General features: G+C 37.9%; 4 protein-coding genes and 1 long non-coding RNA gene across 9 annotated transcripts; 1 reads left to right on the top strand and 4 right to left on the bottom strand.

Moving 5' to 3' along the window:
• Nucleotides 1-5,325: 5,325 nt before the first annotated feature.
• Nucleotides 5,326-6,152, bottom strand: LOC137242883 (uncharacterized). The gene is made up of 2 exons (XR_010950394.1): nt 5,698-6,152; nt 5,326-5,605 (listed from the first exon to the last, which is right to left on the bottom strand). It is a non-coding gene; the product is annotated as an uncharacterized lncRNA (long non-coding RNA).
• Nucleotides 6,153-8,726: 2,574 nt separating this feature from the next.
• LOC137241271 (trans-1,2-dihydrobenzene-1,2-diol dehydrogenase) lies at nt 8,727-22,450 on the bottom strand. 3 transcript variants are annotated; one of them, XR_010949954.1, is made up of 5 exons: nt 22,031-22,450; nt 21,603-21,973; nt 10,680-10,781; nt 9,219-10,621; nt 8,976-9,112 (listed from the first exon to the last, which is right to left on the bottom strand). XR_010949954.1 is itself a non-coding variant. In XM_067768707.1 (4 exons), exons 1-3 carry the CDS (start codon nt 22,398-22,400, stop codon nt 10,671-10,673), a joined length of 852 nt encoding a protein of 283 aa, XP_067624808.1. In that variant the 5' UTR covers nt 22,401-22,450; the 3' UTR covers nt 9,001-9,112; nt 10,622-10,670. The 3 variants fall into 3 exon arrangements, 2 of the variants coding, with proteins under 2 accessions (XP_067624807.1, XP_067624808.1); XM_067768707.1 differs by lacking the exon at nt 9,219-10,621 and having other exon boundaries at nt 9,001-9,112; nt 10,622-10,781; XM_067768706.1 differs by lacking the exons at nt 9,219-10,621; nt 10,680-10,781 and having other exon boundaries at nt 8,727-9,112.
• On the top strand, nt 16,559-18,426 carry LOC137240187 (uncharacterized). The gene has a single exon (XM_067766127.1). The coding sequence runs from the start codon at nt 17,350-17,352 to the stop codon at nt 18,424-18,426; it is 1,077 nt and encodes a 358-aa protein (XP_067622228.1). The 5' UTR covers nt 16,559-17,349.
• A 10,608-nt stretch (nt 22,451-33,058) lies between the features above and the next one.
• LOC137241270 (trans-1,2-dihydrobenzene-1,2-diol dehydrogenase-like) lies at nt 33,059-38,443 on the bottom strand. Of its 2 annotated transcripts, none has more exons than XM_067768704.1 (4): nt 38,204-38,443; nt 33,731-34,022; nt 33,418-33,664; nt 33,059-33,359 (listed from the first exon to the last, which is right to left on the bottom strand). In XM_067768704.1, the coding sequence occupies exons 1-4, from the start codon at nt 38,403-38,405 to the stop codon at nt 33,090-33,092; spliced, it is 1,011 nt and encodes a 336-aa protein (XP_067624805.1). In that variant the 5' UTR covers nt 38,406-38,443; the 3' UTR covers nt 33,059-33,089. The 2 variants fall into 2 exon arrangements, with proteins under 2 accessions (XP_067624805.1, XP_067624806.1); XM_067768705.1 differs by having other exon boundaries at nt 33,059-33,311.
• Nucleotides 38,444-49,835: 11,392 nt separating this feature from the next.
• Nucleotides 49,836-74,348, bottom strand: Axud1 (AXIN1 up-regulated 1). Of its 2 annotated transcripts, none has more exons than XM_067768702.1 (5): nt 73,571-74,348; nt 57,051-57,876; nt 52,969-54,206; nt 52,215-52,844; nt 49,836-51,541 (listed from the first exon to the last, which is right to left on the bottom strand). In XM_067768702.1, exons 2-5 carry the CDS (start codon nt 57,700-57,702, stop codon nt 50,438-50,440), a joined length of 3,624 nt encoding a protein of 1,207 aa, XP_067624803.1. In that variant the 5' UTR covers nt 57,703-57,876; nt 73,571-74,348; the 3' UTR covers nt 49,836-50,437. The 2 variants fall into 2 exon arrangements, with proteins under 2 accessions (XP_067624803.1, XP_067624804.1); XM_067768703.1 differs by lacking the exon at nt 73,571-74,348 and adding an exon at nt 73,461-73,491.
• Between the last annotated feature and the right edge of the window lie 52,352 nt (nt 74,349-126,700).

The following is a 126,700-nucleotide window of genomic DNA, read 5'->3' as shown; positions in this document are numbered from 1 at the left end:
TCATTTTTTGGTTCGATATCGATTTTTTATCGAAAATTATCAAAGACGCGTTTCGACCTCTGTTTTTAGAATCTGAAAGCGACAATTTAAATTTTTATTTCTGTCAAAAGATATAAGCAAAAAATCGGTTGAAATTTTCATGTGATTGTTGTTTTTAGGCAGATTTGTTGTACACACACACATACCAATGCAGAATCGTGTTCTGCGCGCATTTAGTTTTGATCCCCAAACCGGTGTCGGACCCACCCAGGGTATTTTTTTATAAGCGCGGCCGAAGGCCGCCAACGCAGAAAGGTGTTCTATGCAAAAAAACTATGGATCGGGCCCCATATTTCGGACCCTCTAGGAGTCATTTTACGGTTTTTTGTAAATAACTTTCGACAGAATAAAATTATTGATTTCCGCTTTCGGATTCTTAAAACGGAGGTTGAGACGCGTCTTTTGATACCACCTCTAATAATTCTCGATAAAAATTAGGTGGTGCACCGTCTTGTAAAACGTTACCATAAAAATTTATTCCAAAAATGTTTAAAAAAAATAGTCGATAAAGAGGAAAAACTATCGATACAGCCTGTCATCACTACGTGACATTTCATTTTGTAATGCAAGAATTATCCTGCGCAATGCATATACATATTTCTAAGGACATGAAGTTTAATAAAATGCTTACATGCATAAAATTTAAGTTGGCGTCCATATCGAGGTACTAATTCGTGCTGATGGGAATCGGACTGCTCAAAGGGATAAAATAATCTAGCCAAACAACGCCACCGTTAAACACGTGGTGGATCCGGTACACTGAAATTAAGTAAAACAACACAAATATGAAACTATTGAATAAATTTAACCACCGATGGAAAAATAGTTACATCAGTATGTTGAAAGCTTTAAAAAAATTATCATCCAGGAAACAATGGTTTTTGTGCGTTTGGGAAGGTCGTAAAAGAGAACTGCATTATATTCATTCAGAATACTACTGGGTTTTTAAAAGGATGATGTACGTTCTTGGTGGATATTGGAAGCAAAATGTTAATAAAGAATTGAAGTAAAAATGTTAAAAATATAATTAAATAAATCATTCAGTTATTGTATTTAGCCTTAATTTGTAGTTGGGGACCAACAAACCTCGGCCTTTTGTTCTGCTACGCGGTATTTGGTAGTAATTTCCAACGGGGGTTGACTGCTAACACGCGTCCAAAAATAGGGAGGTGTCGAAACAACGCGTTCAAAAGATGGTAAAAAAAAATTAACCCAGGTCAACCCGAAACCGTGGACGGGATCCATAGTATTGCGCTGAAAAATGTTCAGCTTTGGAGGCCACGGCCGCGTTTATAAAAAATTACACTGGACGGTGGGTTCAAAATTAAATCCGTGCAGCCTCTATGTACACAAAATGTTTTCCTGTGTGCAACAATTATACACTTCAACTGTAAATATCTCCGAACACATACATTTTTCTTTTCTACGTTTTAGCAGTCGTAATGTTGTAAATGATTAGCCGGTATTTGGACACAAATATAAACCATGAAAAGGTAATACAATATAGCTGAGCTCGACATATGTATGTATGTACCCCAGCGTGCTAGAGGGCTATAATATACCCGCGGTAGGTATTCCTGTCGTAAGAGGCGATTAAAATACCGGATTCAAGGGCCTTGTGTTGTGTGTGTTAACCTGTTACAGTATCCAGAACGAAGTTGAGCAATAGTGACACGCGTTTCCCTGGGGAGTATGCGTTCCTCTTCTGCGAGTTCTGGATACTTTTCTTCAAGTACTGGATTCACCGGGCAATTCCCGACATAGAGGTCCGACGCCTGTCTATGGAGTTCACCAAGGACCTGCTTGTGTTTTTCCGCTTCATACGGCTGGGTTCTCAGGTGCCGTATTTCCTCAAAATGCTTACGGAGGTGACTCCTTAGGCCCCTAGGCGGTGCTGGTTCGTCAATCAGATGTCTGTTGGGATGCCCAGGTTTCTGGGTATTCAACAGAAACTGTTTGGTCAGCATCTCATTCCTCTCCCTGATGGGGAGTATTCTCGCCTCATTATGCAGATGGTGTTCTGGGGACATAAGAAGACAGCCCGTGGCGATTCTAAGAGCAGTATTTTGGCAGGCCTGTAGTTTCTTCCAGTGGGTGGTTTTTAGGCTTGGCGACCATATGGGTGACGCGTAGCACGTAATCGGCTGGCTAATTGCTTTGTATGTGGTCAAGAGCGTTTCTTTATCTTTTCCCCAGGTACTGCCAGCAAGGGATTTGAGGATTTTATTACGGCTCTGAATTCTTGGAACAATTGCGGTTGCGTGCGCACCAAAATGTAGATCCTGATCAAACGTCACACCCAAGATTTTGGGGTGTAGGACAGTCGGTAGCGTAGTGCCATCGACGTGGATGTTCAATATGGTCGACATTTGGGGCGTCCATGTTGTAAATAAGGTCGCGGAAGATTTAGTCGGTGACAATGCCAGGTTTCGCGAGGCGAAAAAACTGGAGAGATCAGGGAGATAGCCGTTTATTTTATTGCATAGCTCATCGATCTTTGGGCCTGGGCCTGTGGCCATTATTGTGCAGTCATCGGCGTAGGAAACGATTGTGACTCCTTCCGGTGGTGAAGGTAGCTTAGATATGTAGAAATTAAACAAAAGCGGGGATAGGACACCACCCTGTGGCACCCCTTGTTTCATTCTCATTTGTTTTGATGTTTCGTTTCTGAATTGCACCGATGCCTGCCGACCACCCAGATAATTTGCGGCCCACCTTTTAAGACATGGGGGAAGGGTAGACCCTTCCAGGTCTTGCAGTAACGAGCCATGGTTGACCGTATCAAAAGCTTTTGATAGGTCAAACGCTACGAGTACTGTTCTATGGTGGGGATATTGATTCAAACCGCAATTTATCTGGGTGCTAATGACATTTAGCGCGGAGGTAGTGCTATGGAGTTTTCTGAAGCCATGCTGATGAGGGGCTAGCTGCAAATGTGCTTGGAAATAAGGGAGCAAAATGGCTTCAAGCGTCTTTGCCACTGGCGATAGGAGAGATATCGGACGATATGACTCACCTACGTTAGCTGGTTTCCCAGGCTTTAGTAGCGGGACCACCTTGGCCATTTTCCATTTCTCGGGTATGACAAAGGTGGAAAGAGACAGGTTGAAGACATGCGCTAAATATTTGAAACCCTCTTTCCCTAGGTTTTTAAGCATCGGCATGGCTATGCCGTCTGGGCCCACTGCTTTGGATGGTTTAGCGCGACCAATGGCGTCCTCAACCCATTGTACAGGTTTACAAGTATGATATGTATGAGAGGGAAACAATTTCTTTCCCTTTCTAACAAACGGCAGTTTGACACTTCGGTCAGTGTCAAACTAGCGTGGAACCCAGTGGAACCTGCGTGGAACATGAGTTTTGACACTGAACGAAGTGTCAAAATTACCGGGGTTGCTTCGTCGAAAGCGACGCAGGGAAGCAAAAAAGGGATCGGAATATCAGATATGGGTTGCTGTGATGGGAAATTTCTTTTAACGAATTTAGTAGGAAATTTTAAGTGCACCCATGTGGGTCCTTCAGAAAATTATAAAAAAGTCTTCAATTGGGGTATCTGAGGACGCGTAGTTATTTCAGTATTAAGAATACAAACACGGGAGTTAAGTTTTTCTACCCGTTCAAAAGTTATCCGCGAAAAACAGTTTGAAACCGAGGTCGACTGCAATAACCCGTCCAAAAAAGCGGAAAGAAAAATGAATAGACGCGTTTTGTCCTGTTGTCAATAGTCCGAAGAGAAAAAGTATTCGAATTATTGGAAGCGAGGCAAAAACGCGTCTATTAATACCTCCCCCGACGGTTTTGGTCGTGTTTTAGCAATCGTCCCCGTAAAAAAGTATCACAATTTGTTAATTAAAATTGTCCAAAATATATGGTTATTAAAGAGAGATGTAATTAAGTGCTCGTTTGAAAGTAAATAAGTATATTTCTTTGTAATATAAGAAAAAAAAATTTTAAGCAGTTTTCGATAGCAGCTACTAAACTTTGTTTGGTCCTAAGAAGTACAACAGTGCCAAATAGCATCCACAAAAAAAACGAACAAGAACAAGCATTTTATCAGGTGAGCGTGGCTGTGTATGTGCGTGCTGCTACATATCCTACTTGTAGACCTGTACAATGTCCTCAACCACTCTAGCGGTGATGGTAATTGGTGACGCGCTGAGTTTGTGTTTATGTGCGTGTCTATTGTAGTGATGGACGATATGGCGATTTTGAGCTATCAGCTAAAATAGATATGGCTATTTTTGAATATCGGCTATTTTTTATAGCTATAGCGATCGATTTATTTCAACAAGCGATTCCATACAGAAGAGCGATTTTGAGCTATCAGTGAATATAGGTATGGCTATTTTTTACAGCTATGGCTATTTTTTACAGCTATGGCGATCGCTTTAATTTATCTTTAATATGCGAATCTGCAATTATTTGTATACTTGTATATAAAAAATGAATGTTTAACTCTTTTTACCAGAGTAGATTGAATGTTATACATTAATTTATACTAAATTAAATTTTATTAGAATATATGAACCAAAATTGGAATAAAAAGAAAAAAGTATGTACCTTTAATTGTAAACTAATGTAATGTGAAATTCTAATTTTCTGAGATGTTATGATATATATTATTAACTGGCTGACGACAATATGTTCAGACTCGTATTACACTCAATGAGATGAAACTAGCTGAAATAAATGTATATGCATCTTTGTTTTATAATTTTGTTAATTGAAAATGCTTTGATTTTTAAATGTAAGATGAATCAACCCGAAAAAAATCTGTATATGTAACACCATAAAAACATGATTTATTTACTATATTATACTACACCGATGTATTCAGAAATACTCCGTATGAATTTATTCTGAAAGTTGTATTTGGCTGCATAAATTTGTACAGTAAAGTGAATCAATTTTTAATTAAAAATACAGAGGAAAAATATAGCAAATTCTTCAAACTATTATAAAAATATTCTTTAGCAGAAAATTAGCCACCCACTGCAGTGCCCTGAAATTAGCCAGAGAATTCAACCATATACAAACCATATGACAAATCTTGAATTGCATTCTCCCAAAAACCTTAAATTTTGAGTTAATCTGTTTACAATAAGACGAGTGATATATGTTTCTATAATTCTTTTATTTTACCATCAAAAACACAAATTTTATAAAACTGTTAACGGCTACTGCCTAGAAGTATGAACTTATGAATAACACAGGCAATCAATCTTAGGCCAAGTCTAAAGACCCATGTCTATTTGGCGTCACATAGTGTAATTAAAAACAAAAAAATTCAGTCATTCCATTTCTTTTATACATTTCATGAAATTAAAGTTTAAACTTATATTGCTTGTTTAATATTTTGACAAATATTAATTATTTTATTATAAATACTTAAATATAAAATCAAAATATAACGAATTTTATATTTTATGATTGGCGTTTAAAAAGATAAGGATTTTAGCCTTTTCATCATCTAAGCGCATTCTTCTCTCGCTTAAAATAAGGCCGGCTTGAGAAAAAAGTCTTTCACAGGGAACCGATGTTCCTAAACACCCCAACTTTTCGCGAGCTATAGGAGATAGATTGGGATACTTGTAATTGTTTTTCTTCCACCATAAAAAAGGATCAACTTTTCGTGCAATTACAGTTTCTTCTATATACCTCTGCACTTCGATAATTGCTTTTGAATGAGTTGTGCCTTGCGGTCTCTTTGATCTTTGCGTTGATTATTTTTGAGTTCGATCTTTCGCTTGTCTATAAAAATTACCCAAACCACGTGGCTGCTTTTCTAGCCGACTTCACAATGTCGTCGTTCTAGTTGTTGCACAAGTTTGCTTTGTTCCGTTCGCTGTTTCGGAAAGTAAAGCACACAGATGAGCAATGATGAACGATATCTCCCTATCGATGATTGCATCGCTGCTATTAGTATTAGAATTCCATGCTGAAGGAAAATCGCCAATCGCTATAATCGCTATTGGCGATATTCTGCCAGAGGTGATTGTCATTCAAAAGAATCGAATGAAGGAAAATAGCCAATCACTGATATATTTGGATTGCAATAGCTATAGCTATTAGCGATTTGTCAATAGCGGCGATGCAATCACCAATAGCGAAATATCGAGCCATCACTAGTCTATTGGCTCTCCGTCTATCTTTGTCGACCGTAGGATGCATTATATATTGTCGGCAGAAAGCGCTCGCGCATTTTTCCGCATCCGACAGCACCTTATCGCCAAAGGCGATGGAACCTTTGTCTTTGTGCTTAGTCGGATTCGATAGGGACTTTACGGTTGACCAAAGTTTACCTACACCGGTAGAGAGTTTACAACCTCTTAGGTGCTCTTCCCATTTCGCCCGCTTGTGTTCGTCCACAAGCAATCTGATGCGTTGGTTTATATCCCTTATTTGGGGGTCGCCTGGATCAAGCTGTCTTATAAGTTCGCGTTCCCTCGCTAAGCTCGCGGCCTCCGCCGGGAAGTGGGGCCGGATTTCGGGAATTCTCCCGGCGGGAATGAAATGTGCAGAGGCGGATTCAATGACCTTACGGAAGGCACGCTCCCCTTGGCGGGCATCAGTCGGGATAGGGAGGGCAGCAAAGCTGCTGTCTGTTGCAGATTTATATTCTTCCCACTTTCCTTTTTTGAAGTTTATGAAACAGCTTCCTACCATACGTGTGGGGGCGTCTCCGTTTATTGTGCAGAACGTCGTTTCGTCTATTTGATCCGCCAACATCTCACCCCTACTGTCCGCCCGCAAGTTTGAATGCAATAGGTCGTGATGGGCATTGAAATCGCCTAAGATAATGCGATTGTTGCCAGTGAGTAAGGCCTCGATATTAGGGCGGTATCCACTGGGGCAACAGGTGACAGGAGGGATATAGATGTTGATGATTTCTAGATTTGCATCGCCTGACCGGACAGATAGGCCTTGACGTTCTAAGACATTGTCACTGCGGTCGATGCCAGGATCAAATATATGATATTGCACAGAGTGGTGTATAATAAACGCGAGGCCGCCTCCATTTCCGCTCTCGCGGTCTTTCCTGTGGATATTATAACCAGAGCAGGTCTGCAATGCAGATCTTGCTGTGAGTTTAGTCTCTTGAATGGCAGCAATGCGGATGTTGTGCCGCTTCATGAAATCGACTATCTCCGTAATCTTCCCAGTTAGTCCATTACAGTTGAACTGCAGAATTCTGAAGTGCATGAGGGGTGACGCCGCCACTCTAGGGGTAAGTGAGGGGTGACTACGCCTAGGTTGTGGAAGGCCAGGACGCAATTGCTGTTGTGGCCTTGGGACTGGGCGCCCTTGGGCAAGCATTGGGTTACCCAGATGATTTGGGTTTGCGACCTGGCAAAATGGCGCGATGAAACCCGTCGAGGGGTTGCCGTCGCGGAGACCAGAACATCTAGGAAAGTGGCACCACCCAAGGCAGGAGCTGCATTGAGCGGATGTCGCAAACCTATATATTCTGTGCTGGCAGACGGTGCAAACGGAGGCAGGGACTAAGAGTCTGTTTCCCTGACCTGCACGATTGCTGCCAGAAAAGAGGGGGGGGAGAAGAAGACGGGGGCAGGGGCTGATGCTCAGCATTGCTACCAGCTCTACTACGAAGGTAGTAGTTATGAGTGGTATCAGATGTTTGAGTTGTTGGCGCCGTGGGGCGCGAGCAGCAGCGGGTACTTGTTGTGGCTTGCTGAGCAGCGAAGCTGCTGGAAGGTAGTGGGGATACGCTTAGGCGTAGACTACGGGACGCCCTTGGGCGTGAGCAGCAAGGAGCCACAAAAGATTTATAAAAGTTACGTGGACGTCGGGTTTTGGGATCAAGCCCAGAACAACCTGTCCGATGCAACCATCCCTTGCACGAGACACACTGAACAGAGTATGACCGTCCTAAAAAGATTCTTTTCTGGCAAATGCAGCAAAACCATTTCTCAGGCCCGGGGTCAGGAGACGGACCCGGATTGGGTTCGATACCTTCCCGGAGTAAGAGAATATGTAGCAGTCCTGCTGCAAGGAGCTGCTGGGAGGATGACAATTTGTGGGAGGGACGAAACAAATTAAATGGGGTCACACTGAAATGACAGTCCTTGGTCGGGAAAAATCCCGAGTCGCTCCGGTACATAGAACCGACTGCCTTGGGAAGCGGAGCCATGAGTCATAGAATGTCTTCATGCTCAGATGGGGCCCTTTTGAAAATACTGAGGTAAAGCATTCTTCAGCTAGATTCAGAGAAAAGGAATTGTTCGGTATTTGTGGAGATGCAGCGTTTTTGAATCGGCAACTGATTTGGCAGCCACCATGGTGTGATGGTAGCGTGCTCCGCCTACCACACCGTATGCCATGGGTTCACACCACGGGCAAAGCAACATCAAAATTTTAGAAATAAGGTTTTTCAATTAGAAGAAAACATTTTTATAAGCGGGGTCGCCCCTCGGCAGTGTTTGACAAGCGCTCCGAGTGTATTTCTGCCATGAAGTGCTCTCAGTGAAAACTCATCTGCCTGGCAGATGCCGTTCGGAGTCGGCATAAAACAAGTAGGTCCCGTCCGGCCAATTTGTATAGAAAATCAAGAGGAGCACGACGCAAATTGGCATTGTCAAATTGGAAGAGAAGCTCGGCCTAAAATCTCTTCGGAGGTTATCGCGCCTAATATTTATTACTTTTTTTTAACTGATTTCACAATACAATTTGGTTCATTAAATTATATTTTTTATGACAAACTAACAATTTTCCTTTATTTCCCATTACCTGCTTTCTATCACAGATGCATACATACATTCTCTTGTATCTATTTAGGTACTTATTATAGATCTAAACATACGACATCATCATAATGTACACCAATTTGTCTACGTATTTCTTCTTCGATGCGTAATAATTCGAGACTTTGGGCATGCGTAAACAAATGACTTTCCAATAAACGTTTATCTATACATCTACGCACCTCCTCGGCTTCATAGCGTAATCCGCAAGAGTTGGTATGGTTGAATTCGAATTTTGCTGGCGGCAATGGCCAAGTTTCGGTATTGCTATTGGGTTTCGTAATGGACGTGCAGCACCAATAGTTGTTGAGCTGTAAATAATAGAAACGGCGAAATGTTAAAGGAAAAAGTAACCAAAAATTTTAAAATACTATTCTTTTGATAAAATTAGGAAAGTGTTTCAAAAATGTCCTATACCTGAGCTGCATATAATCAAGCCTTCTTTCAGAATTTTATTCAAACTCGTCTTATCTCATTATAAGCTTAAACTTTTAGCGAAAATACCGCAATCCCCCCCTCAATGAGTTAAAGGGGTTAGAATATACCCGTGATATCTTTGGCTGTCTTAAGAGGCGAATAAAATCCACCGACCCGAAGGTTCGAGTGGCTACAAAATCGTACTCCCGTCAGCTGGGTACGTACCAGAAGGTGCTAGTATTGCATCGTGTCGGATTCGGTCCCGCTAAGGACTGTCTATATCCGTAGCACTCTACGCCATCGGGAAGTGATTTTTCAGTTAAAATAACCATTATAACCATTGTGCAATCCTCTGTTCATCCGTTGGTATGTATAAGCCGGAAACGGTGATACTTAATGCGGCCGTAATGAAGATAGTTTTATTTGATTGACCTTTTCAAATAAGTGACTGGCAGGTCCAAGCACATTCGTCCAACCAGATCCTACCAAACTAGCCGTCAATAAACCACTTAATTTCCCATATGAGTTTTAGTAGGAGCGAAACATCCACCGTCTTCACCTCCGGCAGCCTATGGAAAGCCCGTGTACCCAAAAATCTTAGTCGTCTTGTTTGCAATCCTGAGCATTGCGGAGAAATTGATGAAAGGACTCCTCATCTTGACAACTTCTTCAAAGGGAGCTTGCTGATATACGTCACCGTCGAAGAATTGGTGCAATAGGATTGTAGCCCGTGATGACATCTGCTAGTACTCTCACTGCAGATTTATTTAGTTCGAGTTGTGTAGCGCAATTCCTCTCAACGGGTTGCCAGCGCAATATATACATAGCCTCTCCAACCCAATTGTCAACCACACCTACTTGTGACGAATCCTGTTTCGTTAACAGCCGAGGCTCTGGCGACTCGGTACTAATGATGGATGTAGGAATGGCCTAGAAGGTTTCGTGTGGTCATACTAAACCGTTCCCGAGATAGTCGGGCTAGTACCTTTACGGTGCTTGTTACCGGAACGCACCGGATCTGCATCCGCCAAAAGACCATCAACATCGATAACACTCCCCAAAGCCTTCGGGGAGTGTCCTTATCGCTACCACAGCAACAACAAAATTCATTCCCTTCCATTTTTAGATATGTCCCAAGATGCCTGTAGGGTTTAACACTTCCCTACGATGTCCGACTTGAATAAGAACTTCTTTAAGGCGGCCTGGCTGAAAACTGACAACAAGATCGTTACATTGGTTTTTCAAACTATTGTCTTAAGCGTTCTAGCAGCTTTCTCTTTAGCATAAACCTCCTCTGCGAATACAGCTCAGCTCAAGTTTCCTTTTAAATTTTTGATCCCTTTGTTTAGAGTGCAATGCCCCTACTACAGTTTTGGCCTCTCAAAGGACACTTTATTCTGTACCTGGAAGTGAAAAATTGTAATATAGTCGGTGACAAACGTAAGGTAAATTTTAACAAACGTGCTCCTGCTGTGCCATCAAATATTGTAGCGTGTCCGTATTCGGCCGATTTTCCAAATGTTGGTTTCTCTCAGTATAAGCGCTGCTTTTGCTGTTAAAACCCTACAAGAGAACATGCAGATACATCAAATGAAGGCTGTAGTTGAAAACCCTTCCAGAAGTGCACTGCTTATTGCCCCTAATATTTCCAGGCACGCCAACCTTTGCACATTTCATTTGCATTTTTGTGATCACTCTTTTGGTTTAGCGTCTTCCACCAATTTATAGCAGCATACGTTGTTATATACATATAATGGACGATGTTATCCATACCATGGATTACCCTATGGCCCCAATTTCTCACAAAGGTCCCTTCTTTGATCAAACTCATGCTTTCTTTTTTTTCAGTCGCACAGCGGTAGTGTCATAAGTATAAAAGCGCCTAAAAGGCGACTATTTTTATACTCAGCTGAGCAGGGCTCACAGACTATATTAATTTTGTTCGCCATTCGCACCGAACTGTCAAGCCGTACGGTCGCATTTAATTCGTTTGGGATTTATACTCGCTACTTTCTGTTTGCGCTACTTAACCTAAATTTGCTTTTTGAACTTTTCCACGTGCTTTTTTATTCTTTTGATAAAACTTTGAATTAAATATTTAATTTGATAAAATCGTAATTCATCACAATGCCCCTCGGGGCCAACAAGCTGGGGTATAACAGGTTTGCACCTTTATCTCCAGCTCCTACAAGCAAAAGAAAAAACCCAACAACTTCAACACTTGACTTGTTCCCGGAATTACCTTTAACACAGAAGGATGATCCTAAGTATCTGGTAATATAATCGAAGGACGACAAAAAACCGATTTCATCCTCATCTTGTTTTGCTGTCTACAAAGGTATACAATCAATTAGTAAAGACGTTAACAACATCACATCTCTTCGAGATGGTAGCCTACTACTACTCGTAAAAAACCAAAAAATTGCCGACAAATTTCTCTCAACTAAACACCTGCCCGGTGCTGGTGCTGTTGAAATTTTACTTCATAACTCACTTAACTCAGTAAAGGGAACGATTTATGCTCCATTTATCTGCCAACTTACTGATGAGGAAATAATAGATGGTCTGAAAGATCAAGGCGTCACTGCAGTTCACAAATTCACCAAACTAAATAATGGCAAGCGGGAGCCTACGGGCGCAATACTTCTAACGTTTGAGAAATACACTTTGCCTAGTCGTATTGAAGTTGGCTGGCGAACTCTTGATATCCGTCCCTATTACCCAAATCCCATGCGCTGTAAAAATTGCCAATTGTTAGGTCACACTACCAAACGCTGCAACAGTACTCCATCCTGCGTGATCTGCAATCTTCCCCCTAACCATTCCTCCCCCTCTGATTGTACTAGAGTGAAATGTGCAAATTGCGGTGGTGAACATCCTGCTTCTTCTAATGACTGTCCAAAATTTGCCCAATCTAAAGAAATACTCAAAATTAAAACTATTCACAAATGCTCAATGAGCGAAGCCTTTATAAGGCTCAAACTCCAACTACTCCTACATCATTTTCTTACGCTAACATAACTGCTTCCAGCAACAACGCTTATTTCAATACAAATTCTTCCAAAAATGAAAACAACTTACTCTCAAACGACTCCAACCTCAACATTATTGCTAAAACTTCAATCAACAACAACACCCATTCTAATAACAACAACCATTCAGTCCCTTCAGACTGCATTAATACCCCATCTCCTTCAGTATCCTCCCTAAATAACTCTCCTTCCCCTCCCTTCTCTCCTCTCCTTATCTTCATCCCCTGCCATTAATTTGCCTCCCGCCTCTGTGCCTTCTCCAACTCCCTTTCCCACCTCAAACATCCCCTCGCTCATGGAAACATAATTCCTGACACATTTTTCTTTTCCTTTTTTCTTTTTCATGATGTTAACTGTCCTTCAATGGAACATTAACGGTTACATAAATAACTACTTAGAACTTGTAATATTGTAACGAATTTTCTTGCAATTCCTCTTATTTGCAACCCTCTGCTAAGTTCGTATCGCTAAACTGTTGAATAAATATCTCCAATATGTAATAATGCAAAATGGCCTTTATTCAAGTACTTCACAGTAACACTTGTACTTTGCAACGAATAGCTTACTTAATAACCAAACTGATTGACAGCTCAAATGAAACTCTACTATTCAAAATAATACTGCTATGACTCGCTAGATAGCGCTTAATCCAAATCTCAAATCAAACTGAATTACTTCTTACTCGCCTGCCCCGCTTTTATAGTTTACGCTGCATACTTCTAGGCTCTTCGATTTCCAGAAGTTGCTAGTTAGTTTCGGCTACAAAATCGCCAGCCACAACTACGTGCACAAATTATTGCTCTCTCTTGTGACAACTCAGATATATGCATGTGTTTGTGCATTGCCGCTCCGCTGCTCGTATACGTACATATGTGTAGACGCAATTATTTATTCGTTTATGTAGATACATAATGATTGAATTATTGATGTGAATGTTTGTAGTTTACAGTCTCTCGCGCATACATAGGCGTATAAGTAAATGCATCTGTGTGTGACATCTTTCGGCTGCCTTATATATGTGTATACATGATTTGATTATTGACGTAAATACTGTTTATCGTGGCCTTGGCATCGCCTTAGTGATGGTATAACTTATGCGGCAGTTACCCACCGACGTGTGCCGTACGTAAGGACGTTTGTCGTACGAAGCACGATTGACCGAACTCTCAAGCCCGTAGGAATCCATGTGTGCGTCTGTGTACATGTACATAACATATTTGTGTGTGTATTGTTTACAGATAAGCACTGTTGCCATTGACCATTTTGCATGTATGCTTATGGAAACATCAACTTTTTCCAATTTAATTTTTGATATTGTAAAAGGCCGGAATACATATTAAATAAGTATAAATAGATAAAATATTTATAATCTGCACTTTTACATAATTATTTCGAATTATTTTCACAATTTTTCAAACTTTAATTAGGCGTTTTTGCATAAAATTGCAAACGGTCAAAAATTAGCGTACAAAAGTTTACTAGGCAACTCTGTCTACTGAGAGAGCGATCAGCTGACACGTTCTTACGGAAAAAATCAAAATGGTTTTGATTTCTACGTTCCGGGCTACGTACGTGTGGGCGTTGCACGTCGGTGAGTTTTCGTTTACATTGCACATTCATAAGATAGGTCGTGTCAGCTGACACGTTTTTTCTACGTACGTTCGTGGGTAACACGACCTATCTTATGAATGTGCAATGTAAACGAAAACTCACCGACGTGCAACGCCCGCACGTACGTAGCCCGGAACGTAGAAATCATTGTTTACTATATAGTTTGGCAACTTAAACAGAGGTTATGTTGCGAATAGAGTGGAAGGCAGTGGACTAGGCAGTCGAATGTCATAAAATAAAGGAATGGTGTTCGGAGTTTTTTCAAAATTAAAAAAAAAATTGATAAAAGCTTTAATAAAAATAAAACTACTGTTTTAATAACAACAAAAACGCCTTATATATTCTATGTACATAAATTCGTAAAGACTATCTCACTTTAAAATTTGAGTTAAATAATCTAAAATTTTGTTTTGAAACTGAGTCGAGAACTGTTCGTGTGAATGTGCGAATTTTCACCGATCAGCTGTTAGTTGCGCTACTTGGTAAAATTAACAATGGTAGAAATCAAAACAATTTTGATTTTTTCCGTAAGAACGTGTCAGCTGATCGCTCTCTCACTAGTCAGAGTTGCCTAGTAAACTTTTATAATAATAATAATAATAATTTATTTATTTACGGTCTTTAAGACCTAGTTCAAGGTAAAAAAAAAAATATATATATATATATAAATAAATTGTATACATTACATGCTTGTGCGCTAATTTTTGACCGTTTGCACTTTTATGCAAAAACACCTAATTAAAGTTTGAAAAATTGTGAAAATAATTCGAAATAATTATGTAAAAGTGCAGATTATAAATATGTAATATATTTATACTTATTTAATATTTATTCCGGCCTTTTGCAGGATCAAAAATTAAATTGGAAAAAGTTGATGTTTCCATAAGCATACATGAAAAATGGTCAATGGCAACAGTGCTTATCTGTAAACAATACACACACAAATATGTTATGTACATGTACACAGACGCACACATTGATTCCTACGGGCTTGAAAGTTCGGTCAAACGTGTTTCGTACGACAAACGTCCGTACGTACGGCACACGTCGGTGGGTAACTGCCGCATTAGTTATGTTAATATCCGTGACAATATTAATTAAAGAACACAACCCTTCTGTTATATTATTAAATGAAACACATATAGCAAACAATAAAACAGCTTATACCCCAAAATCCTATATTGGTCACTTCTACAACCACCCGTCTAACACATCAAGCAAGCAAGGTATCGCAATCCTGATTAGAAGAAACATTCCACATAACATTCTCTCTATATCTCCTTCGAATATCTTGTCCCTTTCCCTTGAAATTTCCTCCCCCTTTAAAATCAACATAATTTGTGCCCATTCCCCGCCACACCAAACATTTACTTCAGCTGATTTCCTGAACCTTCTCCCACCTGGCTCTACTCCTTTCTTTCTTGCTGGTGACTTCAATGCCTGGTGTCCTCTGTGGGGTTCTCTCTCATCCAACACCAAAGGCCGAGCAATTGAAGATGCTGTGCTTAGCTCCGACTGTTTCGTACTTAACGATGGTTCTCCTACCCACTTCTCCACTCATTCCACTTTTACCCAAATTGACCTTACATTCTGTTCTACCTCATTATCCCCTAAAATTGATTGGCATCGTATAGATGACCTACATGGAAGCGATCATTTTCCTATCAAAGCTAACATTTCCCACCAAAATTCAACTTTCTCTAAACCCAGAATATTCTTTAAAACTTCTTCAGCTGACTGGCCTAAATTCGAAGATTTTTGTTTGAAGTACGCAGATACCCTTCCTTCTTCTAATAACATAAATCAAGAAGTTTCCAGGATCCAAAAAATTATTAGATCTGCAGCCAACCAATCCATTCCACTAACCTCTCCTAAACCCCGTAATAACAACCCTCCTTGGTGGGATAATTAACTTTCTTCTCTAAGACTTCACAAGCAACAAGCTTGGCATCTCTTTAAACATAACCGCTCCCCATCGAATCTTGTAGCATATAAAAAAGCGAATGCCATTTTTAGAAGAAAAGCTAAGTTAGCTAAAATTAAATCTTTTCAGACTCTTACCACCAGCATAAATTCCTCTTCTGATCCCAAAATGATTTGGACAAACATAAAAAGATTATCTGGTAACCTAACCTCCTCTCCTATCCCACCCCTCAACTCCTCACAAGGCACCCTACTATATCCTCAGGATATAGCATTAGAGTTCGCCAATTATTTCTCTAATATCTCCTCTGACCCTAATTTCTCACCTGAATACTTTTCTAACAAACAATCTATTCTCTCCTATACCTACCTTCCCTCTTCCTTAACACCTTCAGCCAAATATCTCGATTCAAATCTGTCTTCAATTGAACTTCATCTTGCCCTGTCTTCCGTTAAAGGTAAAACTCCTGGAATAGATAAAATTTCCTATCCCATCATAAAACACCTACCCCCTCTTCTCCTTAATAGACTCCTTAAACTTTACAACAATATCTTTCAAACTTCCATCATCCCCCAAGTCTGGAAAACCAGCGCCATCATTCCAATCTTAAAACCGGGTAAACCTCCCTACGAAGTTACCAGCTATCGCCCAATTTCTCTCCTGCCTTGCCTAGGAAAACTTTTAGAAAAAATTATGGCTACTAGGCTTTCATGGTTCCTCCAATTTAATAAGCCCATTCACTCTAATCAAGTTGCATTTAAAAAAGGCCAAAGCACAATTGATGCCCTGCTATACCTTGACCATTTCATCTGTGATGCTCTATCTAACAAAAACCACGTTTCCCTTCTCTCTCTTGATTTCGAAAAGGCGTTTGATCGCGTTGGCATACACGTAGTTTTAAGGCAATTAATTAAATGGAATGTGGGACCACGTATTTTTAATTTTGTAAAATCTTTCCTATATAAACGTAAAATCAAAGTTCTTATTTCTGGTTCATCTTCTCCCTCACTTTCCTTAGATAACGGAACCCCTCAAGGATCACCGCTATCAGTTATTTTGTTCATCATAGCATTTGACGAAATCAGTTCTATCCTATCAAATTTTCCTAATATATGTCACGAGCTATATGCTGATGACCTTCTCATATTTTCCTAATCTTCCGACCTTAGTTCCATATCCTCTTCCTTTGTAGACGTCCTTTCCCAGCTATCCTCTTGGTCCCTCGTCGGGCGCTTCAATATCGTACTCTAAATCTAAATCATTCCACATTTGTAGAAAACAAAGTTGTAATTTTCCACCAATTTTATTTAATAATGTAAATATTCCATGTCCTCCTACACTTAAGTTTCTTGGATTAGTCCTAGATAGTAAGTATGTATTTAAAGATCACTGTCAGTATATAAGAAATAGAATTATTAGAAACTCAAATATCATTAAGTACCTATCATATAAGCGCTCGCTCATTGGCCCAGCCCTATTAATTCAAGTTGTCAACGCTCTAATACTCTCCGTAATAAATTACGCTATTGAAATTTATGGACATCACTCAAAGAACCATATCAAAATGCTTGCTGCTCCGTATCACTCAGCTATAAGAAGATCACTTCATGCTTTTCCAACATCGCCTATAAAAAATTTATTAGCTGAATCTGGTCTTCCCTTTCTAAGGGATAACATGGAAGACAGCACTATCAAACTCTACCCTAGGATTATCCTTGGTTCCAACATCACGCTACAAAATGCTTTGCATTCAACATCATCACGGATCCGATCGCCTAAAATTGAATCAGCTATATACAAATGCGCGACTTTTGCCAAAACAAACAACTTGCCATTAAAACCACCTAAACTACGTAAACTTTGTCATCCTCCATGGCTGATTTCTAAAGAAACTTTTATAGACAATCTAGTTCGCCTACCTAAAAACACCACTCCGAATGCGATTTACATCGCTGAATTTCGAATAGTTGCGAGTGCATTAAAACATAATAGTTGGAGATTTATTTACACAGACGGATCTAAAAACACCAGTACGTCTTTTACTGTCGTTAGCGAGAAAGGTAAGCCGATATCCTATGGGCTGCTTTTCCCCTTCTGTTCTATATTTATTGCTGAGGCCTCCGCAATTTTCCACGCCGTTCTACATGCTTCTAAAAACTCTGGAAAATATGTAATATGTACCGACAGCTTATCATGTTTTCAAGCTATACAAAATTGCAATAACCTCACTAATGTCATCAACTCAATTAGAGAATATCTTATTCTGTATCAAAATAAAATTAAGCTAATGTGGGTTCCAAGCCACACTGGTATAACTGGAAATTCTTACGCTGATGAATTAGCAAGAGATGCATCTAATGCGCCCACAATAACAGTCAGCTTCTTTACAAAATCTGACATATATCGTCTCATCAACGAAAGGAGGCACTCTAAACTGGCCATTGATTGGATTTCTTATAATCACCATTATGCTATAGTCAACTCAGCAAAGGTCAAACCAGTGTATCCATCAACAATACCAGCTAACATTCTCACTCCATACATACGTCTCCGGATAGGACACACAATAGCTACGCATGCTCACCTCCTTGGTAGCACAACAACCAATTGCTGTCCATTTTACAATGACACAGCAACTTAGAATTTTGCCCAATGCTTCGAGATAAAAGAGAACGCAACTTTAATATGGATCCTATCTCCCTTCTTTCCAACCCAACTGGTGAAAACATAAAAACTATATATCATTTTCTAAAAGATTCCGATCTACTTAGAAGAATATAACAAAAATCATTTATTCAACGGACAGCTGATAGCCTCTGATGTTAGCGCTGCATGTATTTTAGGTTGTACATATGTTAAATAACATTGTATAAGCTTTTATAAATAAATAAAAAATAAAATAAAATTTTGTTCGCATAACGGTAATCCGTAACGGCATAAACTAATCGAAATAGATCAAAATGATTTGGGCGAAAAAAGAAATTCATTTAGCCATGTCCGTCCGTCCGTCTGTCCATAAACAGGATAACTTGAGTAAATTTTGAGGTATCTTAATGAAATTTGGTATGTAATTTCATGGACACTCACTTCAGATCGCTATTTAAAATGAACGAAATCGGACTATACCCACACCCACTTTTTCGATATCGAAAATTTCGAAAAACCGAAAAAGTGCTATAATTCATTACCAAAGACGGATAAAGCGATGAAACTTGGTAGATTGGTTGATCTTATGACGCAGAATAGAAAATTTGTAAAATTTTGGACAATGGGCGTGGCACCGCCCACTTTTAAAAGAAGGTAATTTAAAAGTTTTGCAAGCTGTAAATTGGCAGTCGTTGAAGATATCATGATGAACGTTACTCCTATTACTATATGTGTGCTAAACAAAAATTAGCAAAATCGGATGACGAACACAACCTCTTAAAAAAAAAAAAATTTGAAGTCAAATTTTAACAAAAAATTTAATATCTTTACAGTATGTATGTAAGTAAATTATGTCAATACTCAACTCCAGTAAAGATATGGTGCAACAAAATACAAAAATAAAAGAAAATTTCAAAATGGGCGTGGCTCCGCCCTTTTTCATTTAATTTGTTTAGAAGACTTTTAATGCCATAAGTCGAACAAAAATTTACCAATCCTTGTGAAATTTGGTAAGGGCATAGCTTCTATGACGATAACTGTGAAATGGGCGAAATCGGTTGAGGCCACGCCCAGTTTTTATACACAGTCGACCGTCTGTCCTTCCTCTTGGCCGTTAACGCGATAACTCGAGCAAAAATTGATATATCTTTACTAAACTTAGTTCACGTAATTATCTGAACTCACCTTATCTTGGTATTAAAAATGGTCGAAATCTGACTATGACCACGTCCACTTTTTCGATATCGAAAATTTCGAAAAATGAAAAAAATGCTTTAATTCTATACCAAATACGAAAAAAGGGATGAAACATGGTATTTGGATTGGTTTATTGACGCAAAATATAACTTTAGAAAAAACTTTGTAAAATGGGTGTGACACCTACAATATTAAGTAGAAGAAAATGAAAAAGGTCTGCATTGCGAAATCAAAAGCCCTTGGAATTTTGGCAGGAATACTGCTTTACATATATAAATAATTACCCTGGTCCACATTTTGGTCGATATCTCGAAAACGACTTCACATATACAATAAACTCCCTTTAAAAACCCTCATTAATACCTTTAATTTGATACCCATATCGTACAAACACATTCTAGAGTCACCCCTGGTCCACTTTTATGGCGATATCTCGAAAAGAAGTCCACCTATAGAACTATGCTACTTTCTAAAATACTCTTTAATACCTTCCATTTGATACTCATGTCATACAAACACATTCCAGGGTTACCTTAGGTTAATTTTCCTACATGGTGATTTTCCCTTATTTTAGAGTATGTTCTGTTATACCCGAATCTAGCCTTCCTTACTTGTTTGATACTATAATGAACCGGTAATGCTATAGAACTTTTCTGGGCCCGGTTACCATTTGGTGAAACGTCTTGAGTTTCACCACGGCTACCAAAATCATAGTGAAGGAATCCCCACAAAAAATGCTAGAGAAATCTTTAACAGAATTCGAGGTGCTTATGAGAACGAGAACTCTCTTATTTTTCAACTAAATATTCTGTGTTGCTGCAGTTTCTGTTAGTAAATGTTGTTTAATTTCGAAGCAAATTCCTTGCAAAAATTTAAACAATTTATGATTTCAGATGATTATTGCATATTAAGTATATTAAAAATTCCAGTAAAAATGAATACTTTAGTATATTTTACGTACGGCGGCACTGGTAACTCTAGGCATATTTTGGAAGACAGTTAAGCAAGGCGATGCGACCTATGGCTTCGACAAAGTGAAATAAAACGTTCCCGAGACCGTCGGACTAGTACAGGAAGCATATTGGACAAAACATTGCATTTATTTGAGTTGATTAGATGTAGATTTGCGAAATACCACAGTTCAAAGAGGTAGAAATTGTCAGTCTTTTCAAGCCCAAAAACTAGTATGGTTCTTCCAGCTTCTTTATTTATAACTCTATGATCTCCCTTCGGCGGCCGCGGTGGTGTGATGGTAGCGTGCTCCACCTACCGCACCGAAGATCCTGGGTTCACGCCCTGGGCAAAGCAACATCAAAATTTTAGAAACAAGTTTCTTCAATTAGAAGAAATTTTTCTAAGCGGGGTCGCCCCTCGGCAGTTTTTGGCAAGCACTCCCGAGTGTATTTCTGCCATGAAAAGCTCGTAGTGAAAACTCATCTGCCTTGCAGATGCCGTTCAGAGTCGTTATAAAACAAGTAGGTCCCGTCCCGCCAATTTCTAGGAAAAATTTAAAGGAGCACGATGCAAATTGCAAGAGAAGCTCGGCTTAAAATCTCTTCGGAGGTTATCGGGCCTTTCTTTTTTTTTACGATCTCCGACCTTAGTAAAAAATAATTTTTTTAGTGAAATAACTTTAGCATCATATACTAAAAGTATCTATCAGACAAAGTCTTACATCTATTTGAGTATATTTGAGCATATTTAAGTACGTTAAACAGAAACTTATTGATAACAGACCTCTATATATTGCTGGTGTTATCAGCAATAAACCAGCCTCCTCGTGCCTGCTTATCAGAACTCGGAAAGGTTAAGGTCGGCTCGAAGGAAACTGAGCTACATATAAGTTTTTCTGAGTTTCCTTAGACACAATGTGCGCATACTGAATGTCATGCCTTTTTCCGCACTCTTTTCACATGAAGTTGAACTTAAAAATTATCACATGCAGCTTGCAATTTAGTACAGATTTGCACTTACCCTTAGTTCTCCCTTGGTGCCTAACAATTTGGCGCTGCCGTCTAAATTTTCCAATCCCGATACTAATGCAGATAAAGTGCGATTTTGCCCATAATCCAATGTGAAGTCACATTCCAAATCAACACCATGACCATTCAGTTGCGCATTGCATTTAATCGCGACCGGAGCACAACCATAAATTAATTGACCCAGTTGCAAGGCGTAAAGACCAATATCAATTGTTATGGAGCCGCCGAGTGAACGTAACAAAATACGTTCCACATCTGCACGAAAGCCATGCTGTACCTGTATGTGTGTCACTTCGCCAATACAATCAGCAAGTAGAAGTTCGTGCAGGCGCGCATAGCTCGGAAAGAAACGTGACCACATGCCTGTAAAGAAACGAAAAGATTATTTTCAATCTGCATCTGCTTCTCATTGGTCTTCACCTTCCATGAGAAAGACATTACGTTCCTTAGCTACACGATATAACTCCTCGGCTTGTCGTACATTCAAACATAACGGTTTCTCACACAATACATGCTTGCTACGCTCCAACATAAGACGCGCCACACGATAGTGAAATGGATTCAAAGTACCCACATAGACTATATCGACTTCTGGATCCAGTGAGAGTGCATCGAAACCATCATACGACTTTGGTATTTCATGCCGTTCTGCAAATTGTTGTGCTCGCTCTAATTCGACATCGGCCACAGCAACTACAACATGTTGGCTATTCTCAATGGTTGACAGAGCTGTGACAAAGTCATGGGTTATACGGCCAGCAGCTGCAATACCCCACTTAAGCACCGGCATTGCGAATTGGTACTTTTTTTAGGTCTTGGTGTAGTTAATTGTTTCGCGTACTTGACAAAACTAATGCAAAATAGATCTAACGTGTAAAATTTAAATCAAAACATGTGACTGGTGTTTAGAGTGGATCAATATGGTGTTATCAGTGTCGGTAATCTCGTTGGGAGCATTCAGTGTATTCATTATTAGCTGGTATGTTAATATGTTTGTCTGTATTTTGTATGTTTTTATTAAATTTCATTTTGATTTTATTTTTTATTTAATTACGTAACAACAATTTGTTGCGTCTTTACAAAAATAGTAAAATAAATATATTAATACTACGGGGAGTTCCACGCAAATTCATCCTACCAATGGATATGCCATCACCGATTTTGCTGAGAGCTCTTTACTTTGTAATCTTTGAAAAATATTTATATGAGTTCTTTTTAGAAAATTTATCTTGCAGTAAATTTTAGAGACATTAAATTTTGAAACTTTCGTCATGGTTTTTATAACAAATCTTTTCTTTTATCCACTTTTGATTTTAAAACTTGGTGAAAATTTGTCTGCCATATTATAAAAATACATATCGTCTTCGCTTCACACACTAGGCTGGTTAAAACTTAAGGATCGTCGGCCCAGGCCTTTCATATTTAATCCTCCACGATTCCGCATTCCTTACAAAAAGATCGATTGAATCGATTGAAAATCTTTAGCAAATTCCTGATGACTTCGGAAAAATGTGAAAAATTTGATGAAAGAGAAATGGCGCAATTGTTTGTAAGGTTTTTTAAAAAAACTATCATATAGAAAAGTGGTAGTAGAGGTAATATAACTAGGACCGATATGAGTTCTTAATATGTAAAACATGTGAGCCTCAAATATATGATCACGAGAGTCTTTTATGACTCTGATATGTTGAAAATTATCAGCTGTATGCCAAGAGTGTTCAGAAAACAAGGGAACTTTGGAACAAATATTCAAATTTATTTTGAAACAAGTAAGTGTGTCTAAGTTCGGGCGTAACCCAACATTATATACTCAGCGTGAGCTTCAATTGCACATTTCATTTCAGATAAATTACTTTTCTACTTAACACGTGGCACCGCCCGTTTAAAAAAATGTCTCTCCATTTCCTCTTACAATAAAACTTGATAAGTGAAATATCATTGATTTAAAACTATTTTTTGCTAAGTTATAGCTTATTATTCTAGTCTTCGACCCTTTTAAAAATCTTTTATATAAAAGTGGGCGTGGTCGTTAACCGATTTCGTTAATTTTCCTTCAAAGCATTCCTTATAGTAAAGGCCACCTCTCTGCCGAATTTTGTTACGATAGGTTTAACGATTTTTGATTAATAATATTTGTGAGCGGGGCCACGCCCATTTAAAATTTTTTTTTTCAAATTTTTATCGAGAGTTCAATATCAGTCCACACGTCAAATTTCAACATTCTAGGTGTATTATTTAGTAAATAATCAGGTTTTTTGTGTTTTCCAAAATGTTATATATATAAAGTGGGCGTGGCTATCATCCGATTTCGCTCATTTTAAATACCAATCTATTCTGGGTCCAGATAACCTTGTGTACTAAATTTGGTGAAGATATCTCTATATTTACTCAAGTTATCGTGTTAACGAACAGACGGACATGGCTCAATCAAATTTTTTTTCGACACTGATGATTTTGATATATGGAAGTCTATATCTATCTCGATTCCTTTATACCTGTACAACCAACCGTTATCCAATCAAAGTTAATATTCTCTGGGAGTCTGATTGAACTCGTATTTAGGCTCACTTATTGTATGAATAAAATCATTAAATTTTTTTTTTTAAATTAAACGGTTTTATTGAAAAAAGTACTTACATGAAGTGATAATAATACTAAAAGCTAGAAAATAATTAGGTAGGCCCTAGGAACTAGTCATCACACTCCTCATCAATCTAGTTGATGAGACAATTAAATAAAAGCGTTGGCCGCGTGAAATTTCTAAAAATGTAATTTGGCAGTCGTTGAAGATATTGTGGGCCTTAGTTCTATAGGTGGACGCCTTTTAGAGATATCGCCATAAGGGTGGACCAGGGGTGACACTAGAATTTTTTTGTACGATATGGGTACCAAATGAAAGGTGCTAATGAGTATTTTAAAAGGAAGTGGGCCTTAGTTCTATATGTGGACGCCTTTTCGAGATATCGCCATAAACGTGGACCGGGGGTGACTCTAGAATGTGTTTGTACGATATGGGTATCAAATGAAAGGTGTTAATGAGTATTTTAAAAGGGAGTGGCCTTAGTTCTATATGTGGACGGCTTTTCGAGATATCGCCATAAAGGTGGACCAGGGGTGACTCTAGAATGTGTTTGTACGATATGGGTATCAAATTAAAGGTATTAATGAGGGTTTTGAAAGGGAGTGGTGGTTGTTGTATAGGTGGTCGCCTTTTCGAGATATCGCCATAAAGGTGGGCCAGGGGTGACTATAGAATGTGTTTGTACGATATGGGTACCAAATGAAAGGTGGTAATGAGTATTTGAAAAGGGAGTGGGCCTTAGTTCTATAGGTGGACGCCTTTTCGAGATATCGCCATAAAGGTGGACCAGGGGTGACTCTAGAATGTGTTTGTACGATATGGGTATCAAATGAAAGGTGTTAATGAGTATTTTAAAAGGGCGTGGGCCTTAGTTCTATATGTGGACGCCTTTTCGAGATATCGCCATAAATGTGGACCAGGGGTGAGCCTAGAATTTGTTTGTACGATATGGATATCAAATTAAAGGTATTAATGAGAGTTTTAAAAGGGAGTGGTGTTAAGGCGTTTTCCAGATATCGACCAAAATGTCTGTTGGATACCGCTAATTTATTTACATATATATGTAATACCTGCCAAGATTTTAAGGGTTTTTTATTTCGCCCTGCAGAACTTTTTCATTTTCTTCTACTTAATATGATAGGTGTCACAACCATTTTATAAAGTTTTTTCTAAAGTTATATTTCGCGTCAATAAAACAATCCAATTACCTTACCATGTTTCATCCCTTTTTTCGTATTTGGTATAGAATTATGGCATTTTTTTCATTTTTCGTAATTTTCGATATCGAAAAAGTGGGCGTGGTCATAGTCGGATTTCGTTCATTTTTCATACCAAGATAAAGTGAGTTCATGTAAGCACGTGAACTAAGTTCATTAAAGATATGTCGATTTTTGCTCAAGTTATCGTGTTAACGGCCATGCGGAAGGACAGACGGACGACTGTGTATAAAAACTGGGCGTGGCATCAACTGATTCCGCCCATTTTCACAGAAAACAGTTAACGTCATAAAATCTATGCCCCTACCAAATTTCAAAAGGATTGGTTAATTTTTGTTCGACTTATGTCGTTAAAAGTATCCTAGACAAATTAAATGAGAAAGGGTGGAACCACGCCCATTTTGAAATTTTCTTTTATTTTTGTATTTTGTTGCACCATATCATTACCGGAGTTGAATGTTGACATAATTTACTTATATACTGTAAAGATATTGTTACGAATGTTAGCAGCACTGAGCGATGCTATCGTCTCTAAACCGATGCTAACCAGTGACGTGAATGCACATCAATAATTCAATCATTATGTATCTACATAAACGAATAAATAATTGCGTCTACACATATGTACGTATACGAGCAGCGGAGCGGCAATGCACAAACACATGCATATATCTTATTTGAGTTGTCACAAGAGAGAGCAATAATTTGTGCACGTAGTTGTGGCTGGCGATTTGTAGCCGAACTAACTAGTAACTTCTGGAAATCGAAGAGCCTAGAAGTATGCAGCGTAAACTATAAAAGCGGGGCAGGCGAGTAAGAAGTAATTCAGTTTGATTTGAGATTTGGATTAAGCGCTATCTAGCGAGCTATAGCAGTATTATTTTGAATAGTAGAGTTTCATTTGAGCTGTCAATCAGTTTGGTTATTAAGCAAGCTATTCGTTGCAAAGTATAAGTGTTATTGTGAAGTACTTGAATAAAGGCCATTTTGCATTATTACATATTGGAGTTATTTATTCAACAGTTTAGCGATACGAACTTAGCAGAGGGTTGCAAATAAGAGGATTTGCAGCAAATTCGTTACAATTTGTGTTAGAAGAGGAATTGTTGAATAAATTCCAGAGGACAACAAGGACATGGCAAAGTTCAGTGAATTGAAGATCCAGCAACTAAAGAAGGAGTTGGAGAGCCGTGGATTGAATACAAGTGGCGTTAAACTCGAACTTCAGGCACGGCTACGAGAGGCAATGGAAGCAGAAGGAATTGATGTGGACGAGTATGTCTTTTATCCTGATGAGGACGAGACAACAGCAAAAATTGAAGAGAAATATGAAACACCGCAGACAATGACGAACACAGACCTGAACATGATGTTGGCTGCAATATCGGCACAAATGTCCGAAATGTCATCACAAATATCTACCAACATGTGATCACAATTGAAATCGCAAGAGACACGCATAACATCCAAGATGGAAACTCAGCTGGAATCGCAGGAGAACCGTATAACAGCGAAGATTGAAGCACAAGAGGCACGGATATCCGAAATGTCGGCGCAAATATCATCGCAGATCTCTGCTCAACTGGAAGAGCAAGAAGAACGTATTTCCTCGAAGTTGGAGGCGCAAGATACAAAAATTTTACAGTTTGAAGAAAAAATCGAGGCCGAGGTGGATGCTTTGAGAGGACGTATCGAGCAGTTGCAACTAAATCGCCCAGCAGTTTTAACTAGTAATTCAAAGGTAAAAACACCATCCTTGGACGGTTCTGTTCCTTTCCAGGTCTTTAAGCTACATTTTGAGAAGACCGCAGCAGTGAACAACTGGAATGTGGAAGATAAAGTTGCCGCACTCTTCGTAGCATTGAAAGGACCAGCTGCCGAAATCTTACAGACTATTCCAGAGTACGAACGGAACAGTTATGACGCATTGATGGCTGCTGTAGAACGGCGATACGGAAGCGAACACAGGAAACAGATATTCCAAATTGAGTTGCAAAACCGCTACCAAAAAGCAAATGAGATATTGCAGGAGTTTGCTTCAGATGTTGAAAAGTTGGCTCATCTCGCAAATGCGGACGCGCCCGTGGAATACACCGAGAGGGTAAAAATCCAGAGTTTTATAAATGGCATACGAGACGTGGAAACGAAGCGAGCTACATACGCGAACCCAAAACTGACATTTGCTGAAACGGTATCACATGCATTGACTCAGGAAACTGCCTCCCTATTAAGTAAACCAGCATATAAGGCTCATCGTGCAGAAGTAGAAAGGCCAGAATGGGTAGACACAATTTTGGAAGCACTGAAGGGATCACAACAGAAAAATGCCGGAGTTATTAAATGTTTCAAGTGCGGCAACCCAGGTCATATTGCACGACATTGCGATCTTGGCCTTAATAGTTCCAACAATGTGGGTGGCCGTAAACGCAAAGCTGGCGGAAATGAGCAAGAACGTGTCGGATGTAAAGAACGAAAACTTGCCCCGGCTATTGAATGTCCTGTGATATCTGTGTCGCAGATTGGAAGGAAATCAAGCAGTCTTACCATCAGAGGGAATGTGGATGGTAAAGAGCGTGTACTGACTGTAGATACGGGGGCATCTCATTCCTTGATTCGATCTGATTTGGTCTACAGGAGAGTAAAGTCGTTACCTGGAGCAAGGTTGCGTACGGTCACAGGCGAGTATAATCAAGTCCAAGGCGAAGTGGTATGTGAGGTATTAACTGGAAAAGTCATGGTTCTACACAAATTCGTTGTGGCGGAGATCGTTGATGAAGTCATATTGGGAGTGGACTTCTTGGTTGACCATGACGTCAGGATCGATATGCGGAGAAAAATTATGCGCTATAAGAACCAGGACATACCACTTAACTTTAGTTTGGAAAAAGGTTTCAGCAGTAATCGAGTACTGGTGGAGAAAAGTCGACAAAGGCCACGAAAGTCAAAGGTAAAGGTTGATGAAACGAATGGGCCAAAGAAAGCGAAATCAAAAGTACCTGCGAGAAAAACACCGGCATTGACAAACCCTAATGGACGCACTAAAACGACTGCAAGAATTTTGCAAGAAGCATGCAAGGGTGGTTTCAAGCCATCGCGCACTTCTGTTGGGAAACGGCGGAACGATACTGTCAAGCCAATCCGTCAAGCGCAAGCTCTGCGAAGTAGTTCATTGGTCAAACAACAGAGTGCGAGGAAACGACTAAGGATAATGAGTATTAAGATCAAACGCAGGTACAATGAGAACAATAATTCGGAAGGGTTCTTGGAGGGAGATTTGGTACTGTTAAACAACCCCCACCGGCGGAAAGGTGTTCCAGCCAAAATTCGGTGCATTTGGGAAGGCCCGTACAAGGTTGTGAAGAAGATCAGTAATTCCATCTACCGCATACAAACCATTGGGAAACCACGAAATAGAAAGGTGGTTCATTTGGAGATGCTAGCGGCGTTTAGATCGAGAGATTTATCTGATCGGGACGATCAGACTTAGGTGGAGGGCAGTGTAACGAATGTTAGCAGCACTGAGCGATGCTATCGTCTCTAAGCCGATGCTAACCAGTGACGTGAATGCACATCAATAATTCAATCATTATGTATGTACATAAACGAATAAATAATTGCGTCAACACATATGTACGTATACGAGCAGCGGAGCGGCAATGCACAAACACATGCATATATCTTATTTGAGTTGTCACAAGAGAGAGCAATAATTTGTGCACGTAGTTGTGGCTGGCGATTTGTAGCCGAACTAACTAGTAACTTCTGGAAATCGAAGAGCCTAGAAGTATGCAGCGTAAACTATAAAAGCGGGGCAGGCGAGTAAGAAGTAATTGAGTTTGATTTGAGATTTGGATTAAGCGCTATCTAGCGAGCTATAGCAGTATTATTTTGAATAGTAGAGTTTCATTTGAGCTGTCAATCAGTTTGGTTATTAAGCAAGCTATTCGTTGCAAAGTATAAGTGTTATTGTGAAGTACTTGAATAAAGGCCATTTTGCATTATTACATATTGGAGTTATTTATTCAACAGTTTAGCGATACGAACTTAGCAGAGGGTTGCAAATAAGAGGATTTGCAGCAAATTCGTTACAATATCATGATGAACGTTACTCCTATTACTATATGTGTGCTAAACAAAAATTAGCAAAATCGGATGACGAACACAACCACATAAAAAAATTTGATAAGTCAAATTTTAACAAAAAATTTAATATCTTTACATTATGTATGTAAGTTATGTCAATACTCAACTCCAGTAATGATATGGTGCAGCAAAATACAAAAATAAAAGAAAATTTTAAAATGGGCGTGGCTCCGCCCTTGTGAAATTTGGTAAGGGCATAGCTTCTATGACGATAACTGTTTTGTGTGAAAATGGGCGAAATCGGTTGAAGCCACGCCCAGTTTTTATACACAGTCGACCGTCTATCCTTCCTCTTGGCCGTTAACACGATAACTCGAGCAAAAATCGATATATCTTTACTAAACTTAGTTCACGTAATTATCTGAACTCACTTTATCTTGGTATTAAAAATGGTAGAAATCCGACTATGACCACGCCCACTTTTTCGATATCGAAAATTTCGAAAAATGAAAAAAATGCTATAATTCTATACCAAATACGAAAAAAGAGATGAAACATGGTGATTGGATTGGTTTTTTGACGCAAAATATAACTTTGGAAAAAACTTTGTAAAATGGGTGTGACACCTACAATATTAAGTAGGAGAAAATGAAAAAGGTCTGCATTGCGGAATCAAAAGCCCTTGGAATTTTGACAGGAATACTGTTTTACATATATAAATAAATTAGCGGTACCTGACAGATGATGATCTGGGTCACCCTGGTCCACATTTTGGTCGATATCTCGAAAACCACTTCACATATACAACTGAGGGCCACTCCCTTTAAAAACCCTCATTAATACCTTTAATTTGATACCCATATTGTAAACACACATTCTAGAGGTACCCCTGGTCGACCTTTATGGCGATATCTCGAAGCGTTGGCCGCGTGAAATAACATGTTCTTTGCCCAGTCCACAAGAAGGGGGATACTGCAAAATGCACCAACTATCGTGGAATCAGCCTTCTTAATATCGCATATAAGGTCCTTTCAAGTGTATTGTACGAAAGATTGAAGCCCACCGTGAACCGGCTGATTGGACCTTATCAGTGCGGCTTCAGACCTGGTAAATCTACCATCGACCAGATTTTCACAATGCGCCAAATCTTGGAAAAAACCCGTGAAAAGAGAATCGACACACATCACCTCTTCGTCGACTTTAAAGCCGCCTTCGACAGCACGAAAAGGAGCTGCCTATATGCCGCTATGTCTGAATTTGGTTTCCCCGCAAAACTTATACGGCTGTGCAAAATGACGTTGAGCAACACCATCAGCTCAGTCAGAATTGGGAAGGACCTCTCCGAGCCGTTCGAAACTAAACGAGGTTTCAGACAGGGTGACCCCCTATCGTGCGATTTCTTTAATTTGATGCTGGAGAAAATTATACTAGCTGCAGAACTTAACCCCACTGGAACAATATACTATAAAAGCGTGCAATTACTGGCATATGCTGATGACATTGATATCATCGGTCTAAACACCCGCGCTGTTAGCTCTGCTTACTCCAAACTGGAAAAAGAAGCGGTAAAGATGGGTTTGATGGTGAATGAGGACAAAACGGAGTACCTGCTGTCATCGAGCAAAGAGTCAGGGCATATGTGCCTTGGCAACCACGCTACTGTTGGCAGCCATAATTTCGAAATAGTACAAGATTTCGTTTATTTGGGAACCAGCATCAACACTAGCAACATCATCAGCACTGAAATCCAGCGAAGAATCAATCTTGCCAATAAATCCTACTTTGGACTACGTAGGCAATTGAAAAGTAAATTCCTCTCTCGGCGAACGAAAATCATACTCTACAAGTCACTTATCGTACCCGTCCTGCTATATGGGGCAGAAGCATGGACCATGACAACAGCAGATGAAGCGGCTTTGGGAGTGTTCGAGAGAAAAGTTCTTCGAAAGATTTATGGACCTCTACGCGTTGGCGATGGCGAGTACCGAAGAAGATTTAATGATGAGCTGTACGAGCTATACGCAGACATCAACATAGTCCAGCGAATTAAAACGCAGCGGCTGCGCTGGCTAGGCCATGTTATGCGAATGAAAGATGATGCTCCGGCCAAGAAAGTGTTTCTATCGGAACCCGCCTATGGAAGCAGAGGTAGAGGGCGGCCCCCACTCCGTTGGAAGGACCAGGTGGAAAACGATTTAAACTCCCTTGGTGTGACCAATTGGCGCCGGTTGGCGGAGCGAAGGAGCGACTGGCGCGCCTTGTTGGACGGCCATAACCGTTTAGACGGTTAAGCGCCAATTAAGTAAGTAAGTAAGATTCCATTAAGCTTCTGTGTGAAACTGTTAAGCTGGCAAACAAAATTAAATAATAAATTTTACTCTGGTAGCATAATTTTAAGCCTAGTTGTTAAAAAACAAAAATTATTTCAATAATTATCTAAAGAATTAAAAAAAATGTATAGAAAAAATATTGAAGAAATGCATATAAACCCTTTTCAAAGAATACAAAATCATCCCTCAAGGGATCTATAGTTCCATTGGCATGCTGAACCACCTTGGAATGCCCCATATACGTCAGTTTAAGATTCTCCGTCCTCTCTGGGTTGCCATCGTAAACGAACTTCTTGTGTACCTCTAATACAGTATTTGTCGAGTGTAGATAATTTGAATGCGACCTAAGTTTAGCTATTAAATAAGGGTTCCGTTGCCACAGACTTCTTCAAGGTCCTTTGAAGGTAAAACTACTTGAGTTGTTAATGATTAAAGAATATTTTGTATCTATAGATGGACTATAAACTTTCTTGATCTACTAAATAGGCAGTTGCTAAGCACATTCACCGGCAAAAAATAAAAAGCAGAGAACGAGAGAAAGCAAGTGAGGGTAAGACGAATAAGTGGGGGAAGAGAAAAAAGATGGGGGAATGAAATAGTGCATAAGTGGGTTGCGGGGTGAGGTTGAGGGTCCAGAAAAAAAAGAGGAAAAAGTTAGCGAAGCACTGAAATCGGAAGATAAAGCGCGAGAGGGTGGAGATAGATGGAGGGCAAAAGGAAACGGAAGAGAAGTAAGAAATAAAGAGATAGGTGAAGGGAAGAGTTAAGAAGAATAGTGACGGACATAAATCACCTGAGGATTTGGAAAGAGAGAGAAAAAGCGGGTTCAGAAAGAAAAGGGAAGGGGCAAGTACAAGTAATGCAGAAAATTAAAAGGGGGACTAACAGTATAGGGTAGGTTAGGTTAGGTTGAACTGGCCAGTCCATAAATACCTCACATAGACTAAATGTGTTTATAGTGTTACCATAGTTTGTTTGACGACCAAATGGAAAAACCACTCAATTAGGTACCAGGACTTGCGTTATAAAATAACTCCGACCTCTTGGCAAATACCTGACGTTTTCTAGGATCGAGCTTAATTGCTGTCTCAAGATATGGCAACTCTGCCGCCCCTGGTAGCTGGAGCCTTGAGCTCGAGAGCGCAGTTGAACTATAAAGAACAACTCAAAAATCTTAATGAAATAATTTTGTGAAATACAATTGGTAATAGTAGATGCGCGCGAATTAAACTCCATATTTTTACGTTTTTTAATTAAAAGTTTATTTTTCATTTATTTAATTGTTCATCCTCTGGAAAAACAACACCAATTTGACGTCTAATCTCATCTTGTACTTTAGCAATAATTAAGCTGTCATTATGCGTTGCAATATCGTTTTCCAGTCCACCTTTCAATATGCTTTGACGTACAGCCTCAGCCTCGAAACGCAAGCCCTCAGAATTCGTATATTTAGTAGGATGTTTGCCTTTGGGCAAAGGCCATTCTCTTATCTGACCATCGACGTCAATGAGTTGAGTAGGACACCAAAAATCAAGCAGCTGCGCAAATTTAGTAACAAAAACTACAGTTAAACAAAAACGAAATTAGGCAACTCACTGTAATTTGGCCCTTAGTGCCTTTGAAGAACGCCTTATTCGCCAATTTTTCTTTAGAGGTAACGACTATTTTGCTCACACGACCACCTGAGTACTGCAACTCGACTTCAATGTGCTTATCGACACCGTCTTCGTTGAGTTCACCTTTGGCTATGACTTTTTGTGGTGCTTCTTTAAAGCCCCATTGTGATGCTTGTATGGCGTAAACGCCCATGTCTAAAGTAACACCACCGCCCAAACCTTTTTTGCTGCATACATAAATTTTAATATCTTAAAATAGTCAATTTGAATTTCATGTGTAAATATGTACTTACGCCAAGCGTTCCGTGTCGCTTATTTTATTACCAAAAGCCACCTCTATTTCTTTAAGTTCACCTAGAGCACCCTTTTTGATTTGTTTTTGTAGATAGTGATAAGCCGGAAAGAAACGAGACCAAATTCCTTCCATGATGAAAAGTTGTTTATTTTTAGCGTGATCGGTTAGCCTTTTGGATTGTTCAAAGTTCATACATAACGGTTTTTCACACAGCACATGCTTGCCATGGTCGAGATAAAGCAAAGAGAGTTCGAAGTGCTGTCGATTGAGTGCACCAATGTAGATGATATCTGGGAAGGTCAAAACCATTATTTTATATTATGTAGAAACCTAACCGAGCCGGACCCGTGCGCATCTTGCGCAACCAATCTTAAAGTCACTTATCAAATATCAACAGAAATCAGCTGTTCTATCAATCAATTAAAATTTACCGCTTGCGCTGCCATCTGGCGTATGGGAGCAACTGCCGGTAATGCAGCGCAAATTTTCACAATAGATTTTACAAATAGATTTCTTTGTGTGCTCACAATCGTTTATTTTTAACAAATTATTTTAATAAAATATAGCTAAACAAAAGCACTACGACCAAAATTGCCTAAAGCTCGCTAATAGACCGAATCTCCATCTTTACAACCAAAACTTTATTTATAGATTTGGATTCCAAATAAGAGAGAAAAGGGACCCCTACATAAGAACAGCAGTTAGAAATAATATATATGATGATGAATGTTTGTACGCTGCTAATAGAAAACCAAAGTAATCAACCGATAGAAACGGAATTTTTGCATTACATATACGTGCTTTAAAAAAGTGGGCGTTGCTCTCAGGGAGGACACAATTTAAATTCGTCTTAATTCTTTAAGAATTAGGCCAATGTGCATCTTAATAGCAGTGGAAGTGGAATGGAAAAAGAAAGGTGGTGTAGGAGACGAAGTGGAGGGACAGGAAGAGTAGACAAACTATCTATCAGGATAACGTCTGCCGGGGATGCCGGTTTTCCATAAAATCCACTCAACAATTATTCGGTTTTGAACTTTGAAATTCAACACCTTCTGTCGCACTTGTAATCCTCAGAGCGAATTACTTCGTAACCCCCCTTTCGGGAGCTTTTCATAACTAAAGGATATTGAACCTAAAGAGCCTAAATAATCCAACTCTAAGAGTTGGTACCGTTCGTAGTACCTCTTGTTCTAATATTTTTTCCTCTTCAAGCGAGTTGACGCCGTGAAATAATTGTAAGCCCAAGCTAAACGAAGGAGAGTTTCGACTGCATGGTCACCATTTAAGAAAAGTAATATGTATAAGGCAAACATGGCCTACTACTTATAAAAATGAAGTTTTCATTAGAAAGTATGTGATAAAGCTATGTTTGCTTTTTGTTCTACGCGGACCTCAAAAGGACAATACTCACGTAGGCGACGCCGGTATGCTTGTCGACCCTGGACAGGCAGATCTGATGATGACCACAGTCTCAAGGGCCACCGAAGTCAAATCCATCACGTCGTGTCTAAAAATAGGTATAGCTTCAGCGTCCTGAATTTGTTTACTGTCAGGTCCCAACATTGCCTCGTACTACCATAGCCTCGAAACCCACGCAGTGTCGCAAGGTAGGATTGCCGTTGAGAAGCTACTGAGACATGCACCCAACCATTACTCCGCTCAGCTCTCACACCTATTAACTGAGAGCAATATTCGACCTGACGGTGTAATCAAGCGGCGGGAACATAATTTTTTGCTCATTAAGTTCCGCCGCTGCAGACTTCATACAGGCTACTGAGGAAGGTAAAGCGACGGGTTCGATTAAGATTGTCAAGTTTGTTAAAGGAATTGGGGGGAATTACCTAAAAGTTGCCTGTGGTCACATCTAATCGTTTCCGGAGGAGCAATATGATGAGTCCTATACTCCAACCCTTTGAAGATGGCAAGCACCACCACTTGACTATTCCGAACTGCGAAAGATTGCTTGAACAGTTGATTCGAAATACAGAATAGGGTAGAAGGATCGCAGTCCTCCAGAATTAAACTTCATTCAACTAAATTTTTAAGAAATGTGATGCTGAAAATCGGGCTTATTAGCACGGAGTCAGATTGCTTGGTCCCAGTTTTTCAGTGCGAGTTTAATCTCCAGTTAAAGTTTAACTGAAGTTTAAGCTCGCACATAAAAGCCGAGCCTTTAACATTGCATAAAATGTTATATCTAGTGCGAAAGGCTGCAGTACCTCAGATATACTCGCAAACACATGTAATCATGAGCATATGGCTATAAGAGAGGCATAAACTACAAATAGGTATACATGTATATAGCTAATAACCAAGCAATTTTTTTGTTACCGAGTCTTTGAGACGATCCATATTCTAATATCGGCCTCACCAATGATGTAAAAAGGGTTTTTGTAACGTAAGGATCACTAAACTCCTTTGCCCATCTTTTCACAAATGCTAAAACTCCTCTCGCTTTATTGACTGTGGCATTAATATGAGGGTTGAAACTAAGTTTGCAATTCATTGTAACTCCCAAGTCGACAAAAACATCAACGCTTTCCAGAGTTTGGCCATTAATTGTGTAGGAAGCTGGCTGTATGTTCCCACGTGAAAAACACATGGATTTACATTTTTCTATGTTGAGAGGCATAAAATTCGCATTACACCAAGTAACTAAACGAATTAAATCCGCCTGGAGTACAGAACGTTCTTCAACCGACGCGTATGACTTAAAAAGTTTTACGTCGTCGGCATACATTAAAATTTTAGAATATTTTATAGTTGTGGAAACATCGTTTATAAAGATCAAAAACAGAATAGGACCGAGATGGCTGCCCTGAGGCACACCGGAGGGAACATCGATGACATTCGAACAAATTTTTTTAAAAATGACTCTTTGAGTTCTACCGCAAAGATAGGAGGAGATCCAGCGAGTTAGGCCAGGTTGAAAACCAAGCAATTCGAGTTTATAAACAAGTAATGAGTGGCGTACTTTGTCGAAAGCTTTGCTGAAATCAGTGTATATAACGTCGGTATGATGAGTGTTTCTAAACCCATTAAAGACGTGAGTTGTAAATTCAAGCAAATTGGTTGTGGTTGATTTGGCTCTACAAAAGCCATGCTGAGAACTATCTATCAATGTAGAAATCGAAAATGTAAGGTGATTAGTAACGATTGCTTCGAAAAGCTTAGGGATAGCGGAGAGCTTTGCTATTCCACGATAGTTTTCAATAGACGACTTGCTTCCTTTTTTATGGAGTGGGATAAGAAGATTCCTTCCAAGCCGTCGGGAAAATGCCATTTTTTAAAGAGAGGTTAAACAGATCAGTAAGGGGCTGGTAAATGTATTCCGCACATTTTTTAAGAAAACATGTTAGGATCAAATCGGGACCGTATTTGAAGGATTCTTTTAGGGTCTTTAGATGTAATAGAACATCTTCAGGCAGCAAATGTGGGGCATATATTGAGTTACTAAAATGGAGCTCATACGGATAATTTGTAGGTAATGAATCAACCACAGCAGAGTAATTAGAGTGAAAGAATTGAGCGAAGAAGTTTGCAATCTCTTGATCGTCGCTGGAAATGCTATTTCTAAACTTCATGGCAGAAGGAAATCCGTTAGTTCTGCGTTTAGAATTTACGAAATCATAAAGACTTCGGGTGGCAAATAATGTTTCTTTTAATTTTACATATGTAAGCTTTATAACACTTTTTATTAAGTTCAAAATACTTATGACGGAAAATAGCGTACTGTGCATAATGAGAATGTAAACCGGTTCTCTTATATAATTTGAATAAACGTGATTTCTTATTTTTTAAAGCTTTTAAATGTAAAACGTTTTCCTCTACATCCTCTTTATATCGAGGCCAAGTTATCTCAGAAAGCTCTTTATTTAAATTGTTGAAATTAGTTTTGGAAAAATCAAAGCATCTGGTAGAGACACATGTTTTGTTAGTGCAGCCGACTTCGTTGCTTATGATTTCGTAAGTTATCTCAAGAGAAGGATGGTAAGCGTCTTCTGGCAAAACAAGATGTTCACACCGATTTGTAGAGAATTTAGATATGTCGTCAACAAATGCTAAATCTAAGAATTTTCCATACTTATTTGGAAAGAAGTTGATCTGATTAAGGCAAAGATCAGTAATTCCATCCAAAAAGTCATTGTTATGCATCTTGGATGATACGGGGACATCATTGTGATCAACGGTATTCCAAGATATATGTGGCAGGTTAAAGTCGCCTAAAACAATCATTGAGTCCGTGGACTTATCAAAGAAGTCTAATAAAGACCATTTTGCCTTATTGAATATTGGAGTTATTTATTCGACAGTTTAGCGATTCGAACGTGAGCAGAAGGTTTAAAATAAGCGGAATATCACAAAATTCGTTGCAATATTTTTGTTAGGTTTCGCTGATAAATTGAATGTATGTAAATAAACTTACACTTTTACACTTTTTACACTAAACTTTTTTTTATTTATATCTTACCAACATGAGCAAACTCGGCCAGTTCTTTATAGCTGCCAAATGCATTTGGTATTTCGTGTAATTTGGCGAATTCCTCAGCGCGCTCCTTCTGACGTGCTGCCACTGCAGCAAGTTTGTGATCCGTTGTCGGTAGAGTGCTCAGAGCAACAGCAAAATCATGACTGATATTTCCCGCAGAAACGATACCCCATCGCAAAGCCATTCTTTTTTGGTATTAGTTTTCAACTGTCTGTGCCCTGTCTGTTTGAGGAATAGATCGAAACTAAATAAATTTAAGCATAAATAATAAGTTAAATACGAAAAGCAAATATTGTTGGTATTTATAGCGATCAAGTTCATAAACAGTTTAGTATATACCCAATTGTATTTCACAGCAGAAATTCTTTATTTGAATATATATGATGATCCTAAAAACCCAGTTGGCTCTCTGAACATCTGATATCGTCGAAGCGTCGATGGCGGATGCCACGCCTTTTCCATAAGGATATCGAATGCATTTCTCTCGGGCCTATACAGCCGAATTGGACCCCTTTTCCTACTGTTGTGGAGATTTTTTGAAAAAATTACAAATATTGGTCATCATATTAATATCAAGTCAAGCCATCCCTAGAAATACAGTCTATATCCACCTGTCTCCGCCAACTTATTGACGGCACCGTCCTCCCTCTGCTGCCAAATACGGTTATCTATAGGAATATTTTCTCAAGTCAGCGATGTGTTTGAGCTGTTGCTCTTACATATATCGGACATTTCATAATTAACTCAGCGCCTAAACATATTTTATGTCCGTTTTCTGTAACGTTTGGATATATTCTAGGTAATGAAAGTGCAAATCCAATGTATGCATTTTTTTCAATTATTTAAGCAAACGGGTATATAAGTAATACTTGCTCCAATCGAACACAAAATGTTTCACTGGTTATACTCAGAGTGCTTGCACACAGAGTATACTAACTTTGATTGGATAACGGTTAGTTGTACAGGTATGAAGGAATCGAGATAGATATAGACTTCCATATATCAAAATCATCAGTATCGAAAAAAAATTTGATGGAGCCATGTCCGTCCGTCTGTCCGTTAACACGATAGCTTGAGTAAATTTTGAGGTATCTTGATGAAATTTGATATGTAGGTTTCTGGGCACTCATCTCAGATTGCTATTTAAAATGAACGAAATCGGACTATAACCACGCCCACTTTTTCGATATCGAAAATTTCGAAAAACCGAAAAAGTGCGATAATTCATTACCAAAGACGGATAAAGCTATGAAACTTGGTAGGTGGGTTGACATTATGACGCAAAATATAAAATTAGTAAAATTTTGGACAATGGGCGTGGCACCGCCCACTATTAAAAGAAGGTAATTTAAAAGTTTTCTAAGTTGTAATTTGGCAGTCGTTGAAGATATCATGATGAAATTTGGCAGGAACGTTACTCTTATTACTATATGTGTGCTCAATAAAAGTTAGCAAAATCGGATGACGAACATGCCGACGCTTTTAAAAAAAAATTTTAGTCAAATTAAAAAAAAAAATTGAATATCTTTATAGTGTATAAGTAAATTATGTCAACATTCAACACCAGTAATGATATGGTGCAACAAAATACAAAAATAAAATTTCACAATGAGCGTGGCTCCGCCCTTTTTCATTTAATTTGTCTAGAATACTTTTAATGCCATAAGTCGAACAAAAATTTACCAATCCTTGTGAAATTTGGTAGGGGCATAGTTCTGCAGGGCGAAATCAAAAGCCCTTGGAATCTTGGCAGGAATACTATTCGTGGTATTACATATATATATAAAATTGCGGTATCCGACAGATGATGTTCTGGGTCACCCTGGTCCACATTTTGATCGATATCTCGAAAACGCCTTCACCTATAAACCTACGGGCCACTCCTTTTTAAAACCCTCATTAATACCTTTAATTTGATACGCATATCGTACAAACACATTATAGAGTCACCGCTGGACCACCTTTATGGCGATATCTGTAAAAGGTGTCCACCTATAGAAGAACTAAGGCCCACACCCTTTTAAAATACTCATTAACACCTTTCATTTGATACCCATGTCATACAAACACATTCCAGGGTTACCCTAAGTTCACTTTCCTACATGGTGATTTTCTTTCCCTTATTTTGTCTCCAAAGCTCTCAGCTGAGTATGTAATGTTCGGTTGCACCCGAACTTAGCCTTTCTTACTTGTTTTTTATTTACTTCTAATTTGAAACTGATAAGTACTTAATGAAGATAACGAGCAATTTTGGTGAGAGCAGAGAGACACTTGATTAGTACAAGTTAAGCAAAACTCTTAAGGCGGATTTACATAGAACGCTTTGCCAAGAGTTTTAATTTCGACAGATAAACGCGCCATATGCTAAAAATATCTTCGCTTCACCTTCCATAAACTCTGTGTGTATCAACACCGCAACTAAGCCATGAGTTTAAATGGTTTATCAAAACGAGGTTCTGGTCAAAGCGTTTTATGTAAATTCAAAAGTTGCAAGGATCTACGTGCTTGAAAGCGGTTACTTTGTAAACATTTTTATATGGCATAACTTTATGCATATTATTTTTGGGATGGTTTTGGAACTATTCTCGAATCGTTTTCTGGATAATTTTGGGTTCATTTTAGGACCATTACGAGATATTGCAGGACTTTCTACGGATCATTTTGGAACAACTAATTCGGTATCAATTGGGATAGTACCCAACCAGACCGGATGAGTTTGAAACTAATTCGGGAATTTTTCGGAACTACGTCCAAAAAATTTCGGGACTAACTCCGCAACATTTCATTTTACATTCTTCATGCGATTGGATACGTGGATAAAGGCTTCAAAAAATTCCAACAAAATCAAATTCATCATGGATTCGATAGTCACGACTAACAATTAACTAATTGTGAATTTAGACAATTGCAATTGATTAGTGGTTGGTTAGTTGTAACATTTTATACCCGCTGTACTTGTAAACAGGGTATTATAACTTTGATTGGATAACGGTTGGTTGTACAGGTATAAAGGAATCGAGATAGATATAGACTTCCAATATATCAAAATTATCAGTATCGAAAAAAAGCTTGATTGAGCCATGCCCGTCCGTCCATCCGTCTGTCCGTTAACACGATAACTTGAGTAAATATTGCGATAACTTCACCAAATTTGGTACATGAGCTTATCTGGACCCAGAATAGATTGGTATTGAATATGAGCGAAATCGGATAATAACCGCGCTCACTTTTTATAAATATAACATTTTGGAAAACACAAAAAACCTGATTATTTACTAAATGATACACCTAGAATGTTGAAATTTGACGTGTGCACTGATATTGAGACTCTTGATGAAAATTTGAACACATTTTTTAAAATACAGCATTTCAAGTGTACAGCTGGGTATGTAATGTTCGGTTTCACCCGAACTTAGACTTCTTACTTGTTCGAGTTACAGTTATTAAATTGCTAATTGCCCAACGCTGTTACACAGAACGTAAGCCCATACAAAGTCTCAAGCCAAAGAAAAAATTGTGAAGTCTACCTGCAAACCTTACTCCAGTCGCTAAATATATATGACACCCCTGAGAATTCGAATTCCCTGATATATCGTCACGATAACACTATCGGAGAAACCAAGTTCGCCGCGAATTTGAGGCGAATTCGTTGGACTTATGAAAACCTTGATATGTTTAAATTAAGTTCTGCAACAATATTTTTTTTTATTTTAAACTTACATACATTTATATGTAATATCCATATATTTTTAAAGGAATTATAACTTGTAAGTATATTACATTGATTAGCACTACAATATGTATGTATGTACATATATGCTATATAGGAAAACATATACATATGCATGTGTATATCGTACGTTTTAAACCGCGGTTAATCATTTGCAGCAATTTTCCATTGTGTTCGAGTTTTTCTTTTATTCTATACAAATTCTATACACACAAAGTGCGCAACAAAGGAAAAAATTAATTATTAACATTAAAATAATTATTACAATATGTAGAGCTGATGGATGCTGTTTTTTCTACAAAAGAATTCATTCATTCAATCATTAATTTCGGGCACTAATCACCTTTTTATGTATATAAACAATATTTTTCGATTATTTTTTTTTTTTTTTTAATTAGTTTTTCGATTTCTGTCAAAATTGTTTTCTATTACAATTAAGATTAATTATATGTGGGAATTTGCTTACAATATTCCGCTTTTTAAAGATCTTATAATTCAAATTTATTATTTATTCTCTGCAAACTAATTCTTTTTTACGCTTATTACTTCTACGTACTATTATTATATGCTAAAAATCAAGTCTTCTCTTAAAAATTGATAAAAGTGTAGAAAGCGTAGCGTTATCGCTTGTGCATGTGTATGTGTACAGCCCAGAGCATAATTATAAATCCAATAATGGCATATTTTATAAATTTTAATATGTTTCTCATAGATATCTAAATAAAAAGCTCGTAAACTTTTTTCAAATCTTGCAAATTTTTGTTTAATTTGTACAAAGCTTTAAAGTAGTTTACAACTTAGGTTTAAAAGCTTCTTAATTTCGATTTCTGTATGAAAATATATAAAGTTACAACTATAACTTTTCCAGTTTAAGTTCGGATAATTACATTTCAAGTTCAGAAAATTACATTTCAAGTTCTGAAAATTTGTCAGGAATTTTTTCTTTCATTCAATGCTAAATGTTAGCGCTAATAATTTGATACATGGATATGAAGATCTACTATCTGTTAAGGAAGCATTGGACTATGGAGGCAGCAAAGAAAAACCCTTCCCTCCCTTACGCTCATAAGAGGCCAGAGTATAAGAAGCTTATTACAAGGCCATCCAGCTATATTCTTAGGATCACAAGCATTGATCTGCATTGAGTATGACAACAGTGATGACAAAGATATGACCATTTACATGGTCAAAGGAGCGTCAACACCCGTGTCTTCGCACCATATGTCAAAAATATCTCAACTTACCCGACATCGACATCATTCATTATTAATTGGCGCTTAACCGCCTAAGCGATTGTTGCCGTTTCGTAACAAATCACGCCAGCTTTTCTTGTTTCGCGATAACTGACGGCAATTGGGAGCACCATTGGAGGTAGAGTCTTCCTCCAACTGCCTCTCCCAATTCTATGGAGGTCTCTCCCTTCCACTGCTTCCAAACTGCGGTGTCGATTGAAGTACTTTCTTGACCGGAGCGTCCTTATGCACTTGTTGGAAAGAATTATCCTCCTTTTCATTTCTCAGTTCGGGTTGAACACACCTTGTAGAAAGCTTAGGGTACAGTATTCGCAAGCTACCATTCTGGCAACATCGTAGGTAACATATAAGAATTACATTACGTAATATGAATTGTAATAACTTTTGAAATTTAACATCATTCTATCGACAGCTACCAGTGTGTGTGGACGCGTTTGGCGCAAAATAAATTTTAGCTTAAAATAATTAGCGCTGTACATAAGTTTATTTTCCTTTTTTTGGCAGTGAAATTTTTCTGTTTTAACTGTGCAAAGTAAAAAACATAAATTTATAGGAAGTGGAACGACAAAACTGTTTCCAGCTTCCTTATAAAGTAACTGTCTGGATAAATTTCTTGAAACTCAATAATAAGGAGCACCATTTGTTAAGAAGAAGCCGTGATTCTGGTTATTCTGTTACATTTTTGGTCAGTTCATCTCTTAAATCTGTGCAAAGCAATAAATTAAGCTGCCTCGTACGGCAGCAAGTGTTCCCAAAGCCGCAAAAGCATCTACGACGTCACTGTCGAAGCGCTAGCGGTGGAGGATTTTGATGTATTGTCGTGCACTAATGCAAAAAAAGGTATGAAGCTCAAAAAAGATCATGAGGGAAAATTTTTAAATTCTCTAAAATGTAATATGTTAAATATGCCTAAAAAAAGTGAGGCCTCTGACGCCAAACAAAATGGCGGTAGGACGCCGTCTGAAAACATGAATGTAGACAGTGATAGTTTTTGCCTATATTCTGGCGGTATAAACTTGTCAGAACAAGCTTGTTTCAGTTTGGGTACAGTTTCTCAAAATGGCGTGGATCAACCCATCAATACAACTGATTTAACAATGGCGGTCTCTGACGCCAACACAATTGATGCTAATACCGATACAGTCAATACTTTTGATTAGAAAATTCCAGTGAAATGAATCCTGGTACAGTCAAAGCCATTACAACAAATTGTAATGTAAGCAATGCTAATACTGGTACAATTGAAATAATTGCATACCCCAATGATTTTAAAGGAGATTTTTTTGTTTTGGTGGATTCAAGCAACTGCGAAGACTTGAAAAACACTAAGATAGGAAATGAACTACCTTTCTTTGACCAAATAAAAAGTCTGCGTCTTAAAGACTTAGTTTTAATATCCCGTGTTGGCAAAACTTTATATAAAGTTTACTTTAAAAATGCCATCAGTGCAAACAATTTTATGCTTTGTGACAAACTAAAAACCAAGGGCTTAAGGGCCTTTATTTCCAAAACGGCCATCGAAACATATGGTGTAAAAGAGGTATACCTCTACATTATACAGAAGAATATATTAAAGCCAATGCCACGGCTGACATACAAATTAATTCCGTAATGAGATTCACTCGTAAAAACAAAGATACCAATAAAATTACTCCATTCACTACCATGAAACTAGGTTTTTTTGGGCAAAAACATCCCAAAATTTATACTTTTTGAATATACCAGACTTAAGGTTGCATATTTTGTGCCACCCTTAAGGCAATGTCTAAATTGTGGACGTTTAGGTCACACACAATATTCATGCAAGGGCAAAAAACGTTGTATTAAATTAAAATTAAGATGATCAGTCTTAACGAAACCCCAGCAGTTAAAAAAGCTCGGAGATTTGTGAAATCCTGAGGGGTGATTTTAAACTAACAATCCAGAGCCGTTGGTGCAATGAAAATGACAAGGATTTCCTTCATTTCATTGCTGATCAGGTACCTCAGTATGCTAACTCTTCCAAATTAATGAGGTTGTAAATCCGTATAATGAGCTCCTAATAAGTTTTGATGAACTATACAATGTTATCCATATTAAAAACAGTAACTCAGCCAAATAACTTATCATATGCTTAAAAATATACCTGATACTTCCTTAAATAACATTCGCACCATTTTTTTTTTTTTTTGGATTATTAGTTTCTTGGTTAAAGCTTAAGCTTATAAAACACCAGGTTATCCCTCCATTGGTGTTAATCCATAACACCATGTTATATATTAAAATTTTAATGTCTTTAAATTGTTGTACAGTTGCTCCACCAATACAAAGGTAATACACTAAGGCCAGAACTATGTGCGTAGGTTTCTGCGTAATTAAGGTTATTATATATTTAGATTTAATGGTTTACTCCAAGTACGATGAATTATATTTAGATTTAATGGTTTACTCCAAGTACGATAAATTTTAAGTTTTTCAACTATTTATAAAAATTTGTTGTCATTTCGATTCCCTCACTGTCCGCCATTTTGTTCTCAACCGCATGAATAGCGTCCTTTTATAGCACGCGGTTGAGTTGTGGGGAAACGAACTTGACGCGACGACGTTACGACACGAAGTGTTTCGTACCATTCTCAACAACTATTTTCTGTCAAATCAGATACCTGATGAGTGGCGCACTATTAAAATTGTCCCCATACCTAAAAAGGATTATGACCTTAATTACTATACAAACTTCAGACCTATTTCGTTAATACCGGTGATGCTCAAATGCATTAATTCGTGCATTAAAGAACGTCTAGCCAAATTCATAGAAGAAAATGACATCCTACCAAATCGGTCTTTTGCTTACAGAAAGGGTCGTTCGGCTACTGTCTCTATCAACTATCTCTTGCACAAAGCTGCTGTAATCAAAAGTCAAGGCTACAAGGTAGTAATTTGTACAATAGACATCAGCAATGCATACAATTGTGTCAATCTTAAAAAACTTAAAAGATGTAATGGCTGACATAGGGGTTCATGAGTTATACATTAATTGGATAACTAACTTTTTAGCTCTCAGGAGACTTTAAATTGGAAAAGAGATGCTAGAGTTGAAAGATGGTCTGCCACAAGGCAACTGTCTCTCCCCTCTTTTGTTCAACATTTATGTAGCAATAATATACAACATTGAAGATCCCAACACCGAACTATACCAATTTGCTGATGATTTTCTGGTCATGTCATTTGGACTCCATAAACAATCTACCACAAAAAATTCATCAATTTTCAGATTTGTGCCAAAGTATCAATCTTTCTCTCAACCCAAATAAAACTAAACTTATGTATCTCTGTAAAAGTAATAAAAAAGTCCATAAATGTTTACACACAGAATAATGTAATATCTCAGGTAACAGAGCTGAAGTTCTTGGGCAGAAATATTAGTTCGTCCTTAGCAGTTAACCAACACTACAAGGAAACAATAAAAAACTCCTATAGAAACTCCAACTTTTTAAATGCTTGACATCAATAAAATCAGGTTTGCATCCTCAGGTAGCATTAAATTATTATAAAACTATGGTTAGAAGTAAAATAGAATACTGCCGTTCATCCACAGCGGGATGTGCACAAACTATAAATAAGAAAATTCAAACCTTCCAAAATAGCTTTCTTAGATGTTTAGGTGCTGCACCTAATACACCAATTCCAATTTTATATGCTATGGCAAATGAGCTTCCACCAGCTGAGAGGGCAAAATGGCTGGCAGCAAAAGAGCTAATTCATGTCATATCAAATGATGTATCTTTCAAAGATCTTTTATGTTCCTACACCAATGCAAAATCCAGTTACAATTATGTTTTTAATGAATTCCGTACTATCTTTCATCAAATTCAGGTAGTTGAAGAAACTATTCCGGTAACTTGCCTTAAAATTGTTATCAATACTTTTAATGAAAACAAACGCAATGTGCCAACTCAAGTGGCACAAGCTATATACGCTCAATATCTACACAACTACCAGTCTGGTGGGTTTAAAATATTCTACACTGATGCATCTATAGGCTCAAGCACCACAGGTTGTGGCGTATATAATCTAAGCAATTAAAGTGAGCATGAGTTCAAGCTACCCTTCAAGTCTTCATCTAGTTTTGGTGAAATTAATGCGATCAAAAAGGCGATCAAACTTGCGAGGGAGCTCAAATTTTCTAAAATAGTTATTTTTACAGACAGTCTAATAGCGCTCAAATTGTTAAATAAACAGAAAACAAACAACTACTGCATTTTAGATATTCACAAAATTATACAGAAAGCAGACTTTAGAGAAGTCATAATAGTATGGACTCCCAGTCATATGAGTATCAAGAGAAATGAAATTGCTGATCAAATAGCCAAAAATGCTATTGATAGTGATATCATCGTTACGGTAAAATTGTCGGTTGATGAAGCACTGAATGCAATTAAAAACCAAATAAAAGAAAAATGGTATACAGATTTTTTTGAATTCTCCAACTCGAAACCTAATTTATATGCTCAAATATTTACAAAGATTAAAAAAAGAACTTGGTTTCATAAATGCCCTCTTTCTCCTAAACAAATAAAGTTAATTAACAGAATCCTCACAGGCTTCACTTATGACAAAGCATATTTATTTAAGATTCAAGCTATTAATGACCAGACATGTAGTTGTGGTCAAATTGATACATACATACATCAAACTTTTCATTGTAGTCTTTTAAGTAATATTAGGAGAGATTTTGAAATCTTTCAAAGTAACACAAATTTTTATGAAATATTACATGACCAAAGATGTAACAAAATAACTCAACTAGCAGAATTTTTGCAAAAAATTGATGCTGAGTTTTAATTTAAAATAACATATACAAATTAATTGTAATTTAAAATTTTAGGCGGTTTTCTCATGGTGATAAACCGTCCACCACACTTATTTTTTTTTTTTTGACAAACTGACGAATCTATCCACGCATACATATGTATACATATATACGTACATATACGAACAAATTTGACAGAAAAGGAGCTGTCATCAACATAAAGAAGAACTGTAATTGGACAAGCATTGCAGACAATTGACGAATGCACACAATTTGAGAGATAACCTGGTGTTTTATAAGCTTAAGCTTTAACCATTAATTCTAAAGTCCAAAAAAAAAAAAGAAATTTAACACCTTTCTTATAAATTTCGGAATTTGAATTGTTATTTTCTTGAGTTTTAATTTTCTGAACTTGAATTGTAATTTTCTGAAGTTGGAATGAAAATTCTGCACTTGAATTGTAATTTTCTGTACTAGAACTGTACCTTTCTGAATTTAAATAGGAATTTCTGAACTTGAATTGGAGTTTTCGGAACTTGATTTGGAATTTCTGATCTTGATTTGGAAATTCTGAACTGTAATTGTAACTTTCTGAACTTGAATTGGAAATTCTGAACAGTAATTGTAATTTTCTGAACATAAATTGCAATTTTCTGAACTTAAACTGGTAATGGTGTAAACTGTTTCAAATATGTTTGCTTTAATAACTATGCGAAGGAGTGTATGTATATTTCCCACACCGAGCATTTATAAATTTCTTTAGCGGATTGCTTTTGGTTCATCAACGCGATAAAAAACAAGATTTTTTGATGTGAAAAGGCCTTTGTTGATGGTATGGGGTTCAGAACTTAAGTGCAAATGTAATGTGAGAGTATGGAGTCACCCGAAACGACATTGAAATCGGGCCAGTAATAGGCATAAACAGAACGAGAACCGAAGTTGTAGCTAAATCCGAAACCACAATCGACATTCGAAAAATCAAATTACAACTGGAAAAATGGCCGATTAAGAGAAATGAAAATGTAATGACGAATGGATTTCTCAGTCATCGAAATCGAAAAGCGAGTACGAATCAAAATCGGCATCGAAACCAAATCAACCTCAAACTACGATTGAAATTTAAACCGAAACTGAAAACTAAACCAAAAAATCGGAACGAATAACGGAAATCAAAGTGTAAATGCGAATGGATTTCTCAGTCGGACACAAAATCAAAATCTTAATGGGAAAACTCCATAAGGGCAAATGCCGAGCTTCAATTGCAATTAAGTTCAGACAAAAAAATAATTAGCTGAAACTAAAAACGATGTAGCTTCATGCTATGCTATAGGCCGTTAAGTTACTGGGGTAACCGTTTCTGCTGTGGTTGAATTTCAAACACTGGTCGAACTTAGGTTTATTTAACAATGTTAATTTTATATGTTTACACAACAAACTTCACGAGTATTTGTACTCACACCTGTTGTTGTTGTTGTAGCGATAAGGTTACTCCCCGAAGGCTTTGGGGAGTGTTATCGATGTGAAGGTCCTTTGCCGGATGCAGTTCCGGTACGCTCCGGTAACACAGCACCACAGTACTAGCCCCACCATCTCGGGAACAATTTATATGGCCACATTAAACCTTCAGGTCACACCTGTCTTTTATGCTACTGGGGTACCGAAAGAATGTCGGTTGTTTGGTAGTTCTCTGAATTAAAAAAAAAAGTAATACCAAATGCTTTGCATAACAGCTTTAAAAACGAACGATTAAAATAGAAACAACAAAACGCAAAGTACCTGAAGATAGGGAATGAATTTTAAAAGGATATGAAACTATGTCGAATAATTGAATCGCGGTATCTGTAATTTTTAATTTTAATTTATTGAAGCTGGGCTTATAATTTCTATATAATTTGCTATTAATCCCAAAATTAGCACAGTCTGGGCTTAAACTTCACTTTTACTTTAAGGGGCCCTTGACTATGCTGTGGAGAACCTGCTGCTCTAGAGGCCGTTTTCCCATATTCGGTTAAAGTTAGCTGGGACTTTATTTGACAGAAATCGTTAGATGATCTGTTAATTAAAGTGCTTGTTAGCGTTAACTGAAGATGGTGAAAAAGACCCTAAACAACGTACAAGATATTTCATATTTTTTATAAAAATTCTAAGTAAAATCAGTGACCCTTAAAAAGAGTAAATACAAAAGACTAAATACGAAACGAATTAAATTAAAAAAAGGGGACTTTGTTTTCTTCAATTAAGCGAGCTTATATCCCTTGTTGTCCGCCTGACAATTAAGATTCGCAGAAACGCACTTGCTAGAGTTCACTATAGGAAAAATCACTTCATTCTTCAAAATCTTGGTTGGGATATTATAGTATGTTTGCAGCGGGCATGTGTATTAAAATTAATAGTCAGTATGTGTGTGGTGGGTATATGCCCACTTAAGACAGATCCTCTTAAATTTAATTACTGTCCACATTCACCACGCATGAAGCTCCAACGGATGTGACAGCGGCAGTTGTTGTATTTGTGCCCATAATTATGGCGTTAGTTTTAGAGTCGATGCTTTTCTTTGTTTCGCTATCAGCAGCTGAAATACTCTCGGCAGAGATCGCAGTGGCATTCAAAAAATCACGTGTGACAGCATCAGTATTTGCCTTTTGCTTTGTGACAGCACAATAGGCGTTAGATTCTGCATTCACTACTGTTACTGCTACGTCCTTCACTTCTTTTAAGTGCTTGAAAGGGGTATTAGGCGTTTTTTCAATGCGTTCCTTAGATTCTACTACAGCTACCTTTTCTTCGATTGTCACAATTTCTGTTTTTATCACGTCTTTAGCTTTTCCGAGTATTTTGCCTTCTTTTACATTGAGTAAACTATTGCTGCTATCATTATAATCACAATCAGTCGCAACGCTGCGAATACAAGTTGGCTTATCATCAGTGCTTTTATTTTCTTCATTCAAAGTTGCTGGATGTGATACGGATACTAGTGTAGCGGTTGTATGGCGATTATGCTGTAATAAATCATTGATTTGTGAGAGACGAGTTGCGCTTGAAACTGGTGTGCTAAGTTGGATAAAGCTACTGTCACTTTCAGTGTCATTAGCATTCTCAATACCGCTACTGAAGCCATGGCAACTGCTATTGCCACTGGCACTACTGTTAATATTGGTGAGCGCGTTGTTGATGGCAGAGACATTTTCTCCATTATTATCGCTATCACCCAAACTGTTACCGTTGCTATTTTGAGTGACGCCTTCGCTCTCGTTTACAATGCCACCTTCCAGATCGCTACCAACATCACTGCCACCACTGTCTTCCATTGTGATACAGCTGGGTGCGGTGGTATCCACAAGTGTATAGCTGTTGCTATCTTCATAAAGAGCTGCAGCTGCGGTTGTGGTAGCGGCACCATACGGGGGCAATGATGGTACAGCGCATGAACTAAAAGTTGTTGGTGGTGATGCCGTCGTTGATACACTTGCCACTGTTACGCTCTGCTGTGTGTTCTGTGATGAGTAGCCTGAGCTCGATGCTTGCTGATATGCAGTGTAGGTAGATATCTGCAAAATGAAAATATAGTATAAGCTTTAAATTATGATAGAATATTTTCGCACCTGGAATCTGTTACTTTCTAAATCTTTTTGGAATCTCGAATCCCGAAATATTTGGGAGTTTTTCAGGAATATCAGCGGATAATTTCGAAATTGTTTTTGGGACGAATTCGGATTTGTTCCGAGCTCGTTCTGAGACTTTTTCAGGAGTATTTCTGGACTATCTTATCTCAAGCTGAGTCTGGGGCTATTTAAGATCATTTCGAAACTGTATCTTATTCACTTACGGTTTGTTTTCGAGATCACTTCGGGATAACTTTTTCGAGATTATATCGGGAGTATCTAGGATCTACGAATAATTTTGGGATCATTTCAGGACTATATGCGGAGCATATATCGCTGCCATTGCGATATTCTATCGTGATGGTTTTAGTAATACTTCTGGAAAATACGATTTCAAAATAATAACGGGCTATTTCGAAAAATTCGGGGTTTATTGTCCTTATACTTCTAGAGTTGTTGTCGAGATCATTTGATCATGGGATATTTTGGGATAACTCCCAGACTATTTTTGGGATAATTTCGAGGTAATTTCTGCACTATTTTGGGTGTCCTTTCGAGACTGTTTCGAAATGTTTTAAAAATATTTCCGGTTTATTTTACGGAATTCGTAAATACTAACCTGGGCTTGTTGCACTGATGCATAGTTAATATTTTGATGATACGCGCTTACAGTGGCAGTAGTTGCTGACACCTCCATCGAACTGCTATAGGATGGCAACATATCACCGTACACAGGTGTGGCAGTAACAGAACCGGTATATATACCAGCATCCAATGAATCTAGTTGATAGGTTTGCTGTGTTGAAGTCTGTAAGTCAGTAGTTGTGCTAACGGCACTAAAATGCGTGGCGGTGGTAGTGCCGTTGCTGCTACTTTGTTGTTGATAATAATTAGCGGCCGGTTCGCCTGTATAAGCAGGAGATGCATAACCAGAACTATAATTTGATTGTGTTTGCATTGAATAGTAGCTGCCAGGCAATGAGTTGGCATATGATGGCGTCGATGTTAGGCCACTTGCGTGTGCTGCGCTACCCACAATGGTAGATGATGTGGCACACGTAGCTGATAAACTATAACTACTCATTGTACTGCAAAGTGGTGGATTCTGCTGCTGTCTATTCTCCATTTCCAAACGCATAATTGTATGTATAAAATGTGTACGCACGCGTGTGGGATTAAATTCGACACGTCCAGCTATGTTGCCGCAAGCATCACGTGTACAGCCACATGGAAACATAGCGCGATCCACCTATAAATACAAAGTATAAAAAGAGTTTTTATTTGCAAAATGAATGAATTTTTTCCAAGCACAACAAATGAGCAAATTATTTTTAATGTATATAAAAAGGTAAAATAGAGCCTGTCAAACATACCTGACACTTAATGCCCGCTTGACTGCACGCACAAGTCTCTGGATCACAGAACTCCACACACGTACAACCGCACACTTCACGCGAGTTTCTTATGTTACGACATTCAATTTTTTCACCAGCATCAATTTTTCGTACACCAGCTGCTTTGAGCAATGCACGCCGCTGCTTTGGGGAAACAGGCTGCAGGAAACCATTCGATTCCGCATCCAAATCAGAGCCACTACCTTCACTTAAATAATCCTCTTCGGACTCCTCACTATCATCGCTAGAGGAACCACGTGGATTAATTTCTTGCAATTGGAGTCGGTGCGCACGACGCAACTCAGCTGCATGTTCTGCTAGTGTAAGCGTTTTAAAAGCGATATGACGTGATCCCATACCTAATGTACAACCACCCGCCGATGGCACACAACCGAAACCTTGCTGTCGAGGAAAATAATAAACTTGCACGTTATCAAAATTGATGGAACGTTTAAGTTTTTTAATCAATGTTCCATCGGTGTTAGCTAATTGTGTTTGCTCTGCTACATCAGTCAGCGAGTCATCATCGAGACGTCGTTTCAAATTCGAACGCAATGGCTTAGCTACAGTTGTTATTGACGGTATGGCTACTGTGTTAGTAAGCGATGCAATTGAGCTCGTTGCTGCAACAACGCTATCGGTTAATGTTACAGTAGAAGTACCACTACTGCTGCCGCTGCAATAATCATTACTTGTATCTTCTAGTTTTCTTTTATATGTGTTAGGTGTATTAGACGCACTATTATCGCTAGGCGTTGCTAGTTGGCTGGTATCTGTCACGCTGGCCAATGTGATTTGTAATGTTGATGTTTCACTTCCTAGTCCCGAATCAGAGCCATCACTACGCAATTCTTCGGCATGTTCATCGCTTTGTGTACGAAGCGTGGGTTCATCGGTGCTGCATCTGGCGGAGGCGTTGTTATTCGTTTCTTTGCTTGGGTTTAGCGGTCGGTGTGGTGAGCTGAGAGCCGTTGTTGGTGTTGCGTCTTTTTCTAAATTTGGCGTTATAACATTTTTCTTTAAATGATCGATATTGTTCCAAAAGTCGGTGCTTGTGGAGGCTTCATCATTAGTAGAGGAATCTAATGGAAGCGAAGTATCTTTAATAGACGTAATTGATGGCTGTGTCAAGTCATCAATTGCCAAGGGGTCTTCGGAGGGCGCATCAGATGCAATGGAGGAGTTTACGTCGTCTCCAATCACTATTATTTCGTTGTCTAAAATAAGAAGAAAAAATATGATAAAGTATACGAGTCACATTTGTAAGTAAGCCGTTAGTTTAGTTTATTTTTTTAAATCCGGCTTAGCCATTAACAGCCTCCCACCTTCTGCTTCCCCCAGAAAGAGTTTTTAAAACAACAACTATTGGTTTCTAAGTCATATATGTAGATCGAGGTCTAAGCAAATTTAAAATAAATGAAGTGTAGCATCCTCACTCTAACTATTTTCGGACTATTTCTGTATCAGGGACTTTTCTATGACCATTTAGGTATGATTTTCGAAATATCGCCGTGTTATTTCGACACCATTTCGGAATTGTGATCGGTATCATTTCTATATATGTATATATATATTTTTTTTTTTATAAAAGCTTATGTCAATTAATATATGTACAACCAACAACACATACAGCGCTAGCATCAGCTGTATTCATTTCTATATTGTCTTCGTGTTCAGTGTGTCACTAATTCAGAATGATTTCGAATAGAGTCGGGACTATCTCCAAATAATTTCCTGATCCTGCTAACTCGGGATAGTTTTGGGACTATTTCGTCTGTTTTGAATCCGTTTCGATACAGTTTCTTGATATTTTTGATACTAGTTCGTAATAATTTTCGTGAAAATTTCGGAACCGATTTGTAATAATTTGACGACTATTTCGCGTATGCGAAAAAATTGCATGCTTAATTAAACGAAATTATCTGCTTTATTTTCTTCGTGGCGACGGAGGGATGGGCAAAGACCAAAAACCCAATTAAGTGAGATAAAATATCAAAATCTTTGTTTATATTTTCGGCTTGTATAGTGTAACTAGCTTTACTCGGCGTACGTTTTAACGCCCGAGATCGAATGAATGTTGCGTTATTTTTTCTGTTTTGTTTGTTGATAATTTAGTTTATTGTTCTGTAAATTGAATTGAATTATGTACCTATCAAGGCTGGGACCATCCGCATATTCGAATATCCGGATGTCCATACGGATATCCGTTGACACGGATAAAATCCGGACGGCATGGATATCCGGTTAATATTCGTTTGTGAAACTATTCGGATATCCGGATTTATGAAGATCCGGTTAATAACCGTATTTTTGGATATCCAGTGAAAGCAACAAATTGATGTACCATAAATGTTTATTTAACATGAATAACAATAAATTAGTGGGGCATTTAAATCAATTAACAGCGTTTTTTCACAATATCAACAAATGGCACTGTTCTTATTTTCACTTGTTTGTAAAATTGTAGCTTTTTAATTTTTGACGTTAATTTAATAATCTACAAACATATTTTGTGAATAATTGTTCGATGTTTGCTTCGTTCAATTCTGATATGCAGATATTCAACTTATATATTCCAGTATCCGGACATACGGATATCCGGATTTTCCGTTTACGTATCCGGATAGGCGAACAGCGGATATCCGGATTTCCCATATATGAATCCGGATATCCGGATAGCCGAATTTTTTGCTTAGCTATCCGGTTATTCGAATATCCGATTTATCCGGATAGTTGAAAAATCCGGATGCATTTCACAGCCCTAGTATGCATATTTGGTGAAATTTTCGTTTAAAACATTTAATTATTATATCTTATTGTAATGCAAGTGGGTACACAATATTTTTGGTTTTTTCGTTCGGTGCAAAGATAAACAAATTTTTTGGCGTTCCAACTCTAGAGCAAACAACACATAGCTGGACATGTGAAAAGCTTGGACTCTCTAAATTTAATCCTGCAACAGTAAGCGATTGTCCTTGTGCTTTGTAGATTATAATTGCAAAAGCAAGACGTACAGGAAACTGTAAGAGCTTAAAATTGAACGGCAAATCTGTAGGAATCATTGGGATCCGTGGTATGAGCACATCTTCACCTTTGCTTTTACCGCTGATGATTGTTGTTTCGATTACATTCGGCGTTAATTTCTTAACGCAGTCTGGTTCCATTGCACAATATTGGTGGGTCTAAATTCCGAAGAAGCATGATTGGTGAGCCAATTTTGAAAGTTAATATATGCGCAGGCATTCCAGGTGGTTCTAAAGAGTTTAGAAATTCAATTGGATAATTCGCTATTTGATCTTCATCTGTAACTGTGTCGATCGATTTATATTTCGTCACTTCAGCATTAATTTGGTTTTGAATGCGTTCATTGATTTTGTTAACATTATCATTTTTGGAAGCTAAGATTGCTCCTTCGCATAGCCAAAAAAAAATTTAAATTTAAAACTCTTAATTCTGAAATATGAAAAACCTTCGTCTTGATCGAAGGAACCTTAGCCAAAATTTGATGATGATTGAAGTGTGAGAAATAGGTTCCCATAGGGAACACACACACAGAATTTGATTTTTTTAGAAGATGTAAATAGACTGAACCTAACAAATTTTTTTAACGGCGGCACATTACTAAACGTTCAAAAGGAATAACAGCCAAACTCAACAATGCAGCCAAACTTTAGGTGTTAAAATAATCTAAGTTTGTACGGCAGCCATAGTTCTGAAAAATCCCATTTGTACGGAAGGTGCCACGCCCCTTTTTTCCCAATTCCACATTTTACTGGGAGGTGCCACGCCCCTTTTATATATCGAAATTATTTTTAGCCTAAAACCTTCGTGTTGATTGAAGGAACCTATAGCCAAAATTTGGTGATGATTAAAGTGTGGGAAATACGTTTCCATAGTGAACACACACACAGAATTTGATTTATATATACATACATATATATTGTAATGTTTACTATTGATTCAATCTGCCTCCTAGCTTAAGCACGCACATCTTCAAATATGTCCGGCATGTGCATTGATTTAAGCCGAACTTATTTCTACAGGCTACTTCATCCACTTACCTTCAAAACCGTGCTCTTGTTCGCTAGTTAGGTCCAGATATGTCTCTTGTGTGTCTTCGCCTTCAGTGATTACCTCTTCCTCCGCAGTATCCTCCCCCCCACCAATAGAACCCTCATCACTAACAAGTGAAATATTTGGATAATCATCGTCATCCAATTGAGAGTCAATATCACTACGATCTGGTATAGAAGCATGTGTAGAGACATCTGCACTACCTTCAGCAGATTCATCCCTATCCACAGGTTTTATTGGTTCACGCACCATAACACTGCTTCTGATTTGCGTTTCGATATCATCATCGCTCTCAAGACATACGACACCATCTTTCGGCTCTCCTTTGCCACTTTTATTACCATTTAATATGTTTACTTTATTTATTTGCATACGCTTCATTTTCTTGCCTTCCGTTTGTTCGTTTATTTTATTAGAAATGGAAATTTCCCCAATAGATTTTTTTTGGCCCTCACTAGGTTTCCGCTCCTCTGTAGTTACGTAGTTATTATTGTTGTTTATATTAGTTGCTTCGATGCCAACCTCTTCGGCGTCAGGTTCTGTTTCAGTGTCAGCTATTGTTGTGGAACTACCAAAAATCGCACTGCCACTAGCATTTTTTTGTATATAATTTATAAAATTCTTGATTGGTCTAAACATTCTATGTTTATCTTTGCCAAGAATAATTTCCGACGAACTGTGTCGTTTTCAATGAACTGTGCTCGCGTCTTACCAACTGCTTCGGCAGCAATCAAATTGAAATTCAGGAAATGGTTGAGGAAGTGACCCAACCACACATACGTCCACAATGTTATACGACTCTGTGAATTGCATCTGCAAGGAATATGAGAAAAATTTAATTTATTATTAAATATCATTATCATTACTTTCTGGTGATTCGTTAGTACAACCAATTTAAAAATAAATTCATTATAAATGTTATTTAAAGTGATTTCCCGGCGTGTCCCCGGGTTAAGGTGCCTAGAATATCCCCGCGCTATGCATTCTAGTTGTTAAAGGCGACTTACAATGGTTCCCGAGGCAGTCGAGCTACCCTCAGCGGGTTAGGCAAATAAACCACCAGATTCGCAACCCATTCAGGTTGCCAGCGCAATATATAGCTTTTCGAAACACAATTGGCAACTTCACCACCGCAGCGAATCCTGTTTCATAACAGACGAGGCTCTGGCGACCACTAGCTCCGCCTGGAACTTCGGGGTGGGGAGGGAGGGATGGCCTGAAGGCTTAATGTGGCAATATAAATCGTTCCCGAGATGGTCGGGCTAGCACCTTAATGGTGCTGTGTTACCGGAGCGTACCGGATCTGTATCCGGCAAAGGACCATCACATCGATAACACTCCCCAAAGCCTTCGGGGAGAAACCTTATCGCTATAACAACAACAACATGCAGTCGAGCTAGTACCGGATCAATATTCAAAATAGACGGCCCATATACAGTAGCAATCCCTGAGCAAATTACGAACCAAGGCACGTAAATTAGCTGAAGCCGTGATGCTTCACGTCGCAGTCACTCACATTCAATACCAATGGATCACAAAGGCTACTGCGAGTTACTGAATTACATAGGAGGACATGGGAAAGTGTCGACAGGCAGGTGAGTCTCGTAAAAATATTAAAAATAATAAGAAAGAGAAGGGAATGAGAATGATAAAAACGGATAGCTACAACAGCATGTTGTCAGTTAGGTCTATGCGAAAGCTGGGAGTTCTGCCTTGTCAGAATAAATAAAGCTATGGAGATAAGCCTTATCGAGAGCTGCAAACAGAGAGTGAGAAGAAATAGTGATAACACACTCAACTTTGAGATACCAACGAAACTCTGAAACGAAACTGTGAAAAGGAAAAAAGGAGAGAAGACGGGGAGTCCAGCTTTCTCGGTCAAGATAAGCGACGTGACAAAGTAGTCCCAGACCCTAAGCTCCTCATGGAACTGGCCTGGGATTGTGATAGTAAGCTCGGCTAAGGGAGTGGGGTCAACAGTCTCCTTCAAATCTACAAGCAGGCCGAAGATATGCTATACACAGAATTTGGAAAACTTTCCCTTGATATGGACAGTATTTATCTGCGATTTAGGAAGTGAGGTCGCGAATTCAATACCGCACTAGAAGCAGGGGCTTTGGAAAGAGACCCGGAACCACAAGGTCAGCTGGACAAGAGAATGGATTTACATAGAACGCTTTGTTGCGTCCAAGCGGAGAAACTCGTGTTCTTGTTGTTGTTGTAGCTACAAGGACACTCTTCGAAGTCCAAGGGGAGTGTTATCGAGTTTATGGTCATTTGCCGGATGCAGGTCCAGTATGTTCCGGTACCAAGCCCGACCATCTCGGGAACGATTTGTTATGACGCGACCTTCTAGGCCATATCGCCCTCCCACCCCCTAGATCCATGCAGAGTTCGAGGTCGCCAGAGCCTCGGCTGTTAATGGAACAGGATTCGCCACGGATAGGTGAGGTTAACAATTGGGTTTGGAGAAGCTATGTATTGCGCTGGCAACCTGAAAGGGCTGCGCTATACAAAGCCCTTGAATCCGGAATTTTAGTCGCCTCTTACTACAGGCATACCTACCGCGGGTATATTCTAAGCCTCTAACCCGCTGCGCCCGGAGAAACTCGATATTCGTGTCAGTGATGTCATATGGTGCCGTTAAATGTCAAAAGCGAAGAAATGTAACAAAAGCGTTTATGTTCGACTTTAACTCTAATTGTGTTAGTAGCTCAATTTTACTCAATGTTAATTTACCGGAAAATATGACTTTCCATGGTAAAAGTTTATACTTAAATATGGTAATTAGCTATGGTCTATTAGCAGCAGATTATAGAAGCGGTTCCAGACTAATCAAAATATGCGCAAGCAAATTTTTTTTACGGGTTCATAAGTAAGGTTATGTTAGGTTAGTTGGTAGCTGCCCTGGTAGGGGATGCCCCCTGGAAAACATGAAGGTCCGTTGTGATACCACAAAATAATAGTGACGTAAACTATATCTACTTAGAGAGTCATTGCGTAGCAACGACATAGCTTCGAACGAGACCGATCTCAACCTGGGATAAATCCTTGGGGGATCCAAGTAAGTAGAAATCGAGATACATTCGCCTTGTTCTGGCAAAAGCTGGGCAGTCATATAGTGACTTGATGATTCCACCTTATTATCCTCCATACAGCTGCAGCAGGATGGGGTTCCTAGTATATTGTATGTATAGTATGTATTCCCATTGGTCAGTGTCCTGTCAAAACCCCAATAACTATTGATATATGACGCTTAGTAAACCCAATCATTTCGGCAGACCATTCATCTTTTCGCCCAACGCTGCTGAGTTGTCTCGAGGCTATTTCATCCGGTTCAATTGTTCCGATGCGGGCTAAGATACCCAGATAGCCTTAATCATAAAATAGTTCGATGCAATCGCAAACGAGGTCAGTTAACAGGTCCCCTGCCCCAGAATGTGGCCCCTTCCCCATTTCTCTTTCGGGGAAATTAATGGGGTGAAGGTTGCACAAGGAGCAGTTATCGGCACACAATAGTCAACCCTGTCACGGATAAAGTCCAACCTGGTAAGAAGACTACAGTGCCCAAAGTAAAAAAGCCTGACCAACGACCGCGCCAGGCCGCCTTTTCTGTAGTATCTACTGGATTTATGTTCAGCATTACATTCAATGATAATAGCGCCGCGGATGCCAAGCAGCGCCGTCCGTTGTACTGATACTAATATTTTGGTGGTGCTGGCCGTGTCCAGTGGCCCCTCCCCGACATTTCTGCTGCAGAGAAATATTTCAATGAATTCAACCAGAGCCCTCTCGACTACTAAACCAACTTGGCACCATATTGTTATAAAGGGAATTATAAAATCTTATTTTGTTTAAAAAACAGTTCAAGGGACAAGGCTTCTAAGAAAACTGAGTATTTTTATTTACAACTGCTTATTCTATTTATATATTTAGTCTTCAGAAAAGCGATTTTAAATATCCAATTCTTCTTTCTATATTTGTCTTTTTAATAGCCCAGTACAGACTACATGGAGGAGGAATTTATAAACGTCAAGCCATCAATGTGTGGATCGCTGATGATAAACCGTCATGGGTTTTGAAATAGTCTGCTATACGGTCTATGAAATTTGTTTTTTTTTCCTAATGTTCTCGTTTCCTATACATATAATTTAATATAATATAACTTGTAAAATATAGGTAGGTAGGTGAAATGGTTGCGACCCTGGAACCTTAGTCGGGCTCTAGCCAGAGGCGGGCATTTACACATAAAGTGTTTTACTGTCTCCCTGGCATTTGGATCTTTGCAGCTTCTGCAGTAGTCGTTATACGGAATGCCCAACTTTTCCGCATGCGTACCTACTCCCCAATGACCGGTGTAGACTGCTATCAGTTTGCGTTTGTGGCCATGGATTTGTTCAGAAGACTTCTCGTCCTCTTTCCATCATAGTTTGGCCAAATGGATTTTGATATTGCACAGGTGGTGATGTTATTCCACTTTGTTTGTGCTTTCTTCAAGTAGAAGCTTTGGATATTCCCCTTGGCTACTGCTAAAGGTATGCCTACTTCGACACTGGTTGTTTCCTCGCTTATCTCCAGCTCGTCGGCCTTCTCGTTACCCTCTACCCCCCTATGACGGGACCCAGATAACGCATAGTTCTAGATTGGTGGTTAACTGGGATATGAGTCACTTACAAGCCCACACTAATTTTGAGCTAATGTTTGGCGGGGAAAGCGCTTGGCTATCCGACAGGATGCAAACTTTACCAGCTACGTCCAAGCCCTCCAGTGATTTGCAGGCTTGCCAAATCGCGAGGATTTCTGCTTGAAACACGCTGCGATGCGATGGGAGTCTGAATGATGAAGACAAATCTAGGGACTCAGAGTAGCCTCCGGCCCCCACTCCCGATTCCATCTTGGAGCCGTCAGTGTAGATTTGGATATCGTCGACCCTTATGCCCGAGTTTCTCTTCCACTCGTTCCTGCTTGGAATAGCGGTATTACAACCGTACTCAAACTTCAGTTTGCGAGGGTAGTAATCTGTCTCGGTACTACATGTACCATCCGGAAGTTTATTTAGGATACTACTATGCCCTTGCTGAGTATCCTTCCAACACCCAGACTCCCTGAGTCGCAGTGCGGTTTGTGACGATGTACAAAGTATATGCAAGTCGATCGGAAGCAGGTGCAAAATGGGGTCTAAAGCAGCTGTGGGGAAAGTGCGTCCGGCATTATACATTTTACAAAATAACAAACTTGGTCTTGAAGACAACAAATTAATATGTTTGCTTACAGTTAACGAAAACCAAATATTATTTCACGAAAACCAACACGAATGCATCAAAACGATTATATAGATACAGAGTTGTGCAAAACAAAAGCAACAAATTAAAATTTTACTATAAAAATAAGATTTAATAGAAAATAAACTTACAGGCGCAGTAGAACACGCGCCATACAAATATTGTTTAGTACAACAATGACCCGTAATATTACTAATAACTAATCAACGGGCTTATAGTATCTTATTCGTTGGCATAGAAAAAAGCCTTAAATCCCTTCGAGACCCTCAACGGGATTTTAAATCGGAATATTACCAGTTAAAGCTTGTTTTGGCACGAAGCCGCTACTACCCGCTGTGAAACATCAGTTGGGAGTTACAGCTGAGATCACTACTCGGAGCCCAATCACACCTTTAGGTTGGAACTATACTAACCTACTAAGAAAGAAAGGTTAATTTCCAAAATATTGGTTTGTTGTTTTTGTGCTCACTTAGTTGACCCATCAATGACTTACATATTTTGAAAAAAAACCGTAATATATTTGCCTTGAATTTGTTGATTTTGTTTTGCACAACACTGTATATATGTATGTACATATGTAGTCATCATTAAAATCACTATATTTATTTAGTATATATTCCTGTTTAAAATCCAATATGACGTGTATGTGGGCAAGCCTTTAAAATGAAGAAATATGAATTGACTTGATTTTAATAAAACTAAGATGATAATTCTTGCAATCTAGTGATAAGACCGATGTTGGTTGTATGTATAAATACGAAAAAGTGGGCGATGCATTTGAGTGTAGGTAAGAGCTAGGGTTATATTTGTGTAAATGCTACTGACGCGTAATCGGTGTACGGTGTACGGTGTGCGAAGCCTTATTTGTGGAAACCAAGTCATACCAAATCGTTCCCGAGATGGTGGAGCTAGTTCCTTTATGTTGCTTGTTACCGGAACGTACCGGTTCTGCATCCAGCAAAGGGCCATCAACATCGATCACTCCTTATCGCTACAACAACAACAACAACAACATCCACAAACGCGAACGTAAGACGAAAAAAATAGTTTCCTTGGCCGGCAGGCTGGTACCAGAGCGTAAGGCAGAATACCACCCACGTCCGTAACAATCCTCTAAACCAGCGATGGGCAAAACGGCTCGTTTGAGCCTTTTTTTATTTGTAAACTGATATATTTCTTTCTAGGCTCACGGCAACACTGCCAACAAGTCTGAAAAGGGTTTCGTTTTCCCACGAATGTATACGAAACGTGCAGTAGTACGTTTTTCTACTACTACTTCCTCTAATGCTACTACTTTAAAAATAATTTTTTAAATACTTTTATGTATATATTGCAAAATGAATCGGCTTGCATATAATTAAATGTATGTGAGGCGAAATGAATGTCAATAAATGCGCTGCTTAACATTAAGTAGGATGGTAGAAATTTAAGACTGCCCAAAGTAAGAACCGAGTTCGAAAAAAATACCTTAGAATACTTAGGCTATAAAATGTATAATGAACTACCAGCAGAGATAAAAGACTGTGAAAACGTTGTTAAGTTTAAAGAAAAACTATTTCTATATTGTAAAAATTTAAATATTTAATACTAGTTAAACAATGAATATACTCATTTCTTTTTAATGAAATAGTTTTAAGAAACAATTATGAATTTTGTAAATTGTACTATACAATGAATTAGGCTTTTTTGGCCGTAATAAATAAAATAATAATAATAATAAAAAAGTCGACTTCAGTCTATGGTTATTCCGTTTTTCGTATTTCTTGCCAAAAAATTTATGTTTTTGTTTTCGTACGAATCCAACACAGTTTGGGAATTGGTTTTCGAGGTTGAGAGAGTATATTTTCATTTCAGTTTTTTAGTGTTTCCGCAACCCTCTTGCGATGAATATCGATTGAGATGAACCGTACGATATTTCCAATGTATTTTTTATTCCCCTAACACCCCAAAACACACAAACTTCTCACCTAGCACTCGCTGGCACTGAAACTGATTTAGGAGCCGAAAATAGGCCCATCCCTGCTCTAAACCTTATCGGAATTTTTGAGGTTGCAATAAAAACAACAAAAATACTAATCGCAAGACAAAATCTAGCCATCATGGCGTTAACGAATTAGAGTTCAAGTTTCTTCAGTTGATGATTGCAGTCTTCTACACCAGTCTATGAGGCTACAAATAATTAATTGAATTCCGACTATTCAAGTTTCGTTGCGAAGGCGAGCTAACAGACGCAAAATGTAAACGAAAGTTAAAAGTTTTGGAACCACTGACCAAGGGAAAGAATAGATTCCCCCAGCGGGTTAGGGGGTTAGAATATACCCGCGGTAGATATGCCTATCGTAAGAGGCGACTAAAATACCAAATATATTCAAGGGGTTGTGTAGCGCAATCCTTTCAGGGGGTTGCCAGCGCAATATATATGTAGCTTCTCCAACCCAATTGTCAACCTCACCTATCCCTGGCGAATCCTGTTTCATTCATAGCCGAGGCTCTGGCGACCCCGAACTCCTCATGGATCTAGAGGGTGGGAGGGTGGTATGGCCTAGAAGGTCCCATGTGGTCAAAACAAATGTACTGGATCTTGGAGGCAGGATGTATAGACATACGAGTATGATAGCATGAAAGATGAGTAGGAGTTGTGGGTAACAAATATTGTTGACCAGTAGCTTCTGTTCTTATTAACGAATATATCGTCGGTCCCAAGGAAGACGTGTTTGCGTGGAAAACGGTTTTAGTTGCTCGCTTGGAAGTTTAACATGTTTCAGTTGTTCGCGCATAAGACTAACACGCTCCACTTGTTCGCGTCGAAGACTAGCACTTTTCACTCTTTCGCGTGGAAGGCCAACACATTTCGTTTAGAAAAACTTGAATCCAAATTTTAATCAATATCTCGGGAACCATTCGTAGTACGTGAATAGTTGAACATTGAATTAAATCGTGATAAAATTGTGTTGGTTTTCCACGCGAACAACGAACTGTGCTAGTCCACCGAACAAGTGAAGCATGTTAGTCTTCCATGGAACGACGGTGTATGGTTGGATAAGGATTTCGGTCCGTATAAGATTTTTTGCGCAATGAATGGATGATGTTTTGATGAGTATTGATTGCTAAACAAACTATGTCAAATAAATAAACTTGATTCATTTAAATATTTAATTTGTGATTATTGAACTATTTACGTAACTAATCCAAAAAATGTTAGAATACGTATCATACATAGTCAACAGATTTACTACTTCACTAAAATTAGGTTGCGTTAGACAAGATGAGAGTTTATTTGGCTGGATTGGGCTTTAGATGAAGCGGTTAGCTTCGAAATATCGAAAAGAATACTGAACATAACTTTTCCAAAAAATGTGAAACAGTCTTGACAACAATTTGACGGATTTGCTTTTTAAGCTTCAAAATAGCAAGTTGCTTTGAGTAAAAATTTAAGGAAAAGCAGGCCTAAGCCCTAGCCAGAAAAAAAATAGGAACCTTGGGACTTTAGAAAAAAACTTCAAACCTTTCTCATGCAATCCTTTGTTATCTTTGGAAGCTTATATATCCTGTGGCTCCAAAATCGTCGTCTCATGCTACACTTGCTGGTCGCGAGCCTAAAGAGGGATTTCGGAAACAATGTCGCTGTACGTTTTACACAAACTAATCACCTATACTTTCAAGAGAGTTTCGAAAGTAACCCTTAACCTGGATGTTATGAAAATATAGGCAAACCATAGGATTACACGTCCACAATTGAACTTTCGAAAAATAAAATAGGTACTAAATTTTTGACGCAGTTTGCAGTTACCTCGTGTTTGTCAGAGAGTTTATCTGGAAATCTTTTCACAGTGAATGTCTTGATATCAGCCACCCTGCTTGGTCTGGAGAAAAAAAAACTCGAAAAATATCATGTTGAAGTTGTTGTTGCAGCGATAACGACACTCCCCGAAGGTCTTGGGGAGTGTTATCGATGTTGATGGTCCTTTGCCGGAAACAGATCCGGTAACAAGCATGATTAAAGGACTAGCCCGACCATCTCCGGAAAGATTTGGTATGGCCACAGGAAATCTTCTAGGCCATCCCGCTTTCCCAGCCACTACATCCAAGAGGAACTTTGGGCCGCCAGGGCCTCGCCTGTTAAAGGAACAGGATCAATTCTCAACCCCTTGAAACCCAAGTTCCACATGGATCTTGTAGCTGGAAGGAAGTGATGGCCTAGAAGGTTTCATGTAGTTTAGTACCTTAATGGTGCTTTTTATCAGAACGCACCGGATCTCCTGCTGGCAGAGGACCATTCGTTGCTTTGTAAGTGGCAATAAGCGTGTCTTTATCTTTACCCCAATTGCTGTAGGCAAGAGATTTGAGGATTTTAATACTGCTGTGGATTGAACGTACAGCTGTTTAAGCAGGCTTCCATAACATCAATACATGTACAATTTATGGCTGCTAAATATTCTAATATGAAGCGCCTTCCAAGCTCTCGTACGCATACAATAAAAGTCGCCGAAGCACATACTGCAGCGCATCGCTGTTGTTGTTGTAGTGATAGGGTTACTCCCCGAAGGCTTTCGGGAGTGTTATCAATGTGATGGTCCTTTGCCGGGTACAGATCCGGTACGATCCGGTAACACAGCTCCATTAATGTCCTAGCCCGACCATCTCGGGAACGATTTATATGGCCACCTTAAACCTTCAGGCCATCCCTCCCTCCCCACCCCAAGTTCCATCAGGAGCTTGGGGTCGCCAAAGTCTCGTCTGTTAGTGAAACGGGATTCTGCTGCTCCGTCTGCAGGGCCTGCTGCTGTTTCTACTGACGGCTGCCCTGTCTCTCCGGCTGCGTCCCGACGAATAGACTCTGCAGACATCATTGGCATAACTGCTGCTGGCATTCCGGGCCAAGATCTTAATCATTTGGCCTCCATTTCAACACAGCCTGCTGTTTTTCAGAATGTTCGAAGAGAAGTGACAGCCGTTCCGCCTCGTAAAGTGATCTTTGTATCAAGGTTGCATGCATCACTATCGGAAGAAGACATTTCTAATTATATCTGAACTAAGCTTGGAGTTGAAAATAGTGGCATCAATGTCTTCAAGTTTACTTTTAGATATGCGAGAGACATATCTTCCTTCAAAATATCGGTTCCTGATAAATATTTTGATAAGGTACTGGATACTTCCTTTTGGCCGACTCATTCTGTGGTTCATGTATACTCTAAAAAGCATGTCAATACGTCAAAAAACTAAGAGACCTGTGCTGTGAGAGCAGCACATACCTTGATAGATGTCTACCGTCAAAAGGTCTGGGAGTTCATAATATTTCCATAAAGCAATTGAGTGTCTACTTTCAAAATGTCTCCGGAATGCGAACTAAGTCTAACGTAATGTACAATATGAGTTCGCTTGTGGACTATGACGTGTTCGTTCTTATTGAAACCTGGCTAAATCCTGAGTTCCTTGATGCTGAGTTTTTTGACTCTAACCTGTACACTGTCTATCGCAAGGATCGCGATTTTTCCAAAACTGGACTCTCTAGAGGCGGTGGAGTTTTAATTGCCATACGCCGGCACATCAACTCGTCGCTTGTGGAGCTGAAGGATCAAGACTCGCTTTTGGACCAACTGTGTGTCTCAGTTCGCGGCATCTCTGAAATTTTTATCTGTGTGTCATACATTCCACCGTCTAGTCCAGACTCACTTTATAAGCCTCATGTAGATAATATTACTGATTTAGTTCGTTCTTGTGATAGTGGTAACTTTTGCATATTGGGTGACTTTAATTTACCTAATATTGAATGGTCTTACGTCGATAATAACTACTCACTGGTTCCGAACAATGTAAACACCACTTCTGAGATTTACCTTATTGACAGTTTCTCAAGTGTTAGTCTTTCTCAGATCAACGGCTTCACCAATCAACTGTCGAGAATTCTTGATCTTGTCTTTCTTAATGATAATTTTAGCTATACGGTCACCGAATGCCTGGAACCGTTGTCGCGCTCTGGTTTGCACCACATTCCGCTTATCCTCGAAGTAGAATTCTATAACTTCGAAAGTATTGGAACTCTGAATGAGGATCCTACTTTTTCATTTAGACGTGGAAATTATGACTGTATATATCAGGAAGTTTCTTCCGTTGATTGGGAAGCCCTGTTTCGGGGATGTGATCTTGCTCGATGCTTCAGCTTATTTAAAAACGTTGTAAATCAAATCTGCATAAACAATATACCTCAGAAAATGAAGCGGTGTAACAGAATACCATGGTATACTAGAAAACTAAAGAGGCTTAAGAATCAGAGGAATAGGTTTTACAAAAAGTTCAAGGCCACTAAGCTAATGGCGTATAAAGAAAAATACCTGCGTTATTCGAAATCATTCAAAGCGTTAGGCAAGAGGCTCCATGGTAACTATGTTCGTAATTTTGAATCCGACATTAAGGAAAACCCTAGGGCATTCTGGACTTATGTAAATTACAAAAAACGATGCTCAAGTATCCCTGCCTCAGTCATCTATAATTCTGAGCATGCTTCATCAACAGCTGAAGCGGCCAATCTTTTTGCAGCCTTCTTCTGCTCCAATTTCGTTACGCCACCGGAAGACCCGCAGGAGTTGCCTACTGTGGTTGACAGTCCCATTAACTTTGGTGCGCTGACTCTATCAATTGAAGATATGATCGATGGAATCCAGAATATTAAATCATCTACCCATACTGATGTTGACGGCTAATCGTCTTATCTTTTGAAAAATTGTTTGGCTCTGGCATTTCCCCTCCTTTTAATTTTCAACAAATCTTTAGAGTGCGGGGAATTTATTTATGCGTGGAAGATAACATTCATCAGCCCTATTTTCAAGTGTGGTAGCAAGGGCAATGTCGCGAATTACAGGCCCATTGCAAAATTATCATCGGTTTCAAAATTATTCGAGTACATTGTGAAACAAAAAATGTACTTTGCTGTTAAACCTCTAATCACTGAAAATCAGCATGGTTTTATGGCCGGTAGATCCACTGTAACTAACCTATCTATCTTCTCTGATTTTTGCATATCTTCTTTTAATGACCGTTGCCAAGTTGATACTGTGTACACCGACTTCTCAAAAGCATTTGATAAAGTTAGTCATTCTATCCTGATTTCTAAATTGACTCGAGTGGGCTTCCACTCGATGTTTTTATCATGGATTAAATCATACCTCCCTCAGCGTAGCTGTGTTGTGGTTATAGACAATAACTCTTTAAACACATTCACAGCCACCTCCGGGGTGCCTCAAGGTAGCATACTTGGCCCATTACTTTTTGTAATTTTTATAAACGATATTTCCACCTGCTTCCAGCACTCTAATTTTCTATTATACGCTGATGACCTAAAGATTTTTAATATCATCGCAAACTCAGACGACGTGATTAAAATGCAATCATATTTAGATAACGTTGCTGTTTGGTGTCGTGCCAATAACTTGCCACTGAATGTTAGCAAATGCTTTCTTGTAAGCTTTTCTAAATCACGTGGCCTCATTCCTACTTCCTACTCTCTCGATGGTATCCACCTCTCAACTCTTAACGAGATAAAGGACTTGGGTGTTGTCTTCGATTCGAAGTTTTCTTTCACGACTCATATAAACTCTACTATTGCTAAGGCGTATTCACTTCTGGCTTTTATTAGGCGTTCCTGCACGGACTTCACGGATCCCTACACCCTCAAGTTATTGCTCACTGCACTAGTTCGTTCGAAGCTGGAATATGCCTGTTTTATTTGGAGGCCTTATCATGAATGCCGTATTGTTAGGCTTGAACGTGTGTAGAAAGCGTTTGTTCGGTTCGCGCTGCGCTCGATGAACTTTTCTGAACCGATTCCATCTTATAAATCCAGGTGCTCACTTATCAGTAGTCTCCGATTCCATATCCCTATAAGGCCTCTTCGTAAAATACCTATTTTCTATACGGATTGTGTCTGAACCCTCTATGCCTCATACGCACCTTTGCTTAGCGCTATGACCGACTTTAATCGCATATCTGATTCTTCAGCTATTGATTTTACTCTTTCTAAGTTTACTTTTAAAACAATACTTACTGATATCTTTTCAAACAGATAAATGTGCTGGTCAATCTCTTCATAGCATGTAAGTTTTATTGTGTCTATACTCAACTTATGTACTATACTATTAAATAACTATCTAATTTTAATTTAACATTGTCTGTAAGGGCTTTAAATGCCATAGACTGAAATAAGGAAATATGAAATAAAGGTGCGGTTGACAATTGGGTTTGTAGAAGCTATATATTGCGCTGGCAACCTGAAAAGGTTGCGCTACACAAACCCTTGAATCTGGTATTTTAGTCACCTCTTACGACAGGCATACCTACCGCGGGTATATTCTAACCCCCTAACCCGCTGGGGGTGCAACGTATCGCTAGATCATATCAGTGCATCGCCGTTCGGATGTTGTTGTTGTTGTAGCGATAAGGTTGTTGTTGTAGCGATTAGGTTACTCCCCGAAGGCTTTGGGGAGTGTTATCGATGTGATGGTCCTTTGTCGGATACAGATCCGATACGCTCCGGTAACACAGCACCATTAAGGTGCTGGCCCGACCATCTCGGGAACGATTTATATGGCCACATTAAACCTTCAGGCCATCCCTCCCTCCCCACCCCCAAGTTCCATGAGGAGCTTGGGGTCGCCAGAGCCTCGTCTGTTAGTGAAACGGGATTCGCCGCTCGAAGGTGAGGTTGACAATTGGGTTGGAGAATCTATATATTGCGCTACACAACCCTTTGAATCCCAGATAAGGTTACTCCCGAAGCCCTTGGGGAGTGGTATCGATGTAATGGTCCTTTGCCGGATACAGATCCGGAACGCTCCGGTACCACAGCACCGTTAAGGTGCTAGCCCGACCATCTCGGGATCGATTTATGTGGCCTCATTTAACCCTCAGGCCATCCCCTCCTTCCCACCCCCAAGTTTCATGAGGAGGTTGGGGTCGCCAGAGCCTCGTCTGTTAGTTAAACAGGATTCGCTGCGGATAGGTGAGGTTGACAATTGGGTTTGGAGAAGCTATATATTGCGCTGGCAACCTGAAAGGTTGCGCTACACAGCCCCTTGAATCTGGTATTTTAGTCGCCTCTTACGACAGGCATACCTACCACGGGAATATTCTGGCCCCCTAACCCGCTGGGCGCCACCGTGGTGTGATGGTAACGTGCTCCGCCTACCACACCGTATGCCATGGGTTCACACCCCGGGCAAAGCAACATCAAAATTTTAGAAATAAGGTTTTTCAATTAGAAGAAAATTTTTCTAAGCGGGGTCGCCCCTCGGCAGTGTTTGGCAAGCGTTCCGGGTGTATTTCTGCCATGAAAAGCTCTCAGTGAAAACTCATCTGCCTTGCAGATGCCGTTCGGAGTCGGCAAAAAACATGTAGGTCCCTTCCGGCCAATTTGTAGAGAAAATCAAGAGGAGCAGGACGCAATTTGGAAGAGAAACTTGGTCTTAGATCTCTTCGGAGGTTATCGCGCCTTACATTTATTTATTTTTATTTAACCCGCTGGGGTCGTTCGGATGTTGCCTTCGTCCTTTACGAATATGCGTAAAAGTCGCCGAAGCACATACTGCAACGCATCAATCGGTCATATCAGTGCATCGCCGCTGGGATGTCGCCTTCGTGCTTATGCGTAAATGGCCTTTATACCTGAGATAAATGGCATCAAAATATTGTTGGCATGAGTCGCAGGTCTGCCACAGTTCAGCAGTTCATAGATATAACTAGGTTAGAATATGTCAGTCTAGTTAATATTATTATATAAATACATTGTAAATAGATATAAGCTGGGCTTAATTAAGCTGTAATAAGTAAATAAAATAAATACGTGTGTATGTCCAATATGGTCAACATTTGCAATGTCCATGTTGTACATAAGATCGCCAATGATTTGTTTTGTGACAATGTCAGGTTTCGCGAGGGCAAAAAACTGGGGATATCAAGGATAGTGGTTTATTTTATTACATAGCTCGTCGATGGGTGGGCCGAGACCTGTAGCCATTATCATGCAGTCATACGCATAGGATACAATGTTAACTCCTTCTGGTGGCGAAGGGAGCTTCGATGTGTAAAAGTTAAACAAAAGCGGAGGTAGGACACAACCCCTTATGAGCTAAGTCTTTTGGATCACAGCGATGCCGATGTTGTGCCGCTTCATTAAATCAAGTATCCATGTGTTCCCAGTTAACCCATTGCAATTTAACTGTAGCAACGGTGAAGACGTTGTCACTCTGGCGGTAAGAGATTGGTGAATGCGCCTGGTTTGAGGAGGGCTAGGTCACAAGTGATGTTTCTATACTGGCAAACGGTGCACATGGTGATAGGGACTAAGAATCTGTTTCCCCGATATTCTCGCGTGTTAGTGCCGGAGAGAGGGGAAGAAGACGGGAAAAGGAACTAAAAGTCGCTAAGGCGCAGATTACGGTACGTCCTTGGGCGTGGACAGCAAGGTGTCACAAAAAATTTGTAAAAGTGACGGGGTCGACGAATATGGGATCTATTCCAGAACACCCCGTGCGATCCAACCAACCTTTTCACATTACACACTGTCATTAGTGTGACCGTCCTAAAAAGATTAGTTTCCGGCACACGCAGCAATGCCAAATCTCTGGGGATTAGGTTCTGGACTTGGATTGAGTTCAATAACCCCCTAACCCGCTCACACTGTACAACAAATTAATTTTTACTGATAGGCTTTTTGTGGGCGAAATTTACTCCGCGTAGAAAAACAGCATCATCGAGTTATTAAATACATCGTAAAACATGTCTAATATATACTTATAGCAAAGTGTGGAGTGGAAGAAGGACCCTTTCTTATGATCTGTTTAGAAAATTGCCTAAAAAGCGAAACATTGTATGTTGAACATTCAATTTCAGAGTTTACAACGAGCGGTCTTGAAAAAAACTTTAGAATATTGGGACATTCTCAAGCGTTTGGTTATGTAGAAAGTTCTCAAATTGGCAGACGGAATAGGGAAATCTTTTAATCAGGTGATGGTATTAACTTGATCTAACAACTGATGAGTGAGTCTATTGAAATTAATGCTATATACAAATGTGTTCAGGCAAGCATTAAAAATATTTTTTAAACCGGTCACCTTTACATACCAAAATAGTTCGTGGTGCGTTGCAATAAGTGCTGTGAAAACTAAAATAGCATAGGAAATTGTAGTATATCAAAAATATCATAGAAATATTGAAGTATCTTGTGAATGTACCTTTAAAAGCTAATCTTTGTGCAATCCAATAAGTGCGTCCGGCTTATTAAAACTTTCACCCAAAGTCAGCGGCAATGTCCAAAACTTGCTATTCCTTTCGTGCACCAGAAGCGGCCCTTTCTCAGCTTAGCGAAATCACGCGGCGAGGCAATTTTTTTTGTTTATAATTAATTTGTTAATATAATAAATAATATTGTAGTTTATTTGCTTAGATGTGCATGTTTTAATAAATTTATGAATCTTGCAGTAAAAAAATTAACATAACGCATTTGCTGCGCGTTTTGTCAAAAATTAATTGCACACAATTTTTTTTCCACTTTACACATTCGGTCTGACGTTACACTTTATTCTATAACGGCGTTTTTTTTTGCTATTTTTCCATTTATTGGGCTTTTCGCTTTCCTATATTATTTAGTTGATGTTTCATTAATAATAATAATTAAAGTTTTTTGATTTTGCTATGCAAATTTATTCGAACATTTCTTGCCAGATTTTTTAGTGCACTTTTCTTCTTCAGCTTGAAGCTTCATTTGTCGCCTTTTTCGGTCTATGAATTTTCCTACCGCTCGGCTTTTTTGTGCTAATTTTGTTGCTTTTGTAAATTAATACAATCAATTCTTTTATACTTCGAGTTTAACGCATTTAAGATTACGATTTGCATTTCTTTTTAAATTTTTTGGCGTTGAAATTTTCAGAATTTAAATTTTCACAAAATTTCTACGATTATTCACTTCGTCGTTTCTTTTTCTATCGAAATTTGCCATTTCTGCCTTCACCAATTGCGTTCTTGTCGATTTGTCATTTTATGCAGTTTTATTGGATTCGCAAGCAGGGTTGCATCTTGTTAAATGTGTTCTTTTCAGTTTATGGTACGTTTCATTTTGGATAAAAGACCAATTAAAAGTCCGTGCACACTAGGTGACGCGACACGTACCGACACGTTCCACAAAATATTCGCGGCATTTTTGCTAATTGGGTCGTGCCGTACGGCTGTCGGCAGCGATTTAGTTTAGCACCCCCCGAGTTCGGAGTTAAACTTGGTATCAAATGAAAGAGGGAGTTTTCCCGATCACAAATATTTATAACTTAAAGTGCGCAGACTTATAGTTTACGAGTTATTTGATGCTAAAGTTTGCAAATTTAGCAAATTTCTATAGCACTCTCACTTACAATTTACACATCTTTCAAAACTTTTATGCTCATAAATACCTATATAAATTGGCAACGATACACTTAAATTTCATTTTAGTATATTTCACATATAATTCTTGCATTGTTTTTACTTAATTTAAATGTTTTTATTAAATAAATCGCGCTTTTGTAGCAACATTCACATTTATGTATGTATATATTTTATCGATGACTTTACAAAGCTTTGCTGCCACATCAACAAAGAAAAAACAAATATTAATATTAACGTGCCACCTTTCAGTTAATAAAGAAAAAGGAAAATATATATTTTTACTACTATGCGTGGCTACCGCCACGGTTATACCACGCACCCGGACTTGGCATGGCGTAGCCCAGGGTTATTTTAAATAAGCGCGGCCGAAGGCCGCCTACGCGGAAAGGTGTTCTACGCAGAATTACTGTGCATGGCGCAGCCGGTGTTGGATCGGCTAACATAACAATAAACATAAGAGTTATAAGGTAATATGCAGAAGGACATCACCGTGGCGGTAGCCACGGTTATACCACACACCCGGACTTGGCGTAGCCCAGGGTTATTTTAAATTTATTTATTTAGCATTCTTAATGAGCAGACATGAAAACCTTTTGCACATTTTTCGAGCAGGAAAATTGTGGTAAAACATTTTAAAAAATTAATAAAAAGTTGTGCAAAATAAAGTGTTTTGTTCGCGCTTCACAAAATGTAACAAATAATGTAATAATACGGTATTGAATTCCTAATATAATAGGAGTTAACTTTGAGAAAAAAGACTCAAATAAATTTATTTAATAAACAAATTTAAACACATACATATACTAATAAACGGTGAAGTAAATCGAAATAAGGCAAAAGCAAAATGGGTATGTGCGCGAAATGCAATCACTCTATAAGAGGAGAGACAGGTATACGATGCGAGGGTGTGTGTAATAAAGTGTACCATTTAAGCCTTGCATGTGCAGGTGTTGATAAATATTGTGTTAAAATGTTTGAGGAAAAACCTATGGCACGATTTATGTGTGATGAATGTGTTACATATATTCAGAATGTAGACTTGGTGCTACAATAAATGCAAATGAGTGTGAAGAAAAACAATACAATATTAAATGAGTATAAATATGAGTTTGAAGAGGTGATGAAGAAAAGCCAAAATGAAATAAAGGCTTTATTGGAAGCTGTAGAGGGTCGATATACTCAAAGAGTAGCAACTATGGAAAGATCACAAAAGCTGTTTGAGAAAAAAATTGGTGAGATAAAAAGCTTATATGAAATGATAGAAGAAGTGAAAAATAAAACTGAAATAATCGGTAAAGACAATGAAAAGGTATGTAACGAAATAAAGAAAATTAGTAGTAATAATAAGGAAAAAGGGCTGTCATATGCAGAAGTAATGAAAAATAATAATAAAAAAGATGAAAACAAAAGCAAAGTTACTACAGTGCCTGAATTAAAGAAACGTAATCCTATTATTGTTAAACCGAAAGTAAAACAATCGTGTGAAAAAACCAAGAAAGATTTAAACAATAAAATTAATCCTAAGGAACTAAAGATAACAGATATTAAAGCTGGTAATAATGGTATTATGGTGATCGATAGTGTTGATGAAAATGAAAGAGACAAAATAAAAGAAATAATGGACAAAGAAATTAGCAATGAATATGAGATAAAGATACCTCGTGAATATAAACCAAGACTATTTATAACAGGTATGCAATTTGAAAAGAATGGTGATGAATTAACTGAATGTCTACGAAAACAAAATAAATGCTTTGAACAGGGTGAAGTAAAAATTATTAAGCAATATAATGTTAAAGTTAGTCACAAAAATTATTATAATGCAATAGTTGAGGTGGATGTGGAAATATTCACTGAAGCGTTAAAATTAGATAAACTGAATATAGGATGGGAAAGGTGCAAAGTATACGATGGTGTTGATATAACAATGTGTTTTAAATGTAAAGGATACAACCATAAAGCTAGTGAATGCAATAATGAAGATGTTTGTAGCAAATGCTTGGGTAAACATAAACCCATGGAGTGCAAGGAACAACCAAAAAACATGTGCATAAATTGTATTAGGGCTAATGAGAAATTAAATCTAGGGCTTGATACCAATCACCCTTGCAATAGCAGACATTGCCCTGTCTACTTAAAACACTTAAATGTAAAAAAACAAAGGCTAGGATACTAGCAACTAACAATCAGGCCACTGGCTCACCTGGAACATGCTAATGTTATGCAACGTAGAGTATCAAAGTACCAAAAACGATCCACAAAGGACATCAACAATGACTTTAAATGCATCTATTTAAACATAAATAGCCTAGTAGCTAACAAATCAGAGTTGGAAGTGTTGGCGGAAGTTCATAGACCAGGCATCATACTGTGCTCTGAAACTTGTACAACCAAAGATATTATAGACAATGAATTAAAAATAGCAACCTATAAAATGATAAGATGTGATTCCCACAGTAGGCACACAGGAGGTGTGTTAGTTTATGTACATAGTACAATTGCTGCTAAAGTAATCTATAATGATAACATAAATGAAAACGTTTGGTGCATTGTAATAAAACTGAAGAAGGTTGATAAAAAGTGGCAGATTGGAGTTCTGTACCACTCGCCGAGCACTAGTGATGCAGCTTTTGTTGAATACCTAAATGAAATTCTAATTGATAAATATGAAAAAAGTAACCATAATATAGTAGTCGGTGATTTTAATATTAACATGAACTGCATTTCGACATATAGTACTAAATTAAATGAGATATTTGCTGTGATGGGGATGAGCCAAAAAATAGAATTTAATACGCGAATCACAGATACAAGTGAATCGAAAATTGATCTATTATTTTCAAACTCGGATGAAATTCTCTGTAATAATTTGCAGGAATACAAAATATCTGATCATGAAACTATAAAATTTAATATTAAAACGTCCAAAGTATACAAGATGAGACTGACCAAAAAAATCATAGCATGGGACAAATATAATAGTGATATTTTAATAAGCGTCCTTAGATCATTTAACTTCAACTTTACTATAAACTTATCAATTGATGTAAAAGTCGAATTAATTAATAATATAATGATTCAGGCTATGGAAAGTTTAACCTACGAGAAAGAAGTGCATATTAAGTTAATGAATAAATGGTATGATAGAGAATTGGCACAAATGAATAAATATAAATACAATATGTACACGCGTGCGTTACAAACTGGAGAGTGGGATGAATATAAAAATATAAATAGGTCTTACAAAAAATTAGTCAAATTGAAAAAAATAAAGTATATGGAGAATAAAATCATTTTGAATGAATATAATGCTAAAGAAATGTGGAAATATCTCAAACAAACGGTTAACCAAACTAAAGATAACGAAGGGATAAAAAAGGTGATACTGGATGGCATACTGGTTGAAAACGAAACCGATCTGGCGAATGGTCTAAATAGATTTTTTGTAAACAGTGTGATTGAAATTAATAATAACATCGAAACCTGTCAAGTAGCACTAGAGGATACACAAGTCCATTCAAAATTAAAGTTTGCTGAAATTACCACCGATGATGTTATTAATATCTTAACAGACTTTAAATATAAAATAGGTGGAAGAAAACTGCTATCCGAAGGTGTACTAAAAGATTGTATATCGTATACCGGATATTTCTATGCTCAAATAATTAATAACAGCTTAGAAGATGGTGTAGTACCTGAAATGTGGAAAACGTCAACAATAATACCTGTGGAAAAAGTTAAAAAGACAATGCAACCTGAAGAACTTAGACCCATAAATACCCTGCCAAGTGATGCTAAAATTCTCGAAGTCGTTGTTAAGAATCAGTTGGTGAATCATCTTGAAGTAAATAATATATTAGTCTACCAACAGTCAGGATTTAGGAAAAAACACTCCTGTGAGACAGCGCTGAACTTGGTGATATCTGATTGGAAAGAAGAGCTAAACAACAAAAAAGTAGTGGTTTCAGTTTTCCTTGACCTCAAAAGAGCTTTTGAAACGGTGGATAGAGAGATATTAATAAAAAAAATGCAGCGGATTGGCATAACTGATATTGAACTTAAATGGTTCCGCAACTATTTGAAGCAGAGAAAGCAGAAAACAGTTATAAATGCTGTGACGTCGGATGAATTAGAGGTACCCATAGGGTTACCTCAAGGCTCAGTATTGGCACCTATATTATTTCTTATATACATAAATGACATAGTCAATGCTATCGAAGGTTGTGAAATTAGACTTTTTGCGGATGATGCATTAATTATGATAAGTGAAAATAATATTAATACTGCACTCGCCAAAATGCAACATGAAATAAATAACTTGTATAAATGGTTGTGTGGTAATAGACTGAAACTAAACATAAATAAAACTAAATATATGATAATAACAAGGAGGAATATCAATGAGGAGGATATAGCCGAGCTAAAAATAAATGATGAAATCATACAAAGAGTTAACAGTATAAAATACTTAGGAATAATAATTGATAATAAACTCAAATTTGAAGATCATATAAATTATACAATTAAAAAAGCTGCTAATAAAATAGGAGTGATGCAGAGAACAACGAAATTCATTCAGAAAAAGTACAAAATAATCTTATATAAATCAGTTATAGAACCGCACTTCGTGTACTGCCCGTCCATTCTATTCATAATATCGGATAAAGAAGTAGACAAGCTCCAAAAGCTTCAAAATAGATGCATGAGATTTATTCTTCAGAAACCTAGAGATACACGAACGGCTGACATGTTGAAGACTTTAGACTGGTTAAGTGTGAAACAAAAGATTTTTTTCCACTCCATGAAATTCATATTTAATATTAAACATGGAAATGTACCTGAGTATTTAAATAAAAATATAGCATTAGTTGAGCAAACTCACAACATAAATACGAGGAGCAAACATAATTTCAAATTGCCGTTTTTTAGAACTGAAATTGATCAACAGAACATTTTCTACAAGGGTCTGAAAAGTTACAATGAACTGCCTATGGATATAAAAAGTTGCAACCAAATAACAGTATTTAAAACAAAATTATATGAATATTGTAAAACCTTAGCTATAAGATAAAAAACTGTAATATTTTCAAATTTACGAATTAGGCTTCTGGCCGTAATAAATAAATAATCTAATCTAATCTAATAAGCGCGGCCAAAGGCCGCCTACGCGGAAAGGTGTTCTACGCAGAATTACTGTGCATGGCGCAGCCGGTGTTGGATCGGATAACATAACAATAAACATAAGAGTTATAAGGTAATATGCGGAAGGACATCACCGTGGCGGTAGCCACGGTTATACCACGCACCCGGACTTGGCATGGCCTAGCCCAGGGTTATTTTAAATAAGCGCGGCCGAAGGCCGCCTACGCGGAAAGGTGTTCTACGCAGAATTACTGTGCATGGCGCAGCCGGTTTTGGATCGGCTAACATAACAATAAACATAAGAGTTATAAGGTAATATGCGGAAGGACATCACCGTGGCGGTAGCCACGGTTATACCACACACCCGGACTTGGCATGGCGTAGCCCAGGGTTATTTTAAATAAGCGCGGCCGAAGGCCGCCTACGCGGAAAGGTGTTCTACGCAGAATTACTGTGCATGGCGCAGCCGGTGTTGGATCGGCTAACATAACAATAAACATAAGAGTTATAAGGTAATATGCGGAAGGACATCACCGTGGCGGTAGCCACGGTTATACCACACACCCGGACTTGGCATGGCGTAGCCCAGGGTTATTTTAAATAAGCGCGGCCGAAGGCCGCCTACGCGGAAAGGTGTTCTTCGCAGAATTACTGTGCATGGCGCAGCCGTTGTTGGATCGGCTAACATAACAATAAACATAAGAGTTATAAGGTAATATCAGCTTGTTCACGAATGCAAAAAAGAGCTTTTTCAAATTTTTGGTAAATAAAGACTAGAAAAGTTAAAGATATATATACATCAGATGAAAGATATTTTTATAATTTATTTTTCGATTCTGCACTTGTTCCGTTTTTTAGATGTGGCAGCACAGCTTTGTAATGTCATCAATAAAATATATATATACATAAATGTGAATGTTGCTACAAAAGCGCGATTGATTTAATAAAAACTTTTATATTAAGTAAAAACAATGCAAGAATTATATGTGAAATATACTGAAATGAAATTTAAGTGTATCGTTGCCAATTTATATAGATATTTATGTGCATAATGGTTTTGAAAGATGTGTAAATTGTAACTGAAAGTGCTATAGAAATTTGCTAAATTTGCAAACTTTAACATCAAATAACTCGTAAACTATAAGTCTGCGCACTTTAAGTTATATATATTTGTGATCGGGAGAACTCCCTCTTTCATTTGATACCAAGTTTAACCCCGAACTCGGGGGGTGCTATTCTAAAATTTTCCCCGGCTGTCGCTAGCTGTGCATGGCTCCATAAGAATACATGCAAAGAATATTTTGTCGCTACATGTCGCGTCGTATAATGTGTATGAACCTTAAGAACTTTTTTTTGTGGAATATGTTTGTAATTTTTTTGCCAGAAGAAGAAATGTGCTAACTTTGCAGAGTTGCATTATTTTACTAGAATGCTAAAATATATGTCCAGTCTACACTTACTTTGAAATCTCGCTCACTTGATTTGGTGTTATGAGCCGAAAAATTTATTCGTCGTTCGCATCGTTTTGGCGCGTACGTCGCTCCAACAGCTGACTTTGAATGCGCACTTCCGCATTGCTATGTTCTTAATTCACAAGCACTGGCAGAAGAGACTAAACCAATTTGGAATTTTTATCGCTATTCAATTTAATTTTAACCAAAAAATTGTTATAAACGTGGATAGTGTCGCAGCTCTTCATACGAAATTTAATAATAAATGAATATCCGCATAAAAACAAAACGGGCACGATAAAGTGGTTACCAAGGTTTTTATGCTAACTTCTTTTTTACGCTAACCGATTTTTTGGTAGATTTCTTAAAGCTTAATTATCAATTCCTTTATATGAACGGCAACAAATCGAGCAGAAAATCAACTCGTACAAAAGAAACCTAACAAATCTAAGATGGATTTATCGTTCTTGCACGATATATCGCAATTTGAAGGATACTTAGTTTTTAACGGAACGAAATGATATCGCTTATGTTGAAACGTTAATAATAACATTAAACTTAAACAAGGACGGTGCTATTAATGCTATAACACGCGTTCGGTTTGTATAAAGCTGGAGACATTGGTGCTTTATCGGTAACCGTATCGGTAACCTTTTAACAGCTGATTCGACCAACCTTATGAGAATCAATGCAATCGATTATTGTTGCCGCTAAGGTCGTAACCGTATCGTAGCCAACCAATTGGGTTTTTGTTTACCGTCGTAACGATAAACAGCTGATTACATTAGGGATACGGATACAGCGATACGATATACGGCACCAATGACTCCAGCTTAATAGAAATTTTTGTTAAGGGGGAACATGTCATATCGTTTATAACGTTAACGAAGTGATTTCGTTTCTTGAAAATACTCTAGCTTTGTAATCTTACATTTGAGTCCAGTGAGAGAACCGCACATAAATACAAGTTGGAATCTATATTTTTTTAACTTAAGTAATAGCATTTTTTGCTTTTATAAAAAATTTCCTTTTTTGCTCAGAACGTTATGATTTTCAAGTTGAGTCCTGTTTCGAACAACTTTTGCCTTGTTATCAACATGAGATGTAGTGGTACTTAAGCCCAAATGCGTGTTGGGTATATTCGAGAGATATAACATGCAAATGCAACAACAATGTGATCCATATCTATCCGTATCTGGTTCACGTTTCATTGGAACACGAGGATTGCCAACAAACGCAAATAACTGATAGGTTAACTAGAGTTTAACCCTGCCTGATCGGCCGCTTAAGCTCAGCTTAAACTTCAGTTAAAATAGACTCAACAACTGCAAAATAAATTTAAGCGTAGTTTGACTGACAAACTGCGTTGAACTTGTACTGAAAAACCGGGCCTTAATCAAACGTGTAGCTTCCCGGCATAACCAAAAGTCACTTTTTTCTCAAAAATGAGTTAATGCTAAATTTAATATCTGTATACATTCATAATTCCATGTTATCAAATATACACGATGACTCGCACAAACTTGCAAGTTCTGAGTTTGTCAACAAACCTAGTTTTTACAGCCTTTGCTTATACATTATCGCATACTAGCGAACTAATAACACACCAAAATTTTAGCTATGGGAAATATAATCCCGTCAGAATGGATTTCTGAGTTCTCATGTAGAAATGAATATTGTGGCTATTGCACAGGATGTTGAATTTGTAAACACAAATAACACTTCAGACTTAGCATGTGAAACTAATTTCGACTTGCTAATTCACATACAAAACTTTGGGAAGCGCTGTAAGAATCATTCATACAATCTAAACAAAAAAAAAATACTTGTTAAAAATATTGTGTCTGTCTACGTTAGTAGTTTAAATGCAGTTATTAATTGTGAAAAATACGTTCACTTGAAAAGTCTGAAAGCACTCAAACCCATAGAAATGTCAAATTCATATGCTTTATATGCAGCAAATTAAATAGCCCAATTTCTACGTCAGATGGCGCTGTGTAATCTACGTATCTGTCAATGCTCCATGCTGGATCAAAAATGTCATGTGATGGGACTTTTAAGCGAAGTATTCTAAAATTTTGACAACCCTTTTGATTAAGCATATTTTAGCAACTAGCCGATGGCGACTAATGCAAGCTGGCTGCTGATTCTGTATACATCGAAACTGTATGAAGTTAGACACCTTTTGCAATAAAAAATTCTTTTTTTTTTTTTTTTTTTTTTTGATTTTCAATTTGTATGGCCGGGCAGTCCACCCATATGGACAGGGTAATCAAAACAGTTTGAGTTGCCAAATGTTGAATTGTATAACTAATGTCTCTTTTAGTTTAACCATGTAAAATATTCCATGTATATATATATCCTTGATTTATAAATTTGGTTGTGTTTGTCCAGTGTAAATTTATTGTTTTAGTTTAACCAGTTAAATGATGCATGTGTAAGCATCCAAAATTTGTTTATATTTCTTTTTTTCCAATCATGTAGTTAAGTAAATATATTGTTGAGTGAATTTGTATGGCCGAGCAGTACACCCATACGGCTAGGGTAATCAAAAACGGTATGATCTGCCAAAAATTTATTGGTGTTTGAGATTTTTACTAATTCTTTTAATTAAAATTTGTTTATATATTTTTTTCCAATCAACACAAGGATTTTTTCCTTTTATTCTCATTTAATAATTGTTGTAAATTCTTAGTGTCTTTCTTCTTCGCTCCATATTTAGTTTTTAGGTTGTTACATTTTAGTAAAAAGTTTCCGTCACATTCATTTTCATAATACAGCAATTTCTGATTACATATATATGTAGTTTATTACTCTCCGTTATGTCATGCAAATTAAGTCTTATATGTATTATATTGAATTTGTTTCACAATATATTTAATTAATCGGCGTATTTTGTTTAATTGTATACTTAGTACTGTATCTTATTTCATTATTTATTATTGAATTTGTTAATTTATGTTTAAATTGAATATACATGACTGTACATTTTGTGTAACAAGTCTCACAGTTATTTTTATTGTACCGTTTTGTAACTGCGTTATATCATACGACTATGATAATAGATTTTGGGTAAATTCAAGCTTTATTAGCTTTGTTTTTTCACATTTATAGACGTTTACACTTAAACTTTATATGGACTGCTAAGCGACAAACTTTAAATACACCTCTGAAATTGCTACGTATAAAATTAGTACTACTAAATTTCAATACGCATTATACTCAGATGTAACTGAAATATGTGTCAATGTTTCACCCTCTGCTCTAATTCTATGCATTTTATGCGCATCCACTATTTATCACAACTGATTCAGCTATATGTTATACACAGAAATACAACAGAGGGTTGTGTCTCCGCTTTTCCGTACACCCTGTGCTGTAGCTAGTTGTTTAACCACTGCCGCTAGATGGGTCACCTAAGCATTATCTAAGAGAGGATAAGCGTTTTTTAACGAGCAAACGTATACGTATACGCGTGTAAAAAAAAAAACACGGCTGATACATACACCAAGGGGGTGAGAAAGGAAGAGTACCGTCAAGTCGTTAAAATTTTTTCTTGCCCTTTCTTCTTGTATACCGCTTCTTGTTTCACATTTGCTTTCAAGGAAAATTACAAGTTTACTGCTGAAAAGAAAGCAAAAACAAGGGAGAGCCAACAGGATTAAATTCAAGAATTTTGTAATGTAAAAGTGGACTTAAAAAAATTTGTGTATCAATGAAAAGGCCCACCCTATTGTTAGCGGCCAAGTGTGTGCCTAAGCAATAGCGGCGGCATCTGTGCTTTGATCGAGTAGAAAGCCAACGCGAAGTGAAGTTAAGCATCACGCATATTAACTATTTAACGCTAGATGTCGCAGTGACAGCTAAGACAGCTGTTGATTTTGGCGGACATAAAGTGAGTTGATTAGAGGAATTAAAATTTTTCGAATTTATGAAATATTTGAAATATTAAAAAAAAAAACAACAAAAAAATGTTGCATAGCAGTGCATAAAGTAAAATGTGTGAAGATTTTAGGTGATTATTTTGTTATTTTGATTGAAGCTGCGATTTACTTCATAGGCACAGAGCGTCAGCAAAGTAGGCAGTTTTCTTTAAGTGGATTTCTAGGGTCTGAGTTAATATGGACTTAATATGGACCCTCGCAGTTGCCTCAAAGCATCTTTCCCCGACCGATGTGCTTACACGTAACTTCATAAATTATTTAGGAGAAGCTTATCAACAGAATTCAAACCAGTGACACCTCGAGTTCATCTTACTCATTCAAGGCAACCGCGCGAAATTTCGTATTCAGTTCAATCACAGAAATCATTGAACTCGATGGAATTTTCTTAATAAACAAACATTTATGGCAGAAGCTTTGAAGAAATTGAAATAAAATATAAATTAGATAAGATAAAAAAATATAAATAAAATGCTAATCACATAGTAAATATGCATAAGATGTGCATGTGTACACTGAAAGAAAAAGAACCGAAATACGGGTCAATTCAACCGAAATTTCTGTGAATTCTTATCCATCGCAACAAGATGTTGAATCAACTGCGCACAAATCGTTGATTCGTAATTGACCGTTTTAGTAGTCAAATGAACAAAAAAAGTTGTTGCGACAGCTTTGTACGAAAGTACCTATGTTGCGGCATTTGCAAGGCAGATGAGTTTTCAAAAAGATCTTTTCATGGCAGAAATACACTCGGAGTGCTTGCCGAACAGTGCCGAGGGGCGACCCCGCTTTGGAAAATTTTCTTCTAATTGAAAAACCTTATTTCTAAAATTTTTATGTTGCTTTGCCCGGGGTGTGAACCCAGGATCTTCGGTGTGGTAGGCGAAGCACGCTACCATCACACCACAGCGGTCGCCATATACATACGTAAATATGTGCATATATATAGTACACAGCTTACATAAGTACAAAGTAGAGAGCGCAGTGAGCGTAAAATTCTCTTTGAAATTTGCTCATGTATTGACTGTGATCGCTGTTGAAATGACCAGTGAGATCAGTTGTGTTAACAAAAAAATCAGTTAGATTGATTAGGAATCTGTCAATTTTACAGAATTTTGTTAACTTAAGAGCGACAATTTCTCTTCTGTTGAAATGACTAAACTAATTTGTTTGCTTGACAAAGAACTCGGCCGAATTAACCATAATTCGATCAATTTCACCGAATCTCCCTTAAGTCAAGAACAGCAGAACAGATTTGTTGATTTTACTAGCACCATTTCTTTCAGTGTATGTATGTACATATATCCGTAGGGTTGGGTTCATCCTTAAGTCATTGATGCTATTTGCATACTTAGTTCCTAGACACGCGGCAAATCTTGATTACGCACATATACGCACCTTACGACTTTTATGTTGTTGCTGTTAAAGCGAACGATCTTGCCATATGTGTGTGTAAGCTGTTGTTATGCCGTGAAGACGTTATTGAACAATAGATTTTTGCAAATTCAAATGAATTCAGTCGTGGGGAGGCATTGATCCCAAGAGCTGAGGCTGTTGGTGCGTAAGACAGTTAGGTATATTGTATGCGTAGTAAAGGCGCCATGAAACATGTGCCTAGGTCGGCTCCGCAGCAGCTCGACATTTGGCGCAACTTTGTTAAGGGGACAATGAACCTCTGTTGCTGCGTGCTAGGGTTTTTGTTTTTGTCCATGTTGTTTATACAATTTTTTAAAGTGATGTAGTTGTAGAATTGAGAAATAGGCATAAGAAATTTACGCGCGCTTTTTTGGCTTGCTACAATTTGCTTTTGTTATTGTATAATTTTAGCATTATACGTGTATTCAAATTTTTGTGATGTTTTTCTTAGAACATTCACTCAGCGGGTTATTGACATTTTCAAGGATTTTTGTTTTATTTTGAAAACTTGCCTAAATTTATGGATCACAGTGTTTTCTTTTAAATTACTTAGGTACATTTAAGAAAAATATTGTGATTGATTCGAGTTGAAGTTGTAGGGGCAGCACTTAACCCGGCTCAAGCTAGAAATATCAAATATGTACATTAGACTGGCCGCAATTGAAGAGAATGGAGAAAAATAAATATTGAAAATCCTGAAATTTTTTCTTCTTAAAAAACGAGGTTAGAAGTAAAAAGAAATGGTGTAATTTTTCAGCCCGATGCGATGATGCTAAAACGTGCCTTGTGGAGCTCAAAGTAGGTATAATATATATAGATAATCGTGTTTACTATTGCGCTTTAATCCAATTACACATCGCAATTAGGAAAACAGCTGACAAAGTCTTGTTCTTCTTGTCCATATTTGCAATATAGTCGGTGGCATTGCATTGTTTTGAAGCTAAAAATTAAGTAATCGGTAAAAAAATGAGTTATAAATCGTCAGCGGGCATTTCAAAGAAGACTACGTTCTGAGCAAGATATATTTTTAGTGGGGAAATGTGAGAGTGTTATTTCTGGGGCCAAGTTGCCATCAGGGAAACAGGTGCTCCAATTATTATTTTACAAAATGCGCAAGGAAAATATGAGTTTGCAATTCAGTATGAAATTCACGATTGGTGCCACGATTGAATTTTGGAAAAAAGCAAACATCCGTACAATGAAAGAAGGCAATTGTATTAAAAAATTAAAAATACTTTACCAGAAATGCAGAAATTTACAAAAAAATTGCAAATTTCCATATGCAAAGTATCGCAAAAATGAAGCAGACTTTTTAGATAAAATTGAGAACTACATATTCGACTTAGCAGCCCCTAATGCCCTGGATATAATAAAAATACAGGAAGATAAAGATTTTCTTTTGCTTCAAAGGAATAAAGGTCGTCCAGGTGGTATGAGTGGTGCTGATACTGTATTGGCTAGAAAACAAAAACGCAAAGAACAACGAATGGAAGAAGAAAGAAAGCGCGTTGAAAAGCATCAATTCCAAGGAAAGTACATTTTAGTTTAAGTTTGCAGTTTTTTTTTTTTTTAATTTTAAGTCACTTTCATATACATATCTAGCTGCTGAAAATACTAACGCTTTTGGAAGCACTTTCCCCGAGGACAGTGATATGGACTGTGTACCTGGTGAACAAAACGTGCCTACTGATATAATTGATAGTGAAAATACTGACATTAGGTTAGAACTAACAGAACCAAATCGCGCAAAAATTAATTTCATTGATGATAGAATGCTTGCGAATATGGACAAATGTAGGCTCTCTACAAGAGATGCCACGCATTTGGTCAGTGCAACGGTTTCCACCTTCGTAAACAAACTGCAAGAAGTTAATGGTGAAAAATTGCCGATAATAATGGAAGATTTAGTCCTCAATCGAACCACAGTACATTCGATGAGAAAGAATTTTCGTCGCAGCAAGCAGAAGAGATTATTGATGGATTCAATGTAATAAATTTGTATCTCTGAATACGTTTATAAGTATGTTTGATTTTTTATCCTGCTTTAGATTCCTGAAATCTTTGTCCTTCACTGGGATGGTAAGCTTCTTCCAGAAACCAGTGGCACCGAAAAAAAGTATCGATTGTCTCTCGTTGTAACGGGGCAAAACATGCAGAAACTGCTAGGTATACCTAAAATGGAAAATTCATTTGATACAACGGCTGCTAATACTGGACTTAATAATGGAGCTGCTTTCCTGCTTGAAAAAAGAATAGGCCGCACTCTACTTTTCTTCACATGTCGTCATCATATTAGCGAGCTGTTAGTAAAAGCAGTTTTCAATTGAATTTTGGTAAATCATCAGCTCCGGATGTTCCACTTTTCAATCGGTTTTCTAGCTACTGGGAAAATATTAACCCTAAATCCTTCAAAAGTGGAATATCGGACGTAGAAGTTCGGCGAGTCTTAACAATAGCAGAAATAGATACTTTTAAGAATTTCTGCTTAGCTACGTTAAATAAACACCACATTCGTGCTGATTATAAGGAGCTGTTACAACTATCTCTACTCTTTGTTGGGGAAGACGTACCAAGTTTTTCACAAGCTCGGTCACCTGGCGCAACATCGCACGCAAGGTTTATGTCGAAGTGTCTGTATTATTATACAATTTTTCTGTTTCGCAACCAACTCAAATTAACAACTTCAGAGAATTTGTATTTTTCTGGTCTGCATCTACGTTCCGTATTGGTTTCGTTGTGTAGATTCAATAGCTGCTCCACATAATGACCTAAGGCTGATTCAAGATTCGATTGCCTATTTTGATAAATAAGATTCCAATGCTTTATTACAAAAAATAAAAAATCAGTTATGGTACTTGCCGGAAGAAGCTGTTGGCTTTCATTTTCTGATGAAAAAATTCCCTTGCATATTCAGCAAAAAATGGTAAAAGCAATTAACCAAGATGGCAATGCTGTTCCAAAACGAATTACCGCAACAATGCCCGATATACTTCTCCATGACAGCAAGGATATAAGTAATTTTGTTTCACCAAGAACTAAAGCGTTCTTCACACGTTTAGGAATAGAAACAAGTTTTTTGCAATCAGATCCTTCCACATGGCAAGAGAGAGAAGATTATAAGGCAGGAAAAGGAATTTGACAACATTTAACTGTAGTCAATGACGCTGCTGAGAGAGCATTGAAATTGATCACCGGCTTCAATCAATCACTGACGTATAATGAAGAAGATAAACAGTAATTATTGCAAGTTGTTGAGAACTATAGGCAAAGTTATCCATCTTGCACCAAATCGTCTCTCATTAAATAAGTAATCAACTTTTATTTCTTTTGGAAATAGTACTATATACTAATAAAAAAAAAGTGAATTAAAACAAATGCTTTGTTACACTTCTTCAACTTGTTCTTTTGTCGTTTTAAAAACAATTTGAACAAACTTCAAAAAAGTGAAAAATGATACTAAAAATCGTAAAAATGGTAATTTTCTTGAAGTTCTACGTAATTTGGCCTTCACAAGGCACATTAAGGGATGATCGGATCGAGCTGAAAAATTATACTGTTTCTTTTTACACATAACCCTATATTTTAAGATGAAAAAATTAAAGGTTTTCCAAAAAAAAAATTACGGCCAGTCTAATGTATATTCCATTATCTTTACCATTACTTTCAATTATAAATCATGGAGTTGCTGTGATATATGTATGTATGTATATCCAGATTTCGTATAAGTCATGCGGGTATTCGAAGAACCGAGTCCTTGATAAAATTGAACAGCCTGGCATAAAGTGTTTAGATGATTGCACTAATTCATCCTCCATACAGGAAAAAGTGCAGCGTATGGATTTCGCTTGAACTCAACTATCAAGTAAAGGCCTCGGAACACCCCAAAAAAAAAATTAGATCCTCCTGCCAGCATTGGGTATAGATAGGGCTGGGACTATCCGCATATTCGAATATCCGGATATCCATTGACACGGATAAAAGCCGGACGGCATGGATATCCGGTTAATATTCGCTTGTGAAACTATCCGGATATCCGGATTTATGAAGAACCGGTTAATAACCGTATTTTTGGATATCCAGTGAGAGCAACAAAATAATGTACCATATATATTTATTTAACATTAATAACAACAAATTCATGGGACATTTAAATCAATTAATAGTGAATACAAAAAAGGCTCGTATTGAGAAATATGTAATATGATGTTAAACTATTTTCTTCTTGTTCTGGTGTAAGAAAAGAAGTGCCGATCTCATTTCCCGACTCAAACAATTTCGCGTGGGACGAACTACATTTCCAGCAATTGAAAATACCCTTTCAGAAGCTGTTGAAGTGGCAGGTACCTCAAGATATATTTTGGCGATTTTCGGCAAATTGGGATATATTTTTTCATGGTCTTGCAACCAATTGCTGGCACTGAGACTGTGGTTTATTTGTTCTTCGAATAAGTTGCGCTGAAACTCGTCTTCCTCCCTTGTGTCACTGTCCTTATCATTCAGGAGTATATCCATGGCCGCGAGATCACTGTTTTCCGGAGCTTCTTCTTGGGCATTCTTATCAGCAGTACCCATTTTATTGCACATTTTTTCCACATCATTTTTATTTACGTTACGAAAAGTATCGCACATAGGTAGATTTTAGACATTTAGGCGGCCATAATTGAATTTCTGAAAGTTGCCACAATTACAAACAAAAAAAAAAAAAAAACACTCCCACAGCTTAAGAATATACAGGGGAACGATAATTGTACCCCTTCCCATCCATCGCATACCTGGCGTTAGCTGTCAAGTAATCGGAATTTAGCTATTTCCTAAATGCGTGTTATGGTGTTTTTATTAACCTATGTGAAATAGCATGTTTTAACGTAAATATTCTAAGTTTTAAGGCAATTGAATTGAGTAATTGTGAGGTAAATACTAACATTATTAATGGTGTTTGTGATTTTTCAAAGTTATAAATTGATAAAGAACCTATTTTATTTAGGATGGTAAACAAAATATTTTTTTTTCATTTTTGGTGTTCAAAACCAATTTTTTTATGTTTCCCAGTCCGTCCAAGTGAAAATTATTTCTGAACATGGTACTTGGCACAATTAGCTTGCCAACTGCATCAAATTTAGCTGCAGATACTTGCAGATAGGGGGTTGGATAGAGTGTTTGATACACCCTTGTTGCGGTACAACAAGAAAAATAGCCTCACTGCGCAGGAATTTTTTAGTGCTACACAGTGTAAAATCTATTATTTTAATATAACCGACTAATTACACAAATTATTATAATTTTTCATTTATTAAACAGTTTTAAGGAGATATAGGCAATAAAATATTTTTGGGTGCATCGGTGTCAACGTGCTTCTACTGTTCGAAACTCGGCTCAAGACAACTCGCCATATGTGCAATACTTATATTTTCCAGAGACGGATCTTCAATGTTTTCAAAAGAAAAACGTCTTTTCAAGTCTGCAGCTACTTTTTCTTTGAATGTTTTTGCCATCTTCGTATCAGTGCTTTTAAATTTTAGATGCTTATTAATAATTTTATGAATGATGGGTTTCACGTTAGAAATTGTAATCTCTCTGTCACTGCTAAGCACATTTGTCACAATTTCGGAAGAGGTGAGTAAACTTATTAGAACATCAACTGCAACCCAGTCACTGTCCGAAATTGCGATATTTTGAGCGGCCTTGTTGTTGAAACTTGAACGATCAGCAATTACCGCAACAATAGAAGATCTAAGCCCTTTAACTCTTTCCAGCATAAAAAGAACTGAATTCCATCTAGTTGGACAACTTTGGATTAGTTTTTGAACTGTATTTTCAGTATGTATTAAATATTTATCGGGAGCATATGTACGTTTACTCGAATGATTGAAACTCATCAGCAGTTTCGAAACCTTTTGGATGACTCTCAACATTCTGGTAGTTTTATTCTTAAATTAACACTCAATTGAAGTGTATGTGCTCTACATGGATGACTGGTTGTGTCAGGAACGGCATTTGTTATATTTTTCGCGTTGTCGTGTACAATAGTTGTGATTTTTTCTTTGATATCCCATTCTTCCATGCCATCTCGAAACGAGTCTTCTAAATTCTCAGCTGTGTGACTTTCAGTCATTTCTTCGGTGAGCAAATTAAAAGAGCGAGGAGTCCAATTAGAATCTAAATATGCGCTGTAAGTCCCATATAGGATCGAGGGCTCTTGATGTCCAACAATCAGTGGTCAAAGCTATGTCAGATTCTGAACTCAGATTTTTCTTAATTTTCTCTATTTAACGGTTATGCATGGCTTGAATTCTACCGGAAATTGTTTTGCGACAAGGAATTACATACGTTGGTTCGAGGACATTAAAAAACTTCTTGAATCCATCACATTCCACCAATGAAATAGCCAATAAGTAAACAGCAATCATATTAGCGAAGGCTTGTGTTATTATCTCTTGACGTTTTTTGTACATATACTTATTGCGAACAGTTTGAGCTACGCGTGATGTTCGAACTTTCTTCATTGGGGGTTCGTTACATTCCGAATTGTGATCAAAATTACTTTGTGATGAACTGCTACTCGTCTTATATTCCGGCGCAGATTCAGAGAGAAAAGCTGCGTCCATACCATTCCCTTGAAGATGGAAAACCCGATAGTGGCTCAATAGACTTGATGTCGACCCTTTGTTTTGTAGCGTTTTTTCACAATATAAACAAATGGTACTGTTCTTATTTTCACTTTTTTGGAAATGATCCCAAACCTTGCTGACCATTTTAGCACTCATTATTGTTTTAAATTGATGCTTTGTGAAATTGTTGATGTTTGTAAAATTGTAGCTTTTTAATTTTTGACGTTAATTTAATAATCTACAAACATATTTTGTGAATAATTTTTCGATGTTCAATTCTCATATGCAAATATTCAACTTTTATATCCGGACATATGGATATCCGGATTTTCCATTTACGAATCCGGATATCCGGATGGCCGGATTTTTTGCTTATCTATCCGGTTATTCGAATATCCGGTTTATCCGGATAGTTGAAAAAACCGGATGCAGTTCACAGCCCTTGGTATAGATCTCTCCATATTCAAAGATGCGGTATAAGTAAAGAGCTGGCTTGGGTGAGGGATATTTATGGAATAAGGGAGAGCAAGTCTACTGATCGCCACTCTGGCTAGCAAGTACGCTTCGTGCAAAAATATTCGCGAAAGTTAGTATAGAAATAAGAATACTCTATCCCATCTCTTTTAACCTATCCGTACAAAAAATTAGCAATCTATTGCCTCAGGTGGGCGCATGATAGATGTGTGTATAGTATGACGCCAAGTAACGTACCTTCATAATCGAAGGGTTCTAAGAACTGAGTAGGTTCTCGTTAATGAACGACTTATGTTTTAGTTAGTCAGCGTGTGCAGAATGCTGATCAGTTGGTTTGTGAATACTACCACTAAGCAAATTCAAATTCAACCCAAAAGAGAGTGAATCGACATGTTTAATAATTTTGTTAATCGTTACTTTACACACAAAGATCTTAGGATCTGCCCACATCTCCCACTACCCCAAGTCGACGCTTCTTAAGACATTCTGCGTGCCTGCATAACAACATTCAAGCTGCTCCCTCTAATTTTTGTCCGAGACCTCTACTGAACATATCATTCATATCATATCATAAAATTGTATAGATTTAAAGAAAGTTCTCCGCTAAACTAAACAGATGCTCTAACCACTACACTCAGATGCTTCCGAATTTGGTTTCCCTCCAAAGCCTTCCAGATTAGTTACTTATAGTATCTCAAAAAAATGTTCGCATGGAAATAAAAACTTTTGAGAAATGACTCGAACAACCCCCTTAACAAAAGCGTGGAGGAATTTTCCAACAAAGACTGCCTATTTAACACAACAACAGTTCGGTCGAAAGTTATTGAAAGAAAGACAGCTACTTATTACACTTAAACTCGGTTTGTGTCTTTATTGCACGGCCTAATTGAACATATCCCTACCTGAGCGTTCGAGGCAGTAGACCGATTGCAGTAGACCAGTCTGCTAAAACCAACCGTGCTGAAAACTATAAAGGAAAATCCATGTTACTTTTAATATAAATGGCTAGAACGAGAAGACTCCAATTTCTCAAAGTGGTACGTTTGTTAGTTTGATAGTTCCTGAAAAAATATTTAAAGTAGACTTATAGGCAAGTTCCACGATATGATCACATAGATAGGAGAAGCTTGAAGAGTAGGTCTTTCGTCACTGAGCTCTCCGTCTCTGGTGTGCTGCTATTCCGAGTATTTGAGAATTCATAGCACGTTTGAGATGAAGAAGTTAGCTACATATCAAACCGAGGCATTTTAAGAGATGGCGTAAGCAATTGGCCAGCTTTGTACTCTTGTATTAACACGATAGGGAACAGGATGGCGCATAATATTCATAGGTCATAGAAACTCTATAGCTTTTGTTCTTTTACTGTGCGCGACAGGATAGTGAGTGCGTGTGGTGCTCGGATTGCCGTTAGTATATCACATCTTTATTAAGCTGGTGATAGTCAAAATGTTTCCAATCTGCTGGAAAAACAAGGTAAACAAGCGCCAGTTAAGCGCCATTTAAGTGAGTAAAGACACCAAGCCAGTAATGATTCTGATAGCTCATTTGAGGTTCCAGCGAACATACTGCTCTATCGCCTCGCTTAAATTATATTTCATATTGTAAGTTGGTAATGCTAACCGCAATACTCCCATAGAAGCGGCTAAAAGATGTTAAGTTTACTGTTTCTACTATTCATAGGACTCGAGGTACCTGTGCTTTTAGGAATGACTGACCTTTAACGAACGTCTCTAAGCCTGGGTCAGGTCGGTTTAATAACCGACAAGGACGAAATATCCTTCCTGGCGGAACAGAGATTTTAAGAAGTTTTGTACAGCAGTAAGTTTAACCATTGCGTTCAAGAAGTACAAAAGTTAGTAAGAAAGTCGAAGGGCGCGTACTGGTAATCATTGTGTTCCAAATTGGACATATCCGTGTAGAAGAATACAAAACGGGTTGCGAATGAACCCAGCTTACCTGAAAAAATGCACCCACAGCTCTCGATAATTGACAGGGGAAAAGATAAGACTCACAATCGATATAACCTCTCACCTCATCACTAGGCACTGATGGATTCGCTGGTGGACTTTTGCACATGTTTCATCTTAACATTGGTATATACCTTTTCAGGTTTAAAGATGTTGGTGAACAGATCCTAACAGCATTATTCTGAACATTGCCGGAAAATTTGTAACCAGAGCATTATGCAACCGAAAATTGTTACCAGTGCATGTAACCGCTTTTCTCTTCCATACAGTTATACTGTCAAAAGAGAATTAAGAATGAAATGAGAATGTGAAACATTTGTTGGGTAAATAAGTGCTAATATTGTTTGAAAACTCTTCTATTCTAACATGTATACACATTTTGTTGGTTTTTCTGTTCAAAGAAAGAGCAATTAAAGACGTGCAATTTTGTGTGATAACAAAATGTTAACACCGATTTTCCTGGTTGTTGTTGTTATATTAACAGTGCTTAGCCCCATTCACTGGGCACGACCACTCACAAATTGTCACCAAAGTCCTCTAAAGGGAGTCCAAAGAAACTGGCTGTTTTAACAGGGGCGCACCATAGGGAGATAGGTGTTAGAGGCGCGGGTTCCACTTTACGACTGAAAAGATGGTTGGTGTCATGTGGGGACACATTGCATGCAGAACATACATTACGTATGTCGGAGTTGATTCTGGACAAGTAAGAGTTTAACCTGTTATAGTATCCAGAACGAACTTGGGCCAGGGTGACTCGTGCTTCCCTTGGTAGTGTGCTTTCGTCTTCTGCAAGCGTGGGAGGTTGCATATTAATAACGGGGTTCACCGGGCGCGTCCCAACAAAAGCGTGTACCGATTCTGTGTCGGTTTGACTAAGGGCCTGCTTATGTTTGCCTGGATCAAACGACTGTGTTGGCAGGTGCCGGATCTCATCATAGTGCTTTAGGAGATGTACCCTTAATACCCGTGGAGGCGGTGTAAATCAAGCAGTTGTTTCCTAGGATGTCCTGGTTTGTGACAATTAAGCAAGAACTGTTTGTTCAAAAGCTCTTTGGCCTCAAATTCGGTGGCAGTTCTGATTGCAGTATTTTGACAGGCCTGTAGCCTTTTCCAGTATGTATTTTTAAGACCAGGCGACCAGACTGGTGACGCGTAGCTCATGAGCGGCCGGCCATTGCTTTGTACGTAGTTAGCAACGTTTCTTTAACTTTTCCCATGTGCTGCCGGCAAGCGACTTGATGATTTTGTAGCGACTTTGTACTTTAGATTTGGATGGCATGGGCCTTGAAGGTTACAGTATTATCGAATGTTACCCCTATGATCTTTGCGTGACTGACAGTCGGTAATGTGACACCATCGACGCGAACGTCCAATATTTGCGACGCCTGTTCCTTCCACGTGGTAAACAGAATGGCCGGGCATTTTGTCGTTGACAATGCCAGGTTGCGAGAGGTGAAGAAACTGGAAAGATCGGGGAGATAGCTGTTTATTTTAGTAACTACTTCATCAGTTGAAGAGCCAGTTCCTGTAGCCATAATCGTGCATTCGTCGGCATAGGAAATAATTGTGGGGAAGGGAGTTTTGATATGTAGAAATTAAACAAAAGTGGGTATAGGACACTACCCTGTGGTACCCCTTGTCAATTTTCAGATAATTTTCGGTCCATCTTTTTAGACAAGGGGGAAGGTGTGGTCCTTCTATATCTTGGAGTAGCGTGCCGTGTTTGACTGTGTCAAAATCTTTTGACAGGTCAAGTGCCACGAGCACCGTCCTATGATGGGCTTTTTTCTGATTTGATTTGATTTTCCTGGTAACGTTATTATTCGCATTCAGAATACGTAAATTTGCTTGTAATTAACATAATAGGCTAGATTTAAGGTATTAATAACTGATTGTTATGCAACAATTGTCATAATAAGTTTCCCTGCTGCTGATTGTTACCCAATCGAGGGAGAAAATTTATTTCTTTTGTGTAGGCTTTAACATCTCCCACTTCGTTGTTATGGCGCGTTATTTACAAATTCACATTAAAAACCAAACCTTCTCAGGTACGTACTGATGTAATAAACAAATATTTGACAGTTGACAAATTTTGAGTTGCATAATTACACCAGCCAACGACGACAGCAACAACAAATTAAACAAGTAAGGAAGGCTAAGTTCGGGTGTAACCGAACATTACATACTCAGCTGAGAGCTTTGGGGACAAAAGAAGGAAAAATTACCATGGAATGGGTAACCCTGGAATGTGTTTGAATGACATGAATATCAAATGGAAGGTATTAAAGAGTATTTTAGAAGGGAGTCGGCCATAGTACTATAGGTGGACGCCTTTTCGAGATATGCGAATCAAATGAAAGATGTTAATGAGTATTTTAAAAGGGAGTGGGCCTTAATTGTATATGTGAAGGCGTTTTCGAGATATCGACCAAAATGTGGAGCAGGGTGACCCAGAACGTAATTTGTCGGGTACCGCTAATTTATTTATATATTTAATACCACGAACAATATTCCTGCCATGATTCCAAGGACTTTTTATTTCGCCCTGCAGAATTTTTCATTTTCTTCAACTTAATATTGTAAGTGTCACACCTATTTTACAAAGTTTTTCCAAAGTTATATTTTGCGTCAAAAAACCAATCCAATCACCATGTTCCATCCCTTTTTCGTATTTGGTATAGAATTATGGCATTTTTTTCATTTTCGATATCGGAAAAGTGGGCGTGGTCATAGTAGGATTTCGGCCATTTTTATACCAAGATAAAGTGAGTTCAGATAAGTACGTGAACTAAGTTTAGTAAAGAAGGACAGACGGTGGACTGTGTATAAAAACTGGGCGTGACTTCAACCGATTTCGCACATTTTCATAGAAAACAGTTATCGTCCTAGAATCTAAGCCTCTACCAAATTTCGCAAGGATTGGTTAATTTTTGTTTGACTTATAGCATTAAAAGTATTCTAGACAAATAAAATGAAAAAGTGCGGAGCCACGCCCATTTTGAAATTTTCTTTTATTTTTGTATTTTGTTGCACCATATCATTACTGGAGTTGAATTTTGACTTAATTTACTTATATACAGTAAAGATATTAAATTTTTTAAATTTGACTTAAACATTTTTTTTTTAAAAAGTGGGCGTGTTCGTCGTCCGATTTTGCTAATTTTTATTTAGCACACATACAGTAATAGGAGTAACGCTCTTGCCAAATTTCATCATGATATCTTCAACGACTGCCAAATTACGGCTTGCAAAACTTTAAAATTACTTTCTTTCAAAAGTGGGTGGTGCTACGCCCATTGTCCAAAATTTTACTAATTTTCTATTCTACGTCATAAGGTCAACCCACCTACCAAGTTTCATCGCTTTGTCCGTCTTTGGCAATGAATTATCGCACTTTTTGGGTTTTTCGAAATTTTCGATATCGAAAAAGTGGGCGTGGTTATAGTCCGATTTCGTTCATTTTAAACAGTGATCTGAGATGAGTACCCAGGAACCTACATACTAAATTTTATCAAGATACCTCAAAATTTACTCAATTTATCGTGTTTACGGACGGACGGACAGAGGAACGGTCGGACGGACATGGCTAAAAAAATTTCTTTTTTCGCCCAGATCATTTTGATAGATGGAAGTCTATATCTATCTCGATTAGTTTATGCCGTTACGGATTACCGTTATGCGAACAAAGTGAATATACTCTGTGAGCTCTGCTCAGCTCAGTATAAAAATTATGCAAAATGCCAATGCGTTCCCGAAAAAAATCAATCAATTTGCGAACTCGAAGTTGGCGGCTTGTGATCGGCAAAATTTGATTAGTCAGTCACCTACTGTGGCGTCAGTTATGCTGTAATATTGAGGTGCATACTTAACTACATACAATAAGGAGGTGCATAAGTCCCACGAAGAGCGGAGTATAGGTGGGGAGCGCATTGCCAAAGTTGGCTGCTACTGTTTAAAGGTATTAATATACCGTTATGTAAGTATTCGTGTACGCTTAGGTAAACGCGCCTTAAAATCATACGAAGTATTAAAACCTACATACATTCATATAACAAGTCATATAACAAGAAAAAACAACGAGAGGAAGAAGCATAGTGCAGAACCCTAATGCACATTTGTTGGCAGGCGCTGCTCATAGAGCTCTAAGTAGCCCAACTACTGTTGTGCGGTAGCTAATGCTCGTATCTACTGGGAACCCAACCTTCTTTGTTGAGCTTAACTTGTGTTTACCCTTTTTATTTGCAGATTGCTTAGTTTTTTTTCCTAATTCAAACCGAAGGTGTCTTGCAAAACAGATTTTTCGCCACTGCCAAAATTCGGCGACAAAAATAAAACTCGCAGAAAAAAGTGTAAATAATAAGCAAAAAGAAAAAAGGAAGCATTGTCAGACCGTTGCATTTTTATTCTCACTAATATTGTCAGCGGCTTACCAAGATAGGCTAGATTAGCTATTGCTGACGCAATTTCCTTCAGCCATATCTTACATATCAGCGCGTTTGAATAGTCTATATACAGGGTGCCTGAGATACGGCTATGTTAAAGTATGGGATTACTCATATTTATCGAAAAAAAAAACTGGTCTCACAAATATGAGCCTTTTCTATTCTGTATTATTTTGGTAGCTTCCGCAGAGGTAGTTTTGTTTGATATATCGTTGCCCTCGAGCAGCATTTTCAGTCTCCTAATATCTCTTTGAAATCTTTGCCTGTCTAATTGCTGATATTAAATCCTTTAATAATGTCATATACGGAAATTGGTAGGACGGTTCAAGCTAGGAGGACAACAGGGCCTTGCGATATCTACTACAGTGACTGAAAGACCTGGAGCTCAAATCGGAGATGTAGATGTTGATTTTTGGTGAGAAAGATAGTTTGTCCCAAAGTACAGTCGTGTGCTGGCGTATCGTCAAGATCAGCGTCAAGCCAAAGTTTTTCAATATACATTTGCGTCTACAAACCAATAAATGATGCGGCTGACGTTGATAAGTACGCTTCTACATATAAGAAATTGAAACAGACAAAATCATGCTTGCCAATTTTAACGCCAAAGTTGGCAAGTATTTGTTCTTGGGTCCTATAGTCCGAACATTCAGCTTCCACAACATAAAATCTCGAAACATTGGCTTCTGCAGTATCAGGTTCCAGCACGAACAAAATATACCAAACTAACTGAGTGTTTCCAGATGCAGAAAAACGAAACCAAATGGATCGAGTCATGATTGAATGCTGGCATTGCAACAGTGCGCGAGATGTGGGCACTCTACGAGATCCAAATATGGACTAAGACTATCAGTTTTTGCGGCAGATACACGCCTCTATGTAGCGAAGAAAAAGTATGCAATGACACAAGGAAAGTCTGCAGTCTACAAGCTCCTCACACAATAGACAACTGATGATAACTAAACTCAGCACAGTCTTTCACTGAGAGCAGTTATCGACTTAACCATGTCACCGAGCAACGGGAGCACATTTCTCACTCACTACGTACCTACCGCCGCTGTGGACACCAAAAAGGGTTCAGCGAACCCGGAAAACAACTGGTACATTGAGTGGTACAAGGGGTAGCATAATTCTTTGGAGGGTTTGCCAGTAGAGCTGGATTCGATTTTTAAACGATTTAACTAATTTTTTCTTAAGAAGTTAAGAAATTATTTTTTTGAATTGGATCAAGGATTTTCTACGGTCCTCCCGATGTCTTCGGCTAAAATGTCTTTTCGCTCAATGTCAGACAACCTAGGTTTTAAATTCAAACAAGTCTTTAAAGTTGGAGATATAATACGGCACGTTATCCCTCCGAGGAGACCGAGGCCGCGCTTCTCGTCCAATTTGCGTCGTACTGCTATTTATTTATCATAAAAATTGGCGGACCTACATGTTTTATACTGACTCCGAACGGCATATGCAACGCAGATGAATTTTCACTGAGAAGCGCGCCATGGCAGAAGTGTACTCGGAGAGGAGCCATCCCGCTTAGAAAAGCCTTTTTCTAATTGGAAAAAAAATCTTTTTTCTAAATTGTTGATATCATTTTGCCTGTAACTTGAACCCAGCTTCTTCCATGGGGTAGGCGGAGCACCCTACCACCACACTACGGCGGCCGCCCCAACTTTCAGATCAGCAGAAGAAAGTGTTCGCCAAAAATATTATAACATCACATTCTTAGGTTCCTGAGTCACCCTGTAGAGAAATAAAATACACTTTTTGGCAATGGATCTTACAATATCGCTGACTTAAAGAGTTTCAAAAACGCCGATAATAAACTTAACCCAACCAGTTTCATACGGAGGCCTGGTTCAACTGCGCTGTTCCCAAAATGCAACCCAAAAGAAAACAACAAAATATTAGCGATCAATGCTAGGCATTGTTGTTATGCATTGCATGTTGTTGCAGTATTTCGTAAATTTTATTTTGTTTAATTTTCGGCATGTCATTGTTGTTGTCAGCGCTTATCATTAATGCTGTTATGTCTGTGGATTTAACCCGTACTTGAACCCTATTTTCATTGAAGTGCAAACCATTCATGCAATTCATTTTGTAATTCTCCAAAAAATACACAAAAAACAGGTAAATATTGCTACTACAGAACAACAACAACAGTATCTGCGTGTAGTTCAAGAGGAAAATAAGGGCGAGGTAAGGTTCGACAACAAAAGACCAACAAAAACTGGTTTGCCGATTGTTTCGAATTTTTTGTTCTCCAAAATATTCGTAATTGGCACAAACGTAATTTATACAAAAATATTCTGAGTTGATTTTGAACTTAAAAATGCGCCAAATGCAATGTCCCACTGACCGACGCATACTTGCCTGGTCTGTGCGCTTGATGTCTTAATAGGCTGCGCAATGCCCCAGCACCTACCTTAACCATGCAAACCATAGTTGGCAGGAAGATGTTGAAAACTTTTAAATTCGATTGAAATGGTTAAAGCCTCCTTCCAAGGCAGGCAAAGAAGATAAGTATATTTGTAGATTCTTAGTTAGAACCTTTGAAAGACCATCTCCTATTCTAATTCTCTTTGATTGTCGACGCACCAGTCAGTCTCTTTGGTTATAACTGACGCTCTTTAGAAACATCAATCGAAGGTACTTAACGCTGTGTCGAAAATTGCGTTCCCTTTTTTATATTGTCTCTTTGGTTTCCTTGGGTTGTTTTGAAGGACTGCCCATTAAAACGTAACCTCTCACGGCGCGAGTATTTTTCCGCACCTTCTCAATACAACGAAAGTTATGGTTTCAAGTCCCGGGCAAAGCAACAAAAACAATTTAGAGCAAAACTTTTTTAACTTAGGAAAACGTTTTTAAGCGGTGTCGCCCATCGGCCATGGTTTAACGTTGTTTGAGAGGACTCTTCATTAATTTTCCTGCGATGACCAGCATGTAAGAACGGTTTCCGGTATTTTTTTTCTCAAATTTAGTTTGGCGACAAATCGGGTGCGGAGTTCATTGTGCCATCTTTGCCTCATTGTGTTTCTTTGCCTTTCGGAATCAAAAAATCAAACGGTTCATTCGCCGTATTGATACTGTCGGTTAACTTTCGGGCATCCGCAATACAGATGCGGAAAGCTTCACACCGTCAATATTAATGCCCCTAATGCCGGTTTGCAGTGTCCGGTATCTGTCTTTGACCGCATTAGTTGAAGAGGAAAGTGATGTAATTGTGATCGCTTGAAGCAAGATGATTTATGACTTGCCCTCCAATACCGTTTGACAGCAAGCCCTATGAAACAAAGTTTATATCGGGAATTTCTCAAAGCCCGGCCGTCGATATGTTGAAGTAGTGCCAGTGTTGAACATGATCAAACTGAGCTTGGTTACTATCACAAGGGCATACTTTCCCTGGCTAAAAGACCTCGTTTTTTCCTATTCAATAGTCATATCCTTGAATATTTATAAGGCATCGCTCAGGGACCAGTATAAACTAATTGATTTTTCGGGCACAACTCAATTATTTCGTGTGTAAGAGGGATGGTGGGTCGAAGGAGGTGTGGACAGCACTCGATGCATATACGGGGAACGTTATTACATCTCTTTGCTACACTAAACTAAAAAGAGATAAACTCTCAAACACGAGGAAAATAATTACAAAAAGAAAGAGACGAATTTTTTTGAAAATCTAAGTTTTTTCCCTTGGTTATAAGAATAATTTTCTAAACAACAGATAAAATTTTAAAAGCCAACCAGAAGACCCGGCAGACGTTGTTCTGCCCTAAATTTGGCCTATCTGCATACAATTTAATAAGCTTTTTCCGTCTGACTCTGCCCTCCTCCCTCTTCACTTTTTCCTAATCCTTTTATTCACTCTCCCTCTGTCTTTTTCGCTTCATCTATATCCATCTTCGTCTCATTCTATCTCTTTCTCAATCTCCTTCTCCTTCTCTCTTTTCTCCCCTCTCAATTTCTTCTCACTCCTCTGCATCCCTTATTGCTTTTCCCAGAGGGTGCTATGTATTTTATTCCAGTCCCAGTCCCAGTCCCACTCCGAGTCTCAGTCCCAGTCCGTCCCTGGATAATATATTACTCTGTACTAAAGCACTCATCAATAGCTTTCATTTGTTATCCATATTCTATAAACACATTCTAGGGGTACTTGGGTCCACGTTTCGGCCTATATCTCGAGACCTTGTACGTCGATCGCAACCAAACTATGTATGTAGTAACCACCGCGTGAGGTTTACGCAACTTGTGTGAAAGTTTTAACAAAATCGACCGACGCATCTCTTCAAACACCGGCGACCAACTAACATATATAGATTATTTCACATACATATATGTAGCCGGCAGTTAAGCGCAGAAGTTGTTACTCACACATATACACACATATGGGTAGACGAAAAACATAAACTACATATATATATATATATATATATATATATATATATATATGTAGTTTGCTAAATGACAAAGCATGAAGCACAACTCTTCTAGAAGCCATGCGCGTAAAACGTTTAGACATTAGGAGAAATGGGCTAACGAGGTAACCGAGAGTATAAAAGCAGCGCAAGCTGAGGAATCTGTAATCAGTTTGATTTAAATCCGCTATTAGTTAGGTATAATTGTGAAGTACTACTCCAAAAGTAGTCTAAATAAAGACCATTTTGCAGTACTTAATATTGGAGTTATTTCTTAGACAGTTCAGGTCTATTATTTTTAGGCAAAAATAGATGTCATAAAAAAATTCGAAAATCTATAAGTGTGATTCATACATTATTCTTTGTGCTGACACCTAACTCAACAGCAAATACCAACTACAACAAAACTAAAAACAAATGTAGTGTAAAAGTAGGTACATTCATACCTTTGCCATTGAATGCAAATCAATATGTCAATATGCCGTTGCATTTGCATATGTATTTATCAGTTAAGATCTACGTCATATCTGTACAATCTGTAATGCCTTAATTAATTCACTTCATAAATTGCTAGACAATAATTTTTTGTATGTATGTAAATATATATGCAACTATGCACATAGGCGGATTTGTTTGTTTGGCATGTAAAAGGCAGCAAATATTAACGACACCGGCGCTGGTGCTGGAGATGATGGAAGTGACAGTCCTTCGGCTAAACAAACAATCAAAAAACAAAACATAAAGAAATACAATTTATTGCATATTCATTGAATGAAAATTTAAATGGTAAACAACAGAAATTATAACGTAAAATTACAATGACTGCATATGCATTTAGTTTACTAAATAACATAAATTAAATAACATGTGAATGCACTTGGAGAAATTTGTAGGTAATTCGCATGTTTTGTGTTCATTGAGCTTCTCAACTAAAATAAATTAAAAGTTGTAATCTTATTTAGATTTCGCTTGTGTTGTGCCCATCTTTTCCACAGTGTTTGGGCCTCTATCTGACCCAAATAAGAAATATTCTTAGTCCGGGTCTAATAGACTTAGAGCTGTAATGATTTGAGAAAAAATCTGAACCCGATATACCCCCGACAAGCTCCTTAAAACAATACCCAAACTATCCTGAACGGATATCGAAAGTAATTTCAAACACAATCCCGATACGGTCCCGAAAATCATGCCAAAGAATTCCTTCCTTCGGATAATACCAAAATATATCCCCAAAAAGAACAAAATTATGGTCCCGAAATTAACTTGAAAATCGTTCCGAAGAAATGTTATTGATCACGAAAACTATTCCGAAATGGTCAGAGGTTTCGTTGCCGTTACTGCTGAGCGACGACTCCGAGCAGTATCCAATCCGCCTTACTCAATGCAGAGCATAACATTTTCCGAGGCTGACTTAACGTGCCGAAGGTTTAATCGTGGGACATTTTATAAAGTGGCATCAGCACCTGTCAATTAGCATCTGCGGGATTCCTCTACTCTCAGAACCTTCCCATTATGATCCAAAAGGTAAGAGTTGCAGTAACTCATTCGATCTAAGATCTTTTCTTGCTGCAAAGTTTCGTAAGAAAGTCATACGCGAGGCCTTAGCTCAGATTGAGCTTACTCTTATCCATCACTTCCAGTGTTTCTTTATGCCAAATATCCCGAACCAAAGGATTAATCTCCTGAAAATTAGATTTGACAATTCGTCTGCCCACGCCATCCGAAATCCATGATATTGTACGGTGTATTCGAATGACGGATAATTTTTTGAAACCCCTTCGACGGCGTGCATGTAAACTGTACGGAAGCCTGTTCTAGTGTGATGGACTTGACCCCTTATGATGCATGCATACAGAGCCAGATCAGGTGCGAAACGGGGAAATTCTTAAGCAGAATCTACATCACTTACTTAATAGTGACGGAAGGTATGCCGAGGCCTGCCAAGGATTTAACGGGATATGAGCAGCTGCGAGATTAACCCGTAAGCCGCTTCAGTAGGGTTTCGCACTCACTTACTGAATATCGTGTCTACGAGGTCAAGAGATTATTAAGTTATTGGTTAATAGATCTCGAAAAAATACCTCTAATTTTTTTCTGTGTATTTCGATTGTTGTGCGAACGCGCCTTCCAGGTAACGCCTCCTCAAACATGCTAAACCGAAAAATTGAATAATGATGTTGCATGTGGCAAAATATTGCATTTTGCATAATTACCGTTGCACTTGGCAAGCCAAACAGCCAATATCTACACATGCGACTTGTGCTTGCTGCATGTAGAAATAAACAATTAACAAAAAAAAAAAAAAAAAAACAATACGGCTACAACGTCATCATACTTCAGTAGTTAAGACGAGACAACTGTTTTAATACAAAAAAAAAATAATAATAATAATAAAAAATTGCAAGGAAATAAAATGTAAAACCATTCTTGTTAATGTTGTTGTTGTTGCATATAAAACATTGTATTTCAAAATTGCTTGGTTATAAATAAATCGCGTGAATATATATGTAAATGTGTCGGTTTGTTTGCGCTGAAAAACGCCCAACAAATCCAACAACAGCTGCCCGTAGCAGCGCCTACACAGCGCTTAGTCTGGCTTTGAGGAGCTGCGCATGCGCTTTGAGTATTTAAGCTGCTGCTGTCGCTGTTGTGTTTGTCTGGTGGGCGCAAAGCATTTACCATTAATGCTGTTGTTAAGTTTCATTGTTGCTGCTGCGATAGTTTAGCCTGCTTTGGATTTTTTTTCCTCCAACCAAAGCTTGGTTGCCGCTGCTGTTTGGTGAGTCATGCGCGAGCAACAACTTTGACTGCAGCTGGACTTTGTACATACACATTTGATTTGATTGAATTGATTTGTTGTTCGTACTACTATTACTATTGTTTTTGTAAAATTTTTTTTATTGCTGCGAGTGTTGATCTTTTGTTGTATGTAATAGAAATATGCATATGACCAGAGGCGCAGTTATATTTGCTGGCGCCATTCATGCGTTTTGGTTGTTGTGCTAGAATTTCATGTTATGCAATTTGGATAAGAAAGGGGTTGGAGGTGTAGAGCTATGAAATTGTTTTCTAATGGGTATATGTGTTTATTATTCTTAATGGAAGGTGACTTATTTGTGTACCCTCTAATAATAAGTACTTCGGTGACCGAACAATTACATAACCTTGCTACCCTGCTCCAAAATATTTATATTGAAAGACTAAGGACCGATTTCACCAACTCGACTTAGGCTAAAACTTAGTTGCAACTTAAGTTAGCCCAGATTTGAGGCAAAGTTTTTTCTTGGTTTCACCAACTTAACTACAAAACCCATTTGACATACAAAAACCCTATCAGCTGTTTTATACATAGTAGTATTTTTGGCTACGTTTTAATTACACGCCACCCAGTGAATTCACACAATAGCGGTGTTGCTATATTTACATACTGAAATAAGTATTAATACTGCCATTTAATTCGACTCAAAATTTGTACTACAGCAACACTGTTAAAAGTCGAGAATAAGCCAGCTGACAGGTAGGCTAATTTGTGACACAGCTAAGCATTGGTGGTGAAACAGAAAAATTAAAAAATATGACTTAACTAAGTTAAGTCGAGTTGGTGAAATCGCCCCCATGTGAAATATCTTTCATACATATTGTCAATTTTTTTTTATCAGACAGGTAGCAACTTTTTAAAGCCACTCTCAGTGACAGAAAATGTTACTGATTCCGATATAAGAGCGGATATTTTAATTAATAAATAGAATATAATTAAGTGGCAACTCTACCCAATTTTTTTTGAAATGCGACTTTACGTGAAACCATTGTAAAACCAACCTCAGTGGTAACAATTAGAGAGGAAGTCTTAGGACTACTCTGCTATTTAATGACAAAACAAGCTCGCAAGTAAAACCGATAGTTTCCGAGTAAATCGCCGCTGTAAGAATACTTTCGCAGGCATTTAGCTCTTATGTTGATCGACTACTTCGAACCAAGAAGAACAGTAAATAATGAAGTGACTCGATTAATCCACCTCCTTATAGTATGGTCCACCGTCCTAGTTGGGGCCCCAACACCACAGCTCGCATAAGGTGAAGGTTTTGGTGCTTTCAATTTATAATTATATTTATTTATTTATTTATTGTTTAAGCCTTTGGATTACAATCCTTACAGACTAGAATATAAAATTTACTTAAAAATATTATAAACAATCTACTTATGGTTCCGAATGAATCCAACTACTTATAGAACTGAATACAATATTATCAAAAAATTAGCTTTAGGGAGCGGCAAGTCGAAAGCAACTGTGCTACTCAGGGAGTTAAACTCACGAATAGCGCCATTTATAGGGGCATTATTAGCATAGTTGGTTCTAAAGTTATCACCATAGAAAGGATAAAAATTCCGGAGAGTGCATTGCGGGACATTGAAATTAATCTTTTCCAACAAATATGGACAGTCAATGGACCCGTTAATAATGTCATACGTGAAGGATAAGCAAAGTATGGATCTACGACTTTCAAGAGACTTCAAACTTAAGAGCATAAGACGAGCCGAATAAGAAGGGATGGGTCCTGAGAAGTTTAACGGCCGAAGGGCGTATTTCAGAAAAACTTTCTATATTCTCTCAATTCTGTTTATAGCTGTAAGATTACTTGGTCTCCAAATAAAAGCAGCATATTCTAAACGAGACCTGATAAAAGATGTATAGAGCAGTTTGATAGTATAGGGATCGGAAAATTTCGAGCTATTGCGTCTAACAAAACCAAGCATGGAGTATGACTTGGAAGTTATATAATTTATATGGTTGGTAAAAGAAAACTTAGTATCAAAGATAACGCCAAGGTCCATAATCTCACTAACGGATTGAAGATCACAATTAGATATACTATATTTTGTATTCAAAATGTTAACGGACTTAGACAAGGTCATTTGAAATCATTTAGACGTGTTCAAAGAGAGACGATATTTCTCACACCACAGATGTAGCTTATTGATGTCGTTTTGTAACATCACGGCATCCTCTGGTGCCCTAATTATTGAAAATAACTTTAAATCATCAGCATACAGTAAACACTTAGCAAATGAAAAACAACTAACAATATCATTAATAAATAGAACGAATAGTAAAGGACCTAAAATACTTCCCTGGGGAACACCAGATGTCGCTATAAAGGGACTGGGGGATACGCCGTCAATAGTAACAACACAATGCCTGTTGTATAAGTAGAAACTTATCCACAGCAGAAGTGAAGAATGAAACCGGATATGGCGCAATTTGTTAATTTAATTTGTGTAAATGCAATCCACCTGGGAACCTGCTGAAAAGGAGTCAATGCAGTATTCACTAAATACAGCTAGATTAGAAACTGTTGACCTATCAGCGATGAATCCATGCTGATAGGGAGACATGAGAGACTTAACAGCAACGCTCAACTTTGCATTGACCGCATCTTCAAAAAGTTTTGAAATCGTAGATAGTTTGGATATAGGTCTATAGTTTCGGACATCATTCTTGTTACCGCTCTTGAAAACAGGCGTTATGGAAGATAGAAGAATATTTCTTTGTATTCTTTAGCACCGAATCCAGTGACGTCAAAGTATTTGTCTCTTGGCTCACATAAACGTCATATGTGTGCTTTATTGCGCTTGTTTGAAGCTACTCTTGAAATCCTCCTTGTTGTTGTGGTTTCTGCTGCTCCTACCGTTATTACCTCAATCGCCACCTCGGTTGCCATGAGGGTGTTTTCCGTTTGACAATTGCTTGTCACATTCTACTTTATATGTGATTTTATGACAGCGCGCTTGTGGTTGTATTTCGTCTCACCCACTTTTAGATTTCGTTATCTCTTTTTTTTTTACTATTTGGCCCTCATTTTTTTACTGTCCTACTACGCTAACGCATGCCTAACTTTGTATTCAGCCATTGACACAGACAGACATTGAGTTGGTTCATTCGCTGTCCGTCGCACTGAGTCGCTTCGGTGTGGCATTTTGCACTTTGCGCGCGATTTAAAAATCTTTCAGTTTTATTGCTTCATTGATATTTTTAACTTTGATGTTGTTGTATTTGCAGTCAACATTTTATTGCCTACATATTCGCGCATCTAACTCCCCCCTCAACAAGATTTGTATTGTTGGCTGAGTATTTTGCATTTTGTATTTATTTCATTGGTAACTTGGCCAACGCGACACTTTAAGCTGGGCTTGGTGACAAAATTTTTATTGACTTAATTAAGTCGATTGTCGGTAAGTCGCGCTCTTAGACGATGGGATGATGGTTGGTCGGTCTGTTGCTGTTCGGTTGATGGGTTGTCGTAAATTTAGGCTGGTAATTGTAATGAGTAAGTATGTATTAATGTGAGTGTGAAAGCACGTCTGCTCAAGCGTGTCTACCATTAGCTTTTATAGCAGTAAATGTTTAAATTTTTCAAAAACCCTGCAAATCGGAAATAATTTTTACCTATCGGAAAACCGAGGGTGTGTACGTATCCTAAACGCTTTAAAATGATGAACTAAAAAAAAGTTAGTAACTTAACCGACCCGATTTCATTTACATGTGGAAGCTTGCTATGCTGTTTACAACAACATCCAAAGTATTCACATCTCCAGTTACCGCTACATATGCGACCAACATGAAAATAATTAAAGGCATTTCGATGGCGGGCAATCGCTTAGCCCGAGTATGTAAACTTCTCACACATGACTCATATTTAATTATACCAACTTAAGCTTGACTAATTATCGAAAGAGGGAGTTCGATAAGGGAGGGCCGAACCTCAAATCTTGTGCCAATAGATCACTTAGACAGCAATCAATTTTTCGCCCTTGCATATGCCCTTGTTTGCCGACCGCCCTCCCGCAGTGAGGGGGAAGTACATGTAGCTATGGGACACACGCAAAACTCAACAGGTCAATATAAATACATTAAACCAACAAAAGTGATAAAGGGAAGACGGAAACAAGGATATAGCAACATAGCATAGCTGACTTTTCGACGGGATCAGATTTGACGCAGCCACCTACGGCAGCAACTATAACCTGTCGGAAGTAGAAGGTTCGTCTAACGTGAGGAGACGATCGCTCATTTTTAAGGTAGTACTAATTATGATATACCGAAAGCACAAGCAGCAGTAACAAGAGAAATCCCGATCCATCGAATTATCACCCATAGCATCTAACCGCAAGACAGCCAATAGTCAAATCCAGATAAGGTGGGAAAGGTACCAGCGGGCGCTCTATATACAGAAAAACTATAATTAAATGATCTGCAAGTAGCCATTGTGGATGAATACAGGAGATCACCGGCAATTATTTCTCTGAAATAGATTGAGATTGAGGTCAGGCTGTCAAGGTTTGCCACGAGGCACTAAGACTGCCAGTGTTTGACTTTTCTGAGAGACTTCGAGACAAAAGGAGTAACCAAAATGTCAACGGATTGCGATGATACAGGAGTTTGAAAATATGCTTTTTCTTCCTTGCGCGGGTTTTTTTAATAAATGTTTAGACCGCCAAATTTCAAAGTACAAAAAAGTGATTCTTGTAGCATTTTTTTGAGCTTTTCAAAAAATTCTGATTTTGAGTTTTAGTCATCTCTTCATACGAATGCTTTATAAATTCTAATGAGAGATAGACGTCTTTTACAATAATCACAAAAAGAAATAAAATGATTTAATTTCAGTCCGGGCAGACATCTAATTTAAAAGTACAAAGATATGTATCTGATGACATCTTTGGCATGATTGAAATAACTATAATATCAGTCAGTATGAAGATGGCAATGACCGGGGAATATGGTTTTAACTGACGTCCATTTTAATGATTCATAAATCAATTTCATGAAACTTGTCTTGTTCTCCTACTAATCGGTCAAAACCTTTCCATTTCATCAGTTGACTCTAGAATTTCTTCATTTTAATATTATTGGCTAGGTTGGCGTATTCTATTTCAAGTAAAGTCTAGAAGCAGGGGGTAAACATTTGTCAGGTTTGAAGTCATTTGCAAAAACGTAGAGCGCAATGATAGAAAAGTGCCCAATATCTGAATGCTGATGAATAAGCGGACAGTAATAATATTAAGGGGATCACTTTGTTTGGAAACTGTATAAGGATTGCACGGAATGCATGGGTTGCCTCGTTCGCATATTTCTCCCAAGCTCTAGATTTTTCATGAGCAACCTTCTGCTGCTTATTTATTTCCCTTTATGTATCCGGTATTCTCATTTGTCTTCTAGTTATATGTGTGTACATATATGTGAGTAATAACTTCTGCTCTTAGCTGCTGACTGCATGCATGTATGTGAAATATTCTCTTAGCTGTTAGCTTCGCTGTTTACATGTATGTGCTTCTTGTTTTGATGTTTACATGTGCATATGTGTGCCTGCTTGCTTTACTTGTGTTGTGCATTTATTTAGTAGCAGCGTAGTGATGTATCGAAATCATAGTATTCGCCACAATATTTTGAAGATCAATCAATAAATCAATTCTATCATTTCGCTCACGAGAAGATTGAGCTTTGCTCTTCATATTTTTTCGTAGTAGTTTGTTATTTTATGAGCCAATTTGATGCTTCGTACTGATGCACGCTATACCTTCAAAATAGGGTGCTATCGTAGTCTTGCATATTTTGTCGTAGGATACAAAAAATCCGTGCAATCCGTGAACCTTGCTAGACAAAGCGAGTCCCTCTATTTTCTGGTTCAATTGTTTTCTTATTAATTTGCAGATTTTGTGCAACAGATTTTTTGTTTCTCGCTTTATTTGCATGATAAATGGTATAAATTTGGGAGTATCAAAGATATTTTGCAATGCTTTCTCGCTACTATTTTGTGCTCTGTTGCAAGTATGTAGTTACTGCAGTTGAGTGTAACTGTTGTTGTTAACACCACACCTGGTTGTTATATTTTCTACTCACGTCATTGCGCCCCTTGTAAATGCTTTCTTGTTAACTAAATCAATTTTTTGTTGTTGTTCTCTTGTGTTAGTTTATTTTTGCGACAAACACTTATTGAGTTCGTGTTGTACACAAATATCCTGCGCGATTGCTGGTGTTACAATTGGAATTGTTGTATTTCAAATGGTGTTAAACAATTCATTCCTGTTAAAGTTATGTTATGCAATTATGCAAGCAAAGCAGGGAAATCAATCGTTTGACCCATTTTTGTTGACATGGTTTGGTTAATTTAATAATAATAACGTGAGTGTACTTACTTGTATCTAGATCAAAAGGTAGCTAACTCGAAAATCTGAAATTTTGAAGTTATGAATACTATCAAGCTTCGCAATTCAATAGCTGCTGTACTGTATGCTCGATTTATTAATACCTCCACTAAACAGCTAGAAAAAGCTTTGAAATAAAAAAATGGAATAGTCGTATATACGGGAGGCAGACAGCTTTTCGAGTTTTCTGAAAATTGCAATTTTTTGAGTTGATCGCTGTTTTGATCTAGGTGTGCTGTTTATAGTGGTATTAAGGTTGTGTGCTCATCTACCATATGCAAGTTCTACGTTGAAATCCCGCGAAAAGTTAGATCGCAATACTGCGGAAAAAGTTTTTCGAAACTCTTAACGAAAGGTTTAATGGTTCCGGTTCGAAAGTCTGTTATCGGATAAAAATCCAGCATGTTTTCGTTCCAACCCGATTGGTCTGCGAACTGCAAGCAGATTAGGTTATATCACGTAGCCTTATGTGTTATCCAGATACACAGATCTTTTAAGTTAAATACATATTATAACGAATTTTGGGAAATTCTGATAATTTTGCACCTTCTGCTATAGTTCGAATCACTGAACTGTTAAGCAAATAAATCAAATATTCCGTATAGCTATATCTCCTTTATATAAAACCTTACTGTAGTAGTAGTTCCTAGTTCACAATTGCAATACTCGCGTACTTCACTAATAGCGTGCTAAAATCAAATTGATCGATTATTCCTCAGCATGCGCTGCTTTTATACTCACTGTTGCCTCGTTCGCATATCTCTCCAAGTGTTTAGACTCTTAACAACAACCGTCTCGAAAAGCTGCTAATTTATTTCTCTTTATGTATGTGGAATTTACTTTTGTCTTCTAATTATATGCGCGTGTATATGTGAGTAATAAATTCTGCTCTTAGGTGATGACTACATGTGTGTATGTGAAATAATCTCTTCGCTCTTAGCTTCCTTGTTTGCATGTATTGGTGATTTCTTTTCTACACGAAAATGACGCCTTCACGCTAACGCTTCAAAAAGTTGTGTTCTGTTGTAAAATCAGTGTAGCCTCAATAGAGGGCATCATTATCTTTTCTCAACAAATGGCTAAAAATGACCAAAGGAAGACATAAGTAATGAATGAAAGTCCAGTGGATGTTTGATAATAAATGTTGGATGGTTGAAAGTAAATCGTGAAGCGACCAGCGACTTGTTTGCTTTCTATGGCGCTAAGTCGGAAAGTCCGAAGCCATTTTGACCTCGTTATTATTGTTTTAAGGCTCCTGGAAGAAGCTGAGGTTTATGTTCTGCTGTTTCAGTTTATCTGTACCTAGGGAAGCAACTTCGCCCCGAAAAACATCGGGATTTGAAACTCGTGTCGTGGCTTCATAAAATAACATACTTTTCTGATACCATCATTTATAATACCACACCAAAAATGTTGAGAAAAGCTTTTTCAATTAGAACAAATTTTTGGTAGTGGGATCATGGTATTTCTACCATGAAAAGCTTCCCTTCCTGCTAATTTGTAGAATAGGAGAGCGCGGCCTAAAATCTCTTTGGAGGTTACCCCGCCTTGTATTTTATGTATCTTTCAGTGTACAGCACAAGCTGCTTCAATCACATTTCCGAGCGATCAGGCATCAAAAATAATCTAGGCATACCCCTTACTGCAACTTTATAGAGCTTCGTATACATAGAACGTTTTCCTAGGTTATTTTCTGGATAGGACTGACTTTTATCTGGCACCCTTCTTTTGGCGCTGTAAAGCAAAAGAGACTTATGAGATTTTGTTTGGTTAAAGATTAGGCTGCCTTAAATCATACAAATTAAGCTCATACTATTAAATGATAATTTTCTTCATAAATATATCCAGGTGTTGCAACAACAACTATTAGTTATTATATTAGTAAAAATATTGATAAAAAAAATTAACACCAAAATATAATGGATTTGCAGCCAGTGAAAGAATAGCCAAGTGTTGATTGGACACGATCGATATCGGCAACAGTAGCAATAGCTTTAAATAGCAGTAGCAGGAATGATAAAGAAAACAACAAAAACAATAACCATATTAATAATACACAGACACACACATACGTACATGTGAGCCAAGGTGTGAATTTGATGTATGGATCCAGTACACCCGTCTGCCACAAGCGAACCCCAGCAGCCTGTGTCATGAGGCCATAGAAGCCGGAGGCAGAAACGCTAGCGTTGCCAACAACAACTCGTCAGCAGCAATACCGCAGCAATACAGCAAAAAGTATTTATACTTCAGCCTTTTGGACAACTCGAAGGCGCTTTCAATGTGTTGCAACATTCTGCGCTCTGCCAAGTGATTAAAGTGAAACAAGAAGAAAACAATAAAACAATGAAAGCAAAAACAAAACGTAGCAGCAACACTTCAAACTCATTTCAGCAGCAACAGTAGTTGTTGTTCACGTTAAACGCGTCTAAATGATTGGGTGCTGCCGGTTTTTGTTTGCTTAAATAAATTTGAATGGCCTGCCAAAATTTACGCCAACAAAAAAACACCGACACATACACAAAGCCAAATGCCCGTTTGATTGGTTTCTGCCACAAAAAAAAAAAACTTAATTAAACAAATGCAAAAAATATCAAAAAATCTTATATCAATACCTGGCGCTTTTTTGTTGTGTAACATATTACAAGTGTTGCACTTGTGCACCTTTTAATAGAAAATAAAACTAATGAAATGAAGTAACCCCAAAAAAAATTAGCAACAATCAATAAGAGGAGTGTATGAAACATGTCACGCTTAAAGCTATGAGCCATGCAAGAAAAGCGAAAATTAAATGCTCAAACAAACAGAATTGGCGCGTGCGCACAAATTATTTACAAATGAATGAAACATAACAACAACTACTTTGAAAAACAACACGCAACACCTTGGCAACATGTTGCCGAATGTTGACAATACGCGCAGCATGCTCGTGTGGCATGTGTCGCTTTGAGGCAGTTGTACAAGTTGCGGTTGTACAAGTACTTATGTACTCGCGTACGTGGGGTGATCGAAAAATATGCGGAATTTTTGCACAGAATTTAACGCACTTCAGGAAAAGGAGGACTCCAAAGCGGACAGCCCATTCACGTCGTCCGATCTGTAGAAGAAAGTCGACACAGTCAACCACGTTACGCGATTCAACCTCTGGAGCTCAATCAAAATTTATACTATCTAGAACCATTAAAAAAGCCATTGCCAGTTTTATGCTCCTTATAGATACACGCGGCGGCCACCACTACCAGAGCATTAAAATCAATAAATCGTTCGCCGGTGGAACTTCCGTAGGAACTAAAACGCGTTTCTATCAATCAACACTTGAGGATAGGTCTAAAAGGCGTCGATTTCCTCACACTGCCTTATAGGCGGCGTCAGCGAAGCAGTTACTCCTCCGTGAGATGCTGGTCTGGGGGAATGCACGGAATGCGGTGAGGATAGCCAAATTGACAGCGCTGGTTTGTATCAGCGGCACTCTGAGAACAACAAATATTTTCATACGGTGGACATCGCGTTTAAGGTAGCTATGGGCTCCTTGACTTTGGTCACTTCAGCATTCTTACCCATTTCTACTTTATCATAGACAGGACATATTACTGTGTTCCTTCAACTGCACCCTGTATGCGTTTCCCTTCAGAGAGGAGTGTTTTATAGAAGTTGGAAAGGAAGGTGGGGGATGGGAAGGGTTTCTGTCTGTATCTCGAAGCAAGCTCAAACTGCCTCATCAAAGAATTGTTTTCCAAGCAAGTCGCCGTTATTAGAGATACAGACGATGTGACGCTAGCCAGTGCTACCACGGAGCAAGGCACTGAGCTTGACCGGGGTGCAATCAAGGTCGGCCTGTGCATGCCTGAACTGGCTTACGAGTAACTGGAAATTTTTAATGATTACAACCTTCTGGATTATGAGGCATAGTAATATTTCAGCAACGTTCAGTGGGTCGCTTAGCACGAAAGGGTACAACTGCCGGAAATGGAGGTCTGCAGAGAATCGAGAGTTCCATTGGCCATTTTTAGTCTGATTTTGTAGAGATGAGACTCGACTAAGCTCAGCAAGCGCTGGGAAGACACATCGTCTTGAAGAGTGCGAGATCCTTCTGACCGGAAGCGCATGGAAGGGCTCTTTTATCTTTATCGAAGCGAACATTATATATCTCCTGCTTTTCTCCAAGATTAACAGCCACTTCGCATCACTCAGAACACATTGTGTTCGGAAAGCCCGGCTAAAGATCGCGTAGGGTATCCAAAAATTTCCCTCTGACCGACCCGGATTACCAAGTCATCTGCGTAGGCAACCGCTTTGCAGCCTATAGCTTCTATGTAATTCCATTACTAATTTACCACCATAACCAAAAGTAAAGGAAACAGAGCACCGACTGTACTTTTCTTTCGATTGTAGCTTCACCCCACTCCGTTGCGGCAATTGTGTTTCACAGAAGTTTTTTTAATGATTTAAGCCAACCAGGGCTCTTCGAAAATCTCATACATGCCATTACTAAATACCCATTAGATGGATCGAAGAGAACTCATAGAAAATTACTTGTGGTACAGGCACTTCTCTATTTGTACCAACTCATAAATGTAAAGCAGTGATATAAAAGGATAGAAACCTTTGTGACTGTCCGGTTCTCAACAGAATCAGACATTGCAGCTCTACAGCTTTACTTCCGAACACTTCTGGATTGTTTAAGTCAGCTTGCACATTTTAACACGGCGCAGAGCTATTGTGGCTAATGTTGACATCACTAGGATTTTAGTAAATAATCATGCAGCACATTAGAGGTAGCAACACTTATGTACAAGGCAACGAAGAGATCTCTCGCACACACACATGTGGTTATCAGCCGAAGTAGTTGCTCACGCATACACACGCATATGACTATGAGAAACGCATAGACTAAAAATATACATGTACCAAGCAGGAGATTCTAGAAGGTGAAACGTCTAGAACTTTGGAGAAATGTGTAGACGAGGCAACAGAGAGTATAAACGAAGCGCAAGCTGAGGAATCAGTAATCAATTTGATTTAAACACGCTTTCAGTTGCGAAGTTAAGTATAATTGCGAAGTTAGTTGTAGTACTACCAAAGTAGTCTAATAAAGACCATTTTGCAATACAGAATATTTGAGTGATTTATTCAACACTTTAGCGATTAGAACGTTAGCCGAAGGTTTTAAATAAGCGGAATTTCCCTAAATTCGTTACAACATGTATATCGGCCAAATGAAAGTTTTGTACATAAGCCTTCCTAAAACTGTACAAAGTGATCATTTTGATCTCCCCTAAATGTGATCATGAAGAGTACATACATATCTAACTCGAACTGACTGTGTAGTAAAAATATATTACATAGTGTACAGAGAAGTATGGCCAGTGTTTGTAACATCATGTTGCCCCTTGGCCATTTAACGCCTGACGGTTGGTATTTTTGGCATATGCGATGGATTCAAACATAAAATTTCAATTAACCACTGCCTATAAAATAGTATATTACAACAACAATTACAAAAACAGAAGTAGAAGTGGTGGCAGCAAAACGGTATGCAGCAGCAAACCGAATTGCAGGAATTTGAATACAAATGACAGCAATTGAGGGAAGTTTGTGCAACTAAAAAAACGTATGTTGAGGAGCGGAATGGGATAAAAGCAAGAAAGCATCGCTGAGTATAAAATCTTGACTAATACAGGAACTTAAAAAATAATAAAAAGGAAGACACTTCATTCGTTAAAGAATATCAAAAGTAGTGCTGAGAAAATGTCGCAGAGCAGACAGGTATTGTGCGGTGTATATGTTTCGCCACGGAACAGTATATTTAAATGGCAATTATTCTAGGTCTATTGACTCTAGGCCTTTAATATTTATAACTCTCATAACTCTGAATCTGTTTCCCATAGACAGAGGGGTTCATTTATAGACTGTCTGCTGATCATTTAAAGATTATTTTCGAGACAAAGTCGGCAGTATTTTGGGACCAAATCTGGATAACTAACTATCTCTGAGAATTTCGAGACCCTCCGGAACTACATCCGAAAAACTTCGGTATTGCTTCCGGGGTGATTTTGGGACTATTTCGCGCAATTTATGTACTATTTCAGGATGACCTTCTTATTGCTTTTGATACAACCTCTGGAATATTTTGGGACTATCTAGGGATAAATTCGGGATGATACTCACATCATTTTGCGTTCTGAACAAATTTGATATAATATTACAAGTATGTATTTCGGTAGAGTTTCGGGATAAAATCAGCATTATCTTAAGATCGGTTTAGTGATAATTTCAGGACTCTCATCGATCGAATAATTTCTAAAACTGTACAAAGTGATCTAACTCCAACATAACTGTAGATTGTTTTCCTCATCATTTTGCGTCAATTTCGGATCTCTTTCGGGATAGTTGCCCACAATTTTTTACAATTTTAATATCATTGCGCCAGTCAACGACAATGCCAACAACCAGGTAACGTTTGTGTACTATGTACGAACTAACAACAACAAGATGCCTGCTTGTTCTTCCTGCTCCAGAAATAGAAGTTATTGTAGCAACATATTACTATAAGCATCAACAAAAACAGCAACAAAACATCAGCAGAAGCATTAAATAAATGTTTATTATTGCAACATTGAACACTAAATCGGCTGCTGAAGACTCCTTAATGGTGGCAGCTATCACATTGCTTCAATACATATTATTGCCACAGTTTAGCTGCGTCGCCTTTTAGTTGCAACACCAATAATGTGGCATGTACGACAAAAAAGAAAAACAAAAGCATATTGCTATTGCCACGTATTCCTATAAAAAACATACAAACTAAAACAAATAAAACGCACGGTGTTGATGCTAAAAAGTGTTAAAAGCTCATGTGTTGCAACTTGCCACTTATGCCACACATGCATTCACTTAGATGCCTTTTTTGTGGCACGAATTGCCGGATCAAATGAAATCACTAAATTGTTATTGTGGCAAAATGTTGGGCAAATGTTATTGAAATTGGGTTTTTATGTTGTTATAAAATGTACTACTAACATACATTAGCGGTAGTTAGGTACATACATATTTATTTTTATATAAAAACAAACTCAAGTACATTAGTTGAATGAGCATTTAGTTATAGCCGGTCAATGATTTCGATGACGGGATGTAAGTATTGTTAAATTCTGCAATACCTACATGTATCTACAGTTGGTTGGTAGCTCACATCGAAAGCTCCCGGCTTGATAGGTTCTTCGATAGACCGAAATGTTGCGTTTCAGCAAGCGCGTAAGAAAGACAATAAGAGCCAGAATAAACCATTTTACTTGACTTCTATTTCCACAAAGCTACGGTAACGAATATATTAGAAATAAGACATCCATTGGATCGCCAATAAGAGCGAACGAGTTAAGTCTGTAGAAAACAAATTTGTATGCAGTCTACAAAGTGTTTTTGGAGTAGAGAATCTTCTTGAGACAACCAAGTTCTCGTATGAACATTGAGAAATGAGCTAATGGAACATAGGCATCCTTATAGATGTCCCGGAACCGGAAAGGATTTGCCATATTAACGGGCATAATGTTTGATGGAGAGAAAATGTCAGATAATAAACAGCTTCTCACCGTATAAGTTACGGAGGGGATTACGAGATTCTTACCATTTTGGTGCAGATCACCCAAAACTGGAGGGCTAAAAACTAAAGCTGCATGCATTCGTCACAAGCATGCTCCCTGGCCAAAGATTTGCGGCCAACAAATCTCATATTCTTTGTTTTAAAACTGATAAAGATATTACTAGAAGCCTCTACTTTTTGAATCTGGATGTGATATCCGTATACCTGGCGCAGCGTATGCCTGCCTGACGAGCAAATCCGTAAGAAATATTTTGAAAAGTGAAGAAGTCGTTAGGATCTTAGCAAAACTGAATCGGTGTCTGTAAAGCAGTTGGGTACTAGAATGTGGCGTCGAGCCAAATCCAAATAAGAAGCATTAACTACTATTAACGAGGAAGCGCAAGCCATAAACTCTTCGCGGATGATACACTACTGATGCTTAATGCAGAAAATATAAATGAAATTGCACATAAATGAAGTTGCAAGTAGAGCTAAAAAGTGTTTATGATTGGTTATGCGTGAACAGACTTAAGTTGTATGTCAACAAAACCAAATTTATGGTCATTTCCAGACGAAATTTCCGTAATAGTGACCTGCAAATTTTAAATATTAACCGCGAACTAATCGAAAAAGTCAACGGCATCAAATATTTGGGAATAAAAATAGATGATACAGTAGGAAAAATAGCCAAAAAAATATCTTTTACACAAAGAACCTGCAAATATTTAAATAAGAAATACAAGATAATGGTTTACAGATCAATAATCGAACCACATTTTATTTAGTGCCCAACTATATTTTTCATATTGCGAGATAGTCAGATATATAAGCTACAAAAGCAACAGAACCGAGCTATGAGATTCATTCTCAAAAAACGCTATGACACACCTATCAGAGACATGCTCTCTGCTCTAAATTGGCTAAGCATTAAACAGCAACTTTTTTATTTTACTATGAAATTTATTAAGGACATAATAGACGGTAATTTATCTGCGTACTTAAAGAGTAACATCAAATATGTAAAAGATATGCATTCTGAAAATACTCGAAGCAAAAATAACTTCAATATACCTGCTTATAAAACCGAAGCAGATAAATGTAACTTGTACTATAAGGGATTAAAATGCTATAACGAGCTGCGTAATGATATCAAATCATGTAATGCCAATAGGTTGAAAAAAAAAAAATTGTATATGCATTGTAAAACACTACCAATTTAGCACTGTTCAGGCAGGTTTCCATTACATCAATACAAATGTATGGAGGCTAAATATTCTGATATAAAGCGCCTTCCAAGCTCTCGTGCGCATACAATTAAAGTCGCCGAAGCACATACTGCAGCGCAACGCTCGATCATATCAGTGCATCGCCGTTCGGATGTTGCCTTCGCCCTTTACGAACATGCGCAAAAGTCGCCGAAGCACATCAGAGATCTGCTTTGAGTACTAATAAAATTAGTGCACTTAGTCATGAGCCAAAAAATTTTGTCTAAATGTGTATTTCAGAGCCGGCCAAAAGTTGCACATTGTGCAATTTGAGTTCGTATTTTCACACAGACACTAACGATGTGCGATCACGATCGTTTGCTTTCGCTTGTCACTCACTAAAATCAACAGTGAATGCAAAAGGAAAAGTCCATGCTACTTTTTGGGCACATAATAAAAACAATATGCTGCAATGTTAAAGTGACTTTTAATACGTTTTAGTTAGTATTATTAAGTTCCTTTGAACATACATATTAATATTGACCATTTAAATATTAATAATTAATAATAATTAATTAATTATTAATAAATATTGACAATTTAATATAAGTAACTTTTTATACGTTCTACTTAGTTTTATTAATTTTTATACATTTTTTTTTTTTTGAATAACTTTTATTGAATAACTTTAATGGGTATTTTGCATTAAAAAACACCATACCTTCTTTTATAAAAAAGTTTTATCTGACTAGCTCAACCTCCGCGTTCTTAGTTATGTGAATATAAGTAAATATTGTTAGAATTAGCTTGAAATCAAATAACCAGAGTCCTTTTTAATTTCGAACTTCACAGTCCACATTTTCTTTTAGCACACTGTGGGGAGTTGTCACTCAATTTTTACACACACTTATGCAATTGTTTTAGTATTTGTGTGGCCGGCTCTGGTGTACTTAGTCAAGTACAGAAAAATACTATGAGTGACTAGCACATAAAATAGAAAATACATACGAGTGCCCCGCAACACATATGTCTCATTCATATATGACATTGTTGAGTATAAACTGAAATCATAGTCGCTTTAACTCAGTAGCACGTTGGTTTCGTGTGTAATATACTGTATACTTCGTTTATTATCGGTTTTTCTTTAGCACTGTATTCAGTTTAGTTTCGTGTACATCGTTGTGTTGCTAGCGTCAGAAGACTGATATGACTATATTCATTTTATTGCACTGTAGTCTTACTTATTCCAATTAGTGTTTTCGTATAACACAGTTGACTTTCTTGCTCAATAAGACAATTGAGTACTGAACTGCTTCGTTGCTTATGAGCGGTTATTCATTTTACGAAACATGACTATGTAAATGTGTTTTAGTGGATATAAGTGCTTGATATTCTTTGTTTGTGTACGCACTAATACTAATTTTTGGTTAGTCCACTAATAACCTTAAAAGATGAATAATTGCAGCTCACTGAAGCACATACTGCAACACATCACTCGATCATATCAGTGCATCGCCGCTCGTATGTCGCATTCGTGCTTATTCGTAAATGGCCTTCATACCAGACATAACTGGCATCAAAATATTGTTGGCATAATTCGGAGGTCTGCCACAGTTCAGTAGTACATAGATATAACTAGGTTATAATACGTTAATCTAGTTAAGATAATTATATGAATACACTAGCAGACCCTTCAGACGTTGTTCTGCCCTAAATTTGGTCTATCTCCATACATTTTAATAAACTTTTCCGTGTAACTCTGCCCCCCCCCCCTCACTTTTTCTTAATCCTTTTATTCACTCCTCCCTTTGTCTTTTCGCTTCATCTATCTCTATTTTCGTCTCACTCTATCTCTTTCTCAGTCTCCTTCTCCTTCCGTCTTTTCTCTTCTCTAAAGTTTTTCCCATTCTTCTTCATCCCTTATTACCAGGCAAATCGAATAGGACGTATGTAAATAGTTATGTGGGTTTTATTAGTTCATTCTTTATTTCGGCTTCGCATGCACATTTATCAGTTTTGCCAGGTTAATGCAACTAAATCGAATATCACAATGAAAATTGCTTTAAAGCTCTCGGCAACAACTTTCATTTGATATCCATATTATACACACATTCTAGGGGTATCCGGGTCCAGGTTTTGCCCATATCTTGAGACCCTAGTCACCCAGCGGTATAAAAATTACTCTGTACTAAAGCACTCATCAAAAGCTTTCATTTGTTATCCATATTCTATAAACACATTCTAGGGGTACCCGCGTCCACGTTTTCGCTTATATCTCGATACCCTAGTTACACGCGGGTACGAAAAATCCCCCGTATCAAAGTACTCATAAACAGCTTACATATTGTACAAACATATCCCAGGGCCACGTTTTGATCTCAAGACCCTATCCAGAACGGGATAAAATTAGTCTATGTCTGTCTCCTGGTTCTAAGCTACCCCTCCACCAATTTTCAGCCAAATATGTTCATCCGTTACTTCCTCTTCAATCACTCTTTATCATAGCGGAACGATAAAAGGTGGCAGCATGGTGACATACCTACAAACATAAATAAAAATTCCATGTACTTTGTTTTTGTAAGTTCGATGGACAAATGTCAAAATCGTACTGCGCCGGAAGTTGATGTATCAAATCAAATAAAAAAAGTTTATAATCAGCTGTTCCATGCTGCCACCTTGTATCGTTCTGCCATGCTCTTTATCTATTAAAAAAAGCGCATCAAAATCCGTTGCGTATTTTTAAAGGTTTAAGCATTCAAAGGGACATAGGGACAGAAAAAGCGACTTTGTTTTATACTATGTAGTGATGTACATCTATACATACCTATAAACCTACGCTCGAAGTTAAATAACGCAGCGAATGCTATATATGTACGTATGTATGTGTCGCATCAAGCCTCACTCAAAAGCAATTAGCGCGGACAGTTCACAGCGAACAAACACACATACGCACTTTTTGATAAAAATGTTACTTTTGTTTAAACAATTTGGCTGATATAAGAAAGGAATCAAGTATTTTTTTTTGATGCAGATCGAAGGTAAATATTTCAAATTTTTACTGAAAATTAGAATTTTTAAATCCATCCATCCGTTTATGAGTTATAGCTGTGTAAACAAAAATTTTATGATTTTTTACTATATTTTGGCAATTTGCCACGCCCATATAATATATACCTTCAAATTATATTAACTGTACCATCTCACGTAGCTAAGCTTTCAAATGCAAAAAACCGTTTTAAAATCGGAGCATTCTGTGTGAAGTTATGTGCATACATGGCATTTAGCGACTTTATTTTATAAGATTTATAGATTATAGATATGTAGATATAATACTGTTTTCACACAGACAGCTTATTGAATAATAAAGGCAGTTTTCTACATTAAGACGCTTATTGAGCTCAATCTTCCCTACAAAATTCGAATCTATAATTATTTCATTAGTAGCTAATCGAATGCCTAATGAAATCAAAAGCACAATGCAACTCTGTTGGCAGCCTTCCGCTTCTTAGTTTTTGGTGTGTTCAGTGCTTAAAAATGTCATTTGTTAAAGTAAATGTCATTGTCTACATGGCGGAACGATACAAGGTGGCCGCATCGAACAGCTGATTATAACCTTTTTTATTTGATTTGATACATCAACTACCGGCGCAGTACGATTGTGACATTTGTCCATCGAATTTACAAGTAGATGGATTTTTTTTTGTTTGTACGTATGTCACCATGCTGCCACCTTGTATCGTTCCGCCATGATTGTCGGTCATATAGCATTGTCATTTTATTCGCTTGACATTTCATCCTTCATACTAATCCAGCAGTTACTTCTGTGTGAAAACAAAAATTTACGATTTCATTAGAAGGTGAAATGAGATCATTAAGTATCTGTGTGAAAACAGTATAAGCTAGGCTTAATTAAGCTGTAATAAATAAATAAATATTTATTCGATTATCTAAATCTAAAAAGCCAGAAACCTATTTGTACACATAATAGCTAGTATCTCGGACCAACAATCGTTTGCGGAGGCGTGAGTTCTGCTGCCCTATTCCTTTAAATTTTGGGCAGAAGATATTCCAGAGAGCTGAAATCTCACTTTAGCCCTACAGTAGTTCCTGGGCTC

Source organism: Eurosta solidaginis, chromosome 2 (assembly GCF_040869045.1).
Source record: "Eurosta solidaginis isolate ZX-2024a chromosome 2, ASM4086904v1, whole genome shotgun sequence".
Classification (NCBI taxonomy): Eukaryota; Metazoa; Arthropoda; class Insecta; order Diptera; family Tephritidae; genus Eurosta; species Eurosta solidaginis.
This window is presented reverse-complemented; position numbering and strand designations above follow the sequence as displayed.

What these genes read in the sequence shown, in the direction of transcription:
- Axud1 (XM_067768702.1), bottom strand. Translation starts at nt 57,702, where the DNA reads ATGTTTAGACCAATCAAGAATTTTATAAATTATATACAAAAAAATGCT. An exon ending in AAGCGGGCATTAAGTGTCAG is followed by an intron (nt 52,845 to 52,968) that starts GTATGTTTGACA and finishes TTGTATTTATAG; the next exon opens with GTGGATCGCGCTATGTTTCC. An exon ending in CATCAGTGCAACAAGCCCAG is followed by an intron (nt 51,542 to 52,214) that starts GTTAGTATTTAC and finishes TTCATTTTGCAG; the next exon opens with ATATCTACCTACACTGCATA.
- LOC137241270 (XM_067768704.1), bottom strand. Translation starts at nt 38,405, where the DNA reads ATGGCTTTGCGATGGGGTATCGTTTCTGCGGGAAATATCAGTCATGAT. An exon ending in GGCCGAGTTTGCTCATGTTG is followed by an intron (nt 34,023 to 38,203) that starts GTAAGATATAAA and finishes TGACCTTCCCAG; the next exon opens with ATATCATCTACATTGGTGCA. An exon ending in GCACTAAGGGCCAAATTACA is followed by an intron (nt 33,360 to 33,417) that starts GTGAGTTGCCTA and finishes AAATTTGCGCAG; the next exon opens with CTGCTTGATTTTTGGTGTCC.
- LOC137241271 (XM_067768706.1), bottom strand. Translation starts at nt 22,400, where the DNA reads ATGCCGGTGCTTAAGTGGGGTATTGCAGCTGCTGGCCGTATAACCCAT. An exon ending in TAATGTCTTTCTCATGGAAG is followed by an intron (nt 21,974 to 22,030) that starts GTGAAGACCAAT and finishes GTTTCTTTACAG; the next exon opens with GCATGTGGTCACGTTTCTTT. An exon ending in GCACCAAGGGAGAACTAAGG is followed by an intron (nt 9,113 to 21,602) that starts GTAAGTGCAAAT and finishes TATTATTTACAG; the next exon opens with CTCAACAACTATTGGTGCTG.
- LOC137240187 (XM_067766127.1), top strand. Translation starts at nt 17,350, where the DNA reads ATGCTTGCTGCTCCGTATCACTCAGCTATAAGAAGATCACTTCATGCT.